Source organism: Cucurbita pepo, chromosome LG19 (genome assembly GCF_002806865.2).
Source record: "Cucurbita pepo subsp. pepo cultivar mu-cu-16 chromosome LG19, ASM280686v2, whole genome shotgun sequence".
Lineage (NCBI taxonomy): Eukaryota > Viridiplantae > Streptophyta > Magnoliopsida > Cucurbitales > Cucurbitaceae > Cucurbita > Cucurbita pepo.
The window spans coordinates 7,512,177-7,620,891 of record NC_036656.1 but is presented as its reverse complement, the minus strand read 5'-3'; the positions used below and the strand labels follow the sequence as shown (position 1 = coordinate 7,620,891).

The window sequence follows — 108,715 nt, the reverse complement described above, 5'->3', positions numbered from 1 at the left end:
TATTATCATTATTTTTATTTTTATTTATTTTTGGTGGTGCAGCAATCATAATTCATTCCTTCCCTCTCATTGAAGAATGGCCATCACAAGACTTAAATATGGATGGATCCCCTATCCTTCATCACGATGTGGGAGAAGCTGACCTACTAATACAAACAGCATCAAGTTTAAGTGGACCTGTATTTATTTATTTAAATTTTAAATTTTACTACAAATATTTGTTTATTTGTATTTTATATTTTATCTGCAGATTTATTTTTAATATTCTTCAATTTTATTCAATACATAACTTAAATCTTCTCTCTTATACCGACATTAATAATAGTACCTCCAAGTTGAAGGTTTTTATGAAATGATTTTCCATTGACTAATTTATTTATTATAAATATTTAATAAAAAAAATTATTATAATTATGCATATTTTATCGTCAACTTAAATACAATCCAACATTGAGTATATCAGAAACTTTCTTTATATAATTAAATTTAAGATTTTCTCTCGAAGCTAAATAGTCTTATATAATTTTAAAGCTTTCAGGGTAATTTTTAAAATTATATAAACTAAATTTATAATTTAAGCAAAATAAAATTCACTCTAAATACACTTTTTAAATGGTAAACAAATACAGCCATGCTTTTAAAGTTTTGATCTGTTTTGAATTGTTGCTGCCAGTTAAAAAGGCACGCGAATTTGAGTTAGAATTAGAAAAGAAAGATTCTCACCCCCACAATCCTTACCATTACTCCTCCAAAAGTGGAGAGCCTATCCGCCGGCCCCACCACCACTCGGCGGTGTGTGGGACCTTTGACCAATGACTTAAAATAAAAGAGGTTCAAAGCAAAAACCAACCAAAAAATATATATATATATATCAATTCATAGGGCAAATTTTTGAAGCAAAATTTTTTTAACAAATATTTGTAACAATTTGAGTTTTAATGTTAATTTTGCAAATTTGCAAACTTATAATTATATTAATAAAATTAATAATTTTTTATAAATAAATTAATATAAGTCTACGTCAAATATTTGATTATTTTTAAATGGATGGCCTACCTTATTTAATAAACCTATCCATGTATGAGAATTTATGCATTAACAATTTTTAAATTAAAATTTTAAATTTATTTATTTAACCATTTAAAATTTAATCAATAGAATTATAAGTTAATCTAATAGGTAATTAAAAAAAATTACTATTATATTTAAAATAAAAAATTCAAACGCAAAATCGCACCACTTTCTTTTTTGTCAAATTTATAAATAAAATATATTTAATAAAGTAAGTTTAAATGCCCTTTGTTGGAATACAGACGCTATAAGTGGAATCTTTTGGCTAGAGAAATTCTCACTCTCACTTGCCCGCTCTACTAAACAGCAGAGAGAGCTTAAAACAAACCCCAGTGTTAAAAGAGAGAGAAATTTGGGGAAGAAAATGGCCGATTGCCCTAAATTTCGAATACGGTCATCGCTTATTTTGCTTGTTTTTGCTCATTTGGCTTCGGAAATCGCAGCTGAAGATGGTACGTTTCTCTCTGTTTTACTTTCTCTTGTTTTTGTTCTTCCATTTTCACTTACCTCCTCACAAGATCTGATAACCTGATTTCAATTTCGCTTCCAATTGATTTTTTTCTTTCAATGTGATCTTAATTTCATAGTTTCGTTCAAATCCTGTTTCTGCTGAAATTTTTTTGTGTTCTATTGGCTGAAAATTTCTGTTCATGTTTAGTAGCTCTCGATAAGAACAGTCGGAGATTTCGGGAGAAATGATTTTCTTCAATCCATTTGTTCTTCACTATAACAGTGTTAGGAGCATTAAAAGCTTCATATCTATAAGATAGATTATTCTGTATGGCAGCGGCCGCTTTTTAGTTTTGCGCAACTTGTTTGTGAATCCTATGAACTATTTAGCTAAAATGGAAAGGCATTAATGGGTTACGAACATCACTCATTGCCGCAAGAACGCTGCCGCAGACGGTGGCCATACCGGTGGTTGATTGGTTGCGTTGCTTCATTTGGGAAAGGGATGAATCGCTGTTCTGATCTTTACTATTTCAAAGAATCTCACTGCTTTCCACCACTGTGCCGCAGTGATATCAGTCACGATATCCCGTACGGACTATTTTTTTAAATAATTAAATTACAAATTTGATTACTAGTTTACTTAAGCCTAGCTAATATTTGATAAAATACTCCTAAATTATCTCTAATGTAGGATTATTAATATTAAAAAAATTATTAAACCAAGTTAAGTTCCATTAAAGAATGATATGTTCATAACTTTTTCATTTTTTTGCCCCTTTTCCTTTTAATTTAATTATGTAGGCAATGCATTAGACTATTATTTTTATAGATTTACTAGACTGTTATCAAGTTGGGTAATTATGCCATATAGTGATAAAACCTTTTGAGCCCTACCTATGGCCCTACTGGCCCTCTTCCTTTTCTTCTTTTGGTGACGGTAAAATTACCAGAATGTACATTTTCCCGCGAGGGATTTGTCGCTTTCCTCTTACAGAAAGGGCTTCATTCTTTCCCTAAAAGGAGAAATGATCCCGAGTGATTTTCGTCATTTCACTCTATTTACCCAGATTTCCCGGTGGTGAGAGAGACCTTTTTTTCTCTTTCTTTTCTTTATTTTATTAGTTGGGAGAACCAATGTGGAAATGCGCTTGACCCAGTGGAACAGCTGGACCCCACGCGTTAATTCTCCCAATACGACCTCACTGATTGTCGTATTGAAGACGGTAGTACTAATAAAGTAGCCCTTCAATTCCGTACGTGGGCGGGCGCCCGTCCAATCACTTGCTTGCTCTTTCGAATTGATATGGGCGCCCTTATTCTTTCAGTTCGATCACAAGATTCTTCTAACTTTACCCCCTTTCTTCACAACTCGTTTCATTTTTCCGTCTTTTGTTTCCCCCAAAAGAATAAAGACAGATGATAATATTTAAATATTATTTTAGACCTTCATGCTTTTACTTTTAAATATTCATTGGATTACAAAGAAACTCTTTGTTTTATTTAGTTAAATCATAACTTTAACTTTTATGTTTAATAAATTTTAATGAAGATTGATATGTTTACTGTTAAAATAATAATTAATGGTCCATATTCTGTATATTTCTTAAAATACTAACAAAATTTGAGTTGGAAAGTTTCTATCACATAGAATTTGTATCAAGATTTTGCAAAGAAAACTAACAAAATTTTGTGATTAAATGCTGGACATTGTGAACGTGGTGAGCAGGATTGGTGGCAAACGGCGACTTCGAGACAATCCCAACTGGCGGGTACCCAAACGACGGAGCAATAGAAGGGCCCACTACGATTCCAAGTTGGACATCAAACGGCACCGTCGAGCTAGTGGAGTCGGGGCAAAAACAAGGTGGGATGATCCTCATCGTACCGGAAGGTAGACACGCGGTGAGATTAGGGAACGACGCAGAAATAAGCCAAGAGCTGAAGGTGGAGAAAGGGGCACTGTATTCTGTGACCTTCAGCGCCGCTCGAACATGCGCCCAGCTCGAGTCCCTGAACGTATCGGTGCCACCTGCATCGCAGACCATAGACCTTCAGACGTTGTACAGCGTCCAAGGGTGGGACCCTTACACTTACGCTTTCGAACCCGAGGATGAAACGGTGCGTTTGGTGTTCCGCAACCCTGGCATGGAGGATGACCCCACCTGTGGCCCCATCATTGACGATATTGCTATCAAGAAAGTCTTTATTCCTGATAGGCCTAAAGGTATTTGACATTCTTCTGCTGCCTTCTGTGCGATTAAATGGACACTTCGCTAACAATAATTCTACAACTTTTCTTTTCGTCAAAGACAATGCGGTGAACAATGGAGATTTCGAATCCGGTCCATGGATGTTCAGAAACGGTTCACTGGGCGTGTTAATTCCGACCAATCTCGACGAAGATACGTCGTCGTTGCCAGGTTGGAACGTGGAATCAAACAGGGCCGTCCGATATATCGACTCGTACCATTTCAGCGTCCCACAAGGCAAACGAGCTATCGAACTTCTTTCGGGAAAAGAAGGCATAATCTCTCAAATGGTCGAAACGACGCCGGATAAGCCGTACACCATGACGTTCTCTCTGGGCCAGGCCGGCGACAAGTGCAAGCAGCCACTGGCCATAATGGCGTTCGCCGGAGATCAGGCTCAGAACTTCCACTACACGCCCGATTCCAACTCCTCGTTTCAGAGCGTGAACCTTAACTTCACGGCCAAGGCCGACAGAACCAGGATTGCGTTTTACAGTGTCTATTACAATACGAGGACGGATGATATGAGCTCCCTCTGTGGGCCGGTCGTTGACGATGTTAGGGTTCGGTTTTCTTCCTCTATCAGAAATGGGCCTGGATATTTGGGTATGGGAGTTGGGCTTAGCCTTTGGTTAATTATGTGGGCCTTGCTTTAGGCCTGGTTTTGAGTTCGGCAGAATTGTCTGTTTTGCCTCTGTGGAGTTGTGGCAAGAACCACTCTCGACCAAAATGCCTTTGTCTTTATTGCGTGCTTTGCTTTAGAATTTAATTTTGCTAAGTAATGTGAGTCCGTAAATGGTAATATAGTGTCTTGCCTTTCTTCCATCTTCTTTGGTCACATTTTGGTTCCACGAGTAAAAATTCAGAGGTCTAAAGTATATTCCTAAATCTAAATTTTATTAAAAATTATCTTATAAAATTCTAAAATTTTAGGACTAATATGTAATTTAACCAAAATCTTCAAAGACCGATAGACCGGTCTTGTTTCGGGTCGAACAATGAAATACTAAAATATTCCGGACCGAACCTGGTTAAGACCATACTATACAGAGCGCGTAAGGTGTTACTGGCGCCGATTGACTACGAGGAATTGCGGGGAAAACATGAAATTCAAAAGATCTTACCCAGGACCAAATGAAATGTCCAAATTGCCCTCACCGAAGCCGGATGTTGGAGCACATTGGTATAAAAGGGCCCGCGAAGGCACACATCGAAGCAGGAGAAACAGAGGGCGTGAAGGTACTTTGGGTTCTAAGCGCCCAACGCTGTTCTCCTCCTCACCATGGCCGGTGACGAGCCTCCATCCTCCGCTTCCACCGCTGCTGTTTCTTGCTCCGTCGGCGAGTCCATCCCGTCGCCTCTGACACAAGATCCTGTCGGATCGCCTAGTCACGATGTGCCGGAGATTCAATCATTAACATCCGAAGATGATCATGAACAGGGACACGAGGGGAATCAAGATCACGCAGTTAGGGCCGCTGTTCTTTCGGAGGATCTGAAACAGAGGATCATTAAGCAGGTAACGCTACCGCCTCTCCCCTCCTTACTCTCCACCGCGCTGCAAATTTGAACCTCGAATTTATTTCCTTCGTTAGGTTTGGTTCGGCATGAGGTTCTTGAATCCCCTATCTGGATTGCTATGGAAATTTGTGGTTATACTTTTTCTTAAAAACCACTTCCTGGACTAGGGGCTTGGATTCGGAATTGAGAATCAGTTTTCAAATCCGTTTGCCTTCTTGACCTGTATTCGATTTTCCTATATGACTTCTTGTATATGTACTTACATCGTTTAGTCCAAATAGTAAGGAAGCTTATGGTTCGGTTATCAACTTCAAGGAGCGTTATGTCATGTAATTTGTGGTTTGTTACGCGACCGTAAGTAGTCTTTTAGTATAAGACCTGAAAGGAGCGTTTAGATTGTAATAATGATTACGTTTCATCTAGTTTTTCAAATCCGTTTGCCTTCATGAACCTGTATTCGATTTTCCTACATGACTTCTTGTATATGTACTTACATCGCTTAGTCCAAATAGTAAGGAAGCTTATGGTTCGGTTATCAACTTCAAGGAGCGTTATGTCATGTAATTTGTGGTTTGTTACGCGACCGTAAGTAGTCTTTTAGTATAAGACCTGAAAGGAGCGTTTAGATTGTAATAATGATTACGTTTCATCTAGTTTTTCAAATCCGTTTGCCTTCATGAACCTGTATTCGATTTTCCTACATGACTTCTTGTATATGTACTTACATCGCTTAGTCCAAATAGTAAGGAAGCTTATGGTTCGGTTATCAACTTCAAGGAGCGTTATGTCATGTAATTTGTGGTTTGTTACGCGACCGTAAGTAGTCTTTTAGTATAAGACCTGAAAGGAGCGTTTAGATTGTAATAATGATTACGTTTCATCTAGTTTTTCTACAACTTTGTTAAATTTATAGAGAGTGACATCATGGTCCTTATGATTGGTCTGAATGTCTTCGCAGGTTGAGTACTACTTTAGCAATGAAAACTTGCCCACTGATAAGTACATGTTGGGATTAATCAAGAAGAACAAGGAGGGTTTTGGTATGTTACTTTGGGCATTATACTGTTTTATTGAGATTTTATTAACTTTAGATGGAAATGAAAACTCCCAGTAGTATTGACCTTCTTTAAGGGGCTGAACATGCACAACAAGTCGTGAGAAAATTTTGTTTTGTTTTGTTCTTGTATTTTTATCAATAGTTCATCCGTGAATAAGTAAGCAATAAGTAGTAAGTTACAGAATGCTTTGAAAGAGTTTTCTCATGAGCCATACTTGAATAAAACTATTGGAACTAAGGAATATTTATGTACTCTTAAGTATCTTTTCTACTGTATGATTAATGAAACCAAGAAGTTTTCAATACTCTCATTACGTTGTTGATGTGGATTGCCTTGAAAAACTGCAATTGAGCTTTTCCAACTATTTTTGATTCATGGTCTAATTTGACAACATTTTGCTATGGATAAAATTCAGGAAAGAACCCATTGTATAGGAAATACTTTAGGAAGTTATCCAGGGGCATCCTGGATTACTAAATAATGTGCCTATCTGCATAGTTTAGGCATCTAGGCCTTCTAACTGTTTTAGTGGAAGGACATGCTATTTGTGTACGAGTTAGTTTTAGTATCAAACTTGAAACTAAGATTGGTATTACAAAAGGGATTACACCTCACGGATGGCTCAGATGTTGTAACTGTTAATCCTTGGGAGTTCAATCATCTGAAACACTCTAAGATTACTTGACAAAACTTGTCGTGTGTGTGTGTGTATATTATTCTTTCCCATAACCTTGGCATTAATGCCAATTTTATAGAATGGTTATATTTTTCATGAAAACTCGGCATGAAATGTGATGGGGTGATGATCCATGTAGGCACTTCGGACTGTTCTGTCTGAATTAAGTGTGGCTGATTGCTGACTGTTTCCTTCTCTATTCCTGAAATTATAGCCTTTGACTTTTTCCATAGATTTTTTCACGATAAATTGATCATCTCCCAATGGTTCTAGCCTTTGCTGATTTTTTGACATTGCCTGCTTGGCTTCTTTCCCTTGCAATTGATTATCCTTTGCTGATTATCTCCCAATGGTTCTAGTCTTTGCTGATTATCTCCCAATTGATTATCTCTTCTAATGGCATTCCTATCACTAGCTCGTATGCAGTGTAAATAGTTATTGTGGGGCACTGGACTCTCACATTTGCTTGCTCATATGTTCATACTTGTTTCTTTATACATATTTGAAGTACGAAACTGAGACTGTCCATATCATATTTTTTCTATTTTATCCTCTTCATTTTTGTTCTTTGCTATCTCTCTATTTTTTATTATTATTATTTTTTTTTTGTTTAATGATTCTAATTTTAAGTAATCAATTGTACTGTTATCAATGCACAAATAAGTTGTTCATTTTCTCTTTATTTTTCTAGTTCCTGTTGCTATTATTGCTGCGTTCAAGAGGATGAAAAAACTTACTCAAGATCATTCATTTATCGCTGCTGCACTGAGGGAATCCTCTGTTCTTGTAAGATGCTCCATGCTCCCTTTAATTGCACAAGGCCATGAGCACATGTTAATTTGCCTGCCAATTGCAGGTCGTAAGTCCTAATGGGAAGAAAGTCAAGCGACTCCACCCTATTCCATTGCCTGAGACTAGGGATCCTAAGGTACTTGCTTGTCTACTTTGAAATCAACAATTTATGTGTAACTTATGGTAATCCTATTACACTTCTTTGTGGAGTATAGTTATTTACCATTTTGGTAGAAAATTTACCTGAAGATCACTCAGAGGAGAATATCCAACGAATTTTTGGAGCAGCTGGACGGTATGCTATTCTTTCTTCCAAAACTATGTTTTCACGAGAAAAAAAAAAGTTTCCTTCTTCACTGCATGATTCTCTCTCTTTTTTTTTGTATTTTTAGCATAAGAAGTATCACCATTTGTGACCCACAAGTGGTAGACAAGTCAGGGAAAAGCAGCAAGGGTGGTGTGCTGATCAGTAATAAGGTATGTTGAATAACCAACTGATAGAAATCAAATATTTCAGTTTTTTATTAAAGCGGACAAAGTGATGATATATTTGGTTAGTACTCATGCCTTCCCATTTGAGCTCTAGTAATAATGACTCTAATGACAGTGGTTTATGTGGGTGGACATTGTGCTGTCTGTCTCTCTTTATATTCGCACATTAACCATACCAGAAGTATATATTTTTTTCTTTTCCTATTTTCGGTAGTATGTGAAGAGGAAAACTGTGGATGTTTTCACTTTTTTCACAATCTGTATTATTTTTAATTCCTAATTCTAAGAAAAAATATTGTAATTTTTCATTGATTAGTTTTTATTTTGTCAAAATCATCATAAGCACACTACATGGTAGGGGGAGGACATTAATGAAAAGGTAGGTAGAACATGAAGGGTTTTCTTTCACCAGCATGTTGGGACGTGAAGATAAGGAGAGCGGATTAATACCAACGCCCAGTTTGATAATGCTGGTGCAGAGATAATTGTGTGTGCAATGTTCAATGCAGGATGTTTATGTTATATAATAGTTGGGTGATGCAACTATACGTTGTCTCAGACTTCTTGATGTTAATTGAATTATATAAAAAAGAAAAAAAAAATCATCCAAACTATGTTTACTCATTCTCGTTTACTATGTATAGTTGCATGCTCTTGTGGAGTATGAAACTTTGGAAGCTTCTGAAAAAGCTGTGAGTGATCAGATCCACGCTCTACTTACTTTATAACTTATTAAACTTTTACCGTGTTTGATTTGATATTGATTGTTGTTTTTCTAATGTCATAAGGTGGCTACTTTAAATGATGAACAAGATTGGAGAAATGGCATGCGTGTTAAGCCTTTTAAGCATCTGGTACTGTATCTCATTTTACCTCACTCATATATCAAGTTGAATGTGTTTACAATACAGTTCTTTACTTCAGGTGAAGCATGGCCAGAAGAAACAACACTGGAGAGTATCCGATCCCGACAAGAATGGCACTGGGCGATTAACTGATCATTCTTGTCCTGACAAGAACAGCACTGGACGAACAACTGATCAAAATGTGGACGAAGAGATTCAGAACATAACTGAGCATCATGAGGACGTGCCTGATGAGGTTAATTTTGCTCTTGTACTTTCACTAAACCTAAAAAAACCTGAAATTTTCTATGAGATATGATTGCAAGGAAAAGCTTGTTATGATAACAATATCAACTTTGCCAATTTAGGAGGGCGATCATCAGCACAAGGATAAACATGGACATAGAGGTCGAAATCAAGGACGAACTAGAAGGAAAAAGTACAAGGGTGTCAATGCTATGGGTATTGATCTGATCTCGTCGTTTTAGAGTTCGAGTTATTAAGGATTTTGGCCAGCTAATCGTTTTGCTTTCTTCTAGGTCATGGAACTACAACCTCTGCTCATCACATCGAACTTCCAAAGCCACCCCCAGGCCCGAAAATGCCTGATGGAACTCGGGGGTTCACAATGGGGCGTGGGCGACCTCCAACCTCCAACCAAAGCTCATAGTGAGAATTTCGTGAGAGTGAGTCTGTAGAAATTTCACTTTCTATGTTTGTTTACATTGATTGATGGGTTTGGAAATATATACCATGATTGTGCATGCCCCGTGTGGTAAAACGCATCCTGGTATATTATGTTTGAATAGGTTGGCTAAATGTAACTTCCTCTAACCTCAAGCTTTTGGGTCTTAAGAAAAGCCATCTTGTATAATGTTTACCTGTACGGTAAATATTTTTATATGGTGATGTTGAATTATTTACCGCGTCTGCTGCTCATTCTCTCTCATTAAGGCCATGCATTTATGGCATGTTAAATAATAATAATAATGATTTTAGAATGACCATAATTATTTTTATCAGTCCTCATCTAAAATACGGAAAACGTTTTTATCAGTCCTTTTCTTAGAAAAATCAAAAGTCGACACTATATGACTTTTTTTTCTTCTTTGTGACAATGGTACGGCCACATTGCGTATTCAGCTTTGACTTGACAAATAAGTATACCTGTGGTTTTACAATTGAGTGATGAAGCAGATTGTTGGGTTAGAAGAGCCAAAATAATATTTTTGGAAGGAACCTCTGTGATTATGGAAAAAAGGAAAAGGTCAACTTGATTCAATATTTTCATCTAAAATTCAAAATTTTCTGTGCATATAATAATGAAGTAGTTCGTTTATCTTAGGTATGTGAGGATCATAAATTAATATTCCATTGTAACGTATGATTTAGCTATAAATTCAAACCAAATATACTTTTGCAGTATGGATTCCTTGGCAAAAGGGAGAATGAACTTGACTTACCAAATAAGAGAAACTTGCACACTCATAATGCATGCCACAAGCACAGTCACGTAGGTTTCGAGGTTGACAATTAATAAACTATTTTTTCTTATTTGATTGTAGAAATTTAAAAAGAAAATAAGTGTTTTAGTTTTTACTATTGATTTATCATTAATTTTTCTTTAAAAAAGCATATGGTCGTGTCTATTCTCGAATGAAATAACAATGTGGTTTTACCATGTTCATTTTCTATTTTCTCCGAATTAACCATACATTATTTATTAAAAAAAAAATCAGAAATAGAAAATAATAAAAGAAAAATAAAAATGAAAATGAAGGGTGAGACGAAGGCTGATAGCAATTCACAATGACCTCTGAAATTCAAAATTTTCTCCCTTTATAAGAGAAGTGTGCTGAAGAAAAATTCGCTACTCTGATTCCCTCCAGTTGCCAAGAATACGATCCCTTCCCCTTTTCATGTCTTCATTATTATCTTATTCTCCTCACATCTCTGCTCTCACCCTCATCCCCCTTCTTTGACTCTCTCTCTCTCTCTCTCTCTCTCTCTCTCTCTCTCTCTCTCTCTCTCTCNCCCTCTCCCTCAGATTCCTCTCCGGTGGAAGACACCATGAATTCGCTTTTAGCTTTTCTGTCGCCGCTGCTTCCTTTCCTGGCCTCTCTCGTGTTTCTGGTCATCTTCCTCGAGCAGATCTCTTACTTGAAGAAGAAACGCTCTGTTCCTGGTCCTCCTCTCGTTGTGCCTTTTGTCGGCAACGCAATTCCTCTGGTTAGGAATCCTGCCCGTTTCTGGGAAATTCAGGCTTCTTTGGCCAAATCCTCCGGGCATGGCTTCTCAGTCAACTACATAGCCGGGAATTTCATCGTCTTCATTCGCGACACTGAGCTCTCCCACAAGATTTTCGCCAATGTGCATTCCGATGCTATGAATCTCATCGGTCATCCCTTCGGGAAGAAGCTATTCGGCGAGGATAATCTGATTTACATGTTAGGGCAAAAGCACAAGGATCTCCGCCGTCGAATCGCTCCCAATTTCACGACTAAAGCGCTTTCCACTTACACCGCGCTTCAGCAGATCATCATTCTCAAGCACTTGAAAATTTGGGATCAGAAGTCGTCGGAATCCTCGCCGAAGCCGATTCCCTTGAGGTTTCTCGCTCGAGATCTTAACCTCGAAACCTCGCAGATGGTGTTCGTCGGGCCGTATTTAGGCGAGGAGATTCGCGAGAACTTCAGAACCGATTACAACCTCTTTAACGTCGGTTTGATGAAACTCCCGATCGATTTGCCCGGAACTGGTTTCAGAAATGCGAGACTCGCCGTCGACCGGCTGGTGGAGGTCCTCGCCGACTGCGCGAAGCAGAGCAAGGCGAAGATGAAGAGAGAAGAAGAGCCATCGTGTTTGATTGACTTCTGGATGCAGGACACCGTGAAGGAACTCGAGGAAGCGGCAGCGGCTGGCCTGCCGGAGCCGGTTCACACCAGTAATTTCGAGCTCGGACTCTACCTCTTCGATTTCCTCTTCGCCGCTCAAGACGCTTCCACTTCGTCGCTTCTATGGGCCGTCAGTCTCCTGGATTCCCACCCCGATGTCGTAGCCAAAGTTCGCGACGAAGTCCAATCCATCTGGTCGCCGGAATCGGACTCACTGATATCATCGGAACAGCTTGCGGAAATGAAGTACACTCAAGCGGTGGCGCGTGAGGTGGTCCGTTACCGCGCTCCGGCAACAGTGGTTCCACACGTGGCGGCGGCTAATTTCCCGTTGACGGAATCATACATCATCCCAAAAGGGGCAATCGTGTTCCCATCTGCGTACGAGTCGTGTCAGCAGGGTTTTGTGGAACCGGAGCAGTTCGATCCGGAGCGGTTCTCGGAGGAAAGGCAAGAGGACCGAATTTTCAAAAGGAACTTTCTGGCCTTCGGGGCTGGGTCCCACCAGTGTGTAGGGCAACGGTACGCGCTGAACCATCTCGTGCTCTTCATCGCCATGTTTTGTACATTGCTTGATTTCAAGCGGCACAGATCCGACGGCTGTGATGAAATCGCCTTCAATCCCACCATCTGTCCCAAAGACGATTGCATGGTCTCCATCTGTAGGCGTTGCCCTCGATTTCCCAATCTCTCGCTTCAATGAAATTTCCCTAAATCTCCAAATTGCCCTCCTCCACTTCATCCAACAACAAAAAAAAAAAAAAAAAAAAAAAAAAAAAAAAAAAAAANATATAATTTGCATCTGCGTGGGAAAACCGACGGCTAGGATTCTTTGGGGAAGGCAAATGTGTTTGTTTTGTTGATTTGATTATGGGAGAACAAAAAATTGTATTTTGAATTTAAAAAAAGAGTGCTGTTCTGGCAATTACTTGTCCCTTCTAATAAACAAATCGGCTTCACGTGGATGGGCCGGCCGACTGTCCACCACTTATCTTTATAATTAATATTAATCTTAAAATATTGTTTTGGTTACTTTGAAATTTTCAATAAAATTTAAAATGTGTTTATTAAGAAAAGTTTTAAAATATATTTCCATTTTGGCTTTTTCTTGCATTAAAAACTCTTATTCCGATCTTGCTTGGAAGTAGCAGAGCTGATTAAGATTTTGGCGGCATTGTTTCGGACCGTTGGGATTGTTTCGGACCAGCTGTATTTACAACTTTAAACCAAGCCCTTTTACTTATATATATCAATAATAATACTTAAATTCTTAAAATAATATATAGTTTTAAAATAAGGCCATTTTTTATGCGTATGGTTAGTGAAATGAGTTGTTTGGTAACAAATTGAATAACTCTTTTTCTTTCGTTTCTCATTTAAATTTTTTACCATAAAAGCCAACAAAAAATATAACAGTTTTTTTTTTTTTTTTTTTTTTTTTTTTTTTTCTCTCGTGTCATTTGGGGTTGGTGGGTCTTGTTCTCTCCACACAAATTGTAGATATTCTTGCCAAGTTGTTTTTTGCTTCGTCTTTTTTCTCTTTTCTTTTCCTTTTAGGCACCAGATGCATTGACTTTTTAGAATGATTAGAAATTTGAATTTTTGACGTTAGAAATTTCGGTTACGTTTGCTTATTTGCTTCATAATTATATATATATAATTAAAATTTTATGTGATTTGTCTCACACTTAAAAACGTCTTAATCTCTCTTGTACTTCAAATATAGACCAATCATATATTTTAACCAATTAAATTTAATTTTATAATTCTATAAACATTTTATATATTAAATGTTCTGGTGTATTTAATGTTTTTTTTACTATTCAATTCAACTGCCCTACAAGAGAGTACGAGGATATGATACATTAAATGTGTGTTTAGCAGGTGAATTAAAATTTTGTTCAATTCAAGTCAACAAACACCAACTTATTAACTCCCAATTTCATAACTCGACTCAACTCAATGCCCAAAACGCCCTTAACTTATTTTTAGCCTTTGGAGTGCTCAAGAGTTGGGGCTAGTGAGAGCATGGAGAATGTGGAACGGTAACGACACGTCTGAATATCGTAAGAGACACATGGATAACAAGGATGTTGGTTCTATACCATAGACAAAATTGTACAAAGTTTATTACCACCAACACTGACGTGGGAAATGCTGGGACAGAAATTAAATCAGGGGAGGTTTATAATAGATAAGAGAGGAAATTAAAATTATAAATAAATAAATGTAAAAGTCAGTGTACAGATTGATAAGATTAAATCTTGAACCAAATAATAATTATTTTAGGAGACAAGACAACGTGATCAGGACTTTACCCAATAATTTAATCCTATTATTCACATTTCTAATTCGTATATTAAGAAGTAAACAACTCATTCAAGATTCAAATATTTATTTTACTTATTTAGAAAAAAATAATAATAATCAATTTTAATTTGAAGTTGGCGACAGTCGGAGTCTCATATTATTATTATTTTAAACATAGTTTCCGAAATTTTAATGTGTTTGATTTATTAAATTGTTTTTTTTTATAGATAGTAGGTAAGTATAAATTAATTATTTGTAGAGAGTTATATCAGTTAATAATTAAAATTAATATATTTCTTTTAATTTTTACAAAATTTTAAAAACAATGAGATTTTTATTTTATATAAATATGACCTTAATTTTGACAATACGTGAAAACAAATTAATAAAACAAAGTCAGCTAAAAATAGTACATATAATCATTAAAAAAACTAAATACAATGAAATTAATAAATATGTATATTTTTTTTTTCGTCACGTGGAGGCACATGTAATTCATGAAGTGTTAGGTTGTCATTATATATATATATATATATATATATATTGTTCGTACTCGAAGTATCTTACGGCTAATGATTAGCTTTTGGGCTTTCAATGGGCCTCGTCGAGGATGTAATGCTGGGCTTCTTGAATTGGGTGATATGGGCTGCGTGCGCTTTACAGGAATGGGCCCATTGAAAGCCCATTGAATTGGGTGATATTAGCTTTTGGGCTTTCAATGGGCTTTACAGGAATGGGCTTCGCTGGACCATTATCTGGGCTTGTCAAAAGCAGTGGGCTTTACAGGAATAGGGCATAAATTTTGCTTTTCAATTTAATAACAATAACAACTCTTTATATATATATGATAATTGAAAAAACCCATTATAATAGGGCCTTGGGCCGATTGCAACAAAAGATTACAAGGTATATATAGAAGGCGGGAACTAGGGTTTTGGTTTCTGAATTAGCCGCAGTAACCATCCATCTCCAAGAAGGCACCAGAGCACCCAGAGCTCTAAACTCGTCGCCAATGGTTACTTTCAGGGTAAGCCTTCCCACTCCCAACTCTAATTTTTCACTCTCCATCTCTGTGTACTCATAAGATTTATGAACAAGTGATTGGAACTGTTGGCGAATCCCTCTATCTCTTGCTCTTCCTGCGCTTTTTATGCAGTCATTTGAGTAATGAAATGACATGATTGGAAGTGAAACCGTTTGTTCATTCGGTTCAATGTAATGTGTTTTCTTTTTGCAGTTCCACCAATACCAGGTTGTGGGGAGGGCTCTCCCATCCGAATCCGATGAGCATCCCAAGATTTACCGAATGAAGCTGTGGGCAACTAATGAAGTTCGCGCTAAATCCAAGTTCTGGTGAGTTTTCTCGTGTTTTTGTTTGATCATATTGGCTGAAGAGTGTTATCACGTTGTTTGGAAAATCGATTAATGCAATCAAGATTTTATGATTGATTTCTCAGTGTTACAAAAACCTTCACTCTGTCTTTTCCCTCTTTTAACTTAGGTATTTTCTGCGGAAGCTGAAGAAAGTCAAGAAGAGCAACGGTCAGGTTCTCGCTATCAACGAGGTAATCTGCTTCCGTCTCTAAGATTGACTGCCAAAGATTATTTCTTTTTGTCTGACAATTGATGTAGGCGACCTTATGTTGGCTTATACAGTTAAGGCATAATCATTTCGCATGAACAAAAATCTGGCTTTCATGCCAAACTATTCCCTTTTGCTTCCTTGTAGTCTGTTACTATGAATAACTACTTTAGGCTCATGTCCTTTTGAAATGTGGTAGTGAGTTTCTGATGCGATTTGGACACTTTTCCAGTGATTGTACGCATGGTATGACCTTAAGAGTTTTAGGAAATATTATTGCTGCAAATATATTGTGAGCGCAACTGTGAAAAAGATACGGTGGGATGATCAATTCATAGTCTCCCATGATATCAAATTGTGTTGGTTCGTGAAATGTGAGTGTTATGTAATGAAAGAACAATTATTAGCTATCTCGATGATCGGTTCTTGTAATTGATTTAAAGAGTAGACCCAATTCTTAGTGGAACGAGTTATGGCATCAATCATGCCCCTAAGTCGTAATTAATGATTGCATTTGGTTTTTTGATCTATTTTCTGGGTTGGTTGCTAAGTTCTAGTATAGATGTCAGAATTATTAGCTAGATTTTTCAATGGGGTTGTTCTAATAGAATTGTTGTTGTCTTTAGATCTTTGAGAAGAATCCAACAAAGATCAAGAACTATTGTATTTGGTTGCGTTACCAAAGTCGCACGGGATACCACAACATGTACAAGGAGTACAGGGACACCACCTTAAATGGAGCGGTGGAAGCTATGTACACCGAAATGGCTTCTCGCCATAGGGTCAGGCATCCTTGTATCCAAATCATCAAGACCGCAACTGTCCCTGCTAAGCTTTGCAAGAGGGAGAGCACTAAGCAATTCCATGACTCCAAGATCAAGTTCCCCTTGGTGTTCAGAACTGTTAGGCCACCCACCAGGAAGCTGAAGACCACGTACAAGGCTTCAAGACCCAATTTGTTTATGTAATTTGCTTGTTTAAGGAACGAGAAAAAGTTATCAGAGTTGTCTTATTTTGAAATCTTCATTAGAGAGACTTTACTATCACCGGTGTTTTGACGATTTATCTTCTTTTTATATGTGGGATCAGACAATTTTTTGTTTGGGTTTATTGCCATGACTTTCGGTTTCTTATGGGAGAATATGATCAGCACCTTTGAGGATGAAATTTTTTATCCCCACGATGAACTGTTTGCAGTTTTTTTTTCCTTTAGAACTTCTCCAGTTCTACAACCATGTAGAGTCTTTCATGTTTTCGTTGTATTACTGTTATCAGTTCAGTGCTAAAGCCACCATTTTACAGTGGAAAACTATAGCTAAACAAATTTGCTGTACAGTGGCTTCGTCTTCTAATCACCCAAACTATCACTTTATCAAAGTATAATCAATATATTAATCACCAAAGGCTGAAACATATTTCTATCGTAAAAAAGGGGTTTTTTTCTTTTTTCAGTGAAACATGGGCTGAATAGACACACGGAACGTCCAGACTGAAAGGGCAGAAGCAAGGCATTTGAATTCCTCATATTTTCCTCTGTTCGAAGATGGGTGAGGAGGCGAAGGAGAAGAGGGTCGTTGTGGAATCTCTGGGATGGCTGACGGAGTCTTCGATAGAGGCACAACGCCATCGCTGGCGCATCTTCAATCATGGAACCTACTAGGAACATGTTTCCACACTCTTCCTACTAGGAACATGTTTCCACACTCTTATACAAAATGCTTCGTTCTTTCCCCAACCGATGTCGGAACTTGGAAGGAGGCATAGTAATTCATTCGGTTCTTGTTAAGATAAGTAAACTACATATCATCATTACCAAATTAATGTATTGTATTAACAGAATCAATACATTACAATGCAGTGAAAAACAGCTTGAATATATCTCAAACTGGCTTTGAAATGAGGCACCGCGGTCAGAAAGCAAGATATCAAAACACTTAAATTCTGAGAATAAGATAGCATATGAACTGAAGACAACTAACGCTGCTTTATGGAGCCAAAAAGATCCTCATATGAAAGCTTCGGCGCATCAGCACGAGAAACTATTTCGACAACCTTGTAAGACGCTTCGGGGCGAACCAATGCCTCAACAGCTACTTCTGCAACTAAGTCTCTTGATATGCTTCCTTCATAAAGAGTATCCTAAAAATAACCCCCAAGATTCAGTTAGCCACCTAAATATCATAGAGAAGCAATGATCAATGCAAACAAGACAAAATGTGATTACTTCTGCTGCCATGACTAAATTTCCAGTGGGAGGCTCATTTTTCAAACCTCCAGGCCTTATTATCGTGTAGTCAATACCCGATTTCCTGATGTGGCGTTCTGCTTGAAGCTTTGCTATCAAGGTGAGCCCGAAAACATTTAGAAAGATATAAGCTGGGTTGAGAATCTGCCCCATTGCAGCTCCATTCACTAAAATGGAACTGATGAGAACAAATCTGTTTATGCCCAACTCACGGCATGCTTCAACAAGGTTTACAGTGCCAAAATTGTCGATCTGCAGAAAACGCAATCGTTTTGAGATTATACCTTCGAAAAATATCCGTTACAATAGCACCACAACATTGAATCTTCAGCAAACCTTCCATGGCGCAAATAAATCCCAGCCTGGGCGAAAGCCTGTAGCACAAATTACTGCTTCAGAATCGGAACCTATGGCTTCTGCCAACTTTGCAGAGCCTTCAGTCACATCCGCTTTCACCTGATATAAAATTAACAGAATTACAACTGAAAGAATTCAAAACAATAATCGCTGGAATTTTGAAATTTTTTTATGGACAAACTTACGATTTGAAGAGCAGGATTGTCTGTGGAAAGAGTAGCTTTAGCCTTGCTCACGTCTCGAACTCCGGCTTTGACTGCAAAACCCCTCGCCAGCAACTGCTCCACAATCCTTTTTCCAGTACTTCCCGATGCACCGGCCACAAAGATCTTTCTCCTTGCATCGTTTTGTTTCTCTGCAACTTCTTCCGTAATTTGATTTCCTTCCATCTGCAAATACGCAATAAAACTTGGAAGAATTCATTAGAGTTCATAAGAACCTATAATTTGATTTCCTTTCTGCAACATCAGATCAGCGAAAAGGAAATTCAGGCAAGTAGTCCTCTACTCCTCTTATGGTGCGAGTGAAACTTACACGCTAAGCAACTCGTAAGGAATGAAATCCAGCATAGAATAGAATAGAATCGCGAGAAGAATTACCTTGGTGGAGTTGAGAATGGAGAAGGAGGCGAATTTCTTGGAAGAGAAGGAAACGGGGAGAGAGGATTTGCAGAGACAGAGAGGACAAAAATGGAGACGTTGAGAGTTCAATTGGGAGAAGGAGGAGGTGATGGCGTTGGAAAGAAAAGGAAAGGCCATCGCTCAACCACGGATCTCTCTCTCATCTCGCGCCAAGTAATCCCATTTTTGCTCCTTTACTACTTTCTAGTACCTTCATTTTCCCCCTTCTTTTGGTTTTATCTCATCATTAAATTCATTTTCAAAATTACATTCCTCTCCTACAAACTACAAATAATTTGTTGTTCTTTAAGGTATAATAATTATTATTATATGAACCAAATCAAATGTTCTAAATCTTTTGGTTGAAAATATGTCAATAACTGTTCAACTATGCTCACTTTAATACAATACTGATATTACAATTGCTTTTGATCAATGGTGTGTATACATATAATATAAATTATTCCAACTATTTAAAAGGGCTCGATTAATTCAAAACACGTGATATCATTCATTGTAATATAGTTGAAGGCAACTCTTGCCTTAACCGAGGTGAAGAAGAGTTTACAAGTCCACACTCAAGAAGGGTAAAACCTTGAAGTTAAATAAAGTCCATTTAGTTTTGGGGATGTTGACAAAACCAATTCTTCTCTACGAATAAGTTATACATTCTAACAACTACACCAAGAAGAGTAACGGCAAAAGTTCATAATTAACACAGATAACATAAGAGAGATGGACTTCGCGACTATAAGATTCTGATTCTGACAGAATTTTCTAAAGCTTTTTTTCGAGGAAAAACAATCTTACGCCCAGTCAGTCTCTCCTGGAAATGTGCTCCTTCTGTTGCCAATTGAGAAACGAATCATAATGTTAATGACAGATCCGAGTTGAGTTGACGGACACTTCAATAGACTAATTAAAGCCCACTAGCAATTCTAGAATGAGTTCATCACCACATCTTTAGAAAAAAGTGAAATTCAAGTAATCCCAAAACTGACATTTATAATGGCGAGGATTTTGGAGAAGTTTACAAAGGCTGTACTACTGTGGCGCGAGGAGAAAAACAAGCTTTACCTGTGTTAAGTTCCTGCTTAAAATAGTGTTTACGAATCATGATATCATATGTACCACGCTATCAGCTATCATTACCCTGTTATCATCTTGCAGTCTCTGAAAATTTTCAAGTGGTAAGAATTAGTCTCTCAAACAATATAACTTAACAATAAAGAAAGCTTTGCAACAGATACTGTCCTAGATCAGATTATGTCGGAAGTTATTTAAAATTATTTGTATTTACCTGCAAGAGCAACATTATTTCAGCTGTAGAGTAACGAGTATCTGCTGCAGAATTAACGATATTCTCAATGTCGGCAATAGATATAAGATCCAGGTGGTTTGCACGCATGTGCTGACCAAATAAAGAATTGAATGCTTCTATTCTGCAAGACGATAGTTCAAGAATTAGTATGCAAATGAAGACAACTCTTAACAGTGGTGAAGGCCGCATGATTGCTAGCAGTTCGACAAACCTTTCTGCAGACAGATCGAGTACAGGTTCGGTAAGAGGATCATCGATTTCCATGGTGTCTGTCCTTGAGCTAGTGAAAAAATAAAACGAGTAAAATCATTCAACGAGAGCTCGTACAGGAAAATCGAAAGCGACAGTCAGCACATTATATCTTTTTATATCAAAAGCTATGTAAGCTCATTAATTATTGAAAATAAGATATATGGAAGAGTCAAATTATATTAGATGCTTTGGTCGAAGATTATGCTTTAGGCAGACAAACCCAATATAGAAACATCTAGACAAAATTAGATACAGAGGCTTTATGTATATTGCTAACCTCTCCTCTCTTCTTTTGGTACTTCGTTCTGGTTCATCATTTTCCACTGTTTGATGCTCAGCTCTGCGTTTTCTTTCCAATTCTTTCTCCCTTTCTTGCTCACGCTCTTCCATTTCAGTCAACTCTTTATGATATATGGCAAAATTAAGAACTTTCAAGGCAGCTTCAACATCAGACTTTGAAACCTAACATTTTCAGACAAATTGTTATTGAAGAAGAAGAATGTTTAAAACAAATACTGGTAAGAAAACTTATTCACGTATTCTAATAGTATCAGGATCATAATAACACCAATATACCTTTCTACTCAACTTCAATTTTGCATGAGCAGTTGAGAGACGTATAATGGTTTCTAAGGTTCTGGCAGTCATTGGAAGAGTTCCTCCAGTCTACAGAGCATGCATAATGTATCAGTTAATAAATTGGAAATCTTAACTGAGTGGTAGCGCACTTTTCAGATAAATATAACTTGCCTTCGCATTTGAAGTGGAATTTCTAAGTTCTGCATATGCTGTTGCAATGTGCTCAGATGCCTGCTACAACATATGACTTGATCAAAAGAGTGGGACGGAACAAAAAGAAGATAATGGATTGCCAAGAGGAGTTTGAGGACTAGGACGTCTAATTTGTTAAAATTGTTGCGATTCAAGTGTTAATCACAATCCAGAATTATGAGTAAAATCAGTATATAGCCAGCAAAAAAGGTCACCTCATCAGTTAGGTCGGGTTGTATCCTATGCTTAGCATAATGAATATACTTCTTGAGAAACTTGATGGTGAGAGTATCACGCTTCCGACCACGTTCTGTCTTCTTTCCATGAAGCATTCTATTATACTTGACGAAGACAGAAGTGTCAGCCTCAGCTTCATCTTCTCTTCCATACATCGAGCCCCCAGCCTCTCCTAATTGTTTTAGGGTAATTAAATAGTGTCTGGAACTATGAAGTTAAAGCAAGCTGATGCAATTTCCTTACCTCCATCAAGTACAGAACGATACCGGTGCATACGTAACACATGTTCCGAAATATGGCGATCAATATCAGGATCCATTTGATCCAGTACAATAAACAATAGATCAAATCGAGAGAGTAGGGAGTCTGGAAGACCTATATTCTTTGTTGGTGTCAATGAGCGATCGTACTGTAAATGTGTAGCCAAACAGAAGAGTTAAAAATGTTTACGTACAAAATCATCAAATGTGCATAATCAACTATACGTTTCAACTAGTGAACAAAGAAAGTTGACCGCATATCACTTACAGATCCATATATGGGATTTGCAGCTGCTACTACACTGCACCGAGCGTTCAGTGAAGCATGAATGCCAGCTTTGGCAATAGTCACAGTCTGCTGCTCCATAACTTCATGTATTGCAACCCTATCTTGATCATTCATCTTGTCAAACTCATCAATACAGACAACACCTCTATCAGCAAGAACCATTGCACCAGCTTCAAGCCTTCTTTCTCCTGGCAGAAGCATTATTGAATCATCCATTTCAGTATCATCAAATAATGTCAGACATGCTAGAAGTAGAACCACCAAAAACAGTAACCTGTTTCCTGATCTGATGTAACAGCAGCAGTTAACCCAACGCCAGATGAACCACGGCCTGTTGTGGATATTGCTAAGGGTGCAATATTCATGATCGCCCTTAAAAGTTGAGACTTGGCGACAGAAGGATCACCAACCATCATCATGTTGATATCACTAGAATAAAGAAGACAATACAATTTTAGCAAGGGTGAGCAATGCTTAAATTGAGTTTGATAAAAAAAGAAAAAGAAAAAAAAAAGGAAATGAAATTGATTCAAGGTACTAACCCTCTTAAGTGGGTGCCGTTCTTCAAGTTCTTCTCCACTCCACCAAGCATCAATAGTATCACTGCTTTTTTTATCCATGAATGTCCATATATGGAAGGTGCAAGAGAATTACCGAGAAGGTCAAATGTGTCATCTCTTTCAGCTATCTTTTTAATATTCTTCAAGTCCTCGGGACTGTATATGGGTGCATTTGCCTCTTTGTTTAGCAGAGAAACATTGTTAGCTACAAGAACAGTCCTACAAGAAAAGATTGCAAAGTTTAGTTCCCTATCAGAAGTTGTAGAAGGATTAAACATGCAAGATATATAAGAATCTTTATTTTTAATGGGAACCATGCTATCATAGAGCAAATGAAAGAACGTAAAAGCAGACACGAGATATATAGAAAAATTCTAGACAACAATCCAGCGAGCTACCTGAACACTCCATTCACGCTGCCCTTACTTTTTCCTGGAAGAGCTTTATATATTCCTACAATTGCAACACGATCACCTGGCTTGCAACAGTCAACTAAGTCATCCTCGACTATGACATCCACTGTTCGTGGAAGCTGACCAGGCGCTGAATTCTCAGGCATTTCTTGCATTGATAAAGTCTGATGATCTTTGTATCTACACAAGCCATACTCGGTAACCAACAAGTTGCCATTTTCATCCTGAGAGAAATTCATTTCAGCACAATTTCTTGAAAACGTCACTGCTTAGAAAATAATTAACTTTGATGTTACCCTTGTGGGATACACAGATCCTGTGGGCAAGCCCATGTTGGATGCAATGTCACGGTATTCACGGCTGGTAAAACCACCGGTTGTGGGGCAGAAATGAACACTTTTGACAACTTTTGGTCTGACAAGGGAACCTACATTCAGTGATCACCGAATCAAACTCATGCATGAACTGGGATTATTGCAACTCAATAATTAAGACAAATCAGAATTAGTTTTAGATACAATGAGAAATCCGGTTAGTTATTTCCAAAATTTAAACTAACCAACACCTTGAATATGATAGACCATAATACCAAAAGTTTAAGCTTAGTAATAAATGTGTGCGTGTGTGTGAATTTTCTGAGTTCTACCATAAAGTTTCAGCACTTCACTCTGGAAAGTAAAAGATAAAAATAAAAGAAGCATTTAACTTCCATGCCCCAAGTACAGAATTATTTCATGCAAGTTTCAAGTTTGTTCTTGCTGATATCCATTAGTTCGTGTCAAATATTATACTTCAAAATTTTGAGAAACAACTAGACCGGCATAACTTAATAGCGTGTGTGAAGTGTTGATGAGCATAATGAATTACATTTGGTGACAATGCCCTCGACGCAGACCATGGAGCCAATGAACTGAGAGAGAAGTTCCCTAGGAGTGACACGGCGAGAAACAAAGGGGCCCTCAAAACCCACCAAAACTTGCTCTCCCTCCTTGAGATATTTTGGATCAATACTGCGAGCAGTTTCTGTGACTGCATCGCAGAATGGCTGAATGTACTCGCCGGGATTCCTGAGCACCCTATAGACAAATGAACGTAGACAAACTATAAAATCCAGTATTTAACGTCCTGAATTTATAAATAGTATGACATAAATAGTGATGTAAACTCCAATACAACTACCGAACAAAAAAACTATGCAGTGCAGTAAGGGAAATCTTTTCTTTGATTACCACACAGTTTACAACAATCATAGTATAAGCCTTGTGGGTTCTTCCCCGAACTACCAAACAAGAACGTCATTTCCTTGCGGTGAGTAGTCTAGTACTTTAATTTCACTTCTTAAAACCAATCAATACTCTCCAATGTGCTATAAAGTGGAACTAACCTAGCAAATTAAGTAAAATAAAAGAATAAATGACGAATAAAGAAAGCAGCAAAACCTGGGACCAAGATCTCTGAAAGAGTGAAGATCGGAAATGTTGATTATAAGGCGATGTCGCTTATGATTAATCATGGATTTGATCTCGTCCATGTAAATTCCTTTCCCAACCTGATCGCCAGTATAGCAAACAAAAAAATGTGAGGAAACATTAGAGCAACAGAAGAAAAAGTGAGTGAGGGTTTAGGAAAAGAAAACGAACATCCTGTTCAAGGAATTCCAAAAAGTCTCTCTTGTGAGCTGCCCTAATTTCTTCACCCACGTCCATTTCCTTGGCCCTGACTTTCCCCTCCTTCGCTTCTTCGTCGACGTACCGGCGGAGATAGATAGCGAGGAAATAAAAAAACAATGAATTGAGAGACCGTATGACTTCCGATTGGCCACTGACAATAAGGGGTGTCGATTTGGCGCGAAAATTGTTTACTTCAGGCGGGAAATCTCCCCCACGGGCCCATCCAATCTAATTCAGTCCAACGGGCTAAAGTTTAACGCGGGCCCATCGGCCCAAACTAATGGGCCGCTTAATTGTTCAAATGTTTCTTTTAGCTAATTCAGCCCAACGGGCTAAAGTTTAATGCCGGCCCAACGGCCCAAACTAATGGACCGCGTAATTGTTCTAATTTCGATGAATTGTTTTCTTTTCTCAAAATAATGAGTCACAGTAACACCCATTTCAGTAACACCCATTTCGCTTGTTCCTATCTCCGGTCGATGCGGGATCTCACAGCTCACCCCTTGTGACCCAGCGTCCTCGCTGGTACATAGCTGGATATTTGACTTTGATATTATTTGTAACAGTCCATGTCCACAGTCAGCCGACTATCATCTTTAGGTTTTTCTTTCAAAGGCTTCTTCACAAGGTTTTACAACGTATTTGTAGGGACAAATTTCAACATCTTTATAAGAAAATGTTTAGTTCCTACTCCAACAAATGTGAGATCTCACATTCTACTGGATAATGTTCGAAACTTTCACTAACCCATTTAAAATTGAATTACATTATGTTGATCCACCCAATAATCTTACGAATAATAAGTTTTATGTAATTAGCCTTTTTTTTTTTTTTTCTGTTATGTTTTGGTCTCAGCCAATTTTGGTTTATTCGGGCTTTAAGCTTAATTGGGCTTCAAATCAATTGGGCCAACCATCGAAAATGGCCTCTTTTCATTCGAATTATGCATAGTGAAGAAAGAGGTGTTTTGGAAGTAGACGATCACACCAAACAATTTGAAGTTACCATTCTCACTTCTACTTTTGCACTCGTAAACAATGGGACCTCAACATGATTCATGTGACTATCAACATGATCCATGTGACTATGCATGCCTTCTGCTGTGTTTAAGGATCTCAAATTACACTTATATCCATCACTGAATCTCAAATTACATTTATATCTATCAGTTTTAAGAAATCTCAAATTACATTTATATCCACAAGTTTTAACATCTTTTAGACTGTAATTTACTTATATAGTGTAAATGTATTTTCGATTGTCGATTCATAGTATTGAACAATTTATCCCGTTTATCTTACATTTAGATGAAAGTCTCATCCAATCAACTACTTAAAACCCAAACAATTTCTTTATTATGGGTGAAAGGAGAAGGAGGGTTCAAATTGATTAGTGATTAATTTTCATTGTTTTCTAAATTAATTAAATTTGATTTGATGTTTTTGTAGTGGATAATCTTTTTGCATTTTTCCTCATTGGTTCTCCAATATTTTGGGAAATATTCTAGCTGCTTAGTGTTCAAATATAAGCGAGTTGCTTACACCCCTTCATCCTTTTTGTTTATCCATAGTTGAATGTTCATACACAGATTTGTTGTTCTTGTTCTTATTGTTTTCTAACTCCTAAATTTGAACTCTCAAATATTTTTTTAGTTTATAGATTCTCTAATTTTGTTATTCGGCCATTTGTCAAAGGAAAAACCGTATGACATTTGTTCAAAACGACCAATTAAATAGGTTCGTTTTGAGTTCTTCCTTTAAATAACGCTCATAACTCAAGTGTTCAAAGATTGGAGCGGAATTTGTCGTTTTCCCTTTTAAGCTTCTCTCTACTCCATTATCGAATCTTTAAATCAAGCGTTACCTCTATTTGAGAGACCAAATGATATACGTAACCGTCCATTATAGTTTTCGAATTTTTATAGATGTTTTTATCCGATCGTCTACAAAAAGAAAGGAATGTGACGTCTATGCAAATCTAAGGCATGTCATTAATTACATACGTTTAAAAAGAAATTAAAGTGCCGCTAACCAAATTTCATATAAGTATAGTGACTTATAATTTTGTCGTATTTAATTTTAGTTACGTTAAAACGTCACTGGCAATCATAATTGAAAATATCTAAAAACCATTTATAGGAAGATTTTTTCAATTTTTAAGTCGAAAATAAAAATATCTTATTCCAAGTCGGTTCAAGATATTTTTATTACTATTACTTTAATTTTGTTTTAATTTATGCATACTTCTAGAATATGTATTTTTTTAAAATACAATATTTAAAAAGACATTAGATTTATTTAAGACCTCAGTTTGAAATAATTATTACGTGTATGATATTATTTTTAAAAAATATTAAGAGGATATTACTTTTATTCTTTTTAGAAAAATGAAAATCATGCATTTAATTTAAAATCCCAATAAAGCTTTTAAAAAATATTGAAACAAACATCAACAAATTACCTTACTTAAAAATTTTCAACTTAAATTGATAAAATTGATTTTTTTTTTTCTAAAATTGATGTGAAAAATGAATTAAAAAAAGCAAAATGAAATAAATAACGTTTAACCCACATGAATAATGAGTTGACGGGTACGTGGCAGCTGCTCCCCAATTGTTGCCCATGTAAGGCTAAAAGAAAGCACGCTAAAAATATGAAGCGGGGAAAACCTCGAGGGAGAATAATATTGAATTTCGTACACGTGTCATTCATGCAATGGCTTCTCACAAGAGTTCGAAAAGGAAAGTAGGAGAGGAATTTCGAAAATCGTGACAAATTTGTTTTATATGTATTATTCCGTTTACAATTTAAATATAAATAATAAAAAAATAATAATAAAAAAATTAGTTGACAAATGAAGTCTTAAATAATAAATTATTATGACCGTATATTCTAAAAAGGTTTCTTATTTTTCAGTAAAGAACAAACCTACTTGGACACCCGCCCTTGTCGGATGGCACAAACACGTTTACAAAATTTAAAACTTTATTAATTCCCGGTTGATTTTTATTTTAGATGAATTACTGGAATTATAAAATTGTTATAATTTAATTTTTATTTATAATTCAAAATCAAATTGATAAGTTCATAGTAAATGACATTTACTTTAACCATTTGAGGTAAAAACAAAATGACATAAATATTATTAATAAAAAAAGGTAAAAGATTTTGAGATTGGTGGTCAAAGGGAGGGTGAAGTTGAAAATGGTTGTTGGATTTGTTGCGGCTTTACTCAATTGCCAAAGAAAACAGCAAAGAGAGTTGACTAAAGCTATATAACTCTTATGCCCTTTGTCTTATTCTAACCAAGTAACGTCCCTTTTTTGCGTGGTTCTGTTGAGAGAGCAAATTCAAATTTCAATTTACTTACCCTTATCTCAATTTTTGTAACAGCTGCATGAAGTAAGGCATGTTTAAATGGCTGAAACCGATAAATATTCGCATATTTTACATTTGTTTCAAGGACCGACACGAGTAAATATCTTGATATTTTAACAAAAGTCGTGCAACAATTTACCATAACAGAGCAAATGTAAAGTTTTTTATTTATTTATTATAAATTTAAATACCAACAAAAAATTATTTTATATTGTGAATGGTAATAATGGGTAAATAGTGAAACAAAAGAATCAATTTCTCATATTTAAGAAAATAAAAAAGGGTAAAATGAGATGGATAATATGTTCATGGAGAAATAAACAAGACAGAAATTTAAGGTTGCCTTGCTGGAAATTTGGCTTCCTTAATTTGGTTTTGTAAGAAGTTAATATCAAGGGCAAGACATTTATTTGAAGCAACAAAATTTGTGTTGGGTTTTTTTTTTTTCTTCATATATATAAGTAAATTATAGGTTAAATTATAAAATTGATGGCTATAGTGTCTAATAAATTTCTGTCTAATTTCATTTTTTTTAGAATATTTGTGATTTATTTATTTATTTTTGGCATTAAAAAATTTACTTATTATCGCTACCCAAAAGAGTAAGAAATTCCTAAGATCCATTCTTGTTCTCTAAGGTAAATATCTTACCATAATTCTGAAAAATGTTTCAAAAGCTTTGTTAAATTACAAATCATTCATTCTTCAGCTTATGAAAATGTGAAGATATTAAAAAAAAATTAAACAAAAATATTATTTGTAATGCTTAATTTGGTAATGTATTGCTTTTTTATTTTTTTATTTTTTATTTATTTAAATAAGAAACAAAATTACTTCAATGTATCAGAATTTTTAAAAAATTTAAACTGCTAAAACTAAAACAAACAAGTTGAATTTAAAGTATCTATTACTCAAACTTCAATACAAAAAGTTTCTTCATCCATTAAAGAATACAAGAAAAAAAAAATTAAACAAACAAACAATATTTTGAAGGGATTCATCAAGAGGTTTGCATCTCTAAATTGAAAAAAAAAAACCCTAAAAAATCGAATCAAAATATTTCTCATTTCGTGGATAATATTCATTAATTCTGTGTTTGTTCTATATATCTATTAGCTTCAAGAAACATATGGATCGAAGGTTGAAGTTTCCAACTTTCTGAACTGAGAATTTGTAGACATATTTTAATTTGATAGTTGAGTTGTGTTCAAACATATATTAATTTCAAGATTCAGATTAAAGCTTAAGTTTTCTGAGGTGAATTTGTAAACATATTTTAATTTGATAATTGAGTTGTTGTATTGAATTTAACAAGATGGAGTAGTAGAAGGCTCAAATCCTAGACGATTCAAATAGTAAAGATGTGTATTGAAAGACAAAGCGTAAATTACAAATATACTGAAGAACAGACACGGACATAGACACGGACATAGACACGGACTTAGTTGGATGTGAAGATAGTAATTGTATGATAAACACATCCTCTTAGAACACTTAAAACACACTAAACCCTTGACTCATAGTGACCATATGATCCCCACCTTCTTGACTGGATTGAAAGTAAAAAAAGAAAAAAAAAAGACACACAACAGACACGCAGAAAAACACAAGAGGGACCAGAGAACTTAGACGAAACCCTAGACATGAAAGACACGACAAGACAGAGAGACAAACGGACAAGGAAGAACACAGTTGAAGGTGAACAGGAAGGATTCATGGATGGTGGTGGTGGTGATGAGGGAGATGTGGTTGTGGTTGTTGTCCATAATCGAAGGGATTAGGATCAGGAAGATAAGTAGCAGAAGAAGGACCAGCAGCAGCAGCAGCAGCTCCAGTTGCTAAGATATTGAAAGGAATTGTTTCTTCGCGGCCGGCATGATCAAAGCCCAAAGTGTTTGAAGCTGAGTATGAAGAAGATCCAAGAACGCCGCGCTCTTTGAGTTCATGGCAAACATTTTGGTACAATTCTCCCAGCGATCCATCAACTTGTTGCAATTCATCAATTCCCAGTTCTTCAGTTGGAGACTCCCACCAACCACGCCCGTTATTGCCTCTAACCTTCTTCAGTTTCTCAAGCGCCTTACCTTTCTCCTTCTCAGCATCCAGCTGGCTCAGAAGTTGATTGTGTTGCTGGTTCAGCTCGTTGATTCTCAGGCGTCGATGAGCTTCGACAAGCGGGTGAGTGTTGTCGTTTGGCTGAGGGTTTTCATCAAGGAATTTGTTAGCCACAGATTCGATGCATGGATGAGCAAAGGAAAAGGGCTTTCCAGCTGGGGAAAACACGACCACTCCGACTTCAGCGCCGCACAAGGTGGCTAATTCGCTGGCCTTTTTGTAGATGCCGGACCGGCGCTTGGAGAAGGTGATGAGGCGGTCGTCTTCGTTTTCAATCTTCTTCATCTCGATCTTTTGTCGGCCCTTTGTTTGCTTAATTTTGGTGCTGCCGTCGGCCATCAGAAATCCAAGGGTTGAAGATGGATGAATGGATGGATGGATGGATGGATGGATGAATGGAGAGGCTCTCTTGAATTGGTATGTGTTTTTTTTTTTTATTACATTGTTGGATTTTGATTGACATAATATATAGCAAGTAAAAGAGGGCGTTTGTGAGTGTGTTTGTGAGTGTGTTTGTGTTGTAACAACGTTGGCTATTAAAGCCTCTGAGTTGTCTCTTCATCCCCCCCCTCTACTCCCATGGGTGTTCATAGTATTACTATTTCTTCATGTAAGATTAAATCATCAATTCAAAAAATTATAATTTTAATAATTTTTTTTTTGTAAGTAATAACAATTAATCATAGATTAAATTCAATGTTTGAATTGATCAACTCACCTTGTAGGTTATTTATTGAACTAAACTAAATAAAATATAGAAATAATAATAGCCAACAATAACTAAGTAAGTATTAATTTAGTTTATTCAACATCAAAACTTAGTTTAAAACTAAAATTTTAAATCTAATTTTGATTCAAGTACCAAAATAAAAATAATTAAATCTATAAATACCTCTATATTTAAGCTTATATTTTCGAAAATCAAACCAAAATTTCAAAACTCAAAAAATAAATACCCCATCCTGCAATTTTTATTACCTTTCAACCTATGTTCTTTTTTTTTTTTTATTATTTTTTTTTTTTTATAAATTTTATAATAATTTTTTAAACAATACCACAGGTTGTTTCTCGTGGGAGGAATCTCTCTCATTGTATATTATGTTTCCTGTGGGCCAAATACGGTTTTAAACCAGAGGTAAAAACAATAAAGTCTACCAGATTTTAAGGAATGGAGTTTCTTTTTATTTATTATTTATTATTTTTATCTTCATTTATTCCAGGTAATTTTCAGGATAAAAATCTCCTACTTTTTAATTTTAAATATAAACATATTTAAACTAAGATTATCCTGTTATTACCGTATCAAAAAAAATAAAAAAAAATAATAATAATTACTGTGACCCTCTTATTACAAAATGGAGAACAAGTTACAAACTACAAGAATCTCTGTTCATCAAATGCATTCCATCATTGTTCTAAGGCTTAAAAATGAGACTGGGAATCGTTAGAGAGATGGTAGCTTCAGAAATGAACTAATGAACATCCACGACAAGGGAGCTCTCCAAGCAACTTCCAGACACCATATAGGGATATTAAGAAGAATTTCGGGCCACCCGAATCTTCGTTAATCACTAATGTAAAGAGACGTAAGCAATCTCGACGAACGACAACGATAAGATAGCTTCTGAAGGAAAACAGAAGAACAAACGTTTACAGAATAGCAGGGGAGCAAAACAAACAAAAAAACAAAGAAGGAAAAGGAAAAACTTGTGATTCCCAACAACTAAGGGGAAAAAATCGTGTTGTTTAGTTGTCTCATTCCTAGAGTGCGTCACTAGAGAGCGTTTGAGCTTACCTCATAAGACTGTCTCATTCGGTTTCCTCTTCTCCAACGGTCCAAAACTTTTAGGTGGCCACAACTACGCATAAAAGATATATCAGAAGCTATTTTAAGACGATGAAAGCAATTATAATGATAATAAATCGAAAAATCTAAAGCAACAATGCATAATTGATTTAGAAATATCACTGAAACATAAGGCTGCATCTATGAGGACTAGCTTAGAGTGTAGCTATTTGTATGAGTTATTGCTATCTCTTAGAGATCTATCATGCAAATCATATCGAATAAGGCAGTCTTTTGCCCCTTTGGGGACTACTTTTCGCTTATGCCTTGTACTTTGTCTTCATGGATTTCCTAGACAACATGGTTATTCTAAGTGCATAAATTTCAACTTTCACAACACCCTTCTGATAAGAGTTTCTAAAATCTGTGTTGAAAAGCAGAAAACTACTTTCCATGCAGTCTCCCAAACACGTTTAAGTCTCATAATCATGCTAATATTTGATCTATTTGTGACTATGAGATCCCACATCGGTTGGAGAGGAAAACAAAACATTTCTTATAAGCGTGTGGGAACCTCTCCCTAACAGACGCGTTTTAAAATCGTGAGGCTGACGGGGGGAACGGGGCATTTCTTAAAAGCGTGTGGAGACCTCTCCCTAACAGAACATTTTAAAACCGTGAGACTGATGGTGATAAGTAACAATGGTGGAGTTGGGCTGTTACAGTGACCGACCAATTCAGGGAGCTGTTTTACCATAAGAAAAACTAAAATCATCACTTTAGGACCATTTTCAAGGCATCAGCTATGACATTTTCAGCTTCATTATCAGTATCTTTTTGTACTCTGAATGCAAATAGAACACAGAACCACATAATCCCTGCATACTAGTAATGGATTTTTGTTATGAACAAGCATACTAGCACTGGATCAACAACCATTTTTCTTGATGGAAAGGAATTAGAACATTCATCTCACTTACCCTCCAGAATACTTTCCCTTGCAGAAGACCATATGGGACGGCCCCAAAATATCTTGAATCCTTTGAATCATACATGTTATCTCCCTCTATCCAAACATGTCCCTTAGGAACCTAATTGAACACAAGGTCAACAATTAAACAACACACACAATTTACGAAACTCCAGAAAAAATGAAGCAAGTAAGAAGAATTCTAATCAGCCATACCACAACAGTTTCACACCAATCATTATTCTTCGGGTCTACAACATAGGTAACAGAATCACCTTCCATGCCCATCAAGCGCTTCGCCATTACTTTGCGAGGGTTCTCAGGGGATCTCACGAGGACAATGTCTCCAACGCCGACTCTGCCAAAACGAGTGGAGATTCGTTCGGCCAAGATGAAATCGCCGGTTAGGTTCAGAGTAGGGAGCATGCTGGGACCGTAGGTCTACACACAGAGGAACACGCAGATCAACTCAAGTAAACCCTCAAAATGAGCGTTCTGAGACATTGATTTCAAAGAGACGCAAAATTGAACTTACAAGAGCGGCGGTGCAGACGTATGTGTTGGCGACATGAAGGCCAGCGAGGAGCTTCGCTAAGAAAACTGTTCCGGCCAATGCTTCTTCGGCTATGGGTTTCAACTGCGCCAGTTTTCTCAGTCCACCCATTTCTCTAACCTTCGATGTCACGATTGAACTAATAGATACGTTCTTACTTGCTTCTTTTGTTTTGGGCCAGACAACCCAAATGGGCTTTTTCATTTCTTTTTATTTTTTATTTAATCTTATTGGGCCATCTGTCATAATCAACCCAAATTAGTTATTATCGTTATTAATCTAAATATATCATAAGTCTTAATTTCCTTAATTATTATTAAAACAAAAATTGTTCCTAATTTTTTATATCTTTAATTTTAACGCTTGTATATTAAAAAATCTCAATAATATTTTATAAAAATCAGTTAAAGTTATTTGAGAAATAACCAATATATTTAAATATATATATGTTTAGAAGTTTGCCTTCAAAACATGAAATACGTAAATATAATTTGATAATTATTTAATTTAAGTTTATAAATATTATTACAACTCTAATTTAAGTTTTTTTTTTTAAATAATAATAAAAGAATTCAAGTATTTTATTAAAAAAATAAAATAAAATATCAATGCTTAATTAGCATGTTTGGTTTGTTACAGGCGGTGTTGATGTGGCCGAGGACTGTCCTAGTCAGCCTTCTATTTCAATCTGTACCGTAGATTATTTTTTTATTTACTGTTGCACGAATTGGATAATTTTTTTTTCAATTTTAATACGTTTTCTTTCTTAAAAAATTATATTCGTTTTAAAAATTTAATAGATAATTTCTATTTACATGCCATTAAAATTAAAAAAATATAAAACATTATAATAAATTTAATAATATTTTATAAGTAAAATTGTAATATAATGATAGACATAGTTTCTATTATAGATCAACATAAAATTTAAATATATTATAACCCTAAAAAAAATTCAAACTTTCTTATTTTAGCTTTTAATTTAAATTTGTCCATTCACAATTTCAATTATGGATATACAACTTTCTATCATTTAAATTGCACACACAAAAAAGGAAATAATTAAAATAATATAAAGTTTTTTACCAATATAAGAGAATTTGTGGTTTGAATTTAAAAAGTATTGAAATTCTCAATTACAACCCAACAAGACCCACTATAAATAGAGTAGCACAATTATAATTTATATTCACTCGTTTTTAGTCATCAGTACAACTAAAAATTACAATGACTCAATCAACTTTGATTGTGTCAGTTCTTGTTGGATTCTTTATTCTCGTAGCCAGTGCAAGACATCTACATGGAAGAACATTCGATGGCCAGCCCGCTAGTAACTTCACTTTTGTTTGTGATCCCGCTCGATTTACCAATTTGAAATTAGATATTTCTTCATTTCGCTTTTGTAATACATCTCTCTCTTTTCTCGAAAGAACAAAAGATCTAATAGATAGAATGACATTGTCGGAGAAAGTTGCTCAACTTGGCCATGATGCCCCTGGAGTAGCCCGCCTCGGTTTGCCACCGTACAATTGGTGGTCGGAGGCTCTTCATGGCATCTCCAATGTTGGCCCTGGTACTCGATTTGACAATGTTGTACCTGGCGCCACTAGCTTCCCCAATGTCATCAACATGGCAGCATCTTTCAATGAAGCTATGTGGAAAACAGTCGGTCAAGTAAGTCGACAACTTTCGACCTATAGAGAAGGTTATGTTACTACTAATGATATAGTTTGAAAATCGGACATGTTGTGTGTTGTCTTTTTATTAGGTGGTTTCGACCGAAGGAAGAGCAATGTTCAATCTAGGGAGGTCTGGATTGACATTTTGGAGTCCAACCATCAATGTAGTTCGGGATCCAAGATGGGGGCGAATCTTGGAAACACCTGGTGAAGACCCTTTTGTGGTTGGCAAATATGCAGTGAACTATGTTAGAGGTCTCCAAGATGTGGAAGGAACTGAAAATGCTACCGATTTGAACTCTAGGCCTCTCAAGGTTTCTTCTTGTTGCAAGCATTTTGCTGGTTATGATGTCGACAACTGGAAAGGTGTCCATCGCTACACGTTTGATGCTAGGGTAAGAACAACGTTCATATAAATTATCAATGGAAATAAAAGACATCATTAATGCTTTTTTTTTTTTTAACTACTAACGTTGTGGATTAGGTGACTGAACAAGACATGTTGGAGACATTCCTTAAGCCATTTGAGATGTGTGTTAAGGAAGGTGATGTCAGCAGTGTGATGTGTTCTTACAACAGAGTTAATGGCTATCCAACTTGTGCTGATCCAGTTCTCTTGAAGGACACCATTAGAGGCGATTGGGACCTTCATGGGTATAAATTAAATTAAAATAAAATATAATATAACATAAAAGGATTAATTAAACCATATAAATATATATATCTCATATTGATTATACTTCTTTCTTCAGATACATTGTTGCAGACTGTGACTCAGTTGAGGTTATGGTTAAATATCAACATTTCCTAAATGATACAAATGAAGATGCTGTTGCCCAAACTCTAAAAGCAGGTAAATTTATTTACTATTTTTTCAATTTCTTCTTCTGGGTAATGTTTTTTTGTGTTGTTCTACAAAACCCATGAATCAATTTCGATCCTTTCTTATGTTAATTTTCAGGGTTGGATCTGGATTGTGGTGTACTTTCCCCAAAATACGCAGAGAGCTCAGTAAGGCAAGGGAAAGTTAGAGTGAAAAACATTGACAAAGCTCTAAACTATCTCTATGTTGTTCTAATGAGACTTGGATTCTTCGATGGAAGCCCCAAGTTCCAATCGCTTGGAAGCAAAGATATTTGCAATGAAGCACACATTGAATTGGCCACTGAAGCTGCCAGACAAGGAATTGTTCTTCTCAAGAATGATAATGACACTTTGCCTCTTGATCCTTCTACTATCAAAACCCTGGCTGTTGTTGGACCCCATGCCAATGCTACCTCTGTCATGCTTGGAAATTATGCAGGTCAAATTCTTGCCTAAAGCTCCCATCTTTTCAATCTGGGTAATGCCTCTGTTCTTCTCAAGTTCTGTTTTGTGTTGCAGGAGTGCCATGCCGAATGAAATCTCCAATTGATGGGCTATCAGAATATGCAAAAGTGAACTACCAAATGGGTTGTGAGGCTGTTGCTTGCAAAAAACATAGGTTCATACCTGGAGCCGTAGATGCGGCCAAGAACTCCGATGCAACTGTGATTGTTGTGGGTCTTGATTTGTCTATTGAAGCTGAGGGCTTGGACAGAGATCATCTTCTTCTTCCTGGTTCCCAAGCTGAGCTCGTCGGACAAGTTGCAGCTGCCTCTAAGGGCCCTGTTGTTCTTGTCATCATGTCGGCCGGTGGCATCGACATCTCATTCGCTAAAAATATTTCCAACATCAAAGCCATTGTCTGGGCTGGTTATCCCGGCGAAGAGGGCGGCCGCGCCATCGCCGATGTTATCTTTGGAAAATACAACCCAGGTCAAAATGATAAGTCTTATTGTGGTTCTAACTTGCTTAACAATTGAAATTAGAGCTAAGACTTTGTTGTATGGTCTCAGGAGGAAGATTACCGGTGACATGGCATGAAGCCGACTACGTCAACCAGCTACCAATGACATCGATGCCTCTCCGCCCAGTGCCAAGCCTCAAATATCCAGGAAGAACCTACAAATTCTTCGACGGCCCTGTCGTCTACCCCTTCGGCTACGGCCTCAGCTACACCTCTTTCAACCATACTCTAGTCTCCGCCATCCCATCCGTGACCGTCAATATCAACAAAGCAATCCTATGCCGAGACATTGCCTACGACACTGCCGTAAAGCTAGACTGTGCCTCCGTCCTCGTCGACGACATAACTTGCTCCGACGAGTTCGAGTTCGAAATCAAAGTCGAGAATGTCGGCAAAAAGGACGGTAGCCAGGTTGTGATCGTGTACTCGAAACCACCAAGCGGAATTTCATCAACTCATATCAAGCAGGTGGTTGGGTTCCAGAGGGTGTTTTTGAAGGCTGGGGGCTTCCAATCGGTGAAATTAAAGTTGAATGCTTGTAAGAGCTTGGGGCTAATTGATTTCGGTGGCTACAATCTGCTGCCGGCGGGTGAGCACACCATTTTGGTGGGAGATGGAGCGGTTTCTTTCCCTGTGAAGCTTAGCTTCAATAGGATTTAAGGTTCTATGTGTCCTCTATGGGTATCCCTTATAAATTTTGTTTTGTTAGAGAGCATGCCTCAACTTAATTATTAATTATAGTAGGGGTCGTAACTTAATTATTAATTAAAGTAGATAGTAGGGGTTAATAATTAAGTAGGTAGTAGGGGTCGTATAGTAGAAGTTGTCCGTAGGGTTTAAGGTAAGTTAAGGGTCTTGTGTCGTAGGGTTAACAAGTGGTTTTAAGAGTTAAACCATATTCTCTGCTGCACTGGATATCGTTAATTTGCAGTATTTTCAATTTCTATTATTGAATTTAAATAAAATATTAATTAATGTTTTATCAAATGAATTATGATTGCTAATTGGTTCATTGATTGCTTCTTATTCTTATTGGGCCATGATAAGCCCAATTGAGTAACATGGGCTTTCTTTTGATCTTATTGGGCCACATCGGCATAATCGGCCCATATTTATTTTTAATATGATTGTAAATATACATCTCTATCTAAAGCTCCTTTTAAGTTAGAGAAAGAAAAAAAAAGTGAGAAAAAAAAAGTGAGAAAAAAATNTATTAAGGTCAGTTTAATAGCTTTGACTTTTAAAATTTTTTATTTTAAAAATTAATTCAGTTGATACTACTTTCACTCACTTCTTACTTCAACTTCTAAAAAACCAAGAAAATTTTGAAAATTTTAAAAATTTAATGAATAATTTATTTCTAGTAGTATCAACATAAATTTTAAATTATATTTTAATTTTAAAAAAATTCATATTTGTAACTTTAGTTTTATTTTAAATTTATCATAGTTAAATTATTTAGTTAATTTTCAATTAATTACTTTTTTTAAAAAAATTGTTTTATTTCTAGGTCAAAATAGTACACAAAATGAAATAACTGTAATAATATATATATATATATATATATATATATATATATATATNAAATGTAATATATCATGAAATTTATGGTTGGAGTTAGAAATTGATAAGTTCAGACCAAAACAAAAATTTAGAACTTTGAAAAAATCAAATCTCAACCAAAAATGTAACAAATTCTCAATTCAAATAATTTCAAATTCTCACTATATATAGAGCACCATAGTTGGGATTTCTTACCACTCAAACTCAAAACTACAATGGCTCAATCATCCATCCTTATTGTTTCCATTTTTGTGTGCTTTATTCTGTCTACTACTGCTAGACGTTTCCCGAGAAGAACACTCTTTGATGATTCTTCCTCTAGGAGCAACTTCACTTTTGTCTGCGATCCATCTCGATATGCCAATCTTGGATTAGATATTTCTTCATTTAGTTTTTGTAATTCATCCCTCTCTTTTCCTGAGAGGACTAAGGATCTAGTAGATAGAATGACATTATCTGAGAAAGTTGCTCAACTTGGCCACCGTGCCCTTGGAGTTGCTCGCCTCGGTTTGCCACCGTACAATTGGTGGTCAGAGGCTCTTCATGGCGTCTCCAATGTTGGCCCTGGTACTCGATTTGATGATGTTGTGCCAGGCGCCACTAGCTTCCCAAATGTCATTTCCATGGCAGCATCTTTCAATGAAGCAATGTGGAAAACTATCGGTGAAGTAAGTCTGATAACTTTTGACCTATAGAGAAAGTTACATTGCTACTCATAACTTAGTTAGATAACGGGACATGTTGTCTGTTGTTTTTTATTAGGTGGTTTCAACGGAAGCAAGAGCTATGTATAATCTTGGGAGGGCTGGATTGACATATTGGAGTCCAAATGTAAATGTAGTTCGAGATCCAAGATGGGGACGAACCTTGGAAACACCCGGCGAGGACCCTTTTGTGGTTGGCAAATATGCAGTGAACTATGTTAGAGGTCTCCAAGACGTGGAAGGAACTGAAAATGCCACTGATTTGAACTCTAGGCCTCTCAAGGTTTCTTCTTGTTGCAAGCACTATGCTGCCTATGATGTCGACAATTGGCTCGGGGTCGAACGCTACACTTTTGATGCTAAGGTTTGTTAACGTTGGATGTCGACACTTTTGATGCTACACTCTCAAGTTTTCTCCTTAATGCCTTCATGTTTATTAACGTTGTGGATTAGGTGACCGAACAAGACATGTTGGAGACATTCCTTAAGCCATTTGAGATGTGCGTTAAGGAAGGAGATGTCAGCAGTGTGATGTGTTCTTACAACAAAGTTCATGGCCTTCCAACTTGTGCTGATCCGGCTCTCTTGAAGGACACCATTAGAGGCGATTGGGACCTTCATGGGTATAAATTAAATAAAAAAAAGGATAAATCAAACCATATAAATATATATTCATTATATTTCTTTTTTCTTCAGATACATTGTTTCAGACTGCGACTCAATTGAGGTTATGGTTGATCATCAACATTTTCTGCAAGATACAAATGAAGATGCTGTTGCTCAAACTCTCAAAGCAGGCAAATTTATTTACTCTTTTTTCAATTCTTCTTTTGGGTAATGTTTTTTTGTGTTGTTCTACAAAACCCATGAATCAATTTCGGTTCTTTCATATGAAAATTTTCAGGGTTGGATTTGGATTGTGGTCAATTTTACCCAAATTTCACAGAAGGCTCAGTAAGGCAAGGGAAAGTTGGAGTGAAGAACATTGACAAGTCTCTAAACTATCTCTACGTTGTTCTAATGAGACTTGGATTCTTCGATGGAAGCCCTGAGTTCCAATCACTTGGAAGCAGAGATATTTGCAATGATGAACACATTGAATTGGCCACTGAATCTGCCAGACAAGGAATGGTTCTTCTCAAGAATGATAATGACACTTTGCCTCTTGATACTTCTACTATCAAAACTCTGGCTGTTGTTGGACCCCATGCCAATGCTACCTCTGTCATGCTTGGAAATTATGCAGGTCAAATTCTTGCCCAAAACTCCCATTTTTTCAATCTGGGTAATGCCTCTGTTCTTCTCAAGTTCTGTTTTGTTTTGTTGCAGGAGTGCCATGCCGAGTGAAATCTCCAATTGATGGGCTATCAGGATATGCAAAAGTGAACTACCAAATGGGTTGTGAGAATGTTGCTTGCAGAAACGATACCTTCATATTTGGAGCCATGGATGCCGCCAAGAATTCTGATGCAACCGTGATTCTTGGGGGTATTGACTTGTCCATTGAAGCTGAGAGCTTGGACAGAGTTGATCTTCTTCTTCCTGGTTTCCAAACTCAGCTCATCCAACAAGTTGCAGCTGTCTCTAAGGGCCCTGTTGTTCTTGTCATCATGTCGGCGGGTGGCATCGACATCTCTTTCGCTAAGAATAGTCCCAACATCAAAGCTATTGTCTGGGCTGGTTATCCCGGCGAAGAGGGCGGCCGCGCCATTGCCGATGTTATCTTTGGAAAATTCAACCCAGGTCAAAATGAAAAAACTTATTGTGGTTGTAACTTGCTTGACAATTGAAACTGATTTTGTTGTCTGGTTTTAGGAGGAAGATTACCGGTAACATGGTATGAAGCCGACTACGTCAACCAGCTACCAATGACATCGATGCCTCTCCGGCCAGTGAAAAGCCTTGGCTATCCAGGAAGAACCTACAAATTCTACGACGGCACTGTCGTCTACCCCTTCGGCTACGGCCTCAGCTACACCTCTTTCACCCATACTCTAGTCTCCGCCAGCCGATCCCTCGCCGTCAATCTCGACAAAACAATCCAATGCCGCGACATGTCCTATGAGGACACTGCCTTCAAGCCCGACTGCGCCGCCGTCCTCGTCGACGACCTAACTTGCTCCGAAGAGTTCGAGTTTGAAATCAAAGTCGAGAACACCGGCAAAAAGGACGGTAGCCAGGTTGTGATCGTGTACTCGAAACCACCGAGCGGAATTTCTTCGACTCATATCAAGCAGGTGGTTGGGTTCCAGAGGGTGTTTGTGGATGCTGGGGGGAATGAATCGGTGAAATTTAAGTTGAATGCTTGTAAGAGCTTGGGGCTAATTGATTTCAGTGGCTACAATCTGCTGCCGGCGGGTGGGCACACCATTGTGGTGGGAGATGGAGATGTTTCTTTCCCTGTGCAGCTTAGCTTCCATGGGAATTAAGGTTGTGTTTGTCCTTCGTGGGTATTGTTTATGGATTTTGTAGGGTTATCTGTAGGGTGTAGGGTAGGTTAGAGTCCTTGTGTAGGGTAATTAAGAAGTGGTTCTAGTAACCACATTATCTTCGGTGAATAATGTTAATAAAATCATAAATTCTTTAGAAAAGAAACCAATTTCCTGAATTCAACCCAATTATATTCATTTATAAAACTAGAAATTTCACCGCTTAAAAAGCCCTGGTAAGGTTCTTCGCTTTGCATCGAATTAAACCACATGCTCCACCGTTTGCGTTTGTGCGGGCCCTCGTCGTTTGTGCGGGCCCTCGTCAATTCCTTTGAGTTTCATTCTTGCGAACGTACTCCCCAGGCGGGATACTTAACGCGTTAGCTACAGCACTGCACGGGTCGATACGCACAGCGCCCATCGTTTACGGCTAGGACTACTGGGGTATCTAATCCCATTCGCTCCCCTAGCTTTCGTCTCTCAGTGTCGGCCCAGCAAAGTGCTTTCGCTGTTGGTGTTCTTTCCGATCTCTACGTATTTCACCGCTCCACCGAAAATTCCCTCTGCCCCTACCGTAGATTTAATAACGAGAAATAGAATTAAAATCAAACCAATAATAAAAATATAAACTAACTAAATATTGAGANCGTGGGTATTGTTTATGGATTTTGTAGGGTTATCTGTAGGGTGTAGGGTAGGTTAGAGTCCTTGTGTAGGGTAATTAAGAAGTGGTTCTAGTAACCACATTATCTTCGGTGAATAATGTTAATAAAATCATAAATTCTTTAGAAAAGAAACCAATTTCCTGAATTCAACCCAATTATATTCATTTATAAAACTAGAAATTTCACCGCTTAAAAAGCCCTGGTAAGGTTCTTCGNAGAATAAAAAAAATATACTACAAATCAAATAAAAAATATTGTATATAAACTGAGATCATTTAAGTTTTTTTTTTAATTTAAAATTATTATAAAGTGACTCAAATAATTTATTTAAAAAATAAAATATCAAATTATGGTGGGTTAATTAGCATGTTGTCTGTGTTTAATTATTTTAATTATTTAATTCATTTCTATCAGTTACTATTAAAAAAAGAATGTTTCAAAAATTATATAATTATAATATATAGGGTTAAAATTTACTTAATATTTAATCTTGAAATTTTGAAAGAAGTGTTTAATTATTTTAATTATTTAATTCATTTCTATCAGTTACTATTAAAAAGAGAATGTTTTATTTCTGTATCACTCAAATGAATAATCCAATTATTTACAGCTTTCAATTATTTTCAATTATGGATATAACTTTCGATCATTTAAATTGCACAAAAAAAAAAAAAAAAAGGAAAAANTGAAGTTTCTTCATAAAATAAGATAAGAATTTGTCGTTTGAATTAGAAATTTTGTTAAGTTTAAACCAAAACAAAACGTTCTAACTCAAAATGAAAATTTTATTTGGATAATGATTTGAAATTAAACTAATTTTATTTGGATAATGATTTGAAATTAATATTTCTATTTAGATTATATTTGAAATTAATATTTTGTTTATGGCTAATTTTATTTAGATTATATTTGAAATTAATATTTTATTTATGACTAATTTTATTTGGATAATGATTTGAAATTAATATTTTATTTATGACTAATAAAAAATATTGAAAATTCTCAATTACAACCTAACTACAACATAACAGGTAATGAAACACACACTATAAATAGAGTAGCATAGTTAGAATTTATACTCATTCAGTTCTGAGTACAATTTAAAATTACAATGGTTCAATCATCAACTTTCATTGTCTCCGTTTTTGTCGGGTTCTTTATTCTCGCAACCAGTTCTAGACATTTACCTGGAAGAACACTAGATGGCCCGTCGGCTAGCAACTTCACTTTTGTTTGTGATCCGATTCGATTTACCAATTTGAAATTAGATATTTCTTCATTTCGCTTTTGTAATGCATCTCTCTCTTTTTCCGAAAGAACAAAGGATCTAGTAGATAGAATGACATTGTCTGAGAAAGTTGCTCAACTTGGCAACGATGCCCCTGGAGTAGCCCGCCTCGGTTTACCACCGTACAATTGGTGGTCAGAGGCTCTTCATGGCATCTCCAATGTTGGCCCTGGTACTCGATTTGACAATGTTGTGCCAGGCGCCACTAGCTTCCCCAATGTCATCAACATGGCAGCATCTTTCAATGAAGCTATGTGGAAAACAGTCGGTCAAGTAAGTCGACAACTTTCGACCTATAGAGGAGGTTACGTTACTACCAACGACTTAGTTTGAAAATTGGACATGTTGTGTGTTGTTTTTATTAGGCGGTTTCGACCGAAGGAAGAGCAATGTACAATCTAGGGAGGGCTGGATTGACATATTGGAGTCCAACCATCAATGTAGTTCGAGATCCAAGATGGGGACGAACCTTGGAAACACCTGGCGAGGACCCTTTTGTGGTTGGCAAATATGCAGCGAACTATGTTAGAGGTCTCCAAGATGTGGAAGGAACTGAAAATGCCACCGATTTGAACTCTAGGCCTCTCAAAGTTTCTTCTTGTTGCAAGCACTTTGCTGCTTATGATGTCGACAATTGGAAAGGTGTCCATCGCTTCACTTATGATGCTAGGGTAAGAACAATGTTCATATAAATTATGAATGGAAATAAAAGACATCATTAACGCTTTATTTTTATATTTTTACTACTAACGTTGTGGATTAGGTGACTGAACAAGACATGTTGGAGACATTCCTTAAGCCATTTGAGATGTGTGTTAAGGAAGGTGATGTCAGCAGTGTGATGTGTTCTTACAACAGAGTTAATGGCTATCCAACTTGTGCTGATCCAGTTCTCTTGAAGGACACCATTAGAGGCGATTGGGACCTTCATGGGTATAAATTAAATTAAAATAAAATATAATATAATAAAAAAGGATCAATTAAACCATATAAAGATATATTTCATATTGATTATACTTCTTTCTTCTTCAGATACATTGTTGCAGACTGTGACTCAGTTGAGGTTATGGTTAAACATCAACATTTCCTGAATGATACAAATGAAGATGCTGTTGCTCAAACTCTGAAAGCAGGCAAATTTATTTACTATTTTTTCAATTCTTCTTCAGGGTAATGTTTTTTTGTGTTGTTCTACAAAACCCATGAATCAATTTCGATTCTTTCTTATGTAAATTTTCAGGGTTGGATTTGGATTGTGGTGTACTTTCCCCGAAATACGCAGAAAGCTCAGTAAGGCAAGGGAAAGTTAGAGTGAAAAACATTGACAAAGCTCTAAACTATCTCTACGTTGTTCTAATGAGACTTGGATTCTTCGATGGAAGCCCCAAGTTCCAATCGCTTGGAAGCAAAGATATTTGCAATGATGAACACATTGAATTGGCAACTGAAGCTGCCAGACAAGGAATTGTTCTTCTCAAGAACGATAATGACGCTTTGCCTCTTGATCCTGCTATTATCAAAACCCTGGCTGTTGTTGGACCCCATGCCAATGCCACTTATGTCATGCTTGGCAACTATGCAGGTCAAATTCTTGCCCAAAAACTCAACCTTTTCAATCAATGTTCTTCATGTGAATTTAGTATAAGTGTAAATGTTGCGTTTGTTTTGTTGCAGGAGTGCCATGCCGAATGAAATCTCCAATTGATGGGCTATCAGAATATGCAAAAGTGAACTACCAAATGGGTTGTGAGAATGCAAATTGCAAAATAGATACGTTCATACCTGGAGCAGTAGATGCGGCCAAGAACTCGGATGCAACTGTGATTGTTGTGGGTCTTGATTTGTCCATTGAAGCTGAGGACGTGGACAGAGTTGATCTTCTTCTTCCTGGTCTCCAAACTCAGCTCATCGAACAAGTTGCAGCTGCCTCTAAGGGCCCTGTTGTTCTTGTCATCATGTCAGCCGGTGGCATCGACATCTCTTTTGCTAAAAATATTTCCAACATCAAAGCCATTGTCTGGGCTGGTTATCCCGGCGAAGAGGGCGGCCGCGCCATCGCCGATGTTATCTTTGGAAAATACAACCCAGGTCAAAATGATGACTTATTGTGGTTCTAACTTGCTTAACAATTGAAATTAGAGCTAAGACTTTGTTGTCTGGTCTCAGGAGGAAGATTACCGGTGACATGGCATGAAGCCGACTACGTCAACCAGCTACCAATGACATCGATGCCGCTCCGCCCAGTGCCAAGCCTCAAATATCCAGGAAGAACCTACAAATTCTTCGACGGCCCTGTCGTCTACCCCTTCGGCTACGGCCTCAGCTACACCTCTTTCAACCATACTCTAGTCTCCGCCATCCCATCCGTGACCGTCAATATCAACAAAGCAATCCTATGCCGAGACATTGCCTACGACACTGCCTTAAAGCTAGACTGTGCCTCCATCCTCGTCGACGACATAACTTGCTCCGACGATTTCGAGTTCGAAATCAAAGTCGAGAATGTCGGCAAAAAGGACGGTAGCCAGGTTGTGATCGTGTACTCGAAACCACCAAGCGGAATTTCATCAACTCATATCAAGCAGGTGGTTGGGTTCCAGAGGGTGTTTTTGAAGGCTGGGGGCTTCCAATCGGTGAAATTTAAGTTGAATGCTTGTAAGAGCTTGGGGCTAATTGATTTCGGTGGCTACAATCTGCTGCCGGCGGGTGAGCACACCATTTTGGTGGGAGATGGCGCGGTTTCTTTCCCTGTGAAGCTTAGCTTCAATGGGGTTTAAGGTTCTATGTGTCCTCTATGGGTATTGCTTATGGATTGTGTAGAGGTTGTCCGTAGGGTTTAAGGTAAGTTAAGGGTCTTGTGTCGTCGGGTTGAGAAGTGGTTTTAAGAGTTAAGCCATATTCTCTGCACTGAATAAATAGTTTCTTCTCTGCACTGAATAAATTGTTTAGAAGAAACTAATTTAAATAAAATATTAGTTAATGTTTTATCAAATGAATTATGATTGGATTAGTCATTATTACAATTATTTATTACCTTCATATACCTTGAGAATTTTCATTAATATTTACCATAAAACCATATCTAATATTTATCATCTTCTTTCTTATTAGCTATTATAAGATTTGTCCCATCCTCCATCCTTCAATTTATTTATTTATTTTTTATAATTTTATTATTTCATTATCGTATACATAATTTTAAATTCCATGTTTGGATAGGGAAATTAATTCATCGCCTAGAAAAACTTATTCGGAATGAATAAAGTGGGTAATAGATGGATTTTAAAATACATCTTCATAGATCACTAATGTAAAGAGACGTAAGGCAACATGGATGAACGACAACGACAGGATAGCTTCTAAGGGAAACAGAAGAAACAAACGTTTACCAAATAGATGTTATGAAATGTCCTTCAAGTGCTCTTATCTAACACGAGAGCAAAACAAAGGAAAGAAAAAAGAAAAGAAGAGAAGACTTCAGACTTTCAACAACTAAGGGGAAAGAATCGTGTGATTTGTTTCCATTAAAAGAAGAAATTTATTCAGAAGTTTCATGGGGGACTTTCCTGGTTCTTGATTTCTTAGTTTTTCAAAAGTAAAAGTCATAAACGAAAAAGAATGCTAGTTCTTGAATTCTCTGTCCAGAATGCAAAAAATTAGAATAATTTCTAATGAACAAGAATCTAAACTGGCTGTCCAAATATTAGCCTAAACAACAAGAAGCATGAAATGAAGATGTCGTGAAAATAAATAAATAAATAATTCTTAAATGACAAAGAATCTGAGGTTGGAGAGCAATTGAGCTTACCTCCCAAGACTGTCTCATTCGATTTCCTCTTCTCCAACGGTCCAAGACTTTCAGGTGGCCACAACTACGCACAAAAGAGATATCAGAAGCTATTTTAAGACGATGAAAGCAATTATAATGATAATAAATCGAAAAATCTAAAGCAACAATGCATAAGAGATTTAGAAATATCACTGAAACATAAGGCTGCATCTGTGAGGACTAGCTTATAGTGTAGCTATTTGTATGAGTTATTGCTATCTCTTAGAGATCTATCATGCAAATCATATCGAATAAGGCAGTCTTTTGCCCCTTTGAGGACTACTTTTCGCTTGTGCCTTATACTTTGTCTTCATGGATTTCCTAGACAACAGATAGTATTTCCCGAAGTTATTATCTTGCAAATGGTATTCTAAGTGCATAAATTTCAACTTTCACAACACCCTTCTGATAAGAGTTTCTAAAATCTGTGTTGAAAAGCAGAAAACTACTTTCCATGCAGTCTCCCAAACACGTTTAAGTCTCATAATCATGCTAATATTTGATCTATTTGTGACTATGAGATCCCACATCGGTTGGAGAGGAAAACAAAACATTTCTTATAAGCGTGTGGGAACCTCTCCCTAACAGACGCGTTTTAAAATCGTGAGGTTGACGGGGGGAACGGAGCATTTCTTAAAAGGGTGTGGAGACCTCTCCCTAACAGAGCATTTTAAAACCGTGAGACTGGTGGTGATAAGTAACAATGGTGGAGTTGGGCTGTTACAGTGACCGGCCAATTCAGGGAGCTGTTTTACCATAAGAAAAACTAAAATTCATTACTTTAGGACCATTCTTCAAGGGTTCATCTATAACATTTTACAACATTATACACTTTCAACTTCATTATCAGTATCTATTTGTACTCTGAATGCAAATAGAACACAGGAACCACATAATCCCTGCATACTAGTAATGGATTTTTGTTATGAACAAGCATACTAGCACTGGATCAACAACCATTTTTCTTGATGGAAAGGAATTAGAACATTCATCACACTTACCCTCTAGAATACTTTCCCTTGCAGAAGACCATATGGGACGGCCCCAAAATATCTTGAATCCTTTGGATCATACATATTATCTCCCTCTATCCAAACATGTCCCTTAGGAACCTAATTGAACACAGGGTCAACAATTAAACAACACGAATTTACGAAACTCCAGAAAAAATTAAGCAAGTAAGAAGAATTCTAATCAGCCATACCACAACAGTTTCACACCAATCATTATTCTTCGGGTCTACAACATGGGTAACAGAATCACCTACCATGCCCATCAAGCGCTTCGCCATTACTTTGCGAGGGTTCTCAGGGGACCTCACGAGGACAATGTCTCCGACGCCGACTCTGCCAAAACGAGTGGAGATTCGTTCGGCCAAGATGAAATCGCCGGTTAGGTTTAGAGTAGGGAGCAAGCTCACGCAGATCAACTCAACTAAGCCCTAAAAATGAGCGTTCTGAGATATTGATTTCAAAGACGAGCGGCGGTGCAGACGTATGTGGTTGCGACATGAAAGGAACTTCGCGAAGAAAACTGTTCCGGCCAATGCTTCTTCGGCTCTGGGTTAACTGCGACAGTTTTATCGGTCCCGCCATTTCTCTTCCCACCTTCGATTTTACCGTATACAGATGACCCAATGAAGCCCATGACGGAAGGTTGGTATTGGTTCATTGTTGCTTGCTTCTTATTCTTATTGGGCCATGATAAGCCCAATGTAGTAAATTGGGCCTTCTTTTGATTTTATTGGGCCACATCGGCCTACTCGGCCCATCTTTTTTTTATATTTTTATTTAGTATATGAAGCTCTAATTATTTTAAATTAATTAGAGCTAAATTGGCCAAAAAAAAAAAAAAAAAAAAAAAAAAAAAAAAAAAAAAAAAAAANAGGTCAGTTTAGTAGCCTTTGATTTATTATTATTATTTTTAATTAAGTCGGTTCATACTACTCTCACTCACTCCTTACCTAACTTCTAAAAAATCAAGCTAAATTTTGAAAATAAAAAGAATAATGAATAATTTATTTCTAGTAATATCAACATAAATTTAAATTATATTTTAATTTTAAAAACTTTTATGTTTGTTACTTTAGTTTTTAATTTAAATTTATCATATTTAAATTATTTAAATTATTTAGTTAATTTACAATTAATTACTTTTTCTAAAAAAATTGTTTTATTTATAAGTCAAAATTGTACAAAAAAGAAAAAAAAAATGAAATAACTATATATATATATATATTATTTATTTATTTATTTATTATTATTATTATTATTTTTTTGCTGCAAATGTAATATAACATAAAACCAGGGTTTGAATTAGAAATTCATAAGTTCAGAGTAAAACAAAAATTTAGAACTTTGAAAAAATCAAATCTGAACTAAAAATGTAACAAATTCTCAATTCAAATAATCTCAAATTCTCACTATATATAGAGTACCATAGTTAGGATTTCTTACCACTCAAACTCAAAACTACAATGGCTCAATCATCAATTCTCATTGTTTCAGTTTTTGTGTTCTTTATTTTGTCTACTAGTGCTAGACGCTTTCCTAGAAGAACACTCCTTGATGATTCTTCCTCTATGAGCAACTTCACTTTTGTCTGTGATCCATCTCGATATGTCAATCTTGGGTTAGATATTTCTTCATTTCGCTTTTGTAATTCATCCCTCTCTTTTCCGGAGAGGTCTAAGGATCTAGTAGATAGAATGACATTATCTGAGAAAGTTGCTCAACTTGGCCACCGTGCCCTTGGAGTTGCTCGCCTCGGTTTGCCACCGTACAATTGGTGGTCAGAGGCTCTTCATGGCGTCTCCAATGTTGGCCCTGGTACTCGATTTGATGATGTTGTGCCAGGTGCCACTAGCTTCCCCAATGTCATTTCCATGGCAGCATCATTCAGTGAAGCTATGTGGAAAACAATCGGTCAAGTAAGTCCGACAATTTTCAACCTATAGAGAAAGTTACATTGCTACTAATATCTTAGCTAGATAATTGGACATTATGTTATTTTTTATTAGGTGGTTTCAACGGAAGCAAGAGCTATGTATAATCTTGGGAGGGCTGGATTGACATATTGGAGTCCAAATGTAAATGTAGTTCGAGATCCAAGATGGGGACGAACCTTGGAAACACCCGGCGAGGACCCTTTTGTGGTTGGCAAATATGCAGTGAACTATGTTAGAGGTCTCCAAGACGTGGAAGGAACTGAAAATGCCACTGATTTGAACTCTAGGCCTCTCAAGGTTTCTTCTTGTTGCAAGCACTATGCTGCCTATGATGTCGACAATTGGCTCGGGGTCGAACGCTACACTTTTGATGCTAAGGTTTGTTAACGTTGGATGTCGACACTTTTGATGCTACACTCTCAAGTTTTCTCCTTAATGCCTTCATGTTTATTAACGTTGTGGATTAGGTGACCGAACAAGACATGTTGGAGACATTCCTTAAGCCATTTGAGATGTGCGTTAAGGAAGGAGATGTCAGCAGTGTGATGTGTTCTTACAACAAAGTTCATGGCCTTCCAACTTGTGCTGATCCGGCTCTCTTGAAGGACACCATTAGAGGCGATTGGGACCTTCATGGGTATAAATTAAATAAAAAAAGGATAAATCAAACCATATAAATATATATTCATTATATTTCTTTTTTCTTCAGATACATTGTTTCAGACTGCGACTCAATTGAGGTTATGGTTGATCATCAACATTTTCTGCAAGATACAAATGAAGATGCTGTTGCTCAAACTCTCAAAGCAGGCAAATTTATTTACTCTTTTTTCAATTCTTCTTTTGGGTAATGTTTTTTTTGTGTTGTTCTACAAAACCCATGAATCAATTTCGATTCTTTCATATGAAAATTTTCAGGGTTGGATTTGGATTGTGGTCAATTTTACCCAAATTTCACAGAAGACTCAGTAAGGCAAGGGAAAGTTGGAGTGAAGAACATTGACAAGTCTCTAAACTATCTCTACGTTGTTCTAATGAGACTTGGATTCTTCGATGGAAGCCCTGAGTTCCAATCACTTGGAAGCAGAGATATTTGCAATGATGAACACATTGAATTGGCCACTGAATCTGCCAGACAAGGAATGGTTCTTCTCAAGAATGATAATGACACTTTGCCTCTTGATACTTCTACTATCAAAACTCTGGCTGTTGTTGGACCCCATGCCAATGCTACCTCTGTCATGCTTGGAAATTATGCAGGTCAAATTCTTGCCCAAAACTCCCATTTTTTCAATCTGGGTAATGCCTCTGTTCTTCTCAAGTTCTGTTTTGTTTTGTTGCAGGAGTGCCATGCCGAGTGAAATCTCCAATTGATGGGCTATCAGGATATGCAAAAGTGAACTACCAAATGGGTTGTGAGAATGTTGCTTGCAGAAACGATACCTTCATATTTGGAGCCATGGATGCCGCCAAGAATTCTGATGCAACCGTGATTCTTGGGGGTATTGACTTGTCCATTGAAGCTGAGAGCTTGGACAGAGTTGATCTTCTTCTTCCTGGTTTCCAAACTCAGCTCATCCAACAAGTTGCAGCTGTCTCTAAGGGCCCTGTTGTTCTTGTCATCATGTCGGCGGGTGGCATCGACATCTCTTTCGCTAAGAATAGTCCCAACATCAAAGCTATTGTCTGGGCTGGTTATCCCGGCGAAGAGGGCGGCCGCGCCATTGCCGATGTTATCTTTGGAAAATTCAACCCAGGTCAAAATGAAAAAACTTATTGTGGTTGTAACTTGCTTGACAATTGAAACTGATTTTGTTGTCTGGTTTTAGGAGGAAGATTACCGGTAACATGGTATGAAGCCGACTACGTCAACCAGCTACCAATGACATCGATGCCTCTCCGGCCAGTGAAAAGCCTTGGCTATCCAGGAAGAACCTACAAATTCTACGACGGCACTGTCGTCTACCCCTTCGGCTACGGCCTCAGCTACACCTCTTTCACCCATACTCTAGTCTCCGCCAGCCGATCCCTCGCCGTCAATCTCGACAAAACAATCCAATGCCGCGACATGTCCTATGAGGACACTGCCTTCAAGCCCGACTGCGCCGCCGTCCTCGTCGACGACCTAACTTGCTCCGAAGAGTTCGAGTTTGAAATCAAAGTCGAGAACACCGGCAAAAAGGACGGTAGCCAGGTTGTGATCGTGTACTCGAAACCACCGAGCGGAATTTCTTCGACTCATATCAAGCAGGTGGTTGGGTTCCAGAGGGTGTTTGTGGATGCTGGGGGGAATGAATCGGTGAAATTTAAGTTGAATGCTTGTAAGAGCTTGGGGCTAATTGATTTCAGTGGCTACAATCTGCTGCCGGCGGGTGGGCACACCATTGTGGTGGGAGATGGAGATGTTTCTTTCCCTGTGCAGCTTAGCTTCCATGGGAATTAAGGTTGTGTTTGTCCTTTGTGGGTATTGTTTATGGATTTCGTAGGGTTATCTGTAGGGTGCAGGGTAGGTTTAAAGTCTTCTTGTGTAGGGAGATAAGAAGTGGTTCTAGGAGTTCAGCCATATTCTCTGCGGTGAATAATGTTAATAAATCAGAAATTGTTTAGAGAAAACGAATTCAAACACTCTCCTGCATGAATTCACCCAAATCATACTCATTTATAAAACTCAAACTGAATTAAGAGATTATACAATCTCAACTCAAGATCTAAATGAACCCTTATGTCCACAAGTGAAAATTATGCTGGAACAGATTGTTTTTTAAAAGTAAATGGCAGTATTAAATCAAAGGTAGCATTCTACAGATACAACAAATGTCAATAGAAAAGGCAGATCAATCCCAGAATTTCTTCTAGACACCAAGGTTGAAAATGAATAGAACAGGTAACGACATAGTCAAGAAGCCTGACTAGAGATTCTGGTTCGACAATCACATCTGCTACAGGCATTTGAAATTCGAAACAATCTAAGTCTTTCAGTAAAACGTTTGACCAGGTGGCGCAGGAGATACACAAGATATGAGAATCCTTAGAGTTCTTCAGTTGATGCCACCAGAAGGGTAAGCTTATAAACATTAGTTCTCCAAGCTCCCGAGGCCGAGCTCCTGCACTTCGTCTTTGAGTGATTTCAGGTATTTAACAGCTTCGTCCAGAACCATGGCAGTTGTCATTTGGTAACCACCAGGGAGAATCTCTCTCAGTTTTTTCACCATTTTCTTCAATTTCAACTGTTTCATGTCACCATCGCAGCTGCTTCCACTGCTTGATTCCGTGCGGACAGGATTAACCGACCGATTTTTCCTGGGTTTGGAACTATAAGAGGAGGATGAAGAATCAGGGGATCTATTTCCATAATTCAAATGAGACCTTGCAGAGCTAATCTCATCATCTTCAGATCCATCAACGTCTTCGTGATCTTTGTCTTCTAAGCTCAATAATGCATCAATGTCATCCGCATCCTCCATCAAAGGAGATGGTATTTCTCTATCCTCATAATTCTCATCAATGCAAGAGTTTTTCTGGATGTACTTCGAGGACATATTCGCAGTAGGACCACCAAGTTTGTTGCAAATTGCAGGATGGAACATGATCTGGCTTCCATCGTCCGTGTGGTCAAAGATTATGAAATTTTGGGGACAAATTTCAGAAGGTTGAAACTCAACAGCATTGAAAGGTCCCAAGTTCTTTCTCCCAGGAGGTAAAACAGAAGGAAAGGCAGATGACAGAGGAATCTGCATATGATCACCATCCCCTTGGTTTGCTGTTGGAAGCATTGCCTCTTTGAGGTAGCAGTTGAGGTCACTCTGCATGAAGTCCATGTAAAAGAAACAAACAAACAGGCAACCCACCCTCTAAACTTCAAGCTCGTGTATCTTCTCTCAAGAAAGCTTGCTATTATATTACGAAAATAAAGACGGGATGTTAACTAACGAGAAGACTACTCAGCAACCCTATACGTTGCCATCGTAAAATAAGTGAGATTTTTATATCAAATTAAAGACGAAACAGGAAAGAAATATTTCATTTCTTCACTTGTAGCACAAATGGAGGCCAGTCCACCTAACTCCCCAATGTCCAAATGCTTTTTGCAATGTTATCCTACGTGACGGGTTTTAGCAATTGTCGAAAATACTCAGCCTGTAGGGAACAGATTGAAAGGTATCAACAACAAAGCACTTTATGATGTGCTTTAGCAGCTCAATAATGATAGCAGTAAAGACAAGCAAGTGAACTCAGGATGTATTAAGCCATTCAACAAATGCGCTTTAGGAATTCATCTTTGGATAAAAGGATATGCTGCAATGATTCAACAAGTACCAGATACAAAGCGTGGGAGAATGATCTAGAGGATGGTGTATTACCTGACAAACTTGCATCACTTGGTAGTAGGCAATGATTCCAACACTCATGTTAACTTTCCCAACTTCCTTGACAGCTCTGTATCTCTTTCCCGTTACACCAATGTACATTCTCACTCCTCCAACCAGTAATATAGAGATGGAACAACCGCAAAAATAAGATAGCCCAACAAAGTCAATCTTTTAATCCCTGCACACACCCATAAGCAGACATTTTAGAGGTTTCCCAAAGTCCACAAGCACAAGAATGATATTACCAAGCACTCAAAATTAGTCATTTGTTTCCATTCACAATCCTTAAAATGATCACTAAACCATAAAATTAGAAAAGATAAATCCAGTAGAATCCCAAATTACTACCCTTGGCAACCGAATAGAAGGCCAATGAAAAATCTTGTTAGGAATCACAACTCTCCACAATGGTATGATAGTGTTGTCCACTTTGAGCATAAGCTCTCATGGCCCCCACAAGCCCTCGTACCAATGAAGATGTATTCCGTACTTATAAACCCATGATCATCCCTTTAATTAGCCAATGTAGGACTCCCTCCCAACATATCTTTGTTCTAATGTACTAAAATAAAAGTTAACTTCCACCAAGACAACTTGGAGGATGTCTACTAAGTATGGTAATAATCAACATAAGTGATTCATTCTAGAAATCTCACCGAAGCAAATCAAATTACAGAATGACACGAAAGAAGACCACCAAGCGAACACACTTGCTGCTGTAGTTCACGAAGGAGGATGTCCACGGCATCTTGATTCTATTCTCCAATTCCACTAATACAAAGGCGAACACAATCCTAAACTGAAGGATAATAAAGCAAGCAAAAGAGAAAATAGTAAGTATAAATTAACAAATGTAAAATCATGAACTCCCTATTAAGTCAACAACCACGCAGTGAACAGAACCAGACGGACCATCAAGATCATTAACTTCACCAAAATTTCTCATTATCCAAACACGAGAAGAAAAAGAATCAAGTGCAACATGACCTAAAAACGAAAGGGAAAACAGGACAGATCAACAAAATCAGAATTAATAACACAGTAATTTTAAGTAAAATTTAGAAAAACCTCATTTCTAGAGAACCCCGCACATCAACAATAATTACAGTAAGGAAGGACCAAAAAAAAAAACAGAACAACAGGCTTTCGAAAGTACAAATCACTCCAAAATTAACTCCTACCATTACGCATCCAGCAATTAAGAAAGAACCCCAAAAATTTCTACATGCCCTAACTCCATAACTGCAAGCTAAACTAATCGGAAAACTAGCAGGTTCCCTCAAAAAATGAAACAAAAATTTTCACCCACGTGATTCCAGAGCTGAATCAGGCAAAGAAAACGAAGACGATGGGAAGATTTTCGTAAGAGTTCGGTAGATCAGTCCCCAGATTTGGTCTGCAAGCTAAAGATCTGGCAGGAAAATGAGAGAGAGAGCGAGCGAGAGAGAGAGACAGAGAGAGGCGCAAGAGAGTATTTAATAAATTTTCGTTAGTTTTTTATTGGAATCTGTGCATCATGCATTGAAACAGACAATAGTCAAACCAGGAGAGCTGAGAGCCGTCAGATTGAAATGATTTCCGTAGATTATGGGATGTTATTATAACCGTTGGATCAAGCACGCGTGATCGTATGGAGCAGTGGGGTCCACGGGGTTTGACAAATGCGTATCGTGAAAACAACTCCTCGTGTGGGGATCTTAAAAAAGGAGGGAAATTATATATATATATATATATATATATATATATATAATATTGCTATTTTAGTTTTGATTATGCTTTAATCTCTATGTAATTATGATTTAGTACGTTTATTCGTTTATAGTGGAATTAAATTGCTTATAAAAATTCATAGCTTAAATTAATATAATTATTGATTTAGAGTTTTACATATAATTTTTTTTCTTTTTTTGTCCTTTTATGAAAAGTTTTTAAATAAATAAATTAGCCCAATACTACGATCCCATCTGGGCTGGCTTCTATATTTGGGCCCTTCAACATACCATCTTCACGCTCATGGGCTTCACATATCAAGATCGGCCCACTAACCTTTTTCTCATGAAACAAATAGTTTATTTTATAGTGAAAAATATATTTTTATAGAAATTTAAATAATATTTTGGTCACCTATTCAAATACTCTAAAATATTTAAATATAGATAATACGAAAACCTCTCTAATTCTATGCCTCAATCAATTATGGAAGATTGAGACTCGTTCCGCTAAATGCTACCTAAATATACTCGACTCGAATTGTATTTTAACTCGTACATAAGAGTCGAATATTCGTGAAAAAAGAGGGTCGGTTGTTGAAAAATGATAATGAAATTCATTCAAAACAAACACTCAATTGTTGAGACCCGAGATTTACACCACCAAATACAAGTTCATTTTCTCACTCTTTGAATCCTAAGAGGTAAAGGCTCTCACTTTCCGGGAACGAAGTTTGTGGCGTAGGACCAAGCATTGTTGTTGACTGGGTCAGCGAGGTGGTCAGCCAAGTTCTCCAATGGTCCCTTTCCAGTAACAATGGCCTGAACGAAGAAGCCGAACATGGAGAACATGGCTAGCCTTCCGTTCTTGAGCTCCTTCACCTTCAGCTCTGCGAAGGCCTCTGGGTCATCCGCCAAACCCAATGGGTCGAAGCTTCCACCTGGGTAGATGGGGTCGGTGATCTCCCCGAGGGGACCACCGGCAATACGGTAGCCCTCAACGGCGCCCATCAACACGACCTGGCAGGCCCAGATGGCCAGAATGCTCTGTGCGTGGACCAAGCTGGGGTTGCCCAAGTAGTCGAGACCTCCCTCGCTGAAGATCTGAGATCCAGCCTTGAACCACACGGCCTCGCCAAACTTCACGCCGTTGCGGGAGAGAAGCTCGGGGAAGACACAGCCCAAAGCTCCAAGCATGGCCCACCTGGAGTGGATCACTTCGAGCTCACGGTTCTTGGCGAAAGTCTCGGGGTCGGCTGAAAGTCCAGCAGTGTCCCAGCCGTAGTCACCGGGGAATTCTCCGGTGAGGTAGGATGGTGGCTCGCCGGAGAATGGGCCCAAGTACTTGACACGGTCGGGGCCGTACCATGGGCTGCCGGAGGAAACTTGCTTGGAGGCGGTCTTCCTCATGCTGATTCTTGAACTGCCCTGAACNTGTTGATTCTTGAACTGCCCTGAATATCAGGGGCATTGGGAGAGAGTTTGATGGCGTTGCCGGCCAGAGATGGGGAGGAGAGAGCCATTGTGGAAGCAGCCATTGTTGGAGATTGGAATGAGGTGTGTAATTGATGATGAGATGTGTTTTGTGGTGGGAAAGAAGCGGGTGGGTTTGTGAGTTTAAATAACGGGCAAACAGAATAGATAGTTATCCATTAGTATCTATATCTTCATTCTCATTGGAGATCAAAGATTTTTGGTTTGTTTCATCCACGCCTACATGGCTCTTCCTCATCCACCAACTGCTTCAGATTTCTACGAGTATACAGTGACATCTAACGTTACATTCAAGATTTTTTTAGAGACTAATGAGATAGATTCTCTTTCTTACATGGAAATTGTATGTTCTTCATTTATGTGGCTCGAAAATGAAAGGGTTGCCAACCATTGGATGGGTAGCCCAGATTTTCACTTTCATGAGTTGAAAAAGATTCTGGTAGCTAATAGATATTTTTGTTAGAATTTGATGTAATTTTCATATTCGGAATGTTTCAAATCTTACCATAAACAAAATTGAGTTGATATTCCAATGTTATTGCCTGATTGTCAAAATTTTCATAAGCTTAAAATTTGATATAATTTACAAAAATGTACAAGCAAAAAGAAGGAACATTTATTCACAAATGACCAAGTATATGCAGATTCTCTAAGCATATTGGTGCTATCAACAACACACGTGTCAAAGTTTGATTGGGAGAAAGAGAAGCTCATAGAGTTGCCTAAGATTTTTAGGTGTGAGTGGCAGAGAGGAGGCCATCTGGAGTAAGGAAATCGACCATAGAAATTTCAACCAATAAGAGAGCTGATATCGATTTCCATGGATAAGGACCCTTCCCCTTAATCCATGTATATTATGCACCATCGTTTCACTTCTTTCCCACCACAAAACACATCTCATCATCAATTACACAGCTCATTCCAATCTCCAACAATGGCTGCTTCCACAATGGCTCTCTCCTCCCCATCTCTGGCCGGCAACGCCATCAAGCTCTCCCCCAACGCCCCCGATGTTCAGGGCAGTTCAAGAATCAGCATGAGGAAGACCGCCTCCAAGCAAGTTTCCTCCGGCAGCCCATGGTACGGCCCCGACCGTGTCAAGTACTTGGGCCCATTCTCCGGCGAGCCACCATCCTACCTCACCGGAGAATTCCCCGGTGACTACGGCTGGGACACTGCTGGACTTTCAGCCGACCCCGAGACTTTCGCCAAGAACCGTGAGCTCGAAGTGATCCACTCCAGGTGGGCCATGCTTGGAGCTTTGGGCTGTGTCTTCCCCGAGCTTCTCTCCCGCAACGGCGTGAAGTTTGGCGAGGCCGTGTGGTTCAAGGCTGGATCTCAGATCTTCAGCGAGGGAGGTCTCGACTACTTGGGCAACCCCAGCTTGGTCCACGCACAGAGCATTCTGGCCATCTGGGCCTGCCAGGTCGTGTTGATGGGCGCCGTTGAGGGCTACCGTATTGCCGGTGGTCCTCTCGGGGAGATCACCGACCCAATCTACCCAGGTGGAAGCTTCGACCCATTGGGTTTGGCGGATGACCCAGAGGCCTTCGCAGAGCTGAAGGTGAAGGAGCTCAAGAACGGAAGGCTAGCCATGTTCTCCATGTTCGGCTTCTTCGTTCAGGCCATTGTCACTGGAAAGGGACCATTGGAGAACTTGGCTGACCACCTTGCTGACCCAGTCAACAACAATGCTTGGTCCTACGCCACAAACTTTGTTCCTGGAAAGTGAGAAAAGAGAGAATTTGTATGGTGATGAATTATTATTGGCGGTGTAAATTAGTTGAAAATGAATGAAGTGCTTTCGTGTGAAATTTTATGAATTCTATTCTCCGTGGGTCATGAACTCGTAAACGAGAAAAATACTCGAGCAGGTCAAATTTAATAAAACTATAGAATCGCTTGAATTTTGGGTAAAGTTGTATTCAAAGATCAAGATAAAGATTCTGAGTACTATGATAATATACAAAATATTATCTACATACTAGTAAAAAAAAAAAAAAAAAAAAAAAAAAAGGGTAAAACAATGGCAGGTTTCCCCCTGGCCTTATAGCAAGAAAAGCAGGTCCATGAATTATGATTGCGGTTGCCATCGTGATAATCAAGCAACAGCTCTCTCCTTTCGGCAGAAGGGACTAAGCGTCCCGTCTAGTGTACATGAATTTGTTTTCATCAGTGACCAATTCAGAGGTTTCCATCGCAGCATAAGCATGGATCAGCCACCAAATTGATGATTATATATTCCACCACAGTTTGCTCTGGCACTCTCCATGGAGGAACTCTAGAGTATGAATAACAGATTGAAAAAACAAAAATAGAAGTGACGTTTTCCTTATACACGACCTGCGGCAACTGCTCTTGCTCGTGCCACTGACTTTGAATAAAGATCCTCATACTGCGCAGCGGAAGTTTCCCAGCTGAAATCTACGTCCATGACCTTCTGAACCAGCTGCTGCCAACCGCCTGGGTTATTAATGTAGTGGTTAAAGGCACGTTCCAGTGCATTATTCAACCCCTGTCAAAATAAACATACGTTACCTGAGTTATGAGAGTCGATAGTAGGGGGGAGGGGGCTTCATATCATACAATAAAAGAACAGATTTATGTTTCATTTTCCGTTTTCGTACCTGCTCATCAGGGGTCAAAAATGTGTATCCATTTCGCAACTCAGCTGGAATTGTATCATCGTCAACATCAAAGACACTGCATGAAAAACATCGAACCATTAAAACACAAAAAGTTCTGATGATTAAGCTTGAATATGTGGAGATTGTTACAAGATAAGTTCATGCACCTGTCATTCAGCCCGCCAGTTTTCCGTACAATAGGAATACAACCATATTGCATTGCAATCATCTAAAAAAAACGAAGGTACAAAGTTGGTAAAGCCTCAAAGAAGTGTCATCACATTCTAACTAGGTCAACATATTATTTGTCAAAGCGCCACGAAAGATGTAATACATATTCAATAAAAACTTCATTATAAGCATGGGAGACTATCTCTGTTTTTGGGTAGCATTCGAAGCTAAGAGTGTCTACAACACCAGGGGGACTTGGAAGATTATAGCAAGAAAGCAATACTATTGAAAAGATCAACCTTTTGTTTTTAGATATAGATGAGTGTCTAGAAGAGCTTATGGGCACCTTGACTAATCTTCCCATATTGCTTAACCCTATTATATTTGGTTGATAAAAAATACGTAAGACGTTATATCTTAGATAGGGGCCACCATGGATTGAACCCGTTCTCTCTCATTTTTTCAAGGCACTAGGCTGACCTATGATGGATAATGATTAAAGAAACAAAATTAAAGAGGTGAAAAATAGTGTTGTTAAAATCTATTTATGTAACGACCCAGATCCACCGCTAGCAGATATTGTCCTCTTTGGGCTTTCCCTTTCGGGCTTCCCCTCAAGGCTTTAAAACGCGTCTGCTAGGGGAAGTTTTCCACACCCTTATAAATGGTGATTTGTTCTCCTCCCCAACCAATGTGGGACATCACAATCCACCCCCCTTCGGGGCCCAGCGTCCTCGCTGGCACTCGTTCCTTTATCCAATCGATGTGGGACCGCCCCCAAATCCACCCCCCTTTGGGGCCCAGCGTCCTTACTGGCACACCGCCTCGTGTCTACCCCCCTTCGGGGAACAGCGAGAAGGCCGGCACATCGTCCGGTGACTGGCTCTGATACCATTTGTAATGACCCAGATCCACCGCTAGCAGATATTGTCCTCTTTGGGCTTTCCCTTTCGGACTTCCTCTCAAGGCTTTAAAACGCGTCTGCTAGGTGAAGGTTTCCACCCCTTATAAATGGTGATTTGTTCTCCTCCCCAACCAATGTGGGACATCACAATCCACCCTCCTTCGGGGCCCAGCGTCCTCGCTGGCACTCTTTCCTTCCTCCAATGATGTGGGACCGCCCCCAAATCCACCCCCCTTTGGGGCCAGCGTCCTTACTGGCACACCGCCTCGTGTCTACCCCCCCTTCGGAGAATAGCGAGAAGGCTGGCACATTGTCCGGTGACTGGCTCTGATACCATTTGTAACGACCCAGATCCACCGCTAGCAGATATTGTCCTCTTTGGGCTTTCCCTTTCGGACTTCCTCTCAAGGCTTTAAAACGCGTCTGCTAGGTGAAGGTTTCCACCCCTTATAAATGGTGATTTGTTCTCCTCCCCAACCAATGTGGGACATCACAATTTATGGCTCTATTGATATTGGGTGGTGGGACGAGGCAAAAGTCGGAGGTCATGGTTTTGGCTTTTTAGGTGAGATCCTTATTTGTATACGAAATCCTTATTTGTCACAAAAAGTTTACAGGAAGGAAGATGGGAATAGAAAATGGTGGGAGAGAGGAGGAAAATTTTTCTGACATGGGAAATGTGGAAGGGTTAAAGTCCCCAGGTCCCAGAGACTTCCGAATAAATTCTCTAAGAAAATTTGGATTCTTATTATACCCAAAATGTTTGGTGGTACTGCTAATGAATTCCTCAAAATCTATGAAACTTCTGAGAAAAAGACATTCAGGGTTAGAAGCTTGGGAGGAAAATTCAAGATCTTGAAAAGTAACGGTAAGAAAAAATGGTTATGATCTTTTACAAATGATTGAGGGTGTACTAGTTAGCAGAAGCGAAGACCCTTACGAAATTGGTAACTGGTCTGGCCAGTTTCCTAACAAAATCCATGTTTAAACATTGGGTAGATATTCCTTCGTTACCTTAGAAACTCTTTCATAATTTGTGGACATCTAAATTCCCTTGTAAAGTGGATGAATAACTCTGTGGGCTTAGTATTCTTGGATGGGTTGAATAGGCTAAAAGAATCCAAAGATACCTTTATATGGCAATAAATCCAAGCTGCTGCAGTTTGTATTGGAAGACAGGAAAGTCCCAATCAGTTGTCGTTTCCTAGTTGGCTATAGTAGGAAAAATTGGAAGGGAAAATTTCAAGGCTTTGGCAGTTCTTGTTTTCGACTAGGGAGTAAAGAGAATGTTATTATAATTCTATGTGGTCATGGGATGAAAAAGATTGCTAAATTATTGTGGACTAGTGTAGTCAAAGCAAGTTAAAAGGGAATATGAATAGAAAGAAATCAACTCATCTTTGAAAGCAAACAAATTGCTTGGGAGGAAAGTAGATTATTAATTGCAGCTTCTTGGCGTCTTGCATTGTTCTTTCTGGTTTCTAAAGAATTATTAATTCAACCAACGTAATCCATCTTGTTATGTGCCTTTCTAATAATCACTGATAAGCGCCTTTCTGAAACTATATTTAGGGACTTATCTTTGCTGGGAAGATGTATTGTAATATTCCTTTTCAAATATCAATAATTTTTTCAATCCTAAGTTTAGTTGCTAAGAAAAACGTAGGACTATTTAACCTATGTAAGTGGTTACCCTAGTTTGATCCAATTTCCCATAAAACTATTTATTATTTACCAGCTCCTGGGATAGCCCTCTTAGTTCTTGGTTAAAAAAAAGCTCAAACTAAGCCACATCTGCAACCAGTTACCTGCGTGAGGCCACACGGCTCAAAGATAGATGGAATTATCAACATATCAGATCCCGCATAAATCCAATGAGAAAGAGACTCATCATATGCCAACACCAACCGAACTTGATCATGGCTCTGGAAATTATTAGCAATACCCTCAAATTCCCTCTGCAAGAATAAAAAAGCAATCGTAAGATGGGTGCAAGGGGACCTAGTGACATGTGTGCTCGAAAATCTAACATAGGCTCAAAAGTTTAAGTAGATAACCTGAATATGAGGAATTGGGCTTGAACCCAGAAGAACAAACTGTCCTCCCAGCTCCAACGTTCTGTATATTGCATGCCTGATAAGATGTATACCCTTCTGGGGCACCAATCTTGTTATGCAGCCCACCTATTGCACAACAAATATTTTAATAAAATCCACAAAATCTCCAATTTCATTATGCAGCCTACGCCACTGCTCCAATGTCTGGAAAACCAGAAATGAAACTAAGAGCAGATTGGGAGTCATATCTCAACTACTAAACTGTTTCAATTTAATTAAAAAAAAAAAAAAAAAATGATTTTGTTCCAAATCGTAATCTAAATTATAAATATCTGCGCTGCATGCTATTGATAGCATGAAATCAGAATAACAGATATACATTCAGAAGTGGTCATAAAAAGTTGATCTGAATACAAGTAATAAATCCCACTGCACAACTGTAATCTGTAATCAGCTCAAATTCCTAAAAGGTGAAGTGAAGCTTCAGTTTACTCAACACTAGGGGGAAAATGTATATATGATGCGCATATATGCCAGGTAACATTATGTCCGTCTTAAAGTTCAAAATTAAGCACAAATAAATCCTAAATTAAACATTAAACAAAAGGAAGCTACAAAATATTTGAAATCAGAAAGCACCAGATACATAACTTATTGTCTCATAAAAAGTAATTACCAGAGGTTTTCTGACAATGGAAGACAGCCCTAGATGCCTTCTTATAGCATCTTTATTTTCTGCCTTCCCCTCAAGATCATTTGCATTATATTGGACTTTGATAAATGAATCGGTAGTAGGATTCCACACATCAGTATCAATTCCATTAAGAATGCCAAAGAATTTCTTCGAATGAAAATTAAGCGTTGAGTGGAGACCATGTCCTCCCTGTAGCCCATATGGATGTCAATCTCAGTGCCCCGGAAGACAAAAACTTTAAACCAAAAGACAGTAATCTGATTAAACACTTCCTAAGCACATGAGCTATGCGAAATATAAAAAATACATCATTAAAGAAAGAATAAGTGGTTCATTTAAACTGTCTATGATTCCACCCTCCCCACAGAAGGGTATACATCTTATCAGGCATGCAAGATGTGAACTAAATTTTGCTAGAGGTTATCTTCTTGAGTTTTTAATTCAGTTTGGAAAAGTCAAAAGTGATTTAAATTACATTCTCAAGTCTTTTTAATTGAATTCTGGTTGTCAAGTACGCTAAATAAAATAAGTGAGAAATTCTTTTGACCTTCACTGATCGAGAAGAAGAAGATAGGAAAATAATTTTTACTTCTGTCCAGCTCCCGAATATAATCACGATTTGATTTCTCCGGGTAACCCCCTTCCCTTTACGACAATTAAGTGTATCATCCAACCTAATCCCATTAATGAGCCCAGACAGTTCAGAAAATTGTGGTTTCCAAGCCCCGATAATCAAGGCAAGCATATGAACCTACGAACAACTTAGTTGACCACAAATAGGCAAGGTATGTTTCAAACACTCTTTTGTGGTAGTAACAAAAATAAAATAAAATAAAATAAAAAATAAAAAATCCAAACAATTTAAACATCAAGTTGTGATTACACTCTTTATTTAGGGTAAATTAGAGAAGTTACCCCTCCTAAAAATATGAGAACAAGCAGGCATGTTTATCCCAAAATTTTATTTCGAAATCATCAAACCTATATTCACTACAAGGAAGCAGAATGCTGACAAGATGACTTGAGGGTGAGAATGGAGAAAAGGTTAAATAGGGAAGAATCTCCCTCGCAGTAATCAACTTCAATTTTGGTCTATTCTCACCCCCAACGGAAAATATTTGCAGTTGTTTTTAGAATCATTAAAATCTCAAATTGGGCCATAAAGATAACTTCCCAAATCAAGTCTTGTGGAGATAAATTGCAGCGATTTGAAGCCAAAGAAATGGACAAGTTGGTGAGTTGCAAGGTTGAAAATTGGCCTATGGTAATCCGTCCAAAAAGTACAAATGTCAAGACGCTCATTATTGAAAAGGTTAAGAGTAAATTCCGAAGCACTAACATAAACATACTGAACATAATGATACACAGTCACGTACAATTCTCCCACGAAAACAGATTCCTATAAAAGACAATTTGGTATGCTTTCTGATAGTTAAGCAAAAACCATAGCAATGAACCAATAAAATCTTTGATTGACACGGTCATCCAAAGAAAACCCTTCACTGATATGAGCGATATAAGATATCTTTAATGCAAATCATACCTCAGCTCTCCGCACCTCTTGAGCATAGGTAGGTGATACTGTTGTGACAATATTAGAGAAGACAACTGCACCCTGAGACAACGCAGTGTCCATCATAAAATTCTCCTAATAAATAAGGAGATTGAAAATATTCTGAATACCATACCTTAACAGGGTTGATCCTATCATAAGCAGAATTATCCTGTAATCTGTCTTGTCTGTTTAGCTGGTCAACATCAAGGCCACAAGAAGCCAAATCTGAAGCAGGGGCGGTTCCCTGATACTCAAAGTTGTGGCAAGTAAAACAAATTCTTGCAGAATTCAATCCTTTCGGGTAGTACAAATCCCAATACAATGGAGCCTGAAAAAGCAAATAAAGTCAGTTGCCAAAAGATTGAATGGATCAACAGACATTAAAGTCGTACAATGAATGCTGTTTGCCAATCGTGGCAATGTATTATATCAGGTCTCTTGCCAGCCCGTAGGAGTAACTCAAGTGCAGCACGGCTGAAATATGAAAAACGTTTAAAGTCATCATGCTCCCCATAATACTGAGCCCTCCAGAAGAACTTATCAGGATGATGAGGCTCAATAAAGTAAACGGGAAGGCCTGCAGAAGTTAAATTGACACATTTAATTTTAAAAAATAATCAATTAAATAAAAATTTAGACCAGATAAATAATGACCTTCAACAGTGCCAACCCATATCTTATTTTTGAACAACCGCCCATCAAAGTACGACTCAAGCACCATATCCAGGAGCTGTAAAGCAATCAAAGTACTCAACATATTAATAAGAACACCAAAATAGCACATTAGCAACGCTTATTCGTTCATTAGGTTTATACTTCTGAAATCATGGCATACCCTTAAATCTTTAATACGATTGTACTGCATGCAATCATATTTAGGAAGAACAATTTCCACAAGATGCCCTCTCCTTTGCAGCGCTTTGCTGAGACCAGTGATGACATCACCCAAACCACCAACCTGCAAAAGGAATGTCATTTCATAAACTACTTTTACTCTTAACATATAATATAAAAAACCAAATAAAGGATGCGGTATTTTATTTGCACGAACAGAAAACAAAGTACAAAACAACTTAGTTAAAATATAAATAAAGAATGTGAGGTAAAAGATCCCTCCCCAACCACCCCACCCTCGGGAGAAATTTGACATGTTGCGTTCTATTGCAACAAGAAGGATAATTCCTACCCTGTTAGCTGTGGAAAGAGATAGACTAAAACAAATGGTGATAGACGGAAGGAGGACACATTGAAATATTGAAAGCCTAGAAGAGAGCAAGAGGATCTTCAAACATAACAAAAAATTAACATTATTAAAACCCAAGAGCTATTGCACTAGCGACAACTCACCTTAGCCACTGGTGCCATTTCTGCTGCAATGTGAATGACATAGAGTCCTGAACTAAAGATAACAAGAATACTGATTAAACAACATTTTCATCTAAGGCAATATATGCTAAGTTACAGTTATTATACCGTTTAGGAGATGATGTCAGATTAAGAAAGATAGCCACGGCCTCAAGTTCATTCTTTTCCTTGCAAGCCATATAAGCATCATAAATGCGTGCATCCCTCTTCCATGTCATCTCTTTCAACAGTTTAGCATCTTCATCCGATATTTTCCCTTCAAGTAACCAACCATCGATCAATAGCAATAGACGGCTCCAAAACTCCAAAGGCATATCATTTACAGGCTCATCTACTGCTGTTTTCTTGCTTGCTTCTTTGACGGTATCCAGTGTATCTTGAAACTCCTCCACAGATTCCTGATATAATTTGATATAAGACTGCAATTCTTCATCAGACCTTTGAAGGCGATCCTCCAATAGATCTATTTTTTGTTGCATTAGTTCATAGTCTTGCCGAAACTTTTCTGAAGACAATTTTAAGACGTTAGCTTCTTCAAGGGATTCTTCCAATTTCTCAACCTTTTCTTGCAGCTCTTGGCTATGTTGCAAGACCAGAATAGCTTGTTCTTCCTGCTTGGTTGCCTTGTCTTGCAAGATTTGCAAATCTTCTACCCTCTTCCTCAAGTCCTCGCATTCAACTTTCAGGGCAGACAGATCTGAAACATCTTCCTGAGAGGTTGACAGCTTAAGCTCCAAGTCTTTCAGCGAACCCTCCAAAACTGACCGTTCTTTTTCCAAAAATACCAGATGTTGATTGGCATTCTTAACATTACTCAACTCTTCCTTGAGTGTTTGTATATCATTCTTCAGGATGACATTTTCTGACCTCAGTAAATGAAGCTCCTTAGTAAGAGAATCAGTAAGAACATTGTTCTGATTTCCATGCAGACCAAGGTCGCTGTGCTCAGTACCACCACTGAAATTTAGCTGCTTCTGCAACTTTTCAAATTGGTCTTCCAACAGCTCCACGTGTACCTTTTCTTGGTCATCCGCTTTAATTTGAACATCCGTTTCTGCTAATCTCCTTTCCAAACCATTGATCTCTCTCTGCAATTCCTCCTTTTCAGCAAGGATCTTTTCAAGATCTTTCAGGGCATGAACCCGAGCTTGGTTGAGTAGAAGGATATCTGCGAGATAAGAACCACAATTGCATACAGCAGGTAATAGAATGGTCATAACCAAATAAAAAATTTTGTGATTAAAAGGAAAGAAAGCCCACTTTTCTCTGCAGTTTTTATCATCCCAATCAAATCTTCAAGTTGAACACCTGTATTCGGTCCTTCAATGTCAACTTTCTCGGTCTGAAATTTCAGAAGACTTATATTCAATTGTCTGCTAAAGTTGTTACATGTCCAGACAAGACAATATGAAGATCCTTATAAGAGAAACTAATATAAATGAAGATTCTTAGAAGAGAGACAAATTCAAGAAAACAGAAGGAAGTAGGGAATAACATTTGATTGAACAGCATTAACAACCTTGAAAATAACCTAATCTAGGACCATCATCGGAATCTTATATTACTTCCTAATAAAATCAATACATGGCTCAAGAAATCAAACTTTTTTCAGAAGGTTCTTCCACCTCTCTAGCAGCAATTTCATTGGAAGACCAAAGAGGTAAATATGAGGACAGTGCAGTTACTTTACCGAAGGTTCAGTTTCACCAGGTGCAGTTAGACCACTTATTTCTTTCTCGCTAACATGCTGCACAGCTAAGCTAGTATGGACAACAGCACTAGACAAGCTCTCCTGATTCAAAATTGGAACCCTCTCCACCACAATTTCAGTTTCAGAGTCCTCGTCATCATTTGGATGAAAATCAGCTTGCACTGACAAATGTTCATAGGAGGCTTTCTTCAATTGTTTCCTCTTGCGCCGGGAACTGTACAGAATTTTCATGCTATTAACTGAATGTAGAATGTCCAAGAAATTGGGGTAAACCTTGTATCCATTGCATTTAGACAAACAGACAGACACAACGAAAGTCAACCGTTCCTTTCATCTCAATATATATATGTGTGTGTGTATTAGCTCTAGTTCGAGGTAGAAGAACTTCTCCAATAGAATTGAATTTAAACAAAAAAAAAAAACAAAAAAAAAATAATTACAGAAACTATTGGCTTGGAACTCCGCCTAGAGATCATAAGGCATACAAAGGCTAACCTCTAAAATATCCTAGACGGAACATCAAACATTCTCCAATTTGCCTCGATTCAATATGTAGTTCATACGACTAAAATCAAAACATCAACTCGATAACAACCTGTTAATTAGAAAAGTTAAAATTGATAAAAATAAATAATAAATAAATAAAAAATAAATAAAAGATAAACAGTTGAAAAAAATNGGTTAGTTAGCAAACAAAACGTACGTGAAAATCAAGAATCCAAAAGAGTCAAGAGAAAATCCAGTGGAAACAGATTAATAAGACACCACGGAGAGTCGAACAAGGTCAAAGCCTTAACGTACCATGGCAATTACAGACGACGAAATAAATAAGCAACAAGATTAAAAGGCAAAGGAGAAAACATTGAGAAAGAACCTGAGATTGCGAGGTCGCATTTTACATGAAGCATTAAGCAAGTAACGGGAAGAGTGAGGAAACTGTGAATTATCCGATAGTTTTCCGCTCAAAGAACCAAATCCAGAGCTCAGAAACAACGTCGAGAGCTTCGTAGCCATTACGCTTAAACTTCCAATAACCACAAGTTATCCCTGCTATCTCAAAGCCTCAGTATCATCACATACTCAAAGAAAGAAGGATAGAATATTATACAACCAATTGCTTCGCCAAGACTTCATTTCCATAGAGCTTTACTTAGAAAATGGAGGAGAACAGATACCTGATCAGAGTAGCGATAGAGAGAAAGAGATCCAAGAGTTCGGCGGGAGTTCAGTTCATTTCAACTCCCAATGTATAACAGCGAGAAACTTGAGATGGAAAAAAAGTGCACAGAGATGTACAGAGCACGAATACATTATACGTGAGAAACTTCTCTGCCGCACGTGCGTGCACACCACTCCAACATAGAGTAGTATCTGCGTCGCATCGCAAACCTTATCTCAATCCAACGGTAGTGATGCTCATGCTTTCTGAAGCAAGCGGCAAGCATTCAAGTTTGGATGAATTGCAAAAAAAATATCCTTATTTGTCAATTAAAATTGAAATTCCTCTTCGACATTTATTTGTTAATATTTTCAAATTTAATTGAATGGTTTAGTAAATTAGCTAAGAAAGAATAAGTTTTTAATTTTAAAAAATAGGGAAAAAATTGTCTCCTTTTCCTGCCTTTCTTTCTTGTCAAAATTGTCAACCATGCTTCGCTGACCACTCAGTAGATGAAGTATTATCCTTCTAGAAATAAGATGCCAATTGAACATTGAAAGCCTACTCAACAAATCAACAATAAACACTACTTGTATAATTGAAGGAAGGCCTGTAGTCGAGTTCGAAAGCTTGATAAAGCCACAAAAGCTACGTCATGAACTCGAGCACCTGAATCGACGTCATCACAAGGGGCACGAATCTATTTACTTGCAGGAGAGGAGAAGTAAGTGAAAATGATGAATGCATTAGAAATAATAAAAAAGTTCAGTTGAGCATCAGATACATCTCTATGCACAGGAACCGTCATTTTCTTCTTCACTAATTTGAGGTGGGGATGGGATAACAAGAAGAATGAAATGATACATTGATCACAATATTACAAAACTTTCCTTTTTCTTTTACCTATGAAATTCGAGGGCTCTACGAAACTCCAGGGGGACACAATTGGTAAGCTCATCATCCAAAATGATAGAAATTGAAGGGGGGGTTTCCCCTCAACTACCAGAGTTCTTGTTTTAGTAATCTATCTGCAAGCAACAGCAACGCCCCTCTGATAAAGTCTTCCCTTTTGATTGAGAGGCAAAGATTCAATATAATTCCTTTCTATATGTCTCTTCAGTCTTCACTAGTTTTCCCTGTAAAATTAATTTAACAGTGCTGAGTTTGCAGGATATCACTGATTAGCTGCTCTAGTTCTAATTATTAAGCATATGATGTCAGTGTAATAAAATCAGTATCGAAGAAAGCCAAAATCCAACCCTTCTGGGTTAGAGAATAAGAGGTCACAAAGGGGCTTACCATTTTAATAAAGGATCAAAACGACAACCAGCGAGATGCAATATAAACATACAGAAATTGCAGCTCCGGCAAGGAAATTATGCAACAACCGTCTATTATCTTTTGTAGGTACAAAAGTTGTCTTTAGAGTATTGGTTAACTCAAAAATCCTAAGGGAGACCTGCAAAGCAGAAAAAATATAAATGATAAATGATGCAGATTGATCGAGAGTATTTGGCCCTAGAAGATTTTTGACCGAGAACGTTCTTACTATGACATAGATAGCAGTTGTCAGCATGAAGTTGAGCATCGGGTAGTCTGGAATGATCGACAGAAGCCACTTTGGCTGTCCATTAGACACATTCGATCTGTACAACCACAAAAAAGACTGCAATTACAATAAAATATTACACAATAAATACAATGAAACAGTCCCAAGAAGTTTTCACTCAATATGTTTTCTTATAATCGAGCCAATGCCCCAATAAAGAAAATTCTCCTTTCCTCTTCTTTCTGTCCATCTTTCCTTCCTTTTATCCTTCAGTTTTAAAGAAGACAAACGAGATGATAGAAAGGGGTGGAGAATTTTCTACCATTTCAGGTTTTGTATTTCAAATGCAACTGGCATTTTATTTACTTGATGACGATATGGTCAATTAGCCGTACATAGTAGAGCCATGCAAATAAATGTTGATTATGGTGCATGGGGAAAGAAGGGCAGGAAAACCTGAAGCCATGTCTTTGTAATACAATAAGCAGGAAATTTCAATACCAATGTACAAACTTGAAGATATAGTGGAACAAAATCACCACTTACATTTTCTATTCCCTAAAATATATTCATCCATTCAATGAGTTATTTTTTGAAAACAAAACGAAGGATGGTTTCAGCAGTAACTTCTTAAATACATCAAATTAAGAATTTATGAACTAACGTAAGTTGTCTGTAATAAAGGGCTGAAGGTAGAGTACACGCATCTTCCAGGTTTTGATTATGATTATAGACTTGGGTGAAAAAGGTGAATGACAGCGTAGTTATAAAACCATCTTAACATACCTCAACCATATATGGAACTGTGAAATATACGTCTCCAATGTAATCTTGCCAAGCCACCTAACAACGCGATAGGCAAATAAATGAATGTGCAAAATGAGAATTAACGCAATCAGGACTGAGCTTTATCGTTGGCAGGTAACAGAGAAATACGTACGCAAAGAGGGTCAAAGAGTAGCCTCGCAATTGCTGTGTAAAGTTTCGCAAGCAAATGTAAACACTGTGACCACATAAAGCAAAAAGAAACATTAAGATAGTGGTAACTTCCATACACCCAAATTCCAAATTTGCCAGCCATCTAGGGAGGATGAAACAAAAAACGACAACAATATTGATTAAGGTAAACCTATTATATTCAACACTCACGTGATAGGAATCCATGATGTGTAAGGGTGATATTTGTTGTAAGTCACCTTGTCCAGCTTGTAAATGTACTCGTACCACATATAACCAGCCTAATCATGGAAATCAGAATAAGATCTATTTGACAGAAAGTATGAAAACAGATTATCAAACCAAAGAAGTTATAGCCTCCAAATTATGCCACTTACTAATACAGAAACGGTAACAATGCTTGTCTTGATCGAAATTCTCTTCCTTGTTTCAGCCTCCTCCAACTTCTCCATCCATTTTTCAACCTGGAATTTGAGAGCACTTAAAAGTCAATTTCTGAGAGAACCGAGGAAGCAAGATCTATGAAACTCTGATGTCATCAAAAGTTTACTAATTTACATTGGGGTGATAGTATGCATAGATCATGCCGATGATCCAGATATAGCGATCCAGACCAGATCTAAAATGCCATTCATGCAGTTTGGGGAGATCAGGTTTTGCCGGATCGGTATACCCTGTCAAAAAAAAAAAAAAAAACAAAGNTGCACATTGTCAGGTCAGCAGATAAAGGGGCACTTCACAACTATACATGTCTTTGAACAACCAAATTATCCACGTTCCATAAGTTACACAATTCACTTGATAAACTTAACATTAAAGCACAAAAATAACCAGTTAACCAACCCATATATGGAAAGCGAAAATGTGTTTGGACAATTATTTTTCTTTTTCCTTTTAGTGTATTCTCAGAAAGGACTTAGTTCTAATTTAATTTTTTTTTTTAAAAAAAAAAAAGGAGAGAGAAGAAAAGAATGAAAAAAGTACCAACTTAATTTAGTGTCATTCCACTTGATATCTACCAACTTAGTACCTTCACACACTAATAACTTATATGCCATGAATGAAAAAAATCTAGAAACAGTTGAATGGCAACTAACTTTATCTGTCAAAATAAAATATAGAAAAAGGAAAAAAAAAAAAAAAAAAACTAACCAAAAAGGAACGTTAATGGACTCCAGATTATCTCAAAAACTCCAGGAATTTCCCAAACTGCAATAACCACAAGGAAGCAGGCAAGAATCTTTGTAATCATGACTGATCTTATCTCGTTGTACTTGTTAAAGATTCCAAGAGCTCCGTACACCATGAGGGTGAAAAGTGTATGCATTGGACAGATGTAGTACAACATGTAGTCGTTGTTAAGAACAATACAGCAAAATGCGACAAAGAAATTTAACCGCCACATCATCTGCATCACAAATTAGAAAATGTCAAGCGCTGTTAGTAACGGGTATCCTTGGAGTTCAGGGAGGAAGTTCCAGAAGAAAAAAAAACTTGGTTGGTGAAACAATTATCAAGTGCTTTTTTTTTATTTATTTAAAAACGAAAAAACAACTGGGAGAGAGAGAGGGAAGGAGGGAAAATCACCTGAGCAAAGCGTGCCAAGCTAAAATCCTTTCTAATATAATAGTAGGAGAAGTTGCCAAATCCAGTCATCCACACATAAGCAGCAATAAATATCCTAATAGCATTATAAATTTCCGTTGCAGCAAAATAATGGTACATTAAAAAAAGAACCTGCAAGAACCCAAAAAAGTGTAAAGGCAATTATAATGTTGGAAGCACAAGAAGCTGATCGGCATGTAACAATTAGTACAAAGGAGAGAAACAAGCACGAGCTAAAACTACTCAGAAGCAAGGTTACTTCAAATCAAACAAATAGGGAAGTTCTAAGTCCCACAATTAGAGTATATTATTTTTTTCTAATCACATGGAAGTTTCTCTTTAAGGTTTACCCATTCCTTAACGTTGTAATTTTAAAGATCCCAACACTACATCTAAAATGATCTTACAAAAGTTGAAAATCATATAGAAGATATGTGAAAACAACCAGATTAATCATCCTACATTCTTCATTTTTGTATACCTATAGGGTCTAGTCGAAAAAATAAAAACTGACGACTAAAAATATGTTTTAAGTTATGGAAAGATATACATCTTTTGACACCTACAACTGCTAAAGAAATGATGAAGAATCAATGATAAATAGCATTAGCCCCTCACATTGAGTACTTAAATTTGCTCCCATGGTTTTTAAAGTTATTTGATTACAGGTCATATCTTTATTGTATAGAACTTGCCTGCATCCACCCTTTCCATTCCTCTGTTTGATGCCGATTCAGGTAAAGTATTGCCTTTCCAGAAAATGCTGATTTATCATTGTGTTTCTTCAAAGAGGTCATTGCGGAAACAATGATGAGAAGGATGTAGAGAAAGAGGAAGAGATCCCGATTGTAATTCTGCTCAAGACAAAACCATTGATAATTAGCTGACTAAACTGAATTCCATCAGGAGCATCTATCAATAAGTATGTTAAGATTCCTTTCTTGTTATCTAAAAAACATAGTAATATGAGAAATCTGTCAGTTATATGGATATGTATAAAAAAGACAAGTGGTTGAAATCAAGTCCCTATTTAATTCTGTATCGTACAAAAATATGTGCATCAAGGACAGAAGAAAAGTGGGATGGGAGGGAGGAGAGAATCGAAAATGGACCAAGAAAGAATTGAAAAGCCAAACTCTGATAATTAATCTGTATGATCAGTTACAGAACATTTAGTCCAAGTTTATGGTAGTTGAAAAATGTACCACAGAGAAGCTTGCATCACTACACCAGTGTTATAAAGTTATGGTGCACTTCCATGACTTAAACTACCATATAAATATTTAGATAGCCTCATATAATGGAGTGCAATAAAAATCCAGATATCAGTATCGATAGGACAAGAGGTAAGATCAAGTTCAAGCACCTTCGTAGAATCTCCCACTATATTTGTGCGGTCGCATATGTAGAAATACACAAGAATCGCCCCAAATTCAGACCTGCAAATGATGATCAACAAGTATGTGGTTGTAAGCTATCAATTTTTTGTGTCATTTCCCACCAAAATGCTTACTTAACAACTTACATTGCTCGCAATGTAGCTCGATTTTCCAGCAAGAAGGATTCATCCAATGTCAAAAACCTAAGTTACAAAAGTTTGAGAAGGAAGGATGATATTTGATGTGTGTGTGTGTGTGTGTGTGTGTGTGTGTGTGTGTGTGTGTGTGTGTGTGTGAGAAAAAGAGGTAAAGCAATATAGCAGGCAATGGGAAATGACCTAATTAAGTTTGTTTTAATCGATGAACTGTGCAACTTTGCAGAGGCTGATCTCGCAAGGCCTCCTTCCAGTAGAGAAGCCTCGTCATCTTTAACTTTATCTCCTTTCTCCTCATCCAATTCAACAAGATTAATGTCTGAATGACTGTAATCAAATAAAGCTATAAATTTAGAGCTCGACGACCAGAAGACTCAACAAAACTAGCAGATCCAACCAATGTATTAGCTTATTCAATAAATTCAAAATTGGTGGCAAAGAAAGAACTAAGTTCTAGCTCAGTATTACAAGAATAAATTAGCCAATTTATATCACCATCCACGGTGCACATCGAATAAAACTACTCACACTTTAATAATAGGTGGAGACTTCTGATACTCCAGAAACTCTGAGTATACCCACGCAACAAAAATTGGAATCACGCCCAGCAGAAAAGAAACCTGAAATATAACAACTTTTGATATCACTAACAAAATCAAGGGCCGCATGAAAAGAAAATAACAAATAAACATAAACATACAGGAAGGATTGATTTTAGTGTATGTTCATGTTGCGTTGTTTGCACTGTTTCCATAATTAGTTTCTTCTTCATGTGGCATCTAAACTAATTTCGCGCCAAATTCAATATAAATACATTGATTTCGTTTGTGAGATGAAGAATTAAGCGGAAAATTCACATTAATCAAAAAGTCAAACCAATAACTGCAAATTGTCAAACATTGTTACTACCATCAACTGAGTCCATAAACAGAATAGTTCCTCGTCCAATAACATTAAAAATTACGGTAGCATATATGGCCAATTACACAACTAAGCAGAATCTGAAAACAAGGAACTCACTGTTCATTCAGTTTATAGAAACAAAAACTCCTCAACGACTAATCTGGTCAACAAAGAAGTAATTAAAAACGATTTCAGGGAGAGAAATTCTACCTGGCCGGGCTTGATTCCCTCCGAATCTTCCATTCGAGATCCCTGTTAAAAACTGGCAGAATCAAATTGATCAAAAAAGGAACACAACGCCTTACATAGAATTACACAAAGTCCCAAACTCCAAGCAACAAAAATAGCAAAAAAAAATCGGAAAATCCCCAGAAACGGAAATGTAGATCGAGAATGACACATACCACGAACACACAAGCGTAATCAGATGCAGAAACGAGAGGCTAGCACATCTGGGATAACATTAGAGAGAAAATAAACCAGAGTTGGCTAGTTGGGCAAAGATCCAACACTCCCCGTGATATAGAAGACGAAAGAGAAGAGGGAAAAAAGAGAAGAGAACGCGTTTACTTCGAGATTGGGTATAATGTCGGAGGGTGGGTCGTTCTCCAATGATCCTTTAGCCTCCAAGAAGTCGATGATGGGTCGTAGTTGTTGTTGAGAATTGAGACGGTAGTTCCGCAGTGGGTCGTTTGTTGTTTTCACTGTTCCACAGATCTTGTGATCGCCATTCCCGATTTGGTTTCGGTTTGACGACATTTTATACAGTTCAAATTTTTTATAATTTTCCCATTTTCCGGAGTTCACCGGCGCCTTTTTTTTCTCTCTCTCTCTCTTCATTTATCTTTTTATTATTATTATTGTTATTATATTTTTTCTGGCGGCAGATTGAGAATTAAGAAATTAATTTATTGGCAAATTTTATATTTTGGTTTTTGCTTTGTCACCCTTTTGATTTGACATTTTTTTTTTAATATTTCAAATATTATTTTCTAAATTGCGCGAATTACGCGAATTTCTCTTAAATAATTAAAATTTTTGTCAATAATCATTTGATTTTTAAAAAATAATTAAATTTTGTGTATTCTCTATAATAAATTCACTCCCGAAAATACATTTAATATTTTTAAAGTTAATAACTTTATTATTTATAAATTAAATTTTAAAAAATTAAAAATTAAAAATCAAATAAGATTATAATTTTTTTTAATTTATTTATTTTTTCAATCACTTATAATAATACATGTATATATATAGAAAGGGAGGTTTAAATATCATTTTGACATTTTCTGGACTGAAAAAGAAACGATGGTCATTTCAAGTCTGTTAGTATTGCCATTTCTAGAATTTGTAAAATGACTAATTTAGCCTCACTTTTAAACATAATTATTTTGATATTTAAATTTTTTTATATTTATTTTAATCCATTAGCTTAGAAAAAACTATTTTAATTTGTACTATATTAATATGTCACATAATATACAATTAATTAAATAATAATTTTTAAGAAAATTTGATTTTGTCGTTATAATTTTAACGGGAAGAGTGAGTCCCTATGACGTGATAAAACTCTTGTAAATAGTCTCGACAAGAAGAGTGAGATCTTGTATGTGCAGTTTTATGTCGGGTCTTGACCGTTTTGACTCGATGTCTCTCATCATCACTCTCACGCTCATGGTCAAGTCTAAAACGCGTGACGTATTTTATGCAATCTACGTAGGAAAGAAATAAGTCAGTGAGTTGCTTGTCTCGTTCCTAACAAACAACATCAATTGTTTATTGGAGTTTTGTTCACAAGCTTGGTTAATCGTGAGTGGTGTGAATCACGACACATAGAAATTGCAAGATAGGATTCTAGTACCTGGCGTTGTGGCCCCACACGCTCTGATGCTTAAGTTAATGGCATGGTCAAGGTAGCTAAGACTCTCGATTTTATATTGCTTTCCAAGATACGTGTGATAGATCTGTTTGATGAGATGAGTGACTATTTCATGTCATCCTAAGTTGTTAGTCCTGCATCGGTCATCTGACAATCAAAGTGCATTGTTTATTCAGTCTGGAGCTAATACTTTTGAACCCCAACCATGTACGATCCCAAACCATAAGAGATGGTCATAGATACATACAAAGGCGGGCAAGTCAAGGGATGACAGGGAGCCTCAAGGGCAATAAGACGAAACATTGAGACAATAATCAATATCTTATTTATTTGCTATATTTGAATGGACCATCATGTTACACGTATATAAAAAGGTTAGAGTCGAATACTTCAATACTTATCTTTATAATTAGAGTCTCGGTATTAATTATTTATATATAAGTTTGTGCTGAAGTTTTATGAAAAATTTCAAAATATTATTTAAACACGAGTAGTTGAGTTAAATTAGGAAAAAAAAAAACAATTAATTTTCCTTTTTTGAGTTAAAGATACATAAGAATAATAGTAATTATTGTTATTATTTTGACAAAGAAGACTCAATTATTTTTAATGTAGAAATTAAATGATACTCACCTAAATTCGAAGGAAAGAGGAAGATTCTACTTCGTTATTTATTACATTAAATAACAAAATAATTTCTCAACCTCCATTAATTGGAGAAAAAAAAAACCAATATACTTCTAGTTATTACAATTGCAATAACACAATTAAATCCTCACGTGTAAGAAGCCAAACGGCAAGTAGAATCCAAAAATAAATGCAGTTTATTAAATCAACTAATAATTTAAAAAATAAAAATTTAACTAATAATTTAAAAATAAATGCAGTTTATTAATAAAATTTAACTAAAGTTTAAAAATAATTTTGAGATAAATTACAAAATTCATTTCGCCCTCTTGAGGAGGATTTTTTAAAAATATTTTTCCCGTGGCTTGTACTTAGGGCTTATCCCTATGCCAAAATCAAAATCAGCCTTTAAAGCCCTCGATCAATTTTGGGAAGTTGGTATTAATAAGAGAGGAGTTCGATAAATTATGTACCTATCAGCTCATGTGCTATCAGGTAATTTTATTAACTAACTTTAATAATCCTTAAAAACTAAAAAATCGTAGAGAACACAATTCCATCCTTAAAAACAATATTATTCTCCACACCAACCCGACCCCAAATCACATGGGTGTGGGGGCAAAGACCGACCCACTTTAAGTTTTTGTCGCCCCTTAACCAATTCAACTCCAATTAATTCAAAAAATTTTCTTGCATCCATTTTTAATAAAATAAAATAAAACCCCACCAATCTAAAGAGCGCCATGGTTGTATATAAAATGCATGCAAATCTCTATAGTTTTAATTCAACCCATACTTACAGTAAGCGAGATTGCACCCATCTTTGGCGAGGACTTTTCTGTAATTTAACAGAACTGCCTTATTCATTAATTTATCACGACTGCCGGTTGAAGAACGACGACGGAGATGGAAAAATGTCCTGCAAAACCCCATATTCCGATTGCTGCTCGTTGTAAGGATACCCGAAGCTGCTCTGTGAATAAACGTAGCCGTCACCGCCGACAACCTGACTGTTGCCGGAAGGGTCGCTCAACGGTTTCGGAAGAAACCCAGCGCCACCGACCACTGACATTGGTGCCAACATGGACGGTGGAAATGCGGCGGCCGCCGACAGATTTCCTCTCAGCGTTGCCGCAATTGGGTGGTTGTGTTGTCCTTCGTACGTCGTGATTACAATGGATGGATCTTGAAATGATCTTTCTACACGTTTCTTCACTCCACAGTTGGGAGTTGTACACCTGTAATAGCTCCTGAAAAAACCAAAACACAAAATCATATAAAAATTTAATAAAAAAATTAAAAAAATATTGTTATAAAACCAAATTATCCATTCATAATTATTCAATAAATTATACCCAATATTAATCTATGATCCCTGGTCAAATATTATATAGTAAATCACACCGGAAGGCTAACTATACTCAATAATACAATATATTTGCCTATAATAAAAAATCAAGTATGATTCATATGGTAAACGGTAACAGACGTCTACCTCGGAAAAATACTGTTCTTGACGGCCTTCTGTCCATATTTTCTCCATCGATATCCATCTTCAAGATGATCGATCTCGGTCTTCGTCATGAAAGCAAATCTGGGCTCTCGCTCTTTCTTCTTCGCTTTACCTCTATTTATAAATCAAACATTAAAAATTTCCATTTCAAAAAAAAAAAAAAAAAAAACCCNAAAAAAAAAAAAAAAAACCCCATAAATTTAAAATCAAAACATGAACACATACGCAGCTTTGGAACTCTCTCCACCATCTTCCATGTCTTTCATCGCCTTCTCCTTCTCTTTCCCAGAACCATCTTCCTCAGCTCCAGCATCCGAAGACGACAACGACCCACAAGAATTCATCGGAGTCCCCGAAATTTCATTCGACACCCCAAAATTCCTGGCTGTTTCCGAGTCCCCGAACCCACCGTCTCGAAAAGGGTTCGAGAAAAATAGATCTCTAAACATTTCATCTGACATGGAATCACAAGGAAGCTGAAGAAGAAGATCAAAACGACGACGTAGATGAAGAAGAAGCTGTGGGTTGAGTATGGTTTTGGGATCACTCCTCTGGATTAGATCGTCTTCTTGTTATATATTATATATTAGGAAAAGAAAAGTGTTTAGGTTTGAATTAGACCAATAATAATAATCATTCCATCAAGACCTTTGACTAACTGCCTTTGTATTTTTTTCAGCTACTTAATTTAATTAATTTACTATTATTATAGCTGCTAAAAGTAAAAATTGTGTGGTCGACTCCATAATTAATTAAATAATTATAAGAATATTAAAAAAAATGTTAATTAGTTTGAATTATTGTGCGTACTTAAAAATTAAATTTATAAGTAAAACTTAATTAATTTTTATTATACCTAATAAGAGTTAATGACACTTATAAACTCGACTAAATGATTTGCATGCAAATAAAAATTTCTCTCTTTGTTTCTGTCGTATTATTGGCGTTTTTGGAGGAGAAAAATATATAATTAACCTTTCTTTCCACAATATTTTTTTAATAATTTAAACCCATTTGATAATGAACTAATTATTATAACGTCTTTAATATTAAATTAGTTTATCTTATTAAAATATGATTGACATGTCCATATATTCCTCATTAGAGTGAGAATCTATTAATATATTTTAAATCTCTTCTAAATACCAATAAAATCTAATAAATTAAAATACCAATATTAATATAAATACTAATATGTAAGATTTATAATTTATTTTAGAAAAGGAAAATAATTCATTTATTATTTAAATAATTGTTTTTATCAATAAATCCAACAATATTTTAATGCTTAATTGCAGAGAATGTTTGGTGGCAAAAATAAAATAGAATTAAAGAAAAACAAAATTAAAGTAGAGATGAAGTTTTGAGTTTGAAAAGGTCAAAGGCGCAAATTAGAGAGGAGAAAGAGAGCGCGTGAACTGTACGTGGAAAGCGAGCGAGTGGGAGATAATTTTCAGTCACGAGGGGTTAATAAATCGAGTCTTTGGTCAATAATTCAAACTTTTGATTTACCAAAAAAAAAAAAAAAAAAAAAAAAGAAAGAAAAAGAAAAGCAGTTGGAGAGTTACACGTGGCTCAACAGGCACCGTCATTTGACCGTAGGCGAAACTACATGTCGGCAGATTAACTCACCCCGCTTACAAACGACAGAACGTAACTCCTATTTTTTTTTTATATCAAATCATTTAGTCAGATTCCGGAGAATTTATGATTTTAAATTACGTTATCATTATTAAAACTTTTTAAAATACCATTAATTGTGAATATCTCTTTTGCTAAAGGTGTGGCTCTCACGTTATTCATAAACTCTTCATTTTCTTTTGGTGAGTAAATAAGTTAATAAATTTAGAGATCGTGACAATAATTGGTTTGATGGCAAACATGTAATTTCCATAACTTTATATTTATTTTTTTAAGTTAATATAATTAAAGCATACTTAATTATTTTTGGTATGATAAAACTGGTTCATTCTTTCCTTTCCTTGGCTCCACTTTTGTGTATCCATTTTTCCTTTTCTTGGCTCCACTTTTGTGTATCCATTTCACATTTCACAGAGCAATTAACATGATCATGCGTCGAATCTAAATTCCAAATGTTGGATATGAATCGCAGTTTCAAATACATAAAAAATTTATAATATATATGGATATTAAATATATATGGATATTAAATGAATGTATGCAGGTATTCAATTAAATATAATCAATAAGAAATTAAAATGGGCATAAAACTATATGTTGACATTGTGACAAGCCAACAAACTAGGTTTGATTTGGTCAGAAAAAACATAAATTATTTTTGAAAATTCCAATGTTATAAAGTTACTAAAACCTAGCTTTTGTTAGCTTTATTCCCTTTTTCGTTCTTTTCAACATAGCAAATGCGAATTTAATCATCGTCCCATCGAGTAATGTCAATATCTCTTGTTATTTCAAATGTGAAAAGGTTTTATGAAAAGGAGATTTTCCCAAAAAGTCACCAAAGAACAAGAGGCTGTTTTGGGCACTTTATTAATATATGGTTTGAGGAGGTTCGTGTTGATAGAAGGAACGTTATAATGGGTTCATCTCGAAAGAAACAATTGGGATCGAGACCGATCTATATCGAAAGAAAATGGTGCAGTCAAGATTGTTTTTTCTTTCTTATCAGATGTTTACTTCCAACCTTGTAAGTACAAGCTCACCGCTCACAGATGTTGTCCTCTGTAGGTCTTTCCTTTTTGGCTTCCTGCTCACAGATATTGTCCACTGTAGGCTTTTCCTTGCTTCCTCTTAAAGTTTTAAAACCTGTTCATCAGAGGTTTCTACACCCTTATAAGAAATACTCCGTTCCCCTTTTCAACCGATGTGTGGGACCTCAAAGTCCACCCCCCTTGGGGGCCAACGTCCTCGCTAGCACACTAACCTATGTCTGGCTTGAATACCATTTTTAACAACTCAAGCACACCACTAGCATATAATGTCCATTTTGACCCGTTACACATCGTCATCAACCTCACGATTTTAAAACGCGTCTACTATGGAGCGGGTCTAGCCGTATTCCGACTAGGGTTTCGCACCATCTGATAATTGGCTCTGATACCATTTGTAACAACCCAAACCCACCGCGAATAGATATTGTTTGTTTTGACTCGCTACGTATCGTCATCAACCTTACGGTTTTAAAACGCGTATGCTAGAGAGAAGTTTCCACACCCTTATAAGGAAATGCTTCGTTCTCCTCTCCAACCGATATACGTCTTCACAAACCTAAACTTAGTTCAACTAGATATATACTCTCGACTAAGAGATTAGATGTCTGAATCTCACGCTTGTTATTATAAGAGACAGATGGCAGTCAGAAGCAGTGTGTAAAAAAGAAAGAGATGATAAAAGATAAAAGGCAGCTATAGACATTTATATTGAGGAGCAACATCCTATGCTCACACTACAAAGTTATAAACCAATAAACAAATGAACAGTTCAACAAGTTTAAAACAATTATCATTTTAGTTTCTGTAGAAGAATACTTCCTACGCTTTCAGGCTTTGTACAGCATCATCACATGAATAGATAGAACAAAAAACAAATGTTGTAGGGAATGCAAACTCACACTTTAAGCGCTTCCTTCATTCTATATATCTGCAACTTGAATGTGAAAATGGCATCAATTTATGATGACCCATAACTCAAGTTCTTCGGAACCCAAATGCTGAGGAAATCGTGGTCGGTCTCGTGTTCGCATATCAGTGATGATTTTGCAAGAGATCGGCCAACGTAATCTTCCCACATTTCCCAGTGTCTAGTCTATCGAAGTTATTCGATATCTGCATGACATCTTTCTCTGATACCTTACCCATCTCCTTCAGCTTGTATACCACATATTCTGATCTACTGCAGATGGATAACATAAAATACCAAATGTCAAACTCAATGGAATGATATACATGCACAAAACAAGCTTGCAAAGCTACCTTTACTTGAATCAAAAGGAAAGGGGAATGAATTATAAGTGGACAGAAGAACATGGGATTGGACCGGCAGGACAACTGGGGAGTAAAGACAGTCCAGTCCGAGCACACTGCTAGCAGATATTGTTTTTTTTTTGGACTTTTCCTTCCGGGCTTCCCCTCAAGGTTTTAAAATGCGTCTACTAGAAAGAAGTTTTCACACCCTTATAAGGTATGCTTCATTCCCCTCTCCAACTAATGTGGATCTCACAATTCACCCCCTTGGGGTCTAGCGTCCTCGCTGGCATACCGCTCAGTGTCTAGTTCTGATACCATATGTAACAGCCTAAGCACACCGATCAGTGTCTGGCTCTGATCCCTAATAGACACATTTTAAAGCCTTGAGGGGAGGCTTAAAAGGAAAAGTCCAAAGAGAACAATATCTGCCAACTGTACTAGAAACCGAAGTAGAGATTGAATTACAGATAGAACAAAAGACTTCTTTCAATTTGTATCAAATGATGAACAATTTGCTACTCAGAAGTCGGAACCTATATAGGAAAATATACCACACTCACGGATTTCATTTGACCGTTGAGACTTTTGTACCTAAATTCCCGAACAGTTAAACAGCATACTAAGTGGTTTACGCTACAAAACGTCGATGAAGTGCGACAAATTCTACTTGCAAGTAGTTCGAGGACGAAAAGCTGCCTATGCTCTTCTACTATTTGTTCGTATACTAATTTCCTACGGATACAATTGTATAGCGTTTCTGGTAATAGTTGCTACTAACCTAGGATTTAATATCTTACATGTTTCCATGTCAACTAAATGTAGTAAGGTCAGACGATTATCCCTCGACACTCACCAATATAAACAAGAAAGAATCCAATCAAGTGATCATTCATGAAACAAGACAATTAAGACTTGTAACCAATCAGAATCAGTAACATCCAATCTAATTGTCCAAGCTACTTCTGTGAATGAGTTTGAATGAATAATGTTAATGCATACCTCACACAGCCATTGTTGTCGGTATCAGCAGCAAGAAACTCAGAGACAGTCATGTCGTGACCAAGTATCCATTTTGCCATCATCCTATGCCGCTTATCCACTCTTGCCTCTGCTAAATAAAGGAACGCCCGAGCGACAGCAAGGGTCGATACAAGCAACCAGATTGAAGCGAAAATACGACCCGTCATCGACTTGAACGCCTGATCACCATATCCAACGGTTGTCACAGACATGACTGAAAGATAAAATGAATCCAACCACCCTAAGTCCTCAACAAAATGCATAACACCCATGCCAATTCCTATACAAAGTATCACAACACCTAAGGCCAATGCCACTTTCATTCTAATCCTCATTCTTCCCTTCTTCACATCAATTATATAGGATTTCCCAGATTCACGCTGCACGCCCCTCTTCACATTTCTTAACAAATAACTCTCCTGCAAATCAAGCACATAACTGACCATTCCAGACAGCAATATATCAATAAACCCAAAGCCCACCAACACAAACAAAACGGAGAACAGCTTAGTCGCTGCACTATTTGGAGTAATATCTCCATACCCAATAGTGCACATCGTTACAATGCAAAAGTACAATGCATCGACCACAGGATGAGTCTCCGAAGCTGAAAAATTATCGCGATTAATCCAATATATAACCACACCCAATGATAAGTAAATGATTAGAAGAACAACAGCTTGGCGGATTATAGATTGTTTGCCAAATTGTGGCTTGGGCTCCTGCGAATGGTTGATATCATTGATGACCGCCATGGCAGGTGCTGTTTTAGAGCGGTGGAGGTTGCTTTTGTGGCATGAATGCTTCGAATCCACAGGCCTTCCCTGTTGAGACGGCGATTGGGATTTGGGGTCCAAAGGGGTAGATGGGTCCTGACGAGAAGACGAAGCAGAGGGTCTCGGTGAGGCAAGAGACAGTGTCAAAGCATCGAACGCAGAAGAAGCATCTTGAGGGGAAGATGAAGGGCCAAAGATCAGGCGATCTTTGAACTCCGTGGGCGTCATAGGAAGAATAATTTCATCATTTTCAGGGAGTGGATATAATTGAGGGAGACAAGGCGGTTTCCCTCTTGGGCTCATATATGGAAGAAGAGGCTCTTTCTCCATGGCGAAGGTTGACCTCTGAGGCGAGGATTCACAGAACAGCCGCGAGCTGCAGGAACAGAAGAATGGTAACAAAAAGGGTCAAAATGGAAACCAAAGGCGACGATCTTGAGGAATAAATTTCAAGTCAAACGGGCAAAGTGGGAGAGAAAGTGGGACAGAAAGTGAGAGCTCAAATGGGAAGAGGGAAGTTTCTTTTGTTGGGACCCAGAACCGAAATCCTTCAACAGGGTCAAAAATGGAGGAAACCCAGTAGTATAATTACATTACATTACAGAACAAAGACAGAAGAAGACGAAGGATTAACGAAGGAGCGATTAGTGAGATACGATCCAGAAAAGAAAGAAAAAAACAAGAACACAATTTCACGCGTCAATGGCAAGAGGGTGAGCGTTGATAATTGACATCGGATCCCAACCGAGCCTGAGAAGGCAATGTGTGATTGGGAATCGAATTCCTTTGGCTTCTTTCTCCCCCTTCTCTTTTTTGGTTCTTTCTTTAATCTTCGTTAGAACAGTTGCAGAAATGGAGCTTCATCAAATTCAAGACACACATATATATTCTTACTTATCTACTTCAAAATTTTCGACTCTTCTTTTTATTTTTGAGAAAACAAAAACCTTAGAATTTTTCGATCAACGCCCCGTTTTTGATCTTCCAAATATAGAAGAAATCAATAGAAACTTTGTATATTTTTTCTCTTTTAAACGGATGACTTACTAAATTTGGGTTAAATCGTTTATTATAGCTATCATTAGTTTATAATTAGTCCATTTTTAACATGTACTTGTAAAGTAAGCATAATTAATTAACTTTAGTCACACCACTTTATGGATATATAAAATTACAAACATATTTAAAACTACCTTAACATTGTTTTGTAAATAAACAATAAGATACTTTGTTTTATTCTCTCAATTAAGTTTCGAATTTAAGTATTTTACTCCGTGATTCTATTGCATAAAGTATTGAATATGTAAACAGTCATTTTCATTAAATTTAATTTAATTCAATATATTATAGACACTATCCTTAATAAACTAAATTAATTATTTGTTCATGTTATGTCTCCCTAACGTTTTATGTTGAATATGAAAGTCAACAGAACTCTAAATCTGATCAATTCAATCAAGCAACACCAAAAATAGTTTAAACAATTTCTTCCGTCGAATAACAATCAACTTGTGTGTTGTGAATAGGTCGAACCTATTGTTACATCTCGATTGAGAATACGTACCTTAACCAATTCAAAAAAATTATGATCCACCATGAACATTCATGTCAAACATTGAATATGCTTAAATCTCTTTTGAGAGGAATCTTTTCAGTATCATTTTCCAACACCTTATCCTTTATCTACAGAGAACCATATCCATGATTTCAAATAAAAGTTTCATCATCACAATCATAAATGGATGGATGTGACGACTTGGTATTATCACAGCACACATCACAAATCAACAGCCAATATTATAAAGAGAAACTGATAACAAAGAGACAAGAGAAAATGCTCTCACTCAAATGATGGGCCTAAGCCATTGGTTGCATCTGTGTTTCCTGCGAGGAAAGTACGGATCTTTCCCATTTTCCTTGTCATATGGACCTGTACTTACTAACTTCCGCATTCATATTGAAATAGAAGATGGTTATTAAATGCACTTTCATCATTGAAGTGTAGTACAGCAATCCAAATCAACCATATCAATACCTATATTCAATGATTCCAAATTTGTATGAATAGCATTAGGCAGGCACAGATCAATCTCTAGATTAAAATACACCCAGAATTGAAGGGAAATCAGTTCCTCTTAACAATCAGAAATTAGAAAGCATAATAATAGTTCAAGGTCGATACTCTGACATACAGCTTAATGGTTTGGAGAATTTGACCGCAACAATGGTGTAATACCAGCCAACTCCGAGGAGCTCTTGCATTCTGAGGTGAGATTATGGGGGGATCATGATAAAGTAGCAGCAGAGAAAATGGATAAACAGGTAGATATTGTATCGTGCAAGCGATAAACATACAACAAAACTGCTGGCATATGCATATCTTATATAAGGTGAGCAATTCATATCACTTGCTAATCATCGTCCTCAAGAATACTTCGACGCCTTTGTATCTGAAGAATTATGAGCATTATACAAAAAGTGTCAGGCCAAGAACATATAAAAATTCAGCAGGCACCCATAATGTAAGCAATGAAAACTCACAGTGACTTTCGTCTGTTTTGTGGTCTGGTTGTTGATCTGTTCAAGCAATGTTATAAGCTTCTCTTCAGACACCTGAAAAGAGATGGTAAAATCCGTTGTTTCATTCATACTGGAGTTTGTCATATTCCGAAGTAAATACAGGTGCATCAATTTTGACAAAGAAACTGGAACGATATGCTACTGCACATACCTTCTCTACAATCTGGCCCATCTGTGCAGCTCTCAGTATAACATCTTCGACACCTCTAGCCTTCTCTGGTTTAACCAACGCAATTCGAGCAACTGCATAAAAGCACAGGGAAAAATGAACATGAATACGGTAAAATAGTCAGTAACCAAAATGCAATAATGACTAACTAGGCATAATTTGCCCGTATGACCTCCATGCCAGCTAATAGCAAAGCACAGTTTGACAGGAATGCCATCTAATTGCCCGAAAATAAGGCTGGAGTAAAATTAGATCTAGTAACATCAACAATCAACAAAAAAGAATATCCATACTCCACCCAAATCTTTATACTCTTAGTTTATCAATCTTATTTGATAATAATGCTGTATGACTATTGGCAAAGGTATCATCAATGCCAAAACCCCAAATCTAACATTTAAAATCAAGGAATTCAACTTACATTGAGAAATAATAAAATGCATAAGAATTGTGAATCAAAATGTGCAAAAAGTATCCATTTCATTCAATGAAGCATGAAAACCATTTGAAACTTTTTTTTTTTTTTTGCAACCATGGGTCCAAAAATCGTAGCATGCATCACAAATGATCTTACTAGAAGATATCCATGTAAAAGAGGATATCCAGGAACCACGGAGAAAAAAGAAAATGTTATCTACAACCATCATATAAACTCTAATCAAGAAGTTGGCCCCATAATGAAGAATGTCCGAGTCAGTTCAGCCTCAAAATTGAAAGTATGCAACCAGAATCATCCTTAAACTGAATTAACGACATTTAAATCCAATTAAGAAAAAAATTCCTTCTTTCTTTCAGGGTGGGGGAATCAATTTGGGGTTGATGGATCGTGGATGAGGAAAAGAAGTACAGTTTTTTTAAGGGTAAAGATACTATCTACAATGCATGCTAAGGCTGAACTACAGAGTACAAATCTCGTTCTATGGGCACTGGATAGATTTTGTTGGTTACTTGACCTTTTGAGAGTGTTTAAGTGATGAATCGAGTCATGAATTTAATAAAGTACATTGAAAATAAGTTCTGTTTAAACTTACGTCTTTCCCTCGCTTGCATTGACAGAATCTGGCTGAGCATCATTTGTCTGCGTTCCTCTGCTTCACTGAATGCGAAAGAAATTGTTGTCATATGCTAAAGCAGGACTTGGATATTAAAAGTGATGACTAAAAAAAACTACAAAATAATAAAATAAAATCAAGAACCTCTTAGCCTCTTCCTGGGCCTTCTGTTGCTCTGGATTACTTTGGCTTCCCTAATTATCATTAGAAGTCAGTAGAGATGTCCACGATCAAGTAAAATGTTCCCACGCATATAAACAAAGAGACTACAGCTTACCATGCCACGCTGGGCCATGAGTTCCTGCATTCTTCTCTGCCTGATTGCTTCTAGTTCAGGATCATCCTATATGAGGGTCAAAGGTGAAGAATTCCATTTACAACCACAACAGAGATAAAAAAATTAAAAAAAAAATGCCACAAGAAGGAAAGATAGAGTTTATCTGACGTCAAGTATAGTTGAAAATCATGGGCACTTGCTACTTCGATAGAATTAGCAGCTAAGCTTGTCTTGCCAAGCTAAGCAATCAAACTTATAAGATTGAAACCACTTGGTATAGTAGTAAATTATAGACATTTATTAGTCCTCTACGAGGGATTTGAGCCAAACATTGACAATGTGACATAGAAAGAGAGTGATAAATGATATTAATAATTACACCAATGAGTATTGCGAAAAGAGGCCAATGGTAATCAATAACCTATTGATGCTTCAAAATAAAAACGTTGGATTAAAAACGCCAACAAGTCAAGTTGCCGCTCATACATAAAATAAATAGCCCTTTACATCAATCTATTTGAACATAAATGATCAAATGAATAGTTTGTAGTTTAACATAGGACTCTAAGTCATCCAACTGTAATCCGAATCTTGAAGAATTCATATACATGAACATAAAATTTAAGGGAAAAACGCAAGAAAACGACGTTAGATAAAAAAAGCCAAACCCCTAATTCGGAAAAGGAGAAATATTGCCGACGCATAACGAAGAAACTCAGATTGAATGAAGAGTAAACATCAATAAAAGAGAGTTTGAAGCAGCGTTTGATTACATCGCAAACTACAGGATTTCCTCACACACTAGAAATGAATCGAAAGCAAGAAATCGACAGAGGCGAAATTACCATTGTTTCGAAGATCGAGCTAGCACTAGCAGTCAGTAGAAGAACAGTTCAAGATTTTCCTATAAGGTGCAGCCTGCAGAGGCGAAAAGGAAGCTGCGGATTTCCTTAGTCGCGTTTATGAGACGCGACCCACTTTGTCCCTGTCGATCGTATCGGAACTCTATCTTAGCGGTGGATTGGCCAAATATAGAAAGTATTCCGGCTTCATTATATTAATATATCTAATAAATTTAATAGGTATTTTGAATAAAAATGACAAAATTAAAAAATTGATGGATTAATAAATATTTTTAAAATTTCCTTTTTTTTTTTTTTTTTTTTTTTNTTAAAACAAAATATTGACAAAATTTTAAAATATCTATGGAATATTGATTTATCAAAATTAGATTATATGAATAAATAATCGATTTTCTATTGATAAAAAACCCAATAATTTGGATTTTATAATAATTATATGTTTGATATAATTATCTAATTTAAGAAAATCAACCACTTAAAATGGCCGTGGTTATCAATTCCAACATTTGGCGGTCATCGGCGCACGTGTTCAGTTGGAAGTTGGAAGCGTTGAGCGGCAACATCACGTAGATACAATTTTATCTGCAAATCGCGATGACCTATTTTTTCGCACTCTCCTCTGCGCTTGATTTTCAAAACCAAGGTCGTATCACAAATCATCTAATCCACACACTTTCATTTTCTACTAATTTCTGAATTTGCAGGTTCCGTTTTCGTCGCTGTTTCACTTCATCCATCGACATAATGAACGGTAATTCGTTTCTCCGAATTCAAGTGTATCTTTTCTTTATCATTCGATGAAATGTTGATGATCTCTTAGTCGAGACGAAACGGCAATCTGTGTAAATGTTGGCTTAGATGTATTGCATGCTAGGTGTTTGAATTTATGACTGACTCGCACATTTGACGTCGACGTTTTTGGTGTTTTTTTTTTTTTTTTTANTTTTTTTTTTTTTCATCTTTGAATGAGCAATTGCGATTACGCAGATTTAGGATGTGGTGGATCTGCGATTCTAGTTATATCGCGTTGAAATCAAGACTAGCCTCGTTGTTTTGTCTGGCCTACGCAATTGAACAGTTTGCTTATCTTTTCTGTGCATGCATGTGTGCGTAAATAAAAAATTGATCGAAAATTTATAGTTGAAAGGATAATTATGTTGTGATGGATCAAACGTTTGAAACCTTGAGCTCCGATAATTTCAAGTGGAATACATACTGCCTATGACCGAAGTGGAATTTATATTATTATTTTAGAAATCTTATTTTGCTCATCTTTGGTGGATTATCTACTTTTTTGGACACTGCTTAGACGCTTCTGCCATAGTCTGATTCTCCAGGCCCCATATTTCGTGCTGTACTCGTGATTGAAGCCATTACGTGCAGCCTTCTACAAAAGTGAATTTGTTTGCTTGTTTCATTAGTAATGAATGAGTACCTTGACGTTTGTATAAATAGCAATACAATATTGAAGTTTCGTTAGTATGCGTTTCGTTTTAGATTCAGAAAGAGGTCATTTGTGTATGTACAGTCCAATTTCTCGAATTACTGGGATATTGTAGGGAGCATGTGAGCTTATCATCTAGTAGGAAATCACTTTCTGGATTTAGAATGCTTTGTACTGGAGAAGGTGCGGGTTGGCCCTTAAGCTCACTGAAATTTGTGAAGCAGCTACTGCAAAGTGTCAACCTTCTTTTTTATTTACGCATGATACTTTTTCTGGTTGATGACTAATCCAACCAGAGCATACTTCTACTGTCAGGGAACCTGTAGGATCCCTTCTTATTGGGGCCTCCTTTCTGTCCCATGTCTACAACATGCTGCTTGTTTAGCGAATTTGATTCAAGGAAAAGGTTTTTCATGTCCATTCTCTGGACTTGAAAAGCTCTGAATGGAAAATAATGTAATTTGCATATACATCATTGCTTATGTGACATAATCGACTATTTTGTAATGTGCCAGATTTGACGAAAAAAAAATGTGTTCCTTGCAACTCAAAGGATTTGCGACCAATGACCGAGGATGCAGCAAAAGGTTTGGTTCGAGAGGTATGTGATGACTGTTCTATTTGTTAAAAGAAAATGTATCATCGTTATGCATTTCATTCATTTTTGTCTTACTTTTTCTTTTTAAAGCTGTCTGAGTGGAACCTTATAAATGAAGATGGTAAACTAAAGTTGAACCGATCATTGAAGGTGAAGAGTTTTCTTAAAGGAATGGAGTTGTTTGAACTTATAGCCGAAGTTGCAGAAGCAGAGGGTATCTTGCTTTCCATCTTCGAAATATATGATGCACTCTTCTATTGTTCATGAATCACCATGATTCATTTATTGCAATATGAATTTTAGTGAGGTCTAAATCTGAATTCTATAATTCAACGCAGGCCATCACCCTAATCTTCATCTAGTTGGATGGAACAACGTAACGATTGAGATATGGACAGACGCAGTAGGTAAGATTTCTTTGTTTATGCAGCATTAAATAAAAATCCCCTAAACATTAAACTTAGACTTATTTGTGTCACTCATAATTTTAATGGTCTGAATTAAACTGTCTAAAAAACCATTTGAACGTGAAGTTTGACCATCTTAAATTTTATAACCAAATTCCTATTCATGAAACAATATTCTGTACTCTGTATGAATGTTAGATTTCTAGTATGCTGATTTGAGCCGTGAAAATTATGTGGACATATGGGGAAAAAAACATTTCCGGACAGTGAGTATAATAACTAAAGTATTATTAAAGCATACCATATGCAGGATGATTCCTCTTCTTTACCCCCACCCCCTAAATAAAGAGCAAAAAATGGGTGAAACCTCCTGAATTGGAACAATATGGTTCGAAGAATTTGGGAGGACCTTTATAACTGTTCTTTATCTATCAAGGAGCTGCAACACATCTAATTTATTTCTGAATTGGTTCCTTTCCTTGCATAATAAATAAAGTTAGTAGTATCCTGTTTCATATCCAATTAAGTATTTGTAAGATTGTGTTTGACGTAATTCACTTTGGGGCAGGTGGACTGACTGAAAATGACTTCATACTCGCTTCCAAGATCAATAAGCTCGATGCTCATCACCTACTGAGCCTGAACGCTTCTATTAGCAGTCAACATGACTGTTGATCAGGAACCAAACACTCCAACACTCGACCTTATGTTCTTGTCCCAAGTCGAGATCCCCTGGTTCTCTCTTCATACATTACGCGTTGCTTTAGTTCAGTTTTGCAGTTTGAAAGATGTTTATTTTGTTTTTGGAGTTTAACGAAGAATTGCTGTTCTTTTTTCTATTGGCGTGCCATTTTGAGCTTTAACTACAGGTAGGTGGACGTATTGTAGTTAGATTGAGATGATCCGTGGATCTCTAAATTTTAAGTACATCATGAACTTGGACTACTTTTGTTCTAAAAAAACAAAGAACAACTCATTTCCTCAAGCAACAACTTAAAAATAATTAAAAAAAAAAAAAAATTATAAAGTCCAAGTTATAAGGCATAAAGATTTTTTTTTTTTTGTCATAGTAGTCAGCTACTATTGCATGAACCCACTTCTAATGTCACAATTACGGGAGTGAGTAGTCATGTGAGCGTGGCGTAATGAAGCTGTCTGGTCGTGTGAGAGTGAGGAGGGCGATCATGCATGCACCCGGTCCTAATAGATTGTCGTAATCACTGGAATGAGTAGTTGAGTGTGAGTGAGAACGTCGATTATGCCAATAAAATTTTATGAATTTTTTATATGCGACAAATTGATAATTTGATACCATTAAAAGTGCTTCTAGTTTTTAAATTTAAAAATCATACCAAATCTCTTTTATAATTCCCCAAAAATAAGAGATTGAACTGAATGAGATTTTAAAATAAAAATTTATTTTAATTTTTTCAATTCAGTTTTTACGTAATTACAGAACCAAATTCAATCCGAAGCGTTTGTTAATACTTAATAGAGATCCAATGGTGGACAGGTCTGGGGGCTTAAAAATCCGCCTCATAAACACAAACCTCAACCCATTTCTCCATCTCTTCAAATCGTTTGCAATTTACACACAACTGTAAACAATGGTAAATTCTACCCTTCACTTTTTCCGTATTTGATTTCCCCTCTGTGATTCATAATCTTGCACTTGAGCTCGTTATAGGCGTTGATTTAATTTGATACTACGATCTTCACGTGTGTTTGTCACCGATTTGAACCCATTTCTTCCAATGCTGTTCTCTTTATCTCTCATAATGCTTGATTCGATAGTGTATACTTTTGAGATTGTGATTATAATTGGATCGCTTAGAATCTCTGATCGGATCAAACTAATTCATGCACACACATTCATCTGGGCGCTAATATTTGGTTTTGGAGGTAGAATGATCCGATGTTCAGGATGTTATTAGCAGGAAGATCGCCAATTTTTTTCTCTCCCTCAAATGAACACTGTTATGTATCTTCCTATTGTGGTTTGCCAGGGTGAACTTTTGAATTCCATATGAGAAGATGAATGAAATTAGATATAAGCTTGCAAAAGTTATTCTGTCGGCTTGGGTTTTGAATCATGATGAACGATTAGAATTTTCTTATGTTAGAGTGGTACCTCGCTGTTGCTGGGGCAGCCTGAGTCACTCATAACAAAGCCATAATTCTTGCTTGTTTCCTCGTCAAGATCATCAATCGGACGCCTAGGCCACTGCTATAAAGCCACTATGATGCTGAATCGCTGATATGCATACCTGTAGTATTACTACAAATGCTATGGATTTTCATGTGATGATTCTTTGCTCTGTCTGTGGTTTTGATGTAGGATTCCTGTCCTTCAATAAAAAATATTCTCCTGTTGGATTCTGAGGGGAAACGTGTGGCTGTCAAGTATTACTCAGATGAGTGGCCAACAAATAATGCAAGGGAATCTTTTGAGAAATCTTTATTTAGCAAAACTCAAAAGAGCAATGCTCGAAATGAAGGTAATCCATTGTTTATGGCTTTTTAGCCTCTCTTTTCACCATCTTAACGTTTCCATGGAACTATTACCTTCTTAGAACCAAGATAGCATTGAGATAAAACAAGAAATATGCTCCAAGTAGTTTTAGAAAAGTTTGATACTTCTATATCCTGTTAACTTGTTATTTATTGTTTATCTGCAGCGGAGATAACGATGTTTGAAAGCAATACTGTTGTTTACAAGTTTGTGCAAGACCTACACTTTTTTGTCACTGGTGGAGAATATGAGAATGAGCTCATTTTGGCGACTGTTCTTCAGGGATTCTTTGATGCTGTTGGCCTTCTCCTTAGGTCTTATCTTTATAACACTTACTACTGTTTACTGGTTATCAATTTCCCTGCTGTAGTTTCTGTATTTCAATGCAAACTTACGCTCACATTTAATGTGCGTTGCTTCTACTTCAGGGGTCACGTGGAAAAGAAGGAAGCACGTGAAAACTTGGAACTTATTTTGTTGTGCCTTGATGAAATTGTTGATGGAGGGTATGTTTTTAGCTTATTTCATGCTTTTAAAGTTCATAAATCCTATTGTTCTGTTTAGTTTTCTTGAGCTTTTAAGCATATTTGTCAAAAATGTACCGTGAATAGTTTTTTAATCTTGATTTTATCTAAAACGTAAGAGATTTAAATACATATATTCGGAATGAAATATGTATACTCGATACAATCGGTTTAGGAGATATCTTACAAGGTTGTTTTATTTGAGTAAGATGTCATCATGGTTGTTTTATGGAATATGGAAGGAAGTTCTAGAACCTTGTCATGAGGCACAACTTCCCTCCATGAGCATCACACAAACTAGTAATGAGTTGGACAACCTCACTCGATGAGTATGCTACAAACTAGCAATGAGTTAAAACAGTATTATAGTACTGAAATAGATTTAGTATAGCTGTTCCAACAATTGTTTTGTGTGTTATCTCTTTGTCCTTGGCTGCTTGAATAAGATGGAAGTTTATAGAAGTAAGAACTGCATCCGAGGTTGCGATGGTATGGAAACCAAGTTTTTATTAGGAAAGAATCTATCATGATTACTATTGTAGCAAAGCTCTCATTCAAGCATTCTACTTGACCAAATTTACCCTCTTCCTCTACAGTGTCATCCAATGATTAAATATTGGTTCCCTAAATGCACTCAAGGAAAACGTTTGTTCGAGCATATTTTCTTCTACTATTATTTTTATGCAAGAAAAATGAAAGGGAATACCTATTAATGCTAAATATACTTTTGAAAATATTTTATGTTAGTGATAATTAAGGTAACTAGTAACCTCTCTTAAAGATCAGAAGTTTGATTCTCTATCCCTCCCTTTAGTAGAACTTTAAGAGAGAGGGTCATAGGATGCAACTGCGTTTGATATCTTATTTCATTGAACGGCAATATCACTAGATTTAGATGCAGTACAAATCCATGATACGTGCATTGTCTTAAAATTTCTGTCCATTTTATCAATTGCAAGTCTTTTAGTTTGAGGTTCCATTTGTCTTTAAAGTTACTCAATTAGTGATGGCACTGGTTGTTTTGCGAGCTAGTTTAAACTGCTTTATATTTATGAAGTATTGTTCTTGAGACCGATGGAAATGTCATTGCTGGGAAAGTTGCAACTCAAAGTATAGATTCTTCAGCTCCTTTGTCTGAGCAGGTATTATTAACCCTCTTTCCTGTGTGGGTTTTCCTCAAAGCGAAATTTCGAACGTTGAGAATTGAAATGGTAAGACAAATGGATGTAAGACTAACTCATTCTTATGCACAGACAATTAGCCAAGCACTGGCAACTGCACGTGAACATCTCACGAAATCTCTTCTTACATGACGTATACGCATGCTCATGGGGGGAGGAGCATGGAGAAAATACCCTTTGATCCGACTAGTGGTTTAAAACGACACAGAGTGGTTCGTTCCCATCACCTTGGAGTTGCATTTTTTTTTTCTTTTCTTTTTTCAGTTGCATAGACAATCTCTCGTAATTTGAAGTTCCTGCTATCGGAACTTTTACTTCATACCTTTCTTTTTCCATAAATGGTGCTTATTGAATTGTTTCGTGTAAACTTGATAAAATTAGATGTCGGATGTATATTATAGTTCATTAATTGATTTGATTTGAGGATCCATTACTCAAGGATGGCCTTTCTTGATGTAAACTTTCTTTGTAGAGTTGTAATTAATCCTTAGAAACATATATCCTACTGTGCCCATGTCTCTCTATATTCATTTCTGTATAATATGGGGCAAAAATTAAGTAGCATAACTTAGGCTCCAAGAACAAACGATAAGAGCACGAGGGACAAAGCAATACGCCACGGCAAATGATTTCACTCCCAAAAGGCCAAATGATAAACACAACAAACGGAGAACTAAGAATTCGGTACAAAGGTAAAACTGTACTTGTTTCAAAGGGGTCTTTCAACCATCATGATGAAGCATAAACATAATGGTATCACTATATAAGCCAAATGAGCCTTGTCAATACTAAACAGTAAATCCCCTGTAAAAGCTTTAAATTAATGTGAAACTAGGTTAAAACTGCGGAAAAACAATGCTTCTTCATACCATATAACTAGGAGAGAAAGGAGCTCAAAAGAGTGGTTCACTAATCCAAATTAGCAGACCTCGTTAAAACATAAGCAGACAATGATATTGTGTAAAATACAACCTCGTGGCACAGGGGAGTGGCCAGTCGATCTCTTCAGACAAATTAATAACATTCCATTAATTAATTAATGCCAGATCATAAGAGCACCTCTGATTGACCACTACTACGACACGCTCAGCCTATTAGTAGCTGTTTTGCCATATCTGTTGCGACTGCTTGGGCTGTTGACCTTGAGAGCCTCCCAGAGATGCATCCCTGAGTGTTTGCTGTTGGCCATCTAGTGACATACCCGCCTGGGAATGGTAGAAGTTCGGGTATCCCAGTGCCCCAAATTGTTGTGAAGGCTGTTGACCTTGCCGGAATCCACTAGATTGTTGATTCTGCCCTTGGAGGTTGTAATATGCACTAGCGGGAACAGCAGACATTGTTCGGGAACCAGGCCCATGAATCCACATCGCCGGGTTTTCATTCTGCTATAGATTGTCAAANTTACTGCTATATAGTATGAAATAGCATCGTCTAGACTGCTTAAACAGTTCAAAAAGTTACCTGCTGGAGGGAGAGTAAATGATTGCTCTCTTTGTACTGTGAACTTATAGCATCTTCATAGCCAATGGATGAACCTGCTGGTGCTGTGGGAGGATTCAGCGGGAAATTTCCTCCAGGAATGCTAATTGAACTTCCAAAACCGTAACCAGAAGCAATTGCAGCAGACTGAGGCAAACTGCTAACAGAAATGCTATTTTTGTACTGTGGAAGTACTGCTGCCAAAGCTTGATGGTATGTACTGTTACCTGCAAATGCTTGTTGGAAACCAGAAGGCATATATGTGTAGCTCTGTGGCAAGAAAGGGTAGCTAATCATATTAGTATAATGACCCACAGGAAGTGTGGGCTGAGAATAAGGATGAACAGCAAGGTGTTGTGGAAGGGCCGGTCCTGCTGCAACATTAGACTGTGGAGTAGGCTGAGAAGTAGAAATGCTACTTGTTCTTAGAACCTGAAAATTTAACAAAAAGATGATCGGAGAAAGTTATGAATCTATACAAGGGAATGATTCTTCCCTATTGGTATTTAAAATACCATATTTGTCCCGGGATTAGATAATGCAACTCCTTGATACAAGGTGTACAATGTCATGACTATTTATTCATTTAATTATAGATACTAAAGTGATACTATTCACAGTTCAAAATAGTAGGCAATCATTTATCAAAGCATACTAGAACTTGGGTTGGAACTGATCAAAGAAATTGGGGAGTGTAATGGAGTGTCTTTCAAAAAATTGCCCACATCAGAAATAGTACAAACTTAAGTATTCTCTCATCAATTACACTAATAAGGCCATCTCATAGATGGTGACAATGATGGGAAGTCATATCTTTAATTCCTTCTTGGGGCACATCTTCCTTATTTTCTCTGGATCTTTTCATTCTTTGTCCAATAGGGAAATGAAAAATGTCGTGAATCTTCTTTCCTTGCTAGGGATTTTTTTTTGGGGAAGACATTCTTCCGCATGAGTCCCTAATATTTCCATCGGGGTAATCATGTAGCTCATGCTTCCATCTTTGATATGGTCCGTCCTCCTCTAGATGTCTTTCTTTGTGTGGTCCCTCCTCTTTGGAGGATGAATACCAGAGCATTTGAGAAACTAGATCCCTTGGGCTATCAGCTTTCTCGCTCTATCTGTGATTGTTTTTTCAGTTGTTTGACAAAAAGCAAGAAGCACATCTCTATGGTGAAGGAGGTCCTTGTACATCCACCAGGAATTATGTGGCACGCTGATGGACTATCTTTTGGGGTCTATGGCTTGGAAGGAAACAAAGAATTTTGGGACAAAGTTTGGCCATTGGCTAGGTTTAATGTTTCTATTTGGGTGTCAACCTTCAAGGACTCTCTAATTACCCGTTAGGTCTTTTAGGTGTGGATTCAAGCCTCATTTTGTACAGCTCCATGCTTTTTTAGTTTGGTTCCTCGGGGGAAAAAACATTAGGTTGCATAAAAAAACTGGTCTGGATGGTAAAATTGACATAAAATCTCTAACTGAATTTTTCAAAGAAAATTAACAAAAATATTATTGCACAGTTCCATAGTAAATTAAGATCCACCTAAAAATCCCCCCATCTCACAGAAGTCACCAGTTCCAAATTGGGTACTAAGAATATTCAGCTACCAGGCGAGAAATTGGGTAGAAAATCAAAAGCCAAGTGGAGAACAAAGTAAGCAACTTCAAGGATAAAAAAAAATATCATCAATATTATTTAATGAAAATGAAGTTATCAATTCAAGATTATATTACATTCTTAATTACTATCTTCACAGACATAAGCACTATGAGTTTGTATCAAAAGAAGTCAAGCCGCAGATGCAATATAATCAAATATTTTTTGATGCAAACAAAGTTAACAATTCAAAATTGTATTTCATTCTTAATTAGTATCTTCTTCACAAACAGAATCAATGTGAAGTTGTATTGGATGGGGTCATGCGACTGGTATCCAATCTCTCAACAATATGGTAAATTGAGGGTATGAATTGATTGCAAAAGAACGCACCTCTGGCATGGCCATGGAGGGGCCAGTTATCGAAGAAGCAACATTGCTGTACTTTGGCACTGATTGTGTGTCTGGAAAAGGTGAATATGGAGGATCCTCCCTCACTGTCTGAGATGTGGAAGCCAACAACATATTGTTGGATAAATTATTTGTGTATGCTAGCTGCCAAAAATGGAGAAAATACTTCAGATTGAGAAGGCATCCTACCGAACAGACACTTACACATGAACAAAAACAGAAATAAAAACAAAAAGGCAGTAATAGCATGATCAGTGCCCACAATAATGCTATATTTAAATACAGATAAAAGTAAAATAGACATTTCTCGTTCAGAGTTATAAAGCTACTGACAATCATAGAGGATATACTAAAACGTATTAACCGCCATAAGCATTTATGGAAAAAAGCAATTGTTGGTGATAGCGTGCTGCCCAGTAACTGAAGTGCGCCAACAATGCACGTCTATAAGCCTTCTGATAACCCTTCTTTAAGACCAGTTTCTTTCATGTTTAACAAGGATAGCTGGTTTCTTTATATGTATGTGTGTATAAACCTTGAAAACGGTTCCAAAAACAAGAAAACACAAAACTGTTCTACAATCATTTCTCCAAACAAGCCACTACGATTCTTCAAGAAAATTTCACCCACGGGCAAAAGAGAGCAGATTCAAATGCCCCAACTCCAAAAACATGTACAACAGATCCATAGAAAGTTAAATATTTGAAATTACCATCGCTCTCTCAAGGTTCTGCATTTCTGAACTATTCTGTATAAATGGAATTTCTGATGGTTGGTTGTTCTCATAACTAAATGCTGGAGAAGAGGATGGAAATGCATATAGACTAGCCTGAGTATTTTCAGAGCTTTCCTGCTTAACCTCTGCTTGAGTAGCAGGAGTTTCGTAATATCCACCGCTAGCACTAGTTCTATGAATTAGGTTCCCATCTGAGTTAGTACCACCATCCTCGTAATACTCAGAATTTCTGCAAGTACACTAATGAAATTATTGCCAATAAAAGAGAAGAGAACAATTTAATTTAAGCCGTTAAATCATTTAAAGAAAAATGTAAACAATACATCAGAACCAAGTTAATAATTTCCTCAACACTAGAAATAGTGTTAAATTGTCTTTCATATGAAAATATCATAAACTAAAACATACTCTCCACGTGAAATTCATTAGAACGAATAAAAGTTCATATAAATATCGAATCCATGATCCTAGTTTTCCTTCACTAGAAAATTTCATCACCATAATTTTATCATGTTGTGTACATATCCCATCGCCTATGCTTTATTTAGAATAAGAACAATAGTTTCTGGGAAAAGATACCTAGCCTCGGAGTGACCAACTGAAGAGACGTCTGCTGGCACAGAAATCTCCTCTACATTACTATTCTGAGGTTCATTTGAAAAACCCGCAGAACCAGAAAAGGTAGCATTAGTCCCAGATCCAAAACTTCCAAAGCTCAAATGAAAGCAATCTGGGGTGTGAAGCTGGAGGTGATGTGGAATTACTACAGAAGGATTATCCTCTTCAGGTGGTGAGCCCTGGTCCTCCTTCTGTATGCTCAATTGCTGAAAATTTGCAGACAATGATGAACCGCCGTCTTCAGCTGGAAAAAGTAATTAAGAACTATAAGTTGGTCTAATATGTAAGAAAGCTAAACCCTAAACGGCTACCATTACTAGGAAACAAAAAACAAGAAACGAAAAGTATCAAGGGATGGACTAGAATACTTAACACAGATCAAACAGAAGAATAGTTAACTAAATCAAAAACTTCTGTAAACAAATCGATGCATAGATCAGATATGCTGTAGTTTGACATTAAATCTCTTTTTATTCTACAACAGTTTCAAGGGCAGAAAATATATAGTCAAATGTCATCATTGAATTTTTTTTCTTCTTTAAATCAAGAACACTTACAATAAGGATTTCTCCACCCAAAGGGAGAATGAAAATAAAAATACATTGCAATGTGTGTGTATATATATATATATATATATATATCACATTCAGTGAGTTCCTTCAACATCCCATCAAAAACCTCAAAAGTTTCAACATAACCAAAATTCCAACATACAGAAACTAACTTTTTTCCGCTAGACAAATAAGACCTAAATTACAATGGAATACCAAGGTGGAACATGAGAAGCTTAAATTATATGAATTGACAGGCCTCAAGCTAGAGTGAATCTGCTTTATTGCACAATAGCGCTTGATAAGACGAAAGAGAACAAAATTCAATTTCTTTTAAGATCAAAAGAAGAAATAAACCTTAAATGAGATACTCTAACCAAATTGAATTTCAAGATTGCATGATAGCTGTTTCACATCTAAACCATCTCATTTTGAAGGGAGAGAGACGGTAAATTGAACCTTGAGATGACGCGGTTTATAGAAACTCCATAGGATTCATAAAGAAGTTAACAAGAAAATACCTTCAAGAAACATTTCTTTAATAAGAAAATGGAATTTAACACACTTCTCTCACAAAAAACGGAGTTTAAAATTGAGAGCAATTTAGAAATAAAGGGAAAGAAAAAATTGGCAGATAAAATCACCACTCTAACATCTGCCGATTTAAATTTTAAATCATTTCCAATAATAAAAAACAAAGAACATCAATAAAACGCCTCATATTTACTCGTGGAATTCAAAACTAATTTAATGCAGACAATTTGACAGTAAAAAAAAAAAAAAAAAAAAAAAAAAAAAAAAAAAAAAAAAAAAAAANATCCTCATATAAGTTATTATCTGACACAGAGGTACCCCCAGAGTTATCTTCTTGAATATTTCTACCCAATATAGAAGAAGCATGAGCAGCATGGTTTGCATCAACTGTGTCAACGGAACCACTTTCAACCACCTGAACCTTGTCTTGATGTATATGCTGACTAGCAGCATCCAATGATAAGTTGGCTGGATTTGAATGCAACTCCAAGACTGCAGGCGACTCTATCGTACTAGAGATACTAACAGGTTGAGGAGACTCGATTGAGGGCCATTCATCATTGAGTGATGCCTGCTGACTCACAATACCTGGTCCAGAGTGAACTTCTGAAACTGTGGAAGCCTGATGCTGGGCTGAATGAAAATTCTGGTGTGATGGCGTGGACTGAAATGGTATACTGTTAAGAGAACTAGCACCTTGAAGGGAAGTGTTTTGCACCGAGGAACTCTTTCCCTGAGGTTTTCCCATCTTGACAATGTCAGCCATCGATACTTGGCCTTGACCACCCCAGGTAGATTGATAGCCAAAAGTGGACTGTGAGGATGAGATTGCTCCATCTCCTACACCTAATCCTGCTAACTTATTTTCTGTAGCCGCATTGTTGCTGTAATAGTGATTAAGGGTATATAAGACCAGTTTCGGTTCATCTAAGATATTCTTTAAAACCAAATATATAATCCAACAATGCACAAAAGTCCCAACTGGGGTAAATAGATCTTGTATAGTTTTAGCACCCAAACAAGCATAAATGCATACACCTCTCATGTTTGGAAGTAAATTGTTAAATAACATTTTTATAATTGTTAAATAATATTTTTAATTGAAAATTATGAAAAATCATCCTGTGCCAGTCATCATTTTATTTATTTCCACATCATACCTGAAAATAGATAACACGAAACAAATAAAATTTCATTTCCATAAAAACCTAGCATAAGAGATAGGTTTTACAAGCCTGGAATTACTATGTAATTTGGGTTTATTTAGCAGATATACTGATGAGATTGTACCTTGGGCTAAGTAATCTTAACTATGAAAACTCACCTATTTAATCCTAAGTTACACAGGCCCACAAGCCTAACTCGTAATTCAAACATCTTCCAAAAAATGCTTAGAAATCTTTAGAAACATGCCCTTCACACAGGGGTGGGAAAAACAAAAACTACCTAAAAAAGAAACTGGATCCACAATATAATATAAACCTTGTTATGATGATTGAAAGAAACATGTCCAGAACGTAACAATTTCTATTGTGACTGGTAAAACTATCCAAAAGTCAGAAACCTAAATACTTAAGAACATGAGTCACCAACCCAAAGGGCCAGAATTCATAGCCATTTGGGAGTCTTCAGCCTAGGGCCCAAAAATAAATCTACATTTAGTCGCATCAAGGACAATAAATGCTCATTTACTATTTTGGGACAGATATCATATTTCATGAGTTGCCAGTAGCCTGCATTTAGCATACAGCAATGTAATATTTTTTCCTCTTCTTTGTAGACTGTAATTCAGACACAAAATTCAAACTTATTTCCTATTAGTCTACATTAAGCGTTGCATATGAAAAAACATAGTGAAGTACGAGAAATGAAGAAAGTAAAAAAAATCCAGCAAAGGGCTACTACAGATCCCTTCACTGATTAGAAACTAATTGTATACTTGTTTGAAACATAACAAGCAAAGAGTCCATCTATCTATGAAAAACGTTCAACTATGGTATTGCATTGCACAGTACTCAGTAATTCACCATTGAAAAATTAAACACAAGCTCATAACGTTTAACCTGTGAGATGGAAATTGGTAGTATGAGTGGCTTCCAGATTGTCCAGATGCAGAAGACGAACCAGCATGATCTCCATTTTCTTTCTTGTACACAGGTTTACTGTGCAACACACCAGTTTCTAGAAAAACAATGAAATTTGGTCAACCTTGAGTGAAAACTATGTGAAGTTTGATCTCCATAGCATCATATCACTCACATACCACGACCGGCATAACGATCTGTACTGCCCTTATTCATACGGTTGGGAGGGATGCTAGGACCACGAGATCTGGAATCAATTGGATCCTTATTCTGAAGAGGCAAGGGAAAGAGAAATGGGGTAAACAGTCGAGAAAACGATCAGAGGATGATAATATTTTGAACAAGACAATTTAGTCACTAGAGCCAGCTAAACCAACAAAAAATGCAATGATGGACGACATGATAAAAACTTTTAGAACAAACATCTGAAATCCTCTCACATACGCACCTCTTTTTTCTTTTCTCGTTTGCTCTTCACCTCATGAAAAGGGTCTACACAGCGATAGAATAAAATTAATATAATCTTCGAGCCTTCAGAGTCCCACAGAATGTGACTCTAACACATCACACAACCAAAAATGTCCTAGCAGATAATTCATTCTATAACATGTATTTAATATCTCCAAAGGCATAAATGGCTCTAATGGGTAATAGAAGAACGAACACAGAAGTTAGCAAGGTTTAAAACAACAAAAACATGAACCATCAAGCACGATGTATAAAGGACAAGGTAGGACACAAGGTGAAATGTTTCCCAGGCTTGACGACAACGGTGCTAAAACGGAACTACCTAGTAAACTAGGTATTCTTTCTAGTCCCACTTCACCAACGATTGCAGTAAAAAATAAAACCTTCAACTTTAAAACTGAAAACAAAAAAGAAGGTGAAAAAACTCCGCAACGATCGATGACAAAGTTAGGCGACTAGTAAGTCATTAAATAAAACACCTATATAATGAAGTACGAGCTTTGGTTTAACGACCTAGGGTTCTTGCAGCAAAACCCAGCAGCTAAAACAAAAGAACGATTAACCTTCCCGGCGCAAGAAAAAATGAGAAAGCCATCGACATGGAATTAGAAAAGAGACCTTGCGTGAGAAGACGATTAACAGCTTCATCAGGATCCATATTACATTCCCTTAGGGTAGCGTAGATCTCCTGGTCGGTACAGTTACCTACAATCTCTTTTAAGCTCTGGACCATCTTCCGCCACTCTGCCGGAATTCCAGACGTTCCATTGGTGCTTTTGCCTCCTCCTTTAGCACCCATACTGTTTGACTATGTTTTGGATACCTCTCTCCCTCGCCGGCCGGAGGTTCAGATCTGAGAAACGTTTCAAAAGGGCTGCTCTTAGTCCGTCTCCCGCTAGGGTTCCGCCGTGTCAATAAGAAGATATGTTTGTCAAAGCACTGTATACGACTCTCTTTCTCTATCTCTCTCGACTCTCGTTCTGCTTTTTGTTACGCAGCGAAAACCCTTTCCCTCTCTCTATTCTCTCTCCCTCTCCCTCTCTTTTCTCTCTCTTCAAATAAATAAAATTAAAATATTATTTTTATCTCCATATAATTTCTATTACTCATTAATAGTTTTAGGCAATAAAAATAAAACATATTTAAAATATATATCATATAATAAAAAGTAGATGTTTAAAAATACAAATATTCAAATGAAAACCAAAAATGGTATATTTTAACTTTTTTTTCTCTCTCTTTCCTTTTTTTGGAACATAAATAAATGTAAAATCAAGTAGAAACAAAAGTCCATTTTGAGGATTAGAATAATTGATATTTAACATAAAAATATAATTATACAATTACAATAATTATTATTATTAATAAACGGTAATACAATACAACCCACCCAATTGAAAGTAAACTTAAACGGCAAACTAATGGTAACATTCCGTTTTTTTCTTTGAGGTTAACATCATTGCTGACACCCTGTCTGTTTATCTGTTTCTCAAATTTGTCCTAAAGTAAAATCTGACACTAACAATTAAACAATTTATTTATAAAAGAAAAAAAAACTGTCTTTTATTATTATTGGAGGACAAATATTTAAGACTTTAAATATAAAAATAAGTAATTTGATGATTAATCCGAACAGTTCTTTGGTCGAACATTAGAAGGTAAAATGAAATTTATTTTAGAAAAAATATTCGAGTGACGGAGTCCTCCATTGGGCCGTTGAATTGAGGTTGAAATTCAAAACTTGGGCCTTTCTGGGCCACGTTATTTACTGGACCTTTCTTTCAATATTTGAACTCTTTAACACTAGTAAAATATCGACATCAAATCCATATAATT

General features: G+C 36.9%; 22 protein-coding genes and 1 pseudogene across 29 annotated transcripts; 10 read left to right on the top strand and 13 right to left on the bottom strand.

Moving 5' to 3' along the window:
• The first annotated feature begins 1,317 nt into the window (after window positions 1-1,317).
• Window positions 1,318-4,598, top strand: LOC111782179. Its single transcript, XM_023662999.1, has 3 exons — window positions 1,318-1,523; window positions 3,251-3,748; window positions 3,834-4,598. The coding sequence occupies exons 1-3, from the start codon at window positions 1,436-1,438 to the stop codon at window positions 4,427-4,429; spliced, it is 1,182 nt and encodes a 393-aa protein (XP_023518767.1). The 5' UTR covers window positions 1,318-1,435; the 3' UTR covers window positions 4,430-4,598.
• A 381-nt stretch (window positions 4,599-4,979) lies between these two features.
• Window positions 4,980-19,358, top strand: LOC111782178 (la-related protein 6A). 3 transcript variants are annotated; one of them, XM_023662997.1, is made up of 11 exons: window positions 4,980-5,292; window positions 6,253-6,334; window positions 7,720-7,814; window positions 7,885-7,956; window positions 8,036-8,115; window positions 8,213-8,297; window positions 8,957-9,004; window positions 9,101-9,166; window positions 9,237-9,413; window positions 9,526-9,619; window positions 9,697-10,085. In XM_023662997.1, exons 1-11 carry the CDS (start codon window positions 5,056-5,058, stop codon window positions 9,825-9,827), a joined length of 1,167 nt encoding a protein of 388 aa, XP_023518765.1. In that variant the 5' UTR covers window positions 4,980-5,055; the 3' UTR covers window positions 9,828-10,085. The 3 variants fall into 3 exon arrangements, with proteins under 3 accessions (XP_023518765.1, XP_023518764.1, XP_023518766.1); XM_023662996.1 differs by having other exon boundaries at window positions 9,237-9,428; XM_023662998.1 differs by lacking the exons at window positions 9,526-9,619; window positions 9,697-10,085 and adding an exon at window positions 19,266-19,358.
• LOC111782177 (cytochrome P450 710A11-like) lies at window positions 10,970-12,821 on the top strand. Its single transcript, XM_023662994.1, has one exon. The coding sequence runs from the start codon at window positions 11,228-11,230 to the stop codon at window positions 12,752-12,754; it is 1,527 nt and encodes a 508-aa protein (XP_023518762.1). The 5' UTR covers window positions 10,970-11,227; the 3' UTR covers window positions 12,755-12,821.
• On the bottom strand, window positions 17,726-19,346 carry LOC111782180 (uncharacterized protein At2g34460, chloroplastic-like). The gene is made up of 5 exons (XM_023663000.1): window positions 19,145-19,346; window positions 18,731-18,934; window positions 18,525-18,644; window positions 18,168-18,440; window positions 17,726-18,082 (listed from the first exon to the last, which is right to left on the bottom strand). The coding sequence occupies exons 1-5, from the start codon at window positions 19,301-19,303 to the stop codon at window positions 17,918-17,920; spliced, it is 921 nt and encodes a 306-aa protein (XP_023518768.1). The 5' UTR covers window positions 19,304-19,346; the 3' UTR covers window positions 17,726-17,917.
• Window positions 19,359-19,652: 294 nt separating the features above from the next.
• Window positions 19,653-25,078, bottom strand: LOC111782136 (DNA replication licensing factor MCM3 homolog 1). Its single transcript, XM_023662936.1, has 17 exons — window positions 24,909-25,078; window positions 24,708-24,817; window positions 24,136-24,344; window positions 23,565-23,695; window positions 23,254-23,492; window positions 22,838-23,074; window positions 22,570-22,724; window positions 22,275-22,483; window positions 21,990-22,155; window positions 21,725-21,918; window positions 21,489-21,548; window positions 21,315-21,404; window positions 21,016-21,200; window positions 20,698-20,766; window positions 20,466-20,607; window positions 20,243-20,338; window positions 19,653-20,008 (listed from the first exon to the last, which is right to left on the bottom strand). Exons 1-16 carry the CDS (start codon window positions 24,972-24,974, stop codon window positions 20,279-20,281), a joined length of 2,322 nt encoding a protein of 773 aa, XP_023518704.1. The 5' UTR covers window positions 24,975-25,078; the 3' UTR covers window positions 19,653-20,008; window positions 20,243-20,278.
• Window positions 25,079-29,655: 4,577 nt separating this feature from the next.
• Window positions 29,656-30,955, bottom strand: LOC111781860 (agamous-like MADS-box protein AGL62). Its single transcript, XM_023662582.1, has one exon. It carries the CDS (start codon window positions 30,767-30,769, stop codon window positions 30,029-30,031), a length of 741 nt encoding a protein of 246 aa, XP_023518350.1. The 5' UTR covers window positions 30,770-30,955; the 3' UTR covers window positions 29,656-30,028.
• A 794-nt stretch (window positions 30,956-31,749) lies between these two features.
• LOC111781232 (mitochondrial inner membrane protease subunit 1-like) lies at window positions 31,750-33,865 on the bottom strand. 2 transcript variants are annotated; one of them, XM_023661712.1, is made up of 5 exons: window positions 33,722-33,865; window positions 33,403-33,627; window positions 33,197-33,307; window positions 32,226-32,289; window positions 31,750-32,054 (listed from the first exon to the last, which is right to left on the bottom strand). In XM_023661712.1, the coding sequence occupies exons 1-4, from the start codon at window positions 33,848-33,850 to the stop codon at window positions 32,227-32,229; spliced, it is 528 nt and encodes a 175-aa protein (XP_023517480.1). In that variant the 5' UTR covers window positions 33,851-33,865; the 3' UTR covers window positions 31,750-32,054; window position 32,226. The 2 variants fall into 2 exon arrangements, with proteins under 2 accessions (XP_023517480.1, XP_023517481.1); XM_023661713.1 differs by having other exon boundaries at window positions 31,751-32,051.
• A 1,311-nt stretch (window positions 33,866-35,176) lies between these two features.
• Window positions 35,177-37,954, top strand: LOC111781231 (probable beta-D-xylosidase 5). The gene is made up of 7 exons (XM_023661711.1): window positions 35,177-35,413; window positions 35,508-35,813; window positions 35,903-36,072; window positions 36,171-36,271; window positions 36,380-36,721; window positions 36,802-37,215; window positions 37,296-37,954. Exons 1-7 carry the CDS (start codon window positions 35,192-35,194, stop codon window positions 37,904-37,906), a joined length of 2,166 nt encoding a protein of 721 aa, XP_023517479.1. The 5' UTR covers window positions 35,177-35,191; the 3' UTR covers window positions 37,907-37,954.
• Window positions 37,955-39,024: 1,070 nt separating this feature from the next.
• On the top strand, window positions 39,025-41,947 carry LOC111781714 (beta-xylosidase/alpha-L-arabinofuranosidase 1-like). Its single transcript, XM_023662402.1, has 7 exons — window positions 39,025-39,477; window positions 39,572-39,877; window positions 39,967-40,136; window positions 40,210-40,310; window positions 40,418-40,759; window positions 40,843-41,256; window positions 41,329-41,947. Exons 1-7 carry the CDS (start codon window positions 39,025-39,027, stop codon window positions 41,940-41,942), a joined length of 2,400 nt encoding a protein of 799 aa, XP_023518170.1. The 3' UTR covers window positions 41,943-41,947.
• A 1,984-nt stretch (window positions 41,948-43,931) lies between these two features.
• LOC111781713 (probable beta-D-xylosidase 5) lies at window positions 43,932-46,672 on the top strand. The gene is made up of 7 exons (XM_023662401.1): window positions 43,932-44,168; window positions 44,261-44,566; window positions 44,659-44,828; window positions 44,928-45,028; window positions 45,136-45,477; window positions 45,570-45,983; window positions 46,062-46,672. The coding sequence occupies exons 1-7, from the start codon at window positions 43,947-43,949 to the stop codon at window positions 46,670-46,672; spliced, it is 2,166 nt and encodes a 721-aa protein (XP_023518169.1). The 5' UTR covers window positions 43,932-43,946.
• A 1,876-nt stretch (window positions 46,673-48,548) lies between these two features.
• Window positions 48,549-49,371, bottom strand: LOC111781712 (mitochondrial inner membrane protease subunit 1-like). Its single transcript, XM_023662400.1, has 4 exons — window positions 49,259-49,371; window positions 48,929-49,070; window positions 48,738-48,836; window positions 48,549-48,623 (listed from the first exon to the last, which is right to left on the bottom strand). The coding sequence occupies exons 1-4, from the start codon at window positions 49,369-49,371 to the stop codon at window positions 48,549-48,551; spliced, it is 429 nt and encodes a 142-aa protein (XP_023518168.1).
• Window positions 49,372-50,201: 830 nt separating this feature from the next.
• On the top strand, window positions 50,202-53,210 carry LOC111781453 (probable beta-D-xylosidase 5). The gene is made up of 7 exons (XM_023662039.1): window positions 50,202-50,653; window positions 50,744-51,049; window positions 51,139-51,308; window positions 51,381-51,481; window positions 51,590-51,931; window positions 52,015-52,428; window positions 52,501-53,210. The coding sequence occupies exons 1-7, from the start codon at window positions 50,306-50,308 to the stop codon at window positions 53,112-53,114; spliced, it is 2,295 nt and encodes a 764-aa protein (XP_023517807.1). The 5' UTR covers window positions 50,202-50,305; the 3' UTR covers window positions 53,115-53,210.
• A 173-nt stretch (window positions 53,211-53,383) lies between these two features.
• LOC111781454 (transcription factor bHLH144-like) lies at window positions 53,384-56,535 on the bottom strand. The gene is made up of 4 exons (XM_023662040.1): window positions 56,351-56,535; window positions 55,698-55,840; window positions 55,033-55,219; window positions 53,384-54,808 (listed from the first exon to the last, which is right to left on the bottom strand). The coding sequence occupies exon 4, from the start codon at window positions 54,487-54,489 to the stop codon at window positions 53,746-53,748; it is 744 nt and encodes a 247-aa protein (XP_023517808.1). The 5' UTR covers window positions 54,490-54,808; window positions 55,033-55,219; window positions 55,698-55,840; window positions 56,351-56,535; the 3' UTR covers window positions 53,384-53,745.
• Window positions 56,536-57,327: 792 nt separating this feature from the next.
• On the bottom strand, window positions 57,328-58,359 carry LOC111782321 (annotated as a pseudogene).
• Window positions 58,360-59,114: 755 nt separating this feature from the next.
• On the top strand, window positions 59,115-60,067 carry LOC111782320 (chlorophyll a-b binding protein of LHCII type 1). The gene has a single exon (XM_023663182.1). It carries the CDS (start codon window positions 59,179-59,181, stop codon window positions 59,974-59,976), a length of 798 nt encoding a protein of 265 aa, XP_023518950.1. The 5' UTR covers window positions 59,115-59,178; the 3' UTR covers window positions 59,977-60,067.
• Window positions 60,068-60,142: 75 nt separating this feature from the next.
• On the bottom strand, window positions 60,143-70,627 carry LOC111782318 (probable starch synthase 4, chloroplastic/amyloplastic). Of its 2 annotated transcripts, XM_023663178.1 has the most exons (17): window positions 70,504-70,627; window positions 70,203-70,375; window positions 69,308-69,542; window positions 68,878-68,959; window positions 67,726-68,785; window positions 67,600-67,651; window positions 67,088-67,210; window positions 66,907-66,982; window positions 66,645-66,829; window positions 66,386-66,580; window positions 66,241-66,312; window positions 64,680-64,886; window positions 64,004-64,129; window positions 63,755-63,904; window positions 61,039-61,100; window positions 60,872-60,947; window positions 60,143-60,759 (listed from the first exon to the last, which is right to left on the bottom strand). In XM_023663178.1, exons 2-17 carry the CDS (start codon window positions 70,340-70,342, stop codon window positions 60,577-60,579), a joined length of 3,024 nt encoding a protein of 1,007 aa, XP_023518946.1. In that variant the 5' UTR covers window positions 70,343-70,375; window positions 70,504-70,627; the 3' UTR covers window positions 60,143-60,576. The 2 variants fall into 2 exon arrangements, with proteins under 2 accessions (XP_023518946.1, XP_023518947.1); XM_023663179.1 differs by having other exon boundaries at window positions 70,203-70,617.
• Window positions 70,628-71,212: 585 nt separating this feature from the next.
• Window positions 71,213-77,790, bottom strand: LOC111782319 (protein REDUCED WALL ACETYLATION 1-like). The gene is made up of 18 exons (XM_023663181.1): window positions 77,606-77,790; window positions 77,440-77,487; window positions 77,246-77,297; window positions 76,661-76,752; window positions 76,316-76,459; window positions 76,124-76,180; window positions 75,965-76,037; window positions 75,294-75,452; window positions 74,581-74,730; window positions 74,146-74,401; window positions 73,552-73,667; window positions 73,371-73,457; window positions 73,186-73,274; window positions 72,977-73,039; window positions 72,823-72,879; window positions 72,037-72,133; window positions 71,787-71,946; window positions 71,213-71,623 (listed from the first exon to the last, which is right to left on the bottom strand). The coding sequence occupies exons 3-17, from the start codon at window positions 77,276-77,278 to the stop codon at window positions 71,791-71,793; spliced, it is 1,629 nt and encodes a 542-aa protein (XP_023518949.1). The 5' UTR covers window positions 77,279-77,297; window positions 77,440-77,487; window positions 77,606-77,790; the 3' UTR covers window positions 71,213-71,623; window positions 71,787-71,790.
• A 2,503-nt stretch (window positions 77,791-80,293) lies between these two features.
• LOC111782317 (probable WRKY transcription factor 28) lies at window positions 80,294-81,579 on the bottom strand. The gene is made up of 3 exons (XM_023663177.1): window positions 81,280-81,579; window positions 81,037-81,168; window positions 80,294-80,791 (listed from the first exon to the last, which is right to left on the bottom strand). Exons 1-3 carry the CDS (start codon window positions 81,513-81,515, stop codon window positions 80,416-80,418), a joined length of 744 nt encoding a protein of 247 aa, XP_023518945.1. The 5' UTR covers window positions 81,516-81,579; the 3' UTR covers window positions 80,294-80,415.
• Window positions 81,580-84,425: 2,846 nt separating this feature from the next.
• On the bottom strand, window positions 84,426-87,127 carry LOC111782316 (two-pore potassium channel 3-like). Its single transcript, XM_023663176.1, has 2 exons — window positions 86,001-87,127; window positions 84,426-84,927 (listed from the first exon to the last, which is right to left on the bottom strand). The coding sequence occupies exons 1-2, from the start codon at window positions 87,125-87,127 to the stop codon at window positions 84,780-84,782; spliced, it is 1,275 nt and encodes a 424-aa protein (XP_023518944.1). The 3' UTR covers window positions 84,426-84,779.
• A 1,664-nt stretch (window positions 87,128-88,791) lies between these two features.
• On the bottom strand, window positions 88,792-91,893 carry LOC111782314 (DNA-binding protein DDB_G0278111-like). 2 transcript variants are annotated; one of them, XR_002813085.1, is made up of 8 exons: window positions 91,721-91,893; window positions 90,876-90,941; window positions 90,743-90,792; window positions 90,578-90,642; window positions 89,529-89,620; window positions 89,339-89,410; window positions 89,153-89,247; window positions 88,792-89,060 (listed from the first exon to the last, which is right to left on the bottom strand). XR_002813085.1 is itself a non-coding variant. In XM_023663175.1 (7 exons), the coding sequence occupies exons 1-7, from the start codon at window positions 91,721-91,723 to the stop codon at window positions 89,209-89,211; spliced, it is 387 nt and encodes a 128-aa protein (XP_023518943.1). In that variant the 5' UTR covers window positions 91,724-91,893; the 3' UTR covers window positions 88,792-89,208. The 2 variants fall into 2 exon arrangements, 1 of the variants encoding a protein (XP_023518943.1); XM_023663175.1 differs by having other exon boundaries at window positions 88,792-89,247.
• Window positions 91,894-92,222: 329 nt separating this feature from the next.
• Window positions 92,223-95,132, top strand: LOC111782313 (putative pterin-4-alpha-carbinolamine dehydratase). Of its 3 annotated transcripts, XM_023663173.1 has the most exons (6): window positions 92,226-92,381; window positions 92,443-92,489; window positions 93,698-93,783; window positions 93,871-93,994; window positions 94,119-94,187; window positions 94,756-95,123. In XM_023663173.1, the coding sequence occupies exons 2-6, from the start codon at window positions 92,483-92,485 to the stop codon at window positions 94,860-94,862; spliced, it is 393 nt and encodes a 130-aa protein (XP_023518941.1). In that variant the 5' UTR covers window positions 92,226-92,381; window positions 92,443-92,482; the 3' UTR covers window positions 94,863-95,123. The 3 variants fall into 3 exon arrangements, with proteins under 3 accessions (XP_023518942.1, XP_023518941.1, XP_023518940.1); XM_023663174.1 differs by having other exon boundaries at window positions 92,223-92,489; window positions 93,931-93,994; window positions 94,756-95,132; XM_023663172.1 differs by having other exon boundaries at window positions 92,226-92,489.
• Window positions 95,133-95,690: 558 nt separating this feature from the next.
• On the top strand, window positions 95,691-98,864 carry LOC111782312 (coatomer subunit zeta-2-like). Its single transcript, XM_023663171.1, has 6 exons — window positions 95,691-95,797; window positions 96,526-96,685; window positions 96,866-97,013; window positions 97,128-97,205; window positions 98,281-98,365; window positions 98,477-98,864. The coding sequence occupies exons 1-6, from the start codon at window positions 95,795-95,797 to the stop codon at window positions 98,534-98,536; spliced, it is 534 nt and encodes a 177-aa protein (XP_023518939.1). The 5' UTR covers window positions 95,691-95,794; the 3' UTR covers window positions 98,537-98,864.
• A 275-nt stretch (window positions 98,865-99,139) lies between these two features.
• Window positions 99,140-107,935, bottom strand: LOC111781711. The gene is made up of 10 exons (XM_023662399.1): window positions 107,498-107,935; window positions 106,860-106,903; window positions 106,591-106,681; window positions 106,391-106,508; window positions 104,605-105,211; window positions 103,204-103,493; window positions 102,601-102,853; window positions 101,871-102,032; window positions 99,866-100,315; window positions 99,140-99,789 (listed from the first exon to the last, which is right to left on the bottom strand). The coding sequence occupies exons 1-10, from the start codon at window positions 107,676-107,678 to the stop codon at window positions 99,499-99,501; spliced, it is 2,487 nt and encodes an 828-aa protein (XP_023518167.1). The 5' UTR covers window positions 107,679-107,935; the 3' UTR covers window positions 99,140-99,498.
• Between the last annotated feature and the right edge of the window lie 780 nt (window positions 107,936-108,715).

Bases quoted from the DNA above. Each gene is read 5' to 3' on its own strand.
- LOC111782179 (XM_023662999.1), top strand. From the start codon at position 1,436: ATGGCCGATTGCCCTAAATTTCGAATACGGTCATCGCTTATTTTGCTT. The intron at 1,524-3,250 runs GTACGTTTCTCT...CGTGGTGAGCAG, and splicing joins GGAAATCGCAGCTGAAGATG to GATTGGTGGCAAACGGCGAC. The intron at 3,749-3,833 runs GTATTTGACATT...TTTTCGTCAAAG, and splicing joins TATTCCTGATAGGCCTAAAG to ACAATGCGGTGAACAATGGA.
- LOC111782178 (XM_023662996.1), top strand. From the start codon at position 5,056: ATGGCCGGTGACGAGCCTCCATCCTCCGCTTCCACCGCTGCTGTTTCT. The intron at 5,293-6,252 runs GTAACGCTACCG...ATGTCTTCGCAG, and splicing joins AACAGAGGATCATTAAGCAG to GTTGAGTACTACTTTAGCAA. The intron at 8,116-8,212 runs GTATGCTATTCT...TTGTATTTTTAG, and splicing joins ATTTTTGGAGCAGCTGGACG to CATAAGAAGTATCACCATTT.
- LOC111782177 (XM_023662994.1), top strand. From the start codon at position 11,228: ATGAATTCGCTTTTAGCTTTTCTGTCGCCGCTGCTTCCTTTCCTGGCC.
- LOC111782180 (XM_023663000.1), bottom strand. From the start codon at position 19,303: ATGGCCTTTCCTTTTCTTTCCAACGCCATCACCTCCTCCTTCTCCCAA. The intron at 18,645-18,730 runs GTAAGTTTGTCC...ATTTTATATCAG, and splicing joins ACAATCCTGCTCTTCAAATC to GTGAAAGCGGATGTGACTGA. The intron at 18,441-18,524 runs GTTTGCTGAAGA...CGTTTTCTGCAG, and splicing joins ATTTATTTGCGCCATGGAAG to ATCGACAATTTTGGCACTGT.
- LOC111782136 (XM_023662936.1), bottom strand. From the start codon at position 24,974: ATGGACGTGGGTGAAGAAATTAGGGCAGCTCACAAGAGAGACTTTTTG. The intron at 24,345-24,707 runs GTTTTGCTGCTT...ATTTGTCTATAG, and splicing joins TTCAGAGATCTTGGTCCCAG to GGTGCTCAGGAATCCCGGCG. The intron at 21,919-21,989 runs GTAAGGAAATTG...TAAAACAATTAG, and splicing joins TCGTTCTGTACTTGATGGAG to GAGAGGCTGGGGGCTCGATG.
- LOC111781860 (XM_023662582.1), bottom strand. From the start codon at position 30,769: ATGGCCGACGGCAGCACCAAAATTAAGCAAACAAAGGGCCGACAAAAG.
- LOC111781232 (XM_023661712.1), bottom strand. From the start codon at position 33,850: ATGGGTGGACTGAGAAAACTGGCGCAGTTGAAACCCATAGCCGAAGAA. The intron at 33,628-33,721 runs GTAAGTTCAATT...CTCTGTGTGTAG, and splicing joins ACGTCTGCACCGCCGCTCTT to ACCTACGGTCCCAGCATGCT. The intron at 32,290-33,196 runs GTAAGTGAGATG...TTTTATGCGTAG, and splicing joins AAGGGAAAGTATTCTGGAGG to TTGTGGCCACCTAAAAGTTT.
- LOC111781231 (XM_023661711.1), top strand. From the start codon at position 35,192: ATGACATTGTCGGAGAAAGTTGCTCAACTTGGCCATGATGCCCCTGGA. The intron at 35,814-35,902 runs GTAAGAACAACG...GTTGTGGATTAG, and splicing joins GCTACACGTTTGATGCTAGG to GTGACTGAACAAGACATGTT. The intron at 36,272-36,379 runs GTAAATTTATTT...GTTAATTTTCAG, and splicing joins TGCCCAAACTCTAAAAGCAG to GGTTGGATCTGGATTGTGGT.
- LOC111781714 (XM_023662402.1), top strand. From the start codon at position 39,025: ATGGCTCAATCATCCATCCTTATTGTTTCCATTTTTGTGTGCTTTATT. The intron at 40,760-40,842 runs GTCAAATTCTTG...GTTTTGTTGCAG, and splicing joins CATGCTTGGAAATTATGCAG to GAGTGCCATGCCGAGTGAAA. The intron at 41,257-41,328 runs GTCAAAATGAAA...GTCTGGTTTTAG, and splicing joins CTTTGGAAAATTCAACCCAG to GAGGAAGATTACCGGTAACA.
- LOC111781713 (XM_023662401.1), top strand. From the start codon at position 43,947: ATGACATTGTCTGAGAAAGTTGCTCAACTTGGCAACGATGCCCCTGGA. The intron at 44,169-44,260 runs GTAAGTCGACAA...TGTTTTTATTAG, and splicing joins TGTGGAAAACAGTCGGTCAA to GCGGTTTCGACCGAAGGAAG. The intron at 45,984-46,061 runs GTCAAAATGATG...GTCTGGTCTCAG, and splicing joins CTTTGGAAAATACAACCCAG to GAGGAAGATTACCGGTGACA.
- LOC111781712 (XM_023662400.1), bottom strand. From the start codon at position 49,371: ATGGGCTTCATTGGGTCATCTGTATACGGTAAAATCGAAGGTGGGAAG. The intron at 49,071-49,258 runs GTTTTCTTCGCG...TCGTTTTGGCAG, and splicing joins AAGAAGCATTGGCCGGAACA to AGTCGGCGTCGGAGACATTG. The intron at 48,837-48,928 runs GTATGGCTGATT...GTGTTCAATTAG, and splicing joins ATTGGTGTGAAACTGTTGTG to GTTCCTAAGGGACATGTTTG.
- LOC111781453 (XM_023662039.1), top strand. From the start codon at position 50,306: ATGAGCAACTTCACTTTTGTCTGTGATCCATCTCGATATGTCAATCTT. The intron at 50,654-50,743 runs GTAAGTCCGACA...ATTTTTTATTAG, and splicing joins TGTGGAAAACAATCGGTCAA to GTGGTTTCAACGGAAGCAAG. The intron at 51,309-51,380 runs GTATAAATTAAA...TTTTTTCTTCAG, and splicing joins GGCGATTGGGACCTTCATGG to ATACATTGTTTCAGACTGCG.
- LOC111781454 (XM_023662040.1), bottom strand. From the start codon at position 54,489: ATGGACTTCATGCAGAGTGACCTCAACTGCTACCTCAAAGAGGCAATG.
- LOC111782320 (XM_023663182.1), top strand. From the start codon at position 59,179: ATGGCTGCTTCCACAATGGCTCTCTCCTCCCCATCTCTGGCCGGCAAC.
- LOC111782318 (XM_023663178.1), bottom strand. From the start codon at position 70,342: ATGGCTACGAAGCTCTCGACGTTGTTTCTGAGCTCTGGATTTGGTTCT. The intron at 66,581-66,644 runs GTACGACTTTAA...TTGCTTTTTCAG, and splicing joins ATTGGCAAACAGCATTCATT to GCTCCATTGTATTGGGATTT. The intron at 60,948-61,038 runs GTGCATGAACTT...TTTTTCATGCAG, and splicing joins ACTGGCGGGCTGAATGACAG to TGTCTTTGATGTTGACGATG.
- LOC111782319 (XM_023663181.1), bottom strand. From the start codon at position 77,278: ATGGAAGATTCGGAGGGAATCAAGCCCGGCCAG. The intron at 73,040-73,185 runs GTGAGTGTTGAA...ATGTGGTCACAG, and splicing joins ACATCATGGATTCCTATCAC to TGTTTACATTTGCTTGCGAA. The intron at 72,134-72,822 runs GTATGTTAAGAT...GTGGTTGTACAG, and splicing joins CAGTTCCATATATGGTTGAG to ATCGAATGTGTCTAATGGAC.
- LOC111782317 (XM_023663177.1), bottom strand. From the start codon at position 81,515: ATGTCAGATGAAATGTTTAGAGATCTATTTTTCTCGAACCCTTTTCGA. The intron at 81,169-81,279 runs GTATGTGTTCAT...ATTTATAAATAG, and splicing joins GGAGAGAGTTCCAAAGCTGC to AGGTAAAGCGAAGAAGAAAG. The intron at 80,792-81,036 runs GTAGACGTCTGT...TGGTTTTTTCAG, and splicing joins AAGAACAGTATTTTTCCGAG to GAGCTATTACAGGTGTACAA.
- LOC111782316 (XM_023663176.1), bottom strand. From the start codon at position 87,127: ATGGAGAAAGAGCCTCTTCTTCCATATATGAGCCCAAGAGGGAAACCG. The intron at 84,928-86,000 runs GTATGCATTAAC...ATCCATCTGCAG, and splicing joins GACAACAATGGCTGTGTGAG to TAGATCAGAATATGTGGTAT.
- LOC111782314 (XM_023663175.1), bottom strand. The intron at 90,793-90,875 runs GTAAGCTGTAGT...AATGATAATTAG, and splicing joins TCATGGCCCAGCGTGGCATG to GGAAGCCAAAGTAATCCAGA. The intron at 89,411-89,528 runs GTATGTGCAGTA...ATCTCTTTTCAG, and splicing joins TGGGCCAGATTGTAGAGAAG to GTGTCTGAAGAGAAGCTTAT.
- LOC111782313 (XM_023663173.1), top strand. The intron at 93,995-94,118 runs GTATCTTGCTTT...AATTCAACGCAG, and splicing joins CGAAGTTGCAGAAGCAGAGG to GCCATCACCCTAATCTTCAT. The intron at 94,188-94,755 runs GTAAGATTTCTT...ACTTTGGGGCAG, and splicing joins GATATGGACAGACGCAGTAG to GTGGACTGACTGAAAATGAC.
- LOC111782312 (XM_023663171.1), top strand. The intron at 97,014-97,127 runs GTCTTATCTTTA...CTTCTACTTCAG, and splicing joins GCTGTTGGCCTTCTCCTTAG to GGGTCACGTGGAAAAGAAGG. The intron at 97,206-98,280 runs GTATGTTTTTAG...ATATTTATGAAG, and splicing joins GATGAAATTGTTGATGGAGG to TATTGTTCTTGAGACCGATG.